The sequence below is a fragment of the Micrasema longulum genome, unplaced genomic scaffold (genome assembly GCF_059751315.1).
Source record: "Micrasema longulum isolate JH-2025_06_02 unplaced genomic scaffold, ASM5975131v1 h1tg001135l, whole genome shotgun sequence".
Classification (NCBI taxonomy): domain Eukaryota; kingdom Metazoa; phylum Arthropoda; class Insecta; order Trichoptera; family Brachycentridae; genus Micrasema; species Micrasema longulum.
The window spans coordinates 429,468-561,306 of NW_028278323.1; the positions used below are offsets into that span (position 1 = coordinate 429,468).

General features: G+C 31.3%; 4 protein-coding genes across 11 annotated transcripts; 2 read left to right on the forward strand and 2 right to left on the reverse strand.

Annotated features, from left to right (window-relative positions):
* Positions 1-1,299: 1,299 nt before the first annotated feature.
* LOC148276870 (U6 snRNA-associated Sm-like protein LSm2) lies at positions 1,300-1,912 on the reverse strand. Its single transcript, XM_088233639.1, has one exon. It carries the CDS (start codon positions 1,795-1,797, stop codon positions 1,510-1,512), a length of 288 nt encoding a protein of 95 aa, XP_088089765.1. The 5' UTR covers positions 1,798-1,912; the 3' UTR covers positions 1,300-1,509.
* A 788-nt stretch (positions 1,913-2,700) lies between these two features.
* LOC148276871 (DNA-binding protein Ets97D-like) lies at positions 2,701-20,623 on the forward strand. Of its 2 annotated transcripts, XM_088233651.1 has the most exons (12): positions 2,701-2,874; positions 3,653-3,815; positions 4,047-4,142; positions 5,325-5,446; positions 6,754-6,937; positions 8,849-9,119; positions 9,365-9,490; positions 12,215-12,288; positions 12,387-12,463; positions 14,465-14,621; positions 16,562-16,715; positions 18,298-20,623. In XM_088233651.1, exons 2-12 carry the CDS (start codon positions 3,653-3,655, stop codon positions 18,428-18,430), a joined length of 1,557 nt encoding a protein of 518 aa, XP_088089777.1. In that variant the 5' UTR covers positions 2,701-2,874; the 3' UTR covers positions 18,431-20,623. The 2 variants fall into 2 exon arrangements, 1 of the variants encoding a protein (XP_088089777.1); XR_015823640.1 differs by lacking the exon at positions 18,298-20,623 and having other exon boundaries at positions 14,465-14,761; positions 16,562-16,701.
* Positions 20,624-24,637: 4,014 nt separating this feature from the next.
* On the forward strand, positions 24,638-39,760 carry LOC148276872 (uncharacterized). 7 transcript variants are annotated; one of them, XM_088233647.1, is made up of 10 exons: positions 24,638-24,897; positions 26,436-26,632; positions 27,695-27,882; positions 30,002-30,224; positions 31,576-31,777; positions 33,077-33,239; positions 33,959-34,074; positions 35,352-35,498; positions 37,720-37,865; positions 39,512-39,760. In XM_088233647.1, the coding sequence occupies exons 1-10, from the start codon at positions 24,846-24,848 to the stop codon at positions 39,713-39,715; spliced, it is 1,638 nt and encodes a 545-aa protein (XP_088089773.1). In that variant the 5' UTR covers positions 24,638-24,845; the 3' UTR covers positions 39,716-39,760. The 7 variants fall into 7 exon arrangements, with proteins under 7 accessions (XP_088089773.1, XP_088089770.1, XP_088089772.1 ...); XM_088233644.1 differs by having other exon boundaries at positions 24,663-24,897; positions 33,956-34,074; positions 39,503-39,760; XM_088233646.1 differs by having other exon boundaries at positions 24,663-24,897; positions 33,956-34,074.
* A 1,812-nt stretch (positions 39,761-41,572) lies between these two features.
* LOC148276873 (protein takeout-like) lies at positions 41,573-104,061 on the reverse strand. The gene is made up of 5 exons (XM_088233640.1): positions 103,650-104,061; positions 57,339-57,579; positions 49,143-49,276; positions 44,940-45,089; positions 41,573-43,273 (listed from the first exon to the last, which is right to left on the reverse strand). Exons 1-5 carry the CDS (start codon positions 103,735-103,737, stop codon positions 43,122-43,124), a joined length of 765 nt encoding a protein of 254 aa, XP_088089766.1. The 5' UTR covers positions 103,738-104,061; the 3' UTR covers positions 41,573-43,121.
* Between the last annotated feature and the right edge of the window lie 27,778 nt (positions 104,062-131,839).

The window sequence follows — 131,839 nt, forward strand, 5'->3', positions numbered from 1 at the left end:
ATTTTTTGACAAAAATGAAGACAGAAAAAAATCCTATTTATTATTTTTATATAGTTCCCTCCTTAACAATTCCAATACATTTCGGTATAAAATAAAAAGTACTTTTCATGATCTCGCTCGTTATAAATGCTGTTCATTTTCATTCATCAAAAAATTGAAATAATATATTTTTTTTTTTAATGCACGGATATGAAGCAAGGGAATATGTAAATCACTCTCACACTTATGTTTGCATGTGTATTGTGATTTGCTGTATCATTATTTCCAATGAGGAAGTTCAGTGGTTTTTATTATTATTTGTTAATAGGCAATTAAACTAAACCAAATTTTAAAAAAAAATTTATACATCGTATTATCAGCGCCAGGACTTTTTTAAGTTATGTATTTCTGAAATTACTCCGCATGTGACGTCAGAGGTCCTTTTCTGCTTATTCTCTCCCAGTTCTGCCAATTGGTCCGTTTACGGTAAGTTAACCGGATATCTTTCACAACTCTCTTATCATTGGTTGATGTGGACTAGAGACGTCGTTCAAAATAGCGAGTTTTTAAAAATATTTTTTATGTACATATTCAAAAAACTTTGCAGTACAATTTAATGCTCTAATTTTTACCAGGCGCAAGAAAACATTTTTTGAATACAATTTCCCATTGTTGAGGGCAATGCAATATTTGTTAAATAATGCCAATGAACTATCAACATACGTTTGTAGGTTGGCGCTCAAACCATATTGATATGCATTTTGGGGATACTTTTAATTTTATAGAACCATACATACTCCAAGAGATTCTATTATTAGAGTTAGATAATTTATATAGCGCCATTCTTGTGAAAATCACTTCAAGGGCGCTGTACAGTAAATAAATATCCCAGTACGTCTTGTAGCTACAGAGCGCATGGATAATTGGGATTCTAGCTCCTCCTTTCCAATTATGATATATTTCAATTATAACAGATAGGAGCTAGATTACAGCACGTCTTGCAGCTACAGAGCGCATGCGCGGTAAGTAATCTAGTCCCCATTTACTAAATGATATTAAAATAATATAAAACTCATTAAAAAAATAGGCATTAGATTATAAGGAGTCTTGCAGCTACTGAGCGCATGGACTGTAGAAATTCTAGACCCCATTTACAATATGTATGTATTTTATGGTTGGTAACTTACATATTGAAGCAAGATTACCAATCTCTCATCAGATTTAAGCGGGATAGTAGATATTTCTTGATTTAAAAAATGTATTTTAATATGCTCAATAGGTTTTTGATCAAACTTAATTGTTACAGTAAATTAAAACACATTTAAGGGGTAGAAAAATGTATTGAAAAAGGATTAACAAAAATTAAACACCAGAAAAGGATATCTGCTTCAGAAGTAGCAAATCAGATTATTTGAATTGAAAGACATATCATACCAAGTGTTGATAATGCACAAAAGTAAACGAACATCATTTGTTAAGTTTCTCTTTCATATTGTTTATCTTAACACTAACTTTAAAATAACAAATCGACTATCTCGTTGAAACGGCAGCTTCTTTGCGAGCGGCATCTTGGAGGAGTTGTGTGTCTACTTCATCGGCTGGTAACTGTACGTATCTAACGACCGATCCTCTAATGAAGCAATTCTTAACGGAGAGCATGTGTGGATATTTCTCGGAATCTGTAACACTGATGTCAGATAATTTTATGTTGAGATATTGGTCGACAGAATGAAGGGTTCCGCATATGCTTAGGCCATTTTTGAGCTCCACCACTACATCTTTTCCGACTAGCGACTTGAAAAATGAGAAGAATAACATTATAGTATTTTTTATAAGGTACTAAGTCAAACAATTCAAGCGTGTATTTATAATCCCCGAAACTTTAGTTTTGACTTTTTGACAGCCGGTTTCCACAGATGCCACAGCAAACCAATCACAGACTATAAATACTAAAACCAATACGCATAGATAAAAAATATTTATGCTATTTGCCACAGATTGCTGCAGACAGGAAAAGATAAAGGTACTCCACACGCTTGCATCCGTCAACGCTTGGGGAGGTGAATCCAACATCTAACACCGCCTTTTTCTGAACGCTCTTGCAGCCGCAGAGAACGCTTTGATAGCGCACATTCAAAACACTCGCTGTAGCAACGATTTCGGAATAGCAGCTCTGGTGTTGGTGGATCGGGAGTTTGGCTTGCTTTGCGAACTATTTATGGTACTATTTGTACACAGATCAAAGAAAGTCATAGTTAATTAAGATATATTTTATATTTGAATTAATGAACATTGAGGTTTAATTGCCACATTTCCAAGCATGCGGATGTGAACGTTTGGCTTGAGTACGCTTACCAAGCTTTTTGCCAAACGACTTGTGGTAAGAGTGTGGAGGTACCATCAAAATGCGGTGGTCTGTAATACGGAAGACTTTTTTGTCTTCAAATGTCTAAATTGTGTAAAACGTTTTATTTGTTATTTAACTTATAAATAACAATCTACATAATATCTCAAAGAATAAGAAAATATTTTTGTTCATTTTCTGCATCCTCTGAGCCTACGTGTACAATAGCAGATATATAAAGTTTCTGAAATTAACGAAGTAAAACAAATATAACAAAAATTAAATAATTGTACGATAAAAAATTGTGGGGCAAGGGGTTAATTTTTATATTTAGTCTATGGTTAATGGAATTTAGATTTTTTTTAATAATCGTCTATGATTTCCATGTAGGAAGTGGAAGCTGTAAATTTGTAATTCGTCGTTCAATTTCAACCGCGTATAATTTTCGTACTTTGTTGTAAAACAAACTTGTAATAAACTAATTGTATTTCGTGTGCTGATTGAGCGCTAATTTAAAAGTATAATCCAGCTTGGATTCATTACTTTATTCGGTAAGACATTGTTGAAATCTCTGTATTACAATACAAGTTCAGTCTTCATATCCTTGAACAAATTGTGTTGACATGGTCATTTGCCTCCATTTCTCGGAAGTAAATAATATGTTATCAAATTCTACTTTAAAGTTGCCTGTGAAAACGATCCATGCTTTTAACTGCTCGTTCGCATAGGATTATTCATTCGATGTTCTTTTTTTGGTTATAATTCACATGTTAAACATGCTCAACAAAGTTTACTAAGTCCATACTCCACTCTGACAGTTGACGGTTTGATAATACTTAATTTTTGTTTTGTTTTCAAAAGCTTTGTTTTATCCTGTAAATTGAGTAATGGAAGATATTGAATCAATTGGTTTAACCCCTACAATCAAAAGTATGTGTTGGTAAAATGAAATAATACATTTGTGTGGTTAAAATTACATCCCGTCATTTTTATCACAATCACGTAAAATAATAGCAGGGAGATATGAAATTTAATCCTAGAAAATGTGTTACAACACACGCTTTGTATGTACAAGAAGTGAAATAAAAAATACGGAATATTAAGATCTTAAGAATCAAACTTATAAAGCATAAATAAATAAATTTTCATTTTGTCGATTACAGCGTCTCAAATTTCTACCATCATAATACATATACAATTACTACAGAATGTCGATCATTTGTAAGGCAAATGTCAATTTTTCACAAATTAAATAAATCTATGTAACTGGAATGGTTGTTCTGGCGGATACGTTGAAGGGAATAATATAACGACTGCTGCTTCTCTTAGATGGATCCCGACGACAAACTGCAGGACCTGCTCTCCCCGCAGGCGATTAAGCTGGAGGTGCCTGATGATGTAGCGCAGCAGTATCGCTTGGTGGACGGGAGACTAATAGCTCTGGACACCGACAATAACATCATGTCACATTTTGTCGAGGAGTCGGACTTGTGTGAGTTGCTCTGTGTATATTTTGAAATATTGTGTATTTAACACCCTTTTCACATAATACAATATCTGTATTATAAGTAAAATAATAAAAAAAATAAAACAATATTAAAATAACTTACGAATAAAGCGACGACATAACTTGAGCTTTTGATATCAGCGACTTTGCCTTATTACTATGACCCGGCCTTTTAAGATGTGTCATATAAATTGAAAAAACAATGGATTTTCCCAGGTTTGTCTGGTCAGGCTGATGAAATCCACGGAGTATATTCAGAAGACCAAGAAGTGGAGAGCAGTGCTTTGGATGAGGATGCTGTAGATTCTAACGGTAAGTGTTTATTGGTATATAGTTAAAGATACACTAAAAATGATACTGCGTAAATTCCACAATTTTTATCATCCCTATTATTAGGCGCAATTAAGTTTCCGGGTTTCAAACACAGATGGCTGCGTTTGGTGGGACCCAAAAGGAATCGTGTACTATGAGCTGCTAAAAATGTGTGAAACTGTCTATGGGCATCGCTAACGACAACAAATAATCAATTTGAATCATGCGTTGCTCGAAAAACAGCCAGAATGGGACACGAGACACGAATGAGTGATATTACAGCCGGCCAACACTCCGTGCTGTCGCAATTCCATCGCCCAGGACATCATCAGAACACTGAAATGGGATCTGCTACCGCACCCGCCGTATTTGCCAGATCTGTCCCCTTCTGATTATCACTTTTTCCGGCGGTCGATAGCCCCTAGCTTAGCCGGGCTACACTTGGTCAAATTCATGCAAAATTGGTTGGATGGATGGTTTCGGTCCAAAGACGCATAATTTTACCGTCACAGTATTCATGTATTGCCAGAGATGGCACAAATACATTGCTAGTGAGGGGCGATTCTTTGAATAAACAAATTTTTGTATTTCTCTTAAAATTTTCAATTTTTTATTGACAAGAAAACCGGTATGATCATGCAGCTATTATGTGGTGTTCAAAATACTGGCTTCTTGCTCAGGGTTTTATATTTAAATGCCGATTGTATGCCGATTCGTTGCTGTTATTTGGCCTGTCGTGTTACAATTATTTTTTAGTTTTTGAAAAAATTCTGACACTCATACTTACCAATATACTTACATACAGTTTTTTCTTACCATTTTTTGCTTAATTCTTAATTCTGCTCTAACTTTGTTCAAATTTGTTTTCCTATGAGCATTTATTTTTATTTTTATGTGTGATATCAGTTATTTCTGATGTTTATGAGAGGAATATATATTTTTTTGTTCTTTTGTTGAAATTGACTGGACCATTCAGTCTTTTTTTGTTTATTTATAATTTTTAAAACCCCTTAAAATATAAGTCATGTTGTCTCATCTGGTTAGTATAGTAATCATGTGTTTTTTAATGATGATTTAAAATTTGCCATACATGCATATTTTATATGTTTGTTTTGTTGCATAATGGATTTCTTAAGAATGTATATACATATTCTCAACATTATACAATTTGTTTGGTTCCAGATAATGTCCTCATACAACTGATGGATATTAGAACCAGTTTATCTCGGCTTAGAGTGATGCTGGAGCAGAGAATAGGGACCGATCTATCTGACTATGAGTTTTGGCTTCAGGACTCCAAAATGGTATTCAAATAATTATTTTTGCAATATTTTTTTTTTCAAAAATATTTTTATTTTACCGTGTCTTTGTTTATTTTTTGCAGTCTGACTTTTTTCTGCAAATAGAAATATTAGAAGTGATTGAGTTCCTATTAAAAAAATAACGGTGATTTCTTTTATTATTGGGTTACCAATGTTTCAAAAATGATTAAAATATCGAATATAATTATGGGCCCCCATGGTGTAATGGATTTGCGTAAGATCACAAATGAGGGTACTATTTGTAAACCTGGCAAAACTTATCTTTCTTTATTTTGAGCAATCACAAAAAAAACTGATACAATAATAGCTTCAACCTTTTTGTTTCAAATTATTATTATAGTCAGATATTTTATATGTAACTAGTGATGAAATAATGATGAGTATGTCAAGAAACAATAGTGAATTAATTAATTTAATTTTGCAGATTGCTAACTTTGCAATACTCAAGCAGAGGTTGTTCCGTTTGCAACAAACCCAATAATTTGATAGTCAGATTCTCACAAACAAAGCTATATTATTTTGAACTGACAATGTTACAATGAGGAAATATTACTTTTTTTTGTCAATTTTTAATTAATGAGTCTGAAATACTGATGTGTAAAAAAACATTTTTTGCTACAAATTGTATGTATCCATCACATTGGTCATGCCCCTAATACGCCATGATTCAGGTAAATTTTGAACTTTTTTGTGTCTCTTTAAATTTAAAAAGAACATCGTCATAAATCTTGACTGCACAATTATCAAGGCCAAGCATGTCACATTTTTGTAGGGACATTTCTTTAATAATTTATTTTTTAAAATGAAAATATTTCTCCACAATATCCTCATTAATTTTGAAAATATAATAAATTTTTCTAAACCATTTCATATATTTTTATTGGTATTCGTAGTATGTGATATTCCCCTATTATTGTAATCAATTGTATTCTGAATAAGTTTCAATTCATATCTCACTTTTTCATATAATATATATGATTTTTCTGAAATCTGGGGGTTTATGCTGTAATTCACCACTTTGATTGGGTCTCTTGTGGGGAAAAAATAAATATACAAATATCAAAAATATTCTTATCTAATACATTTTGTTTCATAAAAAAAAAAAACTTTTACTAGATATAAATGTTTTGTTTATGTTTTAGTACGATGCGTATTCTTAGTTTTGACTAAAAACAATAATTTGTTTGTAAGATGATATTAACATTTAAGGAATACCTATTTTTTTGGTAAATGGATTTTTAGTATGTCTAATATTTAGAAGATGGTAAAAATACATTTGTTTTTAACAGTTGGAGAGTCATAAAACCCTGGTGGAGCAGTGTATTGACAGGGCGGGCTTAGTGCAGGTCAATATTCAGATACGACCGAACCAAAAAAGGATTAATATCGTAGATGTGCTCAAACCTGACGAAGAATTTCTTCATATGGCTAAGGAGGATAGACTTGCCTTTATGGAAATGCCTTCGCTAGAAGGTATGTATGCAATAATTTATAACCAAATAGGCACATTATTAGTGCGTGAATCATTTACAGTAAAACCTCGTTTTTACATTGCTCAATTTTACGTTTTCCCTCTTTTTTTCCCGTTTTTTTCTTCATACATTCTCATACAAATATTCCCCCAATCACAGTTTTGTACATTTTTCATCACCCCGGTTTTACGTTAAAAATTTTTCGGAATTCATTTGATGTGTCAAAAAGTAAAAATTATGTCGTAATAATGGTGCCGCCGTGCGCTACCGCGTGTGCCACGCGCATGAAGAATAAAAACAGGTAAACAACTAATAAAGGATCGATTATTGTCTTAACCTAAATTCAAAGCAGGTGCGGTGTAATTGACCTTTTTGTATAAGTGTATTCCTTTAGGGTTAGTTTTAGTTTTCATTTAAACATAAACGTCGTATTGACTTATTACAAATCATAATACCCAGTTGACAAACGTTTAGAAACAATAAAGTTTTAGTATCAATAAATTGCAATGTTTAAAATGTAACAATAGAAATATTTAATGTTATAAAAAAGATGGTTTAAAAAGTTGACATAAAAGTGGAAATAATTTTGCCGCGATCTATTATGTCAGTTGTTTTTAGTGATGCCATAAAAAAAAAGTGATACCGTATAAATAATATTTCCCAATATTTAGAGAAAAAAATATTGTACATTATTTTATGTAAATTTTTTTTTTTATTTTTGTTATTTTTTTATTTACGCATAGAATAATTTTAGCATGCTGTTTTTAAATCAAATAATAAAACAGATTACATTATATTGTTGGAAAAAATATTTTTGATGAAATCATTGAAAATATTAACAAATTACAACAGGGATGGAGAATACCTTAAATAAGGGAATATGGAAGTCAAGGCATTTACAGGGCTCATGACCTGTCATTGGCTGGTTTAAGTGGCCACTTTACACACTGTGTAACATTCACCATTTTGCCTATGTTTGAACATCCATATTTCTTCAATTCTTCCATATGTTGATTTTAGTGAAGTTAAAGAGCTGAAACCTTTATTGTTGTGAAGAAGACCTTTATTGTTGTGAAGGTGAATGTTACACAGTGTGTAAAGTGGCCACTTAAACCAGCCAATGACAGGTCATAAGCCCTGTAAATGCCTTGACCTCCATATTCCTTTATTAAAGGTATTCTCCATCCCTGTTGTAATTTGTTAATTTTAATGACCCTCGAGGGGGTGAAATCCAGTCTTTTGTCTATGAACATTTGGACAAACTCAAATTACATTTTGTTATATTATTTTAATAACATAACTATCCACTGTAATTTGTGATCTATTGTATTTAGAATGAATTGGGTCTTTTTTCTGTAATGTTCTAAATACCTAAATAAATAAATGAAATGAAAAAAAAATGAAATTGCATTGAAAATATGTAAAAAAATATTAATAATCCCCAATTATCAGCGTTAATACAACTTTTCTGGAAGTATATTTACACAACAGTGTAGCAAATTAATTATATTTTTATGTAATTCCTATTTTTTCCATACATTTTTCATTTCCCCACTTTGCTGTTTTCTTCAGTTATACATTTTTTTCTTGCTCCCTTGAAAAACGTAATAAAGGGGTTTTACTGTATCAGAATTCAAACAGAAGGTTAAAAAATATGTGTTTAACAACTTATAAATGAAAAATATGTACATTGTTATTATTAGAGCACACATAAGAATATGTTTATGTGTGCGCTATTGCAAGATTCAAAATATAATTAAAAAAAAAAAAAAGTTTGTTATCTTAAAAAAGAAAATATTTCATTAAGTTTGGAAGATGTAAATCAAAACATGTAATTTGGGTTAAGGCTGTTAAATAGTTAATTATGGAATTCTATCACCAACTGAATAAATATTTGATTGTTTATCTCTAGATCCTGACGACATGAGCCCAGCAACCCAGCTGATGGAAGAGGTGGGCGATGTGGTTGAAAACGTCGACGACATTCTCATCGGGGGGGCGGGCGGGGACGAGCTGATGGTGAGCCCCGCCGCGGAGGAGACAGGGGGCGAGGCTCTGGGGGAGGTCGAGATCGCGCCCCAGCCGGGAGTGGGCCAAGTGTCCAGAATGGCCAAGTGGATGGTGGACGCGCAGTTCAAGGCGGACCAGACAAGGCTGAGAATACCAGAAGACCCCAAGTATTGGTAAGGAACTAGGAAATTTGTATTTATCAATCAGAAAATTTATATGAATAAAATGCGCTGGGCTGGTATTCCACACGCTCTCGCGGCGATAGATAAAGCTTTTATCTCGCATGTTTACATACAAAATACGCGAGATAAAAGTGTTTTCTACGGCCGCCAGAGCGTTAGCAGCGCTGGTGATGTTGTATATAATGTGTATTGTAAAAGTGTTTTACAATATTGTATATATAATATATTTTCTTCAGGTCAATTCCACAAGTGAGGCATTGGATACAGTGGGCTGTAAGGCAGTTTAATCTGACGGGAATTAAGCTCTACGATTGGTCCATAACTGGAAAGCAACTGTGTGACTTGTCCCTTCAAGATTTTAAGTAAGTTATCCGAATTTATTGTACTTATGCAACACAAATGCTCATTTAACAAAGAAAATATTTAAAGATGCTATTCATCATTAAGACAGGCGGACAAATGAACTTGTCATATCGAGCCGTGATTGCCAAAACATTGTAACCGACAAAAACAATATTTTACAAGCCAATATTTTTTCCTCTTAAATTCATGTTTATTTATTTATTAACGGACTTAGTCAATTTAAAAAATGGCAAATCCTTATAATACCCACAGGCACAAATGAACACAGTTATGCAAAAAGCAGCCAGCCATAGAAAAGTGAAACTGAGATAATAGCACCTTTATGAAACGAGTGAATAATCAAATCTACACAACAGTTGGAATGTTTTTGACTTTGACAAATGATAAGCAATGAACAGATTAGTTTTTTTTAAATATTTCTAACAAGAATCCAATTATGTATTTGACCAGTTTTAATGATTTTTAAAATATCGTCCGATTTTTCTAGTGCTGTTGGTGTTTTTTGCAAATTGAGAATTGCCGTTTTTGTGATCGACACTATTTTCAGAAGGTGATTATTACAGTTTTTTGTATGAAAGCGGTCTGTCTGTTTTTAGCAGAACATAGAATTGACCTTACTGCACCCAAAAACGCCAATATCTAATTTTTTCAAAATTGCGGACTGGCTATTTTCTGCATAACTACGTCAATTGAAATAGTACAAATAAAGAAAAGAAAAGCTGGGACAACAAAATTAATAGTAATTACTACCTCAAGACAAGATCTGTTCTATCTTAGTGATTGTTTAAATCTAGAAAGACTTACACCAAAAAAGTCCAGATCTTGTCTCGAGTTTACAATGTGACACAATCGGGACATTGGTGCATGCAAGCCATAGTTTGTGCTGCGCTGATCAAGGAACAGCACATTATTATTTCGCAACCGGCGGATCGGAACATTGAATTCCACTTGTTCCAGTAACGATGGTACATCAATTGAGGCATTTAGTAAATAAAACATAAATATAGTCAATGTTATTTCTACGTTTTTGTAGACATGAGATTTTTAACACTGACTCAATTTCTCCCTAACTGTAGTCTCCCTCTGACAGGATGGTTTCAGTATGGGTTTGTAAGCGAATGGTGTTGGTAATTTCCTCTGTCGAAGTATTTTGTTCAAGACCATAAATGGCTATGCACGGAAGCCTGCGAGACGATACTGTTGCTTTCAGCCCAGCACTTGAAAATTCCGGATTATTGGCTAGTTTTGGGAACTTGGGTGAATTAAAATGCCTCCACTTCTGATTCACTTAATTCCTGTAACTTTTACACCCATCTCTGTTGGGTTGTATGCACATTTTATTTTAGCGTGGAATCTGATGTTTTAGACATTGATTTGTCTTCTGGAAAAATAAATACAGCTGGTCTTGCTGGGAGTGCTGGAGCTTCGTTTTTTGTTATCAGTGGCATATTTTTATTGGATGATTGTGCATTAGAAGCGACGTTAGAGCCCCCAGTAGACCCCGATGTTTTGTCTCATTTTAGTGCTTCAAGCGATCCTTCGAGTTTCCCATCAAAACTGCCACTAGGTTAGTAACAGCCAGGACACCGATTACTTCCGATTGTATCCTGACCTGCTGGTCTTTAGTGACTCGGAATGATGTATTTTTGTAGATGTATTATTTATGTATTGAGTTGCATTGACTAAGTTCATTACATCAAATGACTTCTCAGATGCTGATGTACAATTCATATTGATAATATTTTTTTTAAATCAATCAAAATTTATTTATTATTCTTTGTTAGTTAATGGTATTTTCTTTAAAAAAATTAAATTAAAAAAAAAAATGATTTCAGTCAATGTTTATTTTAGTTTAAGGTCTATCAGTTGTTTATTGTCTATGGTAAATTATCAACCAATATTGATTGCTGTCAAAATAATGACAACAGGCTCACTCTTTTGTGTGACAATAATATTTTGGTTGATGATGCCAGTTAGAAATGTAAATTGTTTACTTATTGTGACTTGTTTTCTTGGATATATGTATTTATTAATTCTATTATGAGTTTACTAAAGTTCAGTATAGAGGTATTGGTTATTTCGTATTTTGTTTATTTCGATTTATTAGAAACATTAGGACACTTAAAAGGTAGGTTTTTGTTGATATTCATATTCTATTTTTCATCATCATTCCCTTTCCACACCTAATGGTGAATAGGGCTCTGCATTGGTACACCAATCGCAGCGTATCTTGATCATTTTTGTTACATTAAGGTAATATGATCAGTCTTACGCTTCAGGTACCAGTCCAGGGACTATGAAATATTCTGGTGTGAAAACACCTTTTTAAATAAATATTTCATTACAACCATGTCGGGAATCGAACTCGAGACCTACCTCTCGCATGGTAGGCAAATGCGCTGACCATTACACCACTAGGCCGACATTCTATTGTTAATGATAATATTTTTAACGTCCTTTGTCAAGGTAATCTTATTTCAAATAGTTTTGTACACAGTGATTTTTGTCTTTCTGTTGTTGCTCTGCTTTATTACCTGTTATTATTCTTCTTTTTATCTCTACACAAATGGTGGCTATGATTTATAATAAACAACATTTATTTAAATAAAATAAATGTTGTTAATTATAAATCAATGACAAGCCTCTAAAGCAGAGGCTTATCAGGTTATTCCTTTTTTAAAAAAAAAACTTATTTGTGGTAATTATGCTATTTTTTCTTCTAGAGAAAAATGTCCATCAGATCCAGGAGACCTATTCTGGACCCACTTGGAGCTATTGAGAAACTGTAAATTTATTGGTAAGGAATATTATTATTTTATTAATTTGACTCCGTAATGTTTTTAATTATTGTAATTATAAAACGTTGACATTTGTTTTCAATATTATTTTTTGCAGCTGTGGTACAAAATGAAGACCCTAATGAGACGGACACTCAAAATAAAAGTCCAGTAGCTATTAGGAAAAAACCCAAAGTAAGTTAAATCATTAAAAAATAGATTTACCAACTTTTAACATTACATGCATAACATATTACAACAGAGATGGAGAACATTTTAGAGCAGGTAAATAAGCTAATTTTTATACTTCGATAATATCGAGAAATATCATCAAGTGTTGCCTAGTATGTAAGTGAATTTATTTATAAACAATCTTTTTGTTTACATTTTAGTACATTTTTTATTACAAATATCACTATATGTATTTATTAAAATAAAATAAAAAACCCATATAGGCATGGCATATATATATATATGAAATCTATGGTGTGAAAGTGAAATCAAGACATAATAGACCAATATTGAATCAACTGCTCCACAAGTGTATAGCTTATGTTAGGTTTTTGTTATTTTCATTGAGCGTTTTGTAATATAAATAATATAGATGTACAAAAATTAATTATGAACATAAATATGTAGTGTTGAAAACTGTCTGAATATTTTGTTAATTATCTCTGTTTATTAAGTTAGTCTTCTTTGTTTATTCTCAAATGTAAAAACATTTTTAAAAAGTATATTGTTAAGTGTCCTTGGCACGGGTAACCCCAGTGAGGTCACATTTTTTTTTTTATTAATTATAGTTTGTAAGAGCAAAATATGAATAAATAAAATAAAGATGGAAAGTTTAATTCCGGCTTTTTTTAATACTTAAATAAATTTTAGTAGAAAATACGAGATTAAGAAATAGAAAATAAAAATTAGATGTAAAGATAAAGTAGAATAAAATTAAAGTAGATAATTAATTCAGTTACACAAATCTCACCCGCATCGATAAAGGTTTTAGCTTTTTACTTTCACAACAATCAACAAATGGAAGAATTTAAGAAATACGGATGTTTGAACATTGGCAGAATGGTGAAGGTTACTCAGTGTGTAAGCCCTAAAAATACCTAGACTTTCTTAATCCCTTCTCTAAAACGTTGTCCATCTCTGCTGGAATATGTTAATATTCATAACTCCCTAGGGGTAAAATCCAGTCTTGATCCACAAACATTTGGACAAACTCAAAATATTTTTTATTACATAATTATTTATCAGCACCTACCCAGATTTTCCTGGGTAACGGAAATTTGATTGGAATTCTGTGTATGACAGACAATGCATGCCATTTTGGTTTTGATCTGTCGAATTAACATTGACTAATGATTGACTGTCTTCCACTTATTATTTTAAAATAAAACAGATTACCTATAGTGACAGTTTTAGTGACATCGGCATATTACATTGTAAATACCATATTTTTATCAGATCTGTTACAGACATTTTAAATTTATCTCCTGCTTGACTTTGAACTTTTAATTTGATTTTTAATTTTATCTTTTGATTTTAACTTTTAATTCAAACTTCTTAATTTTAATTTAAACTTTTAATTTTAATTTTAACTTTTGATTTCAACTCTTAATTTATACTTATTCATGTATACATCTACTACCTGTATCTAATAAATTATTGTTGGTTGTGAATTTTTACAAAGAAATTTAAATGTTCATGGAAGCAGAGAGAGAGGGAGGAATGTAGGGTTTGGAGCTATACAATGTCTTCTCCCTTTTATGTACTTTTTATTTAATATTCATATTTTTACTTTTTTAGAATTCAATTATTTTTCCCCTCTCCTCCTGCATTCATAATAAATTAGTGTGAAATCTGTAATTGGTCTTACTTTTTTTAATTGTTCTTTTGTACCTTGTTTTATATAAAGACCGTATGATTTCCTTAATAAATAAATAAACAGGCATAAAATACCGAACTTGGTGGGTCATATTCTTGCGCTCTTCACTTCTCTATAGCGGGAATAAAGTTAATACAGGTACTCCAGATCGTTGCACTGGATTGGTCATCCGATTTCGTAATTGAGTTTGTCCTGTATGTAATAATATTGATGCAATATAATAAATCGAGTCAAATAGAAAATGCTAAGTTGCTTGCGCAGATAATAATATTATGTTTTTATTAATTAATTGTTTTTTTATGATGCAGGCTACTCCGCTTGAAGCTAAAGTATCAAGTAATGCCTCTATCACTCTCATGTCAGCTAGTGTGAGCCGTAGTGGTTATAATGGACAGATACAACTGTGGCAGTTCCTTTTGGAACTTCTCACTAGCACGGATCATACCCAAGTTATACAGTGGATTGGTAAGTATCAAGTAATGCCTCTATCACTCCCATGTCAGCCAGTGTGAGCCGTAGTGGTTATAATGGACAGATACAACTGTGGCAGTTCCTTTTGGAACTTCTCACTAGCACGGATCATACCCAAGTTATACAGTGGATTGGTAAGTATCAAGTAATGCCTCTATCACTCTCATGTCAGCCAGTGTGAGCCGTAGTGGTTATAACGGACAGATACAACTGGCTAATATGGCTACGATAAGACAATCAAATGGGATAGTTTTGCTAGTATGTAATCTAGATTATTGAACTGAAAATATACTTTTTCAAGGGAGCAGCAAAAGTTTCAAAGTGAGGAAATGAAAAACTGCAGAAAAATTTCATTTAAAAAAAGTATTTTGCAATCAATACCACAATGTGTTTTTTTAGGTATTAAAAAAAACACGTTTAAATAATTTTATGTAGGTACTTAACCTTAAAAACACGAAAATTAAATTTGAATTTGCATAAAATGTATACATTTTATGATTTTTTCCCTAAATATTGGGAAATTTATTTAGATGGTATCACTTTTTTTTAAATATGGCACCACCGAAATTCAACTGTCATTTACATCGCTGCAAAACTGTTTTACACTTTTATGATAACTGTTTAAACAATCTTCTTTCCAAATTATGTTTATAACTTCAAATAATATTTCTATTGCCAAATTTTTAAACTTTCTGATCGTAATTTATTGATGTAAAGACATTATTCTTCCTAAACATGCGTCAAATGCATGTCACAATTTAGTAAAATGACAAAATGAGACACTTAAACAAAATGGTCAATTACACTGCATCTACTTTGAATTTAGTTAGAGACAACAATTTACACATTTTTTTACTTACCTTGATTTTATTTACTATTTTGGGCGAACGCGGCGGCGCGCGGCTCGGTGTCTTTTGACTGATCAAATGAGTTTCGAAAAAAATTCAATTTAAAACCGGGGTTATGAAAAACGCAAAAAAACATTAATTGAGGGGATATTTTAATGAGAATGTATGGAAAAAATTGGGACTTTAACATTTTGGCGTACAAAGCGGGAAAACGTTAAATTGAGGAATTTAAAAATTAGGTTTTACTGTTTGTGTGTTTGTTTGTCCATCACAAGAACGCTTCCAAAATGGTACCTTGAAAGTGAAATTTAGAAACAACATTTAAAATTCTAATTGGTGCTGTTTCCAAGCAAAGTTTTTCAGATTTCTTCGGTATAAATTGAACTTAGACACAACACAACATTTAAGATGGTATTTTTACATCAATGAGGAAGATCAGTAAATTAAAAAAGTTAATAAATTGTTAGTATATTTGGTGATTATCAGGTGCCGGTGATTAATATTGAGTGTGTATTATTTATTGTTTCAGCATTTACTTTGTGGAAAGACATTTTAAATTTATTTAAAATAAAACACTTTGTAATTTTTACCACAGAAGAGTTTAATATATTACATATAACACTACTAGTTCCAGGTATTCTGAATTACCCATCATCAGGTGTCGATATAAACGTTTATTTTAAGTAAGTTAACTAATATAAGCAGTTTATATTGACACCTGATTGGGTAATTCAGAATAATTCTAGATTTCTTTGATAACAAGTTGTCTTCTTTCAAAAGATCACTCAATCAAATGAATCAAAATCAATTATAAACACCTCTCTCCCGCTTCCACCCCCACAAAGTCTACTATAAACCATCGAGTCTTTCTACTTTTTTATAATAATTTTCTATTTATAAATGTGTCCATAAAAATGCCCATAGGGCGTATACATAAATAAATACCTGCAACTAGTAGTGTTAATATATTAAACTCTTCCCTGGAAAAAATTACCAAGTGTTTTATTTGAAATAAATCGAGTGTGTATGTAGGCACCTTGACGAGTGGAAGTTCTTATTGAATAATTAGTGATATTAATATTCTAGGTACAAATGGCGAGTTTAAACTCCAGGAACCTGAGATAGTGGCTCGGTTATGGGGCTTGCGAAAACACAAGCCCACCATGAACTATGAGAAATTATCCCGAGCACTGCGCTATTATTATGACGGTGATATGATATCCAAAGTTCATGGAAAAAGGTAAACCATAACAATTTTTGACGGATATTCAAAACCAAAAAATAGATTTAAGCATATCAGCTTTAAGCTGCTCGCTTAAAATTAATATAATAATAATATTTCAACACTGATTAGAGAAACATTCTAAAAATGTCATTCTGTATCAAATCAACACATTATGTACATCAATATTTTTATCTAAAATTAGAAAAAAATATGTTAACAGAATTTTGGGTATGTCTAAATCTTTTTAGACAAATTCTGCATTTTTCTGTGGCGGGATTGATATCGATATTAGATTTTTTTTTAACAGAGATAAAGCTGTTGAGAATATGGAAGTCTAAGCATTTATGCATTATCAAGAAAGGGGTGCTGCGTTGGTTTATACATGTAGAGCGAATGGACAGCGAAAGAACGTCTAAAAGGGTCTACGATGCAAATGTTCATGGATGCAGAAAACGAGGAAGACCTAAAAAGACATGGCACGATCAAGTACATCAAATACTTGAAGATGGATATGTCAAAAGTAGGAATAATCGGCGTGCGTGCATGAGAAGATGTATGAATGTAGAGGAAGCGAGGTCTGTATGCAAATACATAGTGATATGGCGTTCTATCCTCCCTGACTACCCCTACAGAGAAACAGCGTAAAGGTTTGATTGTTTATTTAAGCATTTACTGAGCTTATTATCTGTCATCCGCTGTGTTTAGTGATCACTTTGCACACCGTGTAATATAGCCATTTGGTATTTAACTTCCATATTCACGTATATATTTTATGTTTATTCATTTACATATGTTTTTTGTTTTTTTTTTCTTTTTAAAACTAGTATTTTAACCGTATCTTATTTTTAAAAAAAATTATAAATGGTATATTCTGTAATTTATTTTTGTTCTTCAATTTTTATTATTATCGGTATGTTTTCCAATTTATATTTTTGTTTAATTTCTTAATTACTCATTTTATATATTATAATGTGTATTTGTGGTTCAATTTTTATTATTATCGGTATGTTTTATAATTTATAATAATTGTGTCTCATTTATTTACTATTAATGGCATATTTTCTAATCTATTTTTATGATTCAATTTTTATTATTATTACTTGCATGTTTTCTAATTTAAATTTATATTGATTTTTTATATTGTTATTATTATTCTTTGAATTTATTAAGCATCATTTAATGAAATTAAAAATAAAAAAAACACATGAATAAAATAAGGTCCTTCCTAAACACAGGAATTTCCTAGCTAGTCGGGACCTGAAACAAATAAACTCTGTACATTTTAAAACTGTGAAATACTAAATAAATAAATAAAAATAAATAGGATTTTTCAATTTAATATTAATCACTCTGGCAATTGTCTATAAAGTAAAATTGATTTTTTATGTGATAATTTAAATATTAATTTCAATTTATTTTTTATATATGTTCAATTACAGGTTATCGACAAAAATATTTCAAATTTCCATACAAATATACACATTTGCGTAAAGAAAATTCGATTTTAGAATATGGCTCTGTTAACTTCTCTCTATTTTTGCATCCTAGGTTTGTTTCAGGTATTAAGAGGTCATCAAATTTTAATATTTATTTTCAGATTCGTCTATCGCTTTGTCTGCGATCTGAAGCAGCTCATCGGTTATGACGCAGGCGATCTTGCTAGACTAGTTAACAAAGGAGCAGCCAAATATGACAATGAAGAGTCCAGCCAATTTTCTATTTTTACATAAATCGTATGATGAGAGTTTACATAAATTCTACATATTTTTATACATGATGTTTTAAGGCTGTAGCCTGATGAAAAGCAAGAAAATCACACCATTTTGCCATTTTAAAATGCCGTTATTTAAAAATCACTATTCAAAATAAAGTAAATAATCAGTCGAAAAAAGTAACAAATTTTACTTAAATATTTTGTCAGTATATGAGTACCAGTTTACATAAGATTAGTATAAAATTTTAAGAGGCATAATCTGACATGAAAATGAGAAAGTTGTGGTTTTTATTGATTTTGAAAGAATGGCGTTTAAAAATTGTAAGTTTTCTAGAGACTACAGCCGATAGATGTACTATGTACGTAGGTTAATTTATTTAATCTTAGCAACAACAACGATAAAATAATTTATAAGGAGACATTTCATAATTTTTTTTACTTTGGAAGCTGAAATTTTGAAATTCTTATACATAACTTTGTATATATTATAGTTACAAATTAATTTTGGTTCATTGATGTACAAAATATTTATAAGTAGGTATATTATCATCAGGGTAAAGAATTATTAGGAAACATAGATTTTTTCTCATTTTTAAATCTCAATTTTACTTACAAAATATAGGTACCTTTTTTCATAAAAAAAAAAGAATCATTTTCTATGCAACATATTGTTGCCATAAAATGTTCTTGAATGTTAGCGGGCAGACTCACAGATCAGAGATTTGAGTTTCAACCATCACATTCACAACTTGAATCTGTAGAATGTTTGCTCGTTGATGGAGGGCAGGTCCTATACCAGTTGGAGGTGGCAGAAGAAACAATATTAATGTTTGATGTATATTTATTTTGTCGGCCTCGTGGTGTAATGGTCAGCGTGCTTGCCTACCATGCAAGCGGTCTCGGGTTTGATTCCCGACATGGTTGATATGAAATATTTATTTAAAAGGGTGTTTTTACACTGGAATATTTCATAGTCCCTGGACTGGTACCTGAAGCGTAAGACTGATCATCTTACCTTCATGTAATAAAAAAAATAAAAAATATCAATATACGCTGCAATTGGTGTACCAATGCAGTGCCCTATGCACCATTAGGTGCGAAAAGGGAATGAGGAGGTATATTTATTACACGTCTAATAAAATACAATATAGGTTTTTAAAAAATCAGGAATAACGTTTAAATTATATTGAGAAAACATTTGTTGACATTTTAATTTATGATTTCCTCCATACATTTATTCACTTTCACAACGAGCTACTTCTCGGACTTTTATATTATAATGTGCAAGGCCAGCATTTTTACACGGGACATTCTGGAGCGCATCAACTGCATCCCCGCCATAGACACCAAGAACAAAGGATCACGACCTATAAAAGGACCACAGGGCATCGTAACACATTTCAGCGCAGTTCAATTCAGTTATCACTGTTACTCTCGCCCTTCATAATCAAATGGGATCTATTCACGGTTTAAATTTAAAAAAAAATTAAATAAGCAAAAAATTACAATGTTAACAGTATTAGAGCAATATTATCATTGTTCAGAGTAAAAATATCAATTCATAATTTAAAACTAAAGGCTCCAAAAGTAGTCCCTAGAATGAATTTATGCAAAATAATAATAATAATAATAAAAATAATAAGAATACCTTAAATAAGGGAATATTGAAGTCTAGGCATTTACAGGACTTATGACCTGTCATTGGCTGGTTTAAGTGGCCACTTGACAAACTGTGTAACATTCACCATTTTGCCTATGTTTGAACATCCAAATTTCTTTAATTCTTCCATTTGTTGATTTTAGTGAAGTTAAAGAGCTGCAACCTTTGTTGTTGTGAAAAGATTCATCTGACTGAGTCTTTTGTCTACGAACATTTGGACAAACTCAAATATTGTAATCAAAAATTGAGGTTATGCAGTATTGCAATATTACATATCGTCACCCCAAACTGTAAACCTCGTAACTCCATGGACAGCAACTTTTCAGGAGAGACTTAAAATGTAATTTCTTAATTATTATTTTGATGAACAAGGATATTTCCAAAACACGTTTTGTTTTTATTTACTTATAAACGTAGGATAATTTTTAATTTTTATTATTATTTATGTTTCCATTACCTTTTTAGAACCAATAAACGGAGTTAAGAGATTTAAACTTTAGGAAAACAAACACGAAGTTTCAAGCTTTTTACTTTACGTAATTAAACATCATAAAATTCAACAATAACAATAAAAAAATAAGTAAACAATACTACTGTATATAAAAAAATGATAGTATGAGCTTCGATTTTAATACATTTGTCAAATGATTAGTTTTTTGGAGTGCATTTGAGAATGTTGATATAGATATTTGATTTGCCCCAATAATTCACATAAACATTTTACAAAGCTGTTTTAGACGCCCATTCTTGTATAAGATATTTTTTATTTGCAAAAATAAAAAACCAATTAAAAATAGTAGCAATGAACAAGACGCGCGAAAATTAAGAGATTTCAATACAAAATGGCCAGAAATAAAGAAGTTACGAGTATTGCATTTTGACTTATAAACGTGATGGAGTTTGGAGGTTTTAATTTTGATGTCTAATCATCTAAAACTATCTTATGCATTTTCGAGGTCACCGAAGATGTAAAATAGTTTAAACATTTAAATGGTATTCAAATCTCATTTTCGACAAAATCGTGAGTTATGAGTTTTACAATCTAGGGGTGACGATCTGATATAGCAAATAAGTTGGAAAATGCACAATTTATTTCATACATCATTTGTCTTTTGGTCCATTTATTGATTTTTCCTAAAATACAGCAATAAATTAAACTAATAATATCCAAATTCAAACGTTTTTGCATCCCACCACATCTGCACAAAAATGTATTCTGTCGTTTCCCAAACTTTACTCTTGTTTCACGCAAACAATGTTTAGTTGAATTCTGTATGTGACAATACTGACGTGTAATTTATTTATTTAATAAAAAGATAAGTTATTCCCGAACTAATCGCATCACATATTTAGCAAATATTGCATTGCCCTCAATAATTATAAATAAAGATATAACAAATCACAATTCTCGAATGAGAAAGATATACATACAGTAAAACCCCCTTTTTACTTTTTTCAAGGGAGCAAGAAAAAAAGTGTAAAACTGAGGAAAACGCTAAAGTGAGGAAATGAAAAATGTATGGAAAAAATGGTAATTTCATAAAAAAAAAAATGAGTTTTCATACAATAGTGTACATATACTTCCAGAAAAATTGTAAAAACGGTGATAAGTGGAAATTGTTAGCTACAAATATTTTTATATTTTTTTCAAACAATATTATGTAATCTGTTTTTCTATTTGATTTGAAAACAGCATGTAAAAATGATTTTAAGTGTAAATAATAAAAAAACGAAAATAGAATTTTGAGTTTGCATAAAATAACATGAAATAATTTTCCCCTAAATGTTGGAAAATTTTATTTATACAGTATCACTTTTTTCTAAGGCATCACTAAAAACATCTGTCATATAGTTCGCGGCTTTTAAATCATCTTTTTTATAACTTTAAATATTTCTATTGATATGTTTTAAATATCGCAGTTTAATGATATTATAACTTTATTGTTTCTAAACGGTTTTCATCTGTGTATCATGATTTGTACAAGTCAATATGATGTTTTTGTTCAAATGCAAACTAAGACTAACCCTAAAGGAAGAGACTTAGACAAAAAGGTCGATTACACTGCCTGCTTTGAATTTAGGTTAAGACAATAATTTATCTTTTATTAGTTGTTTACCTGTTTTTCGACACATCAGAAGAATTTCGAAATTTTTTAAGCATGAAACCGGGGTTATGAAAAATGTAAAAAACGTTAATTGGGGGAATATTTGTATGAAAATGTTTGAAGAAAAATGGGTCCTGAACATTTCGGTGTAAAAAGCGTAAAATGTAAAATCAAGGAATTGTAAAAACAAGGTTTTACTGTACATATTTCCTTAGTTCTTATTTCTGTGTAGCTCATTGCAACATTTACAACACTGGCCATGTTTTTAAAGTTGTGAATATCTTACTTAAAAAATATTTTTTATTATCTATTTAAATTTTGATCCAAATGAGACGATATATTGGTTTCTGTACTTCGCATTTTTTTGTGTATCATAACTAAAGTCCACTATGTCGAATGTTTAGTTCATGCTTGTAACGTGTCTGTTTAATTATACATCATTAAAACTTCCTTATTCAGGATGTGTCTTTACTTGTACATAATATCTCTGTTAAAAATGCTAGAATAAAGTATAATGTTTTAATATTTTTTTAATGTATTGTTTATAAAATACCCACGTTTTTCTGGGTAGCTGAAAATTTAAGATGATGATTCTGTAGGTGACGATGCATACTAATTTTGGTTCTGATTTGTCAAATTTATGATGAGAATCGACAGAGGAGATGAAAAATATTTTTGTGAAAAGAATGTAAAAATTTTAATATTTACACGGCTTAGACCTGGAAATAAGTGATCGCTGTGTAACATTCAGTATTCTGCTTATGCTTGAACATATGCATTTCTTCAATTCTTCCATCTGTTGATTTTTTTAAAATAAAAGACCTTGAACAATTACGGTTGTTTGAAAAATGTTTTCTAATCTTTTACCATTGATATTTATAAAAAAATAAAACCTTATTTCACTGTAATGTTTTGTTTGGGCATATTATGCAGCACACTTAGTGCTAAAAAAAAACAGCATGAATATGGAAGGATGAAGACCAGGAAACGCATAGCTCGATCAATTCCAACGAATTCTTAGAAAGAGGAGTGGTTTGAAGATAGATTTTTTATTTATAATGTACATTAATTTGTTATAAACAATGTATTTAGTGTAAATAAAAAAATATAGTATATTGTATGAATGTTATGTATCTTAAATTAGAATTTAATATTGTCACACAAAAAGGTCATCAACTTAAAATACAATTGTGTTGTAAACAAATATATACTTCACAGATATTCCAAACGAGACGGGAGAACCCCTTTGAAAGAACAACATGAAAATCTAGGGATTTACAGTGCTAATAACCTATTTTTGCGATAGAACTAAAAATAATCTTGATATCATCAGTTATTGATGGTTGCAAATCTAGTATTTGACAACATATTTGGACATATTTATATACAACATTGTAGATTCTTTATCAACTTAAATTTTTGGATTCAAAAGACCGTTTGTCTTTTATTTATATAATGCACTTTAAATTATGAACATGTTATTTAAATAAAGTTGAATTACTACGGGATAGAATGTTATTTTTGCATCAGTCCAAAATTACATTTTTGCAGCCAGTTAAAAGATATATGTTGGATTGGAGCCCAATTTGTGTTTTTCTGTGAGTGACGTTTTGTCTGACAAGAATGCGTGAACTTTTCATTATATTTTTCAGAATATTAAAATGTGATATTATAATAAAATATATTTTAAACAAAGGTTTGTATTATTTTTTTTTTTCGATATTGTTTTGTCAATTACAAAAATATTTTTTTATATCTCAATCAAATGGAAAATATGTTCAATAATATTGTTAATTTTTTTTTTAATATAAAAAAAATATTGTCAATTGAATGTTTTCTTTTTTTTACAAAAAACTGCATAACTGAAATTGGAAACTTTTCTCATCAACTGCAAAAAAAACATTAAAAATGTAAACATAATTAAAACATATTTTACAATATTGTGTTCCAAACAATCCAACTTTTTCATTAATACGGGATGTTTTTTGCACTAAGTGAGAAAACTTTCAATTTCAGTCATGCAGTTTTTGTAAAAAAAACCCTTTGATCATATTTTATTTTTTTCTCAATCCAAAGAAAATACAATATTTGATGTTCGACAATATTGTTTTTATAAATAATAGTTTTTAAAAAATAAAAAGTTCTTGACTTTATATATTTTATGTATTAACTACTAAATATAATATATAACTACTAAATTACAATAATCATGGCATCAGTTTCAAAACACAACTGTTTCATGGTCGTTAAATAACTATATGTAAAACATATATTCTTAAAACTTAAAAAGTCACTAAAAACATTTTTGACAAAATGATCTTTTCATTTAATTTTTTTAGGAATCGAACTGAGGGGTTATACCCAGAATAAGCATTTGACATATTTAAAAAAAGATATTAGGTACCTACCTCCGTGTTTTACTTTAATGTTTTCCTTCTTTATTTGAAAATAAAATATCCTAAAGACAGCTTAACCAAATATTTCTGACAGTTGAAGAGTAAAAATTCTTAGTCAATTTTTTTGGTCCACTGCTGTCAAAATTCAGTTTTAAAAGAGAAATAAAACTTCAAATTACCATGAAAAAACTTAAGTAAATTCTAAATGAAAGATTAAAGAAATTTTCAAACTTTAGGGTAGAAATTTACACAGTAAATTCTTTGTTATGAATGTCAGAAAAATGTTTTGCGGATATTATTATTCTTGGAAACACCATCCCCGGTAATTTAAGTCATATACAATAATAATGTTTGAAATATATTTTCTTAAAATACTTGAATTCTTAAGCTTACATAAAAGTTTGTGAAGGAAATGAATTCCTTGTATTTTTCTACATATATGTAGTTGAGCCCATAATTTGTTTCCATGTATTTTAGCCGTAAAAGTCACATGCAAGTAGATACTGGCTAATTTTGGTTTTGTGAGGTTTTACGCCTGACAGGACATTTTTGGTTTGGCGACACTGTTTTCTCCCGCGCGCGCCGCTTCGCTTTTTGGACGGCTTCTATTTGCACGCTTTTTTAATTCATCCTGCAAGTGATAAAATTATTTTCTGCTGTTCGCCATGTAAGTTTTCAATAGTTACTCCTGTCCCACAAGGCTGCAACATCACCTTTCATCATCCTTCTTTGCCTCCAGTCGAAATTGTGTGCCCACAGTGTTCTTGAAAATTAATAATTAACAAAATGAAAATAATCTCCCCAATAAACTAAAATCCAATATATCAGTAAATAAATTTAAAGAAATTTTTTGAGATCGAGTGAAAACAGCTTTCTATTTAAATTAGTATTACTGTATTACTATTTTCTGTTTTTCTTTTTATTTTGTAAAATTTTAATTATTTTCTTTTGTGTATTAAAAATTATATAACTTCAAATGACTAAATAAATAAAACAGTGTGAGTCACTCTCCAAGCACAAGAGCTAGTCTCTTTTTTGGAAAGTAACATCTATAACATTGAAAAAATGAATGTAAAAGTAAGTAGACTGAAATTATAATAATAAAAATACGGATATTCCATTTTTATTTATAAATCTGATGTTTCCTCTCTTTTTCCACTCTTTTATTTCCATAATTTTATAAAATCATGATTTACAACCCCTGCTTGCATTTGTATATAACATAGAAATTTGTTTAGTCTCCCACCAGTCTGACGATGTCGGTCACGACGAAACCCGGTCACTGGTAAAAATTTATAAATAAAAGTGGAATAAAACTATATACGTATTTTTATGATTATAATTAAAATGCAGTTCCACTAAGAAATGTCAGTAGAAAATCTCAATATATTAAGTAGATTGTACTGAAAAAAAACAAGTATCAATTATGTAATTATATTAATAAATAAAATAAAAAAAATCCCTGATTGCGCAAGCTAATTACCGACAAGGAAGAAGACTTATCAGCGAGTCAGTCAATGTTATTACATGTTGATTTTCTTTGGTCTGAGTACATTTCTAATAAATTGTTGGCTGCATAATTCACTAGGTCACATTGTCAGTTCGGAAAAATGAATTCATTGTTCTGTTCGCCATCGCAAATTTATTTAACACGCAAAGGTGAATCTATTTACACAATTCGCCAAAATGTTTACATCTACAAAATATGTAAACTTGTTATCGGGTTACATTATCATTGGCCTTTGCTAAAGGCACAATTTTTTTAATGCGGTTCCCTATGCACCATCGGGTGTGGATTAGCGGATGATGATAATTCTTTTTCTAACAATTGATTTAATTTTTTAAATATATTTTTTCCAGGAGCTTTTGCCGCACACCTCTTAAAAGATAAACTCAATTCAACTTTTGAAATCCTTCTTATAAATCACAGGTCTGCCAAGGAAGAATGGCCGAACAAAACAGTTATTGGTAATATTCTGGGTAAAGATAGGCAAATATCTAAGTTGGCTTGCATCTTTGATAAAAAATCTGATCCGGACTCTGCTAAAGAAATCTTGGTAAACTTACCTTGTTAATTTATTAATTTTGGAATTTAATAAGCCTGCGATATTATATCTGGAGTCTACGGATAGGTGATGTTATGACATCTCTGATGATTATTGTAAAGCTTATCTCCAAATGATTAACTCTAACACTTGTATAGGGTGGGCCTTAAATGTATACCTAGTTTCCAATGTTTTATTTATTTTTTCAGAAACTACAATAAATGGAAACTTTAAAAATATCTAAGTTTTAAAAATTATATTGTCTGAGTGAGTTCCACCAATTTGTTTACATTGTTTAAGGCGGATTCGCAAATTCTCAAAAAACACATTGAAAATTTGCCCGTGGGATGGCGTTAATTTTCTGTACAATGTTTTGTTTCAACTGATTTATTGTTGTTGGATTATCTTCATAGACTTCTCATTTTAAGTATTCCTACAAAAAATAATCACACGGGCTGAGATCCGGGCTCCGTGGAGGCCACTCAATGTCTCCTCCTCGTGAAATGAGTTTCCCGGGGAACATCTTCAAACGGTCGAAGATAGGTATCATTCAGCTTCAACTCTTGCAAATTTTATAAGATTTTAGATGTAAACTGTGGCGCAAAATTCATCGTTAAGTGGTCCTCTTGTCGTTTAAGGCTTGACTTCTCTTGCGAGTTGATTGTTGCAGATTTCCCCTTACTGATTCACTAACATGTTGAATAACTTCTGGTATCCTCGAAGACTTCGGGTGGCCTTCACTCATTAGTCTTACTGCTGAGCCGGTTTTCTTAAACATTTTGATCAATTCCTGAATAGAGTTTGCGCTTGGTGCTTGACTAATGTCTCGTAAACCGAAGTGAGCCCGGTACATTCGTCTCGAAATCGTCACGGAATAATTACCCAATATGCACGGACACAAAACGCGCGCTGCTGTCCCATGAATGGCTCCATGGCGACTAAAAAATTCACGAAATAGCGCGTCTAACACTACCACTCGCCCCGCGCCCACCCTACATATTAATAAAAATAACAACGAAACAAACCGCGAACACAGTTAAGGCCCACCTGTATAACATTGTTTATGTATTTTAGGAAAAGTCATCCCATAGGACTCTAAAGGAGTATGAGAATTACATTGGCCTCGGCTACAGTGAGCGAGATTTTGCGGAATCGGAAAACCAGGAAAAAAAGCTCAAGAAAGTATTTCTCGATGAAGAACTTAATGTGATTTGTGAAACAGAAAATGTTGAGTCTTTTCCATATGGAGGGTTCTTGGGCAGGTATGATATTTGAAATAGGCCTGTTTAAGCATACCAATTATGTCAACAGAGACCATGAATTGTACGTAGTTATGCAGAGAGCATCCAACCCCCAAAGTGCTAAAAATGAGTAATGCCGGTTTCGATAGCATACTACGATATCTTTATGTGCTGAGAACGTAAATTCCAAGTGCCATACTTTTTTTGCCAATTAAAGAAATTTCTAACCCACATCACGGTTATCACTGTTATATTAACTTTAAAAACTTCCAAGTGGTTTGACTGTTTTCTGCGGGTTTTTTCAGAACATTTTTTTTAAAATTTCTTTAAATTAATTGGCAAAAAAGTATAGCACTTGGAGCTTGGACGTTTTCAGCACATAAATATATCGTAGTATGATATCGAAACCGGTAAAAAACTCATTTTTAGCATTTTGAGGGTTGGCAGCTTTCTGCAAAACTACGTCCAGTTGTCATTTATAGAATCTCAACTGTAATGAAGAAATTATGTATAAAGGTTTTTTTTTGCACCACAACAGGCCAGGAGGCCCAATTGCAGTGGTGAATTACATCACGGTAAATTCAGGCTTGAGAAATATCACATTAAATTTTTTTGTCCTCACCAGGAATCGAATCCTGAGCCTTCTGTATGTGAGTCAAGCGTCTTAACCGCTACGCCACGGAGGTTGCTTCTGTGTAGAAGTCTACACATTGACAGGACTTACGTTTTTCATTTGCCGGTTCCATTGATTACTTTTCACAATGTTAGAGAAAATATCATTGAAGGAGGAATTATATACTGCTTACTAAAGAGCTAAGTCTTATGTCTAATTTTGCCTCTCAAAATGAATGCACATTTTCATTTCTACAGTCCAATCAAATTTGTATTAATGAATAATTCATTTGTAATTACATATGTTTACCATTCTGCCTCTAATGTTACAAAATACAATAAAATGGATTAACCTTAACTAGATTATGAAACGATAGTAGACATGGTAATGTTAAAAAAATTAATGGTAGAAAATAAATAATGTATTAGATAAACAGCTCTTATAGTTCTCTGACAAAATAAAAAAGCTTCATGACAATTTTTTTATTTTTTTTATCAACATAAAAGGCAGAATGGTGAATGTTATACAGTGTGTAAATTGGCCATTTATTCCAGCCAATGAGAAATCATAAGCCCTGTAGATGCCCAGACTTATGTATTTCGTTATCTATAATGTTCTCCATCTCTGTTGTAATATTTATTTATTATACGGCACAAATGTCTTTAACAATATAAAATATAATGAGTTAGTTAGATGTACAAAAAAAAATAACAATGTAAAAACATGGATATAAAAAGAAAAAAATATATATACATGTATGTATGTCAGCATACTAATGTTATAAAAAAGATGGTTAATTATGGATATAAAATGAGTTAACACCAGATCATTAGCATAAGTAGTTTTTACAAATAAATCGTTAATCGTTACCATAGAACATCATAAAATATTTATAAAGAGATGATTTTAATTCACAGAGACTCGAGTTAAAAATGTCAATATGAGAGGTACAGTCATTTCCTAGTCTGTGTATACGCGGTGAGCGACAAAGATAGTTGGTTTGAGAAGGGTGACAATAATATGGAGTATTTTGTCTAGTTCTAGTTTGTTAATATTAACAACTCTCTAGGGGGTTGGTTCCAATTCTTGTCTACAAAAATTTGAACCAACTTAAAATATTGTTGATAAATTCACCTGGTCCAAGAAGTATAAAAATTGAAAAATATTTTCAGGCGTTGCTTAGTATGTGGGTGAAACAATTCAATCAGACGAATCTCACCCACATAAATAAAGGTTTCAGCTCTTTAACATTTTAAAATGTTCTTCATCTTTGTTTTAATATGTTAATAATTTATTTGTAATTAGCTGAGCCATTGATAACAATCTTTCTGCGGAACTAAGGGATGTAGAATTGATGTGGCAGGAGGCGAAATTGCTGGCTAGCGACAGGGTCCCCTTCAGACATCTAGTTATGTTCATGTGCTTCTTTTAGAAACGGATGAGCAAAAAGAAGAGGAATCAGCACAAATAAATGTTTTAAATGTGTACCTAACATGTAGACAGTTAAGACATTTGAATCTTACTCAGGTGGGAGATTTGGCAGTGGTTAGGCGAGCTGGACAGCCTGTCCAAGCGGATCCCTCCCGCGGGGGTGTCCACGTGTGCCGTGTCTCCTGTGGCTGCGGCCCTGGCCCGGGAGCTGGACAGCATCAGCGTGCTGCAACACGCTCATGGTTACGTGTACATCCCTCTAGCAAGATCTGCCGTAGAGGAATTGGTGATGGACATGTGCGGTGTCGCCCCAGATAAAGTAAGAATATCATCAGTTTATCAGTTCATCAGATCATCAGTGTCATAATTATTATATTACTATGCTGTAGTATATTGTTATCATGGAGTTAAGTACACTTTATTCAATTACAAATATTAGGCAACAGAATTTGTGTCCGTTTTTTTCCTAATTCAAAAATGAGCACTCAAAGTAAAACAAAATGACATAAATGTCATTTTATATAAAATTTTATGCTCTTTAAGACATTGTCTTTGCTTTAACATTGCATATGTTATTTTATTAGTTTACAAGCCTTCAAAATGGAATATCAAGTAGACTGAGGTGAGCATTTTTGACACCTCCATCTGTTCATATTAAATCAAGGGAATAAAGCAGCCAAAGCTGCTCGCGATATTTTCGCAGTGTACGGTGAATATGCTATGAATTATTGACTAATTTTTTGTAATTTTTTTTGTTTGTTCTCTTCTCTTAAAATAAATCGGACACAACTTATCTTAACACCAACAAATTACTCAATAATGTATACTTCTTCATAATTTTACACAAATATCAGAAGCAGCTTGGCAGCTTTATTACTTCGATTGGACGAGAACAGAAAGAGGTGTTAAAAATACTCGCTGTTGTCTATTTGACATAAAATAAACACATCTTATAGAGCAGAAATTTTTCTTTTCAATGATGTTTTCTTTCCAATTGTTGACGTATATGTATCTTTATCATTTTGTTTTAGTGCTCATTTTTAAATTTGGGAAAAAACAAAGATAATTTATGAGGCTGTTGGTGTGGAAAAGAGAACGATCTCTCTTGCATTATTTTTTATAATGGTTTTGCAGCGATCTCTGCTGGCCAGTCTCGCATATTGTGCGATGTTCTCAGGCTCATTTAATTTTATTAAATATAATTTAAATGCCGTTCTTACTTTGAGTTGGTTGTTTCATGTAAATCAAATGTCGGTCGTTGTTTGACCTTTCTATATTGATGTGCTATGTGTTTTAACGATCTTCTTGTTGTTTTATAATATTATTGTTGTACTTCATTATTTTGGTATATATTTATAGATATAAATCAACACGCAGAATTCTACCGTATGGATTACACACTACATAATATAAAACTCAATATAATTCTGGGAAATGGGTATATTTTTTAAATAATAAACCATCACTCCGTTCACATAGGGACGGGATTCCAAATCACTCTGTCTTTGCTTACAAACAGTGTTTCCTTTATATTCATACATCTACTCATGCATAAACGCCGATTATTCCGACATTTGCTGCACTGATTTAAGCTGAATTTCAAAGTCTTAATTTGTCCAACCTTTTAATTATGAATGGTTTATTTACAAGAACTTTATGTTTTTTCACAGGTATCAGTTTTGTTTTACTTGTTGACCAGAAAGAAAAAAAAAATTCGACATAATAGCGGGCTAGCACTTTTCACATCCAACATCCATAAAGTCACAGCTTTGTGGAGTAAGCGAGGAAGAATTCAAATTGATACTGATGAACGAAAAGGAAGATTTGAGTGTTCATTTTTGGTTATTGCTCTTAAACCTTCGGAAATACGAGGCTAGTAGTTAGCATCATTTTATTTTATTTGGAAAAAAAAACAGTTCTACATATCGTCACCCTAACTTGTAAAACTCTAAAAAAAAACATAAATTGTCAAAGATGATATTTTGGCGTTTTCTGTTTGGACTTTTAATAATCCATATATGTATGTGTTAAACTTGTATATTCGCACAGTATTGCATTATTAATTATTGTGTGGTTGTGGAGTAACATGATATAAAACTTATCTTTCTTATTTATTTAAATGACAAAATTGTATTTTTTGTAATCTTCTAAAGGACATTTTCACATCGGATTTGGAAAGTAAAATTTGTTAAATATACTGAATTTTAGTACAAAAAATATTTATCCTTACCATGCGAAGAATAATTATACAAATAACAGTGATGCGAATACCACAATAAATCTGTTTTACTGTATGAGAAAGAACACGAGAATAGAACTTATAACAAGGAAGACATAGACGCTATTCTAGTATTGATTGAATCGACATTAACTTTGTGGAATAACATTATTAAATATATGATTAATAAAACGCTTTGTTTTTAGACCACTTGAGTTTATTTCAAGGCACTACTAGTTTCGGAAGGCACAGTTCCTTTCATCTACAGGTGTTATTACATAATCATTACTTTTTAATCATTTCTTTTCTTAAAAGTAAAAATGTAATAAACGCCTTAATTATTAGATTTCCTTATACTAGGTTCACATTAAGAAATAACTATACCCGGTTTAACTATTTATAACCGATATAAAAAAAGCTTACCTTTAAAAATATTATAAGAGAGGCAGTTTTGCATTTAACTCACTCATTTGTAACACAATTTTTTTATTTATTTGAAATTGTATAACTTCAAATTACTAAATATGTAACAATAACAGTGTAAGCTACTCTCCAAGCAAAAGAGCTAGTCTCTTTTTTAGAAAGTTATACGTTTAAGATTAACTAAATATTCATATATTAAAGTAGATTGTAATAGAAAAATAAAACATTCATCATTTTACTATTATTTTTTTTTAAATGATTAGGACGGAGAGAGGATAAGGAAGGGAAGAGAGAGTTCAAAAATATACATATTCAATATTATAGTATGCCGCATAATCTATTTTAAGTGTTAAGTTCATTGGTGACGGTGCTATCTTTATAAAGTCAATATCTTTAAATTTAGTATTATATACTGAACAAGACCTACGAAAAAAAACATTTTTGGCATAATTTTTCCAACACAATGACCGGAGCTTCCTTTTTAAGATGATGGCGAATATTCATTAAATGTTATGAATTTTATCTTCCAGATATTCATATTGACCCGAGCCTCTTAAATGAAGATGACAATTTGGAAATATTCAATAGATTCATACGCGGGAGGAAAACAACTTTCACCTTAGAATATAAAACTCCATTTTGGAGAGATGATGGTTACAGCGGAGAAATATTTAGTTTAGGTGGACCGGTCAGGTGAAGAAAATCTATTTCGTTTGTCTGTGTCCAGGCGGATAAAGAATACAGTACTGTGTGTGAAATAGAAACTGAATCCTAGATGAGTGTTTTTGTCTCGATGGCTACTCTTGGATAACAATTCCATGTAAAGAAATCGAGCAAGGATATGTCCGCTTCATAGTATAGTGATTGGCGCATTCACCTACCATATTTGAAGTCCTGGGTTCGATTCCTGGCAGGTGTTTTAATGCAGCAATATTTCACTGTCCTTGGACTAGTACCAGAAGTGTAACACTGACCATCTTACCTTCATATAATTCCAATGTAGCGCCCTACGCATTATCGGGTGTGGATTATAAAGATGATGAATGAGACGAAACTTTTTAACTACTAGCTTATTTGGCTATGCTTGAAATTGGAAATAATGAGTTCATTTCATGTTTTAGAGACATTAGAAAAACCACTTCTGAATTTGAGTTAGAGAAATAAAATTAAAATGGCGATCTTTTTTTGTGTTAAAATTAGTTTCTTTGTATCATCAAATTATTTCCAAAAACTGGTATTCTTATTTGAAGATGCGAGTACTCGGCCTTTGTTCTATTGTTTTTGACAGATTTATTATTAATATCACTTATTTTTTATTAAACAAACTAATTCCATTTCCCTCTTATGTATGTAAATATAATTATGTATTAGTCACACATATTATTTATTTATTGTAATTTTCTCTTCAGTAGATCATCCAAGGAAAGCAAATTTAATCCATTGATTTCAAAACAGGAAAAAGAAACGGACGAAGAAAACGCAATTAAATATGTTATATCGGGGAATTTGCAACCACCTGCCCTTGATGGTAATAATAACACATATTATGCATTTATTTTGTTAGTGTTGCTAACATTATTATTACTTAAAGAATTATACATTTTGTGACACCATTAAATAAACGTATTAAGCAGTGAAGATAGGTCTTCTTCTTTGATGGCACTACAGCCCAAACCGAGCCTTGGCCTCCAACTTCCGCATGTCCATTGCAACCTGCAGAAGCTGTGCTGCATCATTCTTATCCGCGCATTTAGTATTCTTTGTACATGTCCAGCCAATCTCAATCTGAGCATATATGTGTTGAGATATTATGGGCTTTATAAATGCACAATTTATCATTTTGTCTTATCACTCTTTGCCACCTTCATGGGACTGCAGATTTAGCGAACCTTTCAATTATGTCCAGTGCTTTTTAGCATGAGGATAGGTCAAGCATAACATAACAAATATTTTTTTGGTCCATTCCTCGATCACATCATTTACAAAGAAACAAAATTATCTGTTATGTTATTGTGTTCTTAGGTTTCATGTCATCAAAAAAATCCAAAACGCTTATTCAGTGAAAGAGCTTGAAGTAAAAACTTAAAATGGCCTACATGAGCCTAATTTCATTTATTTTTATTTTATTTATATTTTGCATATTTATTACAGAAATTTACAAGTAATTATTCATACAAGTTAATTAAGGAGTAAAAGTAAACATTTATATTTTTTATTTTTGCTGTTGATTCATCTAAACTGCCTAACTAGGGATAGCTTCCCCGTTCTAAGGCAGTAAATTACGTATTTTATAATAATATTAAAACGTAATTACAGTTTGCATCATAATGTGTGCTTTTTCAGTATTAAAAGTAAACAATGAATATCCAGAGAAAACATAAATAATACCAAAATCTCTATATCCTAAGTCCTAAGTCATTACTAGTAAAACAAGAAACCAACTTACGTCCTTCTACATCGGACAACAATTTCTCTGAATCCCTCCGACCAATATGGATTAAAAATGAATTCAACACCTTCCTCAGCCTGGCAATCCCACCACATTTTCACGAATCTGGGATAAGGTTATATACCCTCGGGCCTATATAATATTGCTGCCTTTGAGCCAAAAAAGTATTAACTCCTCTCTGTAGAATCAGATCCTTATTGGAGTGTCTAGTATTATGAACATGACAAACCCTCGCGTATTTTTCCCTGTTGAGATGTGTGACCGCTACTGACCTCAATATATACTGTTTTATAATAATTGAAAGTACATTATAAATATTATAGAACCGTGATTTGGAAATCTTTTTTTGTTTTCAGAAAACTGTAACTGTAAAAGATCAGTTGGCCAAGAAAGTGTGACAGAACAATTGAGTAAGTGTTTTGGGAACAAAGCCAATCATCCTTTTTACTATGCTGAAGAGGAACACAATTATATTGAAGTACCAGCACTGGGAGATCTAGTTGGTGAGGTTCAGTTCAGTTCAGTGGCGAAATTCGGCGTTTATTATAGTAAATAATGCAATATATTCTGTTTGCAAAACTGTGAAAATGGATACAATTATGTAAAATTAAATTATAAGCAAACACATTAGATACTGTCTATCCTCACTAGGTATGGTAAATACCTGTTCTGAGGTAGGCAGCATTTATTTATTTTTATATAATACAGGATATTTAGTCTTAGTAATGTGTAGAAATGATTGAAAAATGGAAGTCTTATATAAGATGAAATAATATTTTAAAATGTGAAAATCTTCAAAACAATCAAACTGTATGAAATTGAAACAGATATCTATATACAGGATGTTCTTTAAACCCTGTCACATCCGAAACCATGATGATCAGTATGAGCAAGAAGACATTGGCACATTAAAATAAATTTATAGAATGATTAAAATCTTAAAAAATAAAGTATAGAGCAAAAACAAATGGTTGCTTACTTCGGCAGGGGAGAAACGATGATTGGGGAGGGGGGAGTCTGATACACTGACAATTGCACGGCCGCGCCCCCCCTTGCTTCTCCCCTGCAGAAGTAAGCAACCATTTGTTTTTTGAAATGTTTTATTTAAAAAAAAATCTTAGTTCTAAATATTTTTTTAAATATTTATTTTTATTTATTTAATTTTACAATACGCCCAAGGGGCATTTACAAAAAATATATAGTTAGTACAAACATAGTGCGTAAAAATTTAAAAGATAAACAATGCTTTTTTGTATACATTTAGAAACAATAAGAAGCATACTGCCATGCGAAATAAAAAGTGAAACTTTGCATAGTAAAAAAGAAAAAAAGAATTTTATATGGATATAATAAAAGTAATTGAATTAAAAAGCAAAGTGTAAGTAACTTGTAAAGAATTCAAACAAAAAAAAAAAATACATTTTCATATACTTATAAGTATAAAAAAAAATATACAGGTAACTACAAACAAAGAAAGTAATAATTTTATAAATACACAACACATTAAAAGAAATAAAAAAGATTTTATATACACGTAGAAACAATAAAAAGCAAACTGCAATCCAAAATAAAAAGCGAAACTTTGCATAAAAAAAAAGATTAAAAATATGAATATAAGAACAATGCTAAAATTAAAAAACAAATTGTAAATAACTTGTTAAGAATTCTAAATATATATATACACACATATATACACATATATACGTATAAAAAAATTGTTATTAACAAATTAATCTTAAAAACAAATAATGAAAATTAGTTAACAGTAAGTATATATGTGAAAATAATATAATATACGGTACACAAAAATATTTGATAAATTAATATCAGAAAGAGATAAGATAATAATAATACACATCAAAAACACAGAAAGAATTGTATGAAAAAAAAAGTTTCATTACGACATTAATAATTTGTTTCAAATAGTGCATTTAAGAATGTTTTAAAATTGATAATTGTCGTATATTTCACAAGTAAATTTGTTGGCTAAGGAATATAAACGCGGAATCGGAGAGTGTCGTGCATAGTTAGTACCCACGTATGTACTCGTAGTATGCTAATATGTCTTCTTGCCTATACTGATCATCGTGGTTTCGGATGTGACAGGGTTTAAAGAACACCCTGTATAAAAAGTCCAAGAAGGTAAAAATAGAAGAATCGAGTGAAATATAAAAATATCTGAAATTTGACAACATAACATATTTGAAAATATGACACACTGGCAAAAAAAAATTATGAATCACGCACAAACTCTTAATTGCTGCTCCAACTGGCTCCTTCCCACACTAAAAGCCACTATTTTGTATGTATTTTAAATTTGATTTTAGCTAAGCATAATACATCTTGGGAGCACATTGTATTCATGAAGGCATATAAAAATTTAATGGCTTTGGGCAAAAGGAGTTTTCACTGGTGGTTAAATTGCTATTTTTTTTTTAAAGGATTACCCAAAAGAAACCAAACAATATTTTACAAAAAACCTTTAATCGCCTTCGAAGTACTCTTCATTGGAGCTAATGCACTTGTCCGATCTTCTATTCCATTGTCGGAAACATTTTTAAACATATCTTCCCTGATGCTTGACATCGACATAATTTTTTCTTCACTTCAGCAACCTTGGTCAAATGCTTTCCTTTCATCTCTCTTTTCATTTGGGGGAATAAAAATAATTCGCAGAGAGTTTCATGAGTTTGTATTTTACCGATTTCTATCTTTAAATTTTAGAATTATTGAAAATGCAAACATTTGATGGGAAAATGCGGAAAATTGAATGGTCGTGTATTGATATGTTCAATAATTGTGATCTGGATTCAGCTCTTATTGCTGGGTACAAAACATACATCAACATCCTTTACATGCTAAGACCACAGGTATTTATAAATAATGATTTATTCTACGTAATATCTGTACTTTAGAGGCAGACGGATGCAAATCCAGAACTTGATGAAATGACATTTCGATTTTCGTATCCAGTTTATGATCATGTCCATTGATTTTAAAGAAATGTAAGTCTTATAATAAAAGAACCAATGTATAAGGGTACTGAAAATACAAATTAATGCTATAAATTATAAGAAATCATTTAGAGAAAGTAGATTCTTTAGACTCTTGTTGAACATTTGACGTTTGGATTTGCATCCGTCTGCCTCTGAGGTACAGATATTGATGCATCAATATGATATCGATATCTGATCATTCCGTCCATCGTCACTTGCATTATAACATTGTGTATCTTAATATTGACTGGTTTTCAGGAAGATCAAAAAACCTTTAAAATTGTGTAGTTTTTTAATTTAATTAATTTAATTTTTAATTTTAATTTTAATTTTAATTTTAATTTTAATTTTAATTTTAATTTTAATTTTAATTTTAATTTTAATTTTAATTTTAATTTTAATTTTAATTTTAATTTTAATTTTGTTTATTCAGAAAAACAACAGCAATACAAAAAAATATACACAACATTATAAAAAAAACATAAAATAAAGCCAAATCAGTTTTCCACATAAATACAATTATAAAAATCCATTTCAGTTAGATATAATTCATAGAAGTGCATGTGTGCGAGTTTTTTTTTTGTGTGAGGATGCGTGTGTAAAAAAGTGGAGTGTGGTTTTGGTAGGTATGTGAATATGTGTGTGATTGTATATGGGTGTGAGGGTAGGTTTATGGACTGGGTGGGTGTGTGTTTGATATGAGTGAATAGAAACAACTTAAATTTATGATGTAAAAATATATTTTTTTTATAAAGAAACATAATTTTTTTCATATAATAGTTTTTTAATTTTGGTTTTAAAAGTGAGTTAACTGCAGTTAAATATGTCTATGTTTTTGAAAAGAAAGGTCTATTAATAAATTTGGATCAGTAATTTTGAGAAGATAAAATATTCCTTTCTCTATTCCATCCCTTTTTTAAATTGTTAATTAAAATATTCAGCTAAATCACTAAATGACGGGCGTAGTTTGAGCAGAAATATAAAAAAAAAAAAACTGCAGGATATGCGGTATTATAATGTAAGCGACTATGTACTTAATATTAAATATTTAGGATTGTAAACCGCCCTTGAGATGATTTTTCTCAAAAATGGCACTATAAAAACATAGCAAATATTATAATTATTGTTTTTAAAAATAAAATAATAATATTCAATATTTAGAACTACTACTACAGCCACCATCATGCCGTCTCTCCGTAGGGGTAGGCAGAGAGGATGGACCGCCACACGTGCCTACGCTGACATACATTCCTTGCTTATCCTACATTTATACATCTTGACATACATGCCCTTCGGCTGTGTCTGCTTTGTCACGACGAGACTTGAGATTTTGGTATGCAGATATTTTGAAATAGGTATCTTACGTTGACACCAGTGATATATTAGGTAAATTATTATACTAACCGGGATCTAAATACATCTTTCTATCAAGTGATATGCTATCTACAAATAAGTTGACTTTAGACTTGCTTTGGTTGTAATTACATTGTGGTCTTCAAAAAAAAGTGCAGAATTTTCAGGCGCTGACCTTTGACGACTTGGCGAGGATTTCACAGTTCACTGATATCTCCAGCCGCACCTACACTCAAGTCCTAAATTGGCATATTGCTGCCATAAGAAGAAACCCCTACAAAACTGCTGGAGGACTGGCTCTAGCTTCACTCCTTGTTTACGGATCTTATTCGTTTTTCAAGCCTGTAGCCGCAATTACACCAAACACTTGATCATACCACCTATCCTTCTACAAATTACAAAAAAACTTAATATCATGAATGATGTTTCATTTATAACTCTGCCTTGATCTCTGTTTCTTGTTCAATGCATTTTTTACTATGGCAATTTATTTTCACAAAATTTTGTTTTTAAACTTTTGATGGGTTATGTTCATAAAAGTTGCATAGAAATTATTCTAACATAATGTGAATTGGCTTTTTACTTTCTTCTTCTCGTGCCGCTTCTATCGGAGGCTGGTTACTACCTCTCTATGCTGGGCCATTATAATGAACATCGTTGCATCTGGTATTACAAACCACTGCCGCAGATTCCTGAGCCATGATGCTCTTTTATGTCCCATATCCTGTTTACCCTCTATTTTTCCTTTCACTGTGAGCTGTATGTAGAAAGGCATATTTTCCTCGACAGAATATGCGGCTAAAGTATGCGACCTTTCGTTTTTTGGCGGTGGTTAATAGTACTTAGTATTTTTCCATTACATTCAGTACCCTTTTGTTGGACACTCGATCATCTCCCGAGATATGCAACATTCTCCCGTACTACCACATTTCTATCCTTCCTATCCACTACATACAACAGCACGGATAACACATATGCTTCTCCATTTCGTGCTCAACCTTAGGTCTCAGCAGTTGCACAGTTGTTTTTGCATTTTGTAGAAGGTTGACTTCCGCCATTTCAATTCTGCATTACTTTAGAAATTTTAAACATAAATTTTCATAAACCAAGCGCACTTTATTATTCAAAGGTAATAATATATGTCACACGTATCATTTCATGTTTGTTATATAAAATTATTGGTCTTGAAATTTAAAAAAAGATGTTGTTTCAAAATTTAATATTTTTATAGGTACTCAATAAAAAAAATTGTATCACCATAATGAAATAACAGAAATATTTATAAATAAATACTTAGAATTTGTATGCATAATATCAATAAAAAAATTAAATAAACAAGCTAATAATAGATCAGCATGTTAGTGAGATTTTATATTTAATTTGTTTTCAGAAGTATTATGATCAAATCTTTGAATAAAAATTGTAAAAACGGTGTGTTTTGTTTATTATCTAGAAATAATGAAAATATAATAGCATCTATTTATTTGTAATATCCATTGTAGAGTCGTCGCCTAGATTAAGAAAGCCTACAGTAAATACTTCTTTTACATAGCGGTCACTATGTACGCTTAGGCATCCTTAGCTAGAGGGAACTTTACCTGCCTGCCTGCTGTAAAACAAAATTGGTAAGTTCTCCGTTGACTCCGATACGAACTGAGTGAAAGTAAGTCAACTTATAGGGTTTGAAGAAAATGTAACAAAACATGTTATTTTCATAATATTTTATTTTAAAAAAGTGTTTCTTAATTTTAAGAATCATTAAATTGAATATTTGACATCTAAAATAATTCCTTATCACAGTTATTTCTTAACAATATAATTAAGTTATTCATAATAATTGCTCCAACATTGAACTGAATTTGTATTTAAGTAACATTGTTTGTACATTTTTAACAATTCTATTCAATTCAACTAACTATTATTCCTATATATTAAGAGGTTTTGATATATGTAGGTACCTACATATTTTTTTACTGCTAGAAATACACATAAAAAACAACATTTTCTATGGATATTTTTTTTTATACAATACTAATTTACTATATTCATTTAATATATAATGAAGAACTTGAGAGTAATTTTTTGACTTTAATTTTTAATGCTCGATAAGCGGGATTTGTAAATGCATGTGCCATTGATTCATGTTGCATAGTAAAATGTAGAACCTTTCTTTTTTAGAAACACGGAAATCATTTAATTTTAATTTTGTTTTTCAATAAATTGATACATTTTATTTTTTTTATTAACTGTAATGGAATGAATATGATCCATTACTCAAATGTTACTCAGATAAAAAAAACATATCGTCGGTGATACTAAAATACCGCGTAACTATCAATTGATTTTTTCGGCAGGGAACCTAAAAAGCGTTCTGCCTTACGATATTAATCAACCAAAAATACCACTTTTATATCAGAACAATTATAATTATTTAGAGTAAAAATGACAATAATTTAAATCTAACGGCTCTTCGTCCCTATAACGAATTGATTCCAGTAAAACATTATTGTAAAAAAAATAGATTACGCGGTATTTCGCCGACGATATTGCATGTGGGAATAAAAACACATTAAAAGAAATATGTAGTAAAAACCAAATTGTCAACGACTTGTTAAACTCATCCACAAATGATCATAAATGATAAATATTTATTTCTGTTTTGACTTCAAATAATTTATATGTGTGTGAAACTAGAATCCGTATAGTGTTCCATTATTTAAATAAATATGTATAGAAAAGAAACTTTACTACCATTCACTACTGAAGTAAAAACTGTTTTTACTCTCCACAAAACTAAGTTTGAGATTTATGAGTTTTAAATGTTAACCTGACAATATTAAATTTATTAGGTGTTAAAAATTTGTGTACAATTTTTTCCAAATTTAAAAATAAGCATCAAAAATAAAAATAAAATGGTAAAGGTTATACATCATTTGAAAGAAAATTTTCTACTCTACAAGATTTTTTGTTTGCTTTTACGTTGCATATATTATTTTATTTTATAACAAGCCTTCAAAATGGAATGTCAAGTAGACGAAAGTGAGCATTTTGGACACCTCATTGTGTTTTTTGTTGTAAAATAATGAAGGAGAATACATTTTTGACTTAATTTGTTGTTTTTTTTTTTGTCGTGTCTCCTTGTTCTCTTCACTTGGATGAAAATGGACACAACTTATGTTTATACCCAATATGTTATTATTGACAATTATTGATGGAATTCCATTTTAATCACAAAATAGCTTATATTTTCATATAAGTTATAAAGTAAAATGCTCGGTAAGCTTTCACTTATTTATTTGACCAATTAGCACTCTCACCCTTTAACGGACATTTAGACTGGTACACATTATACGGAGTTGAAAGCGTTTATACAAAACAAAATATTATCTTAAGTAGGCACATAAAAATCAAAGTTAAAAAGTTATCGCATAAGTAAAATCAATAAATTAAAAGTCGGGTTGTGGCTTCATGGTAGTGTTGCAGACTTTGGAATGGAGGTCTGTGGTTTGCTACCCAATTAGTAACAAAAAATACTGTTATTCCACAATAAGAGTTTGCGGATATTGTATTTTAAATACATACAACATAGTCATCTTACAGGTAGAGAATGCTGTTCTAAAAAATTGTAAAATAATGGGTGCAACTAACCCAAGTAATGCTGAACTAATAGTTAAGTAATCTAAAGTCTGCTCTTACCATTGTGACATGGACTTAATGATAATAATATTTGTATAAAAGCATAGTTAAATATAATAACAATCAACGGTGATATTTGGTTTAGGGCTTCAGCCACAAGTTGATAGGAATCTTTGGGAAAGCGCTGTTGAGGAATCCCTTGAAATGTTTGGCGATACTCTGACAAGCGGCCGGTTTCATTTCTTCTATGATCTCATTGGCATTATTGTTTAGGAATTGGTTCATTGCCTCTCCTGGAAGAAGAAAAAAAAATACTTACACTTATAGGACTCGTCTAGAAATAAACGCCCACTGTCATCTGACCCACTATCATATTAAGGACAGCATAAAATTGAATCATGCATTTTCTGTATCAAAACATCCAAATTACCAATGACAAATTGCTGACACTAGGAAGTAAAGTAAACACTGGACAATTAATATTTATATGTAGTAGCATCCTTGGTTACTGGATACAGCCACGGCCCACCTGGGGGTGTTTAGCTTATGATAATGGTGAACTCTCTTTCTAAGTGTTTTCGATTTCTCATTTACTTTTGACAAAATATATTAGTACATTTTGTTGAAATAAAATGATATCATAATTGTCATTTTTGTTATCAATTAAAAATGTATATGAAAAAATTGCATCATCCAAAAAGATATTTTGTTTTATTCATCTGCTGAACAATTTTAAAAATGTTACAAAACGGAGGTCTCTGGTGACGATATAACAAATAATCCATACCAAATATACTATTTTAATATGTAGTATTTTTATTAAAGTAAAGATTATTTTACATTGAAAGTTCTTTATCGATTGAAATTATCTCATTTGGTTAAAAATTTATGATGTTTTGGAAATTGCCCAATCACAAAATCTTATTCCCTGAACATTTCATTCGATTTGACTCCCGCGGTTTATCCTTTAAGGTACGGATTTACATCTGCACCAAAGATTACATAATGTATTCTAGATTTAGTATATCCACGCACAGGCCATGCCTATGTAGGATTTTTTTTCTCTAATAAATGTAGTGACATATGTAATAAAAAATTGTACCAAATGTAAACAAAAAAAATTGAAAATACAATAAAATAAAAAATGAAATATATTTGTAAATAAGTTTCTCTGCCTACTTCTCTTTAAGAGTGCCAGTAATAAATCTACATGGAAGTAGATCTTGTAACAATTACTCTAGCGTAGCTGACAAGTTGCAATATTCAGCCAGCCGTATGATCCATGAATTACATCAGTACCAAGCTACATACACTCAAATTTTAAACAAATAATTGCGAGATCTTAGAGAATTTATTAAACTATTTCATTATCAGGAATCTTGGGTCTCACTCCAAATATTACTTAGTGAAAATCGCTTATCTAGATTGTAAGTTATTGATTGATTGTTATTTGATTGTTGTTAAGTTTGGTTTTAAGTTTGACAAATCAGTATGGCATTAATATAGTATTCCTTCGTATGAAATGTTTAAGCCATAGAATTCAAGCTTATGTTATATTAAGGAATGATTTATTTTGTCTGCCTGGACTCTGCGTCATCATTATTCCCCCATTTGTACCCAGCGGCGTAAAAATGCAAATGTCTGCTGAAATGCATACTCTGGTATCTTGATAATTTATGAAATGAGGTAAGTTGAAATATTGAAATTTATTGCAACAGAGAGGAGAAAAAATGTTGATAAAGGATTATGGAAGTCTAGGCATTTATAGGGCTAATGATCTGTCATTGGTTGGTTTACGTGATAATAAAATTTAAGAATAAACTTACGTTATTACATGCATATGTTTACAGAAAATTGGAGGAGGGAAAAAATAGCCAATATCCGGGCAAAGGAAAAACTGTAAGTAAAATAAAAATCACATAAATTTGGTTTAAGAATTGTGAGTTTTTTGAATTTTACCAATAACGTTTCCTCCATTCACCAAGTCCTTGATCTTGAACCTGGACTTCTGTAGCTTGAAGTCCACAAGCAGCTTGTCGATCATCATATAGCCCACTCCATCACGAATGATCTCCTTGCCGAATATCCTGCCGATAGCCGACACATCACCTGCAGACCAGAAAAGATCAATAAAAGCGTACAAAATTATTTATGATGCAAACCTTTCTTTTTTGTTCAATAAATTATGTTACAATAAGACTTCAATTTATTCATATAAAAACATTATGTACCTACACAAACATTTTTAAATACATGTTATGTTCTGACTATAGGACAATTTAGTGGTAAAGTCAGACTTATAGTTCAAAGGCAAAAACTCTGCTTTAACTATACACTCGATTCCCATTTGCTGGCAGAGTTATTTAGGACTTGTTCTAAATGCCTTGTTCTAAATTGTTCCTTTATCCTTCTTCTTTCCTTCCCATCCCCTCTCCTCTCTTCATAGTAAAGTGTTATTTTTTTTTATACATATATTTATTTTTGTTAATCTTTGCTTTTAATTTTTGTACAAAATTGTAAGATTCAATATGTCCATGTATTTATAATTTTCTCAAACTGAGCGTTTTGGGTAGGTAGGAAGAAATTGCCTTAAGGCAATATGCCCGCCCTTATATGTATATTTATTGTATATGTATATAAAGTGTCAATAAATAAATAAATAAATGCCTGTAGAATTTAAATATTTTGGAATTACAGGAATGCAAATATTTCTTATGCTAAACATAGGGAAACAGGCAGGACTAAAAATAAAAGTACAAACAGTCGACAGATGTTTTAACTATATAAAAACAGTGAGTCGAGCAATATTTACAAGGGAGTTAGATTAAAACATGCGGACTTTAAATTATTATACTATAAATATATGGATTTCTATGATATACATACCGGTCTTGAGAAGATGTCGTGTAGTGTTGAAACTGGTTACTTGTTATAAAAAAATGTTGGTTAAAGTACTTTTTTTTTTCACACCTAGAGTTACCCTGATATGGCACTCAATACAAAATCATAGAATCCAAAAGAAAACATGGTAATATTGAATTCATCTCTTTTTTCTTTCTAAAAAACTACACGGTATAAAATGACCGAATCAAAAATCATCACGGCAGAGAGGATAGAACACTACACCACGCTGTCTTTGTATACAGATACAGACCTCGCTTTCTATATACACACGCTCATGTTTGCATCTCATGCATGCACGCCACTGATTACAACTTTTGACATGTCGCGTTTTTGTGACATGATATTTTTTTTATTATTTTTTTTTATTATATTGAAAACATATTATACATAATTATATACAATATTCCCAAGGAGTTTTTTTAAAAAAAAAACTCATTTAGGGACATACAGATAACAATTCTTTTTAAGACGTTTTTAAATTTTAAACTATTATATTATTTACAAAAGCAGAAAAATTAAAATTATGATATACTACAAATTAAAAAGGGTATGAAAAATACTTGAAAATAACAAAATAAACAGAATATTAGGCATGGAAATAAATTCAAAATAATGTTTACACTATGCAATCTGGGAAAGAAAATTGAAAAAGTTTAAAAATTACATGTATGTATATATACATACTGAACTAGTACAAAATAAAATCATTTTTTTTAATTAACAAAATATGCGCACACCCAATACAGGTTAATTTTTTTTTATCAAAACGTATTGACTTCTCCATTACCGGGATTTCGAAATAAGATGAGATTTTTTTTATTTTATCCGGTTTTAAAGTTTCAAGTGTGATTATTTGTCACGCCACACGCCATTCTGCACATTCAACCAATCAGAAATCAGAATGTTGATTGGGTTCAACCAGATTCCATCAGTAGCGACAGTAGCTTCCTAGTCGTTTTAGATAGTTACCAAACATTACTAATCCTGTCACATTACTACTACGAGCCATGCCCGCCAACAACACGCTGAATATTTTTTTTATTTATATTTTATTTAATGCATGCAGATTTGCTGAATGTTAACTTATTTTATGTTTTGTTTAATTTGTTAAAAAATAAAGCATAGTTTGTTTTGAGAAACGAATGTGTTTGTTAAGTTAAATGTGTTACTGTCGCGTTAAAAATAGGTCCATTTACCCACTTGAGCTTAAATTGAAGTTGAAGACCTTAAAATTAAGTACCTAATCAATTTAAATAATTATTGTTGATTTACGGTAGGTACTTTAAAACACTTTTATTTCTATCTTTTACAACGAATTTAACCTAAAAACGGAATATGGTGAAGTTAAAAAGTTAATTATTTTTTAGTATTTATAAAATATTTAACAAAAATATCGAAAAAACACCAAAATACCGGGTTCCCGATATTTGAAAATGTAACATTGAAAAAATACCTGTGTTTTTTAAATTTTTTTTTGTCTTTAAATAGTACCAACATAATAAATGAATGTCCTAATATTAACTTATATCTAATTATTATTACTAATTATTATTAAAACATACACTAATTATTAACATTTTTCGAACGAAATACGTACACTTAAAAAGAAAACTTTTATAAAGCTAACAGGAATAAGATTACTTTTTAAAACTTATCTGCTAAACACATGTTTATGATAATGTAAACGCCAGCGTTGCCAACCCTACCGATTTTTCGGTAGATCTACCAATTTTGTGTAAAATCTACCAAATTTTATCGAAATTCTACCGATTTTTAAACATATCCTTTTTTCCATTGATTTTTTTTCTATTTATTCGTCCCCAATATATGCAATCCACTTATAAATTAACAAACCAATTACTTTATTTTTTTTGTTTGCTCGATAGGCTACTTTTTCTGCCATCTGTTTATTATTATGAATACTACTTATCCTTCCGTCGTATATAATACATTTGTTGATTGGTTAGTATTGGTAAATAGTGATTCCCAGTTATTTTCAAAGTTGATGAATCAAAATTATTTCATTTTTCTTCATAATTTCTGTTTTATTAAATGGAATGGCAGCAGCTTACTTAATAATAATGAAACGTTTTTGTCGCCTGTAACTATTTTCTGCTCAAATTTAGTAACCTATTTCAGCGATTAGTAGTTATTATTTTATCATTAAGCTTAAAATTACGATAAACGTAAAAAAAATACATAAATTATTGTGATCTCTTTGGAAATCGAATCCGGAACTCTGCGTTTGTTAAGCAAACGTCAGCTATTTATTAGTCCAAGAGAACCGCCATTTGGTTTGATTTAAAATAAAAAAAAACAGAGCATATTTAGCGAAATTTTGTAATGAAAACGGATAGGGAAATTTTAATGCTCCTAGGACAGTAAATCTACCGATTTTTTTTTCTGTATCTACCGATTTTCGTATGATAGAAGTTAGCATCGCTGGTAAACGCTTTGGGTTACACACTGCACGGATCTTGAAATTTTTGTCATAGCCACATGTTCGCCAAAGAATATTGACTTCTAATACATAGACATGTCTTATAGCAGTGACACGAAATCGTGCCCATAGTTACTAAGTATTGTTTATTTACACCGGGGCTGCATTTAACGAGCATACATATGTTGCAATAAATTGAAGAATAGGTACTAATTTTTGGTAGATAAAAAAGTTTGTATTTTAACGTTAACAATCAACATGCGTTTTTGATAGATCCTAATCAGGTTTATTTCTTAAAATCCGTATAATTACGACCCATTTGTATCTTTTCACTGGATTTTTAGGAAAGAAAAGATAATATTAACTCACGTTTATTATATTTTAAAAATATTTTCCTATCAGTGCATCACTGTAACCTGTAACTAAGAAGAGCTTCGCAATTGCGCCGTAAGTGTAGTTTGATGTTTACATATTTTTGTTTCGATTCTAAACGTCACGTCTAGCTGGCGGTCAAAGAACGACTAAACACGCGTTGGACATGACTGAGCGTTCATAATTTTTGAGGGCTCAGGGCATGTCTATGTATTATAGGCCTAAGAGATTATATTTGGACAACATTCAGCCTACTTTCATTCCTGTTTTTCCAATTCCAAAATTCGCTTAAACATAAGTATTAGGGTCGGTATCGATGAAGATTGCAACAAAGCAAAGCATGAACTTTTTATGTCCCAACAATTAAAAGTCAAAATAACACCCGGCTTTCTTTTAACATGCCTATGAAGATATAAATGGGTTATTTATTTTAGGTTTTTACTGACCAAACGCTGCCCAGAAATCGCCTTGGGATCTAACGGGGAAGAGTAACACATTCCCAACAACTTCGTACTGTCCTGTGATCTCAATTCTCGGTAAAGTCAGGCCGATGTCTATGCGCAGCTTGGGGATGTCGCTCCTTGAATAAACAAAAAAAACAAAATATAAATTAGAAATTATTACTATAGTTTAGGCAATATAAGAAGATATTTTTGACAGATTACAATAGTAGTGTGGCAATCTCTTTTTTTTCGATTTTCGATATAGATTTAGAATAATTTTCCGTCAGTAGTTCAATCACAAATAACTATCGACTTGTAAATAAGCTAAGCATTTGAGCGATCACAACGAACAATAATGAACATGCTTAAGTTATCGCAGTCATAAGTCAACGCGTGTGTAATATCCAAGTCAAGTTTGTTTTTTGTTTTCCTCGTAAATAAATACAGTTCATTGGCGAAAAATAGGCGTTTACTATAAAAAATAATACAATATATTGCATTTGCAAAATAGTAAGGAGCATCTAATACAAAAAAGTGAAAAATAAATTACAATTACCATGGCGACTGCTTTTCTTAACATTTGAGTTGCCAACCACCGGCTAAATGCAATGGATAGCATGATGATTAATAAATAAATAAATAAAAATACTAGTTTTTAAATATTATAAATAAATAAATAAAAATACCAGTTTTTATAATATATTTACACCGGTGAAATTCAAATTTGTGATTACGCAGCAGGATAATACGTCGCAAAATGTAAATATTTTGACATTTAATATTAATATTATGGTGTTCACGGATTTTTCATTGTGATCGCGAATACGATAAACAACCAGGGTGAGAAATTGTTATTACGTCGCTTATTAGCACGTCGATAGTTAAAAGAAAAGGTGGATTGTTTGTTCGAGAAAAATGTAATTAAAAAGAAAAGAAGAAATATTAGCGTTCCTATAATTTACTCTAATATTTCAACTTTGGTGGCCATTTTTAACGAGTTGTAAATAACTCACTGCTAGCAAATGGAAATCAAGTTGGGGGTGGAGTGGGGTTTGAACCTCGGACCTCCGGCCCGTGAGTTCGCAACACTAGACACGGGACCACTACCCGATTGCTTCAGAAGGAGCCTATTTTGAGGGAAATTCAATAAATTTGGAAAAATAATTGGTTTGCTGTTGTTTTTTTGACTCAGACCCTGTATTTATTTAATATAGTATACTTAATGGTACCAGTTCTATCTCCGAACACTAATACGCTTGTATTAAGCACCCAGTTATTAACTTTTTTAATTGACACGAAAGTGCAAAAACATCAACATACTGCTCAAATTCAAGGTCTGTCATAATGTGGGAATAATAAATATTTATCTTTAATATTAAAACAGAATGAAACTTTGCACTTAAAATTAGCAAATTAATTATCATATCCTTATTGAATGCAGATGAATATTTTATCTCTTTTTTTTTGCATGCTTTATAAGCAAATCAAATGGGTTTCAATGAATAATAATATTGTAATAATTTACTAAGTATTTTGCAGTAATGTACAGAATGGACAGAACACATACAATATATAACACAAAAAATTAGAAAACTTTCCCATATATTTAAGTCAACACGTAACATCTTATCCCTAATTAAAATCAAACAACTATATTATATTTTATGTAACTCCATTGTAGCTTATGGCATAATAGGATGGGGAGGCACTAATAAATCAATATTAAAACCTCTCGAATCTGCTCAAAAATCGGCAGTAAAAATAATTTTAAAAAGCCCTTTAGGTACCCCAGCGTCAAGTTCGAGGAATCCGATATATTAGATATAAGGCAATTATATGTATCTAGAATAATCATATTTGTAAAAGCAAATTATTCTACCAAATCCCAAAGGGACCACACCCAAACTACCAGAAGCCAAACTAAAGGATGGGTCATGGGGTCTACCACAAACTCTGAATTCGGGCAAAGAAATTTCAGGTTTTTTGCCCCCAAAATATTCACTATGTTACCCGAAACATTACAAAACCATGACCCGAATTCAATTAAATAAATTTGTAATAAAATGGTTACTGGATTTAGGTAGAGCAAAATCGGAAAACTTACTAAAAAACATTCTAAAATAATAAATGGTATATATATTGTAAACTTTATAATAAATTAACTACCAGGGCTGGTATTCCGAACGCGTTTACAGCGCGCTATAATGCGTATTTAGTACGTAAAAACGCGCTATACCGCGCTATAATTTCGTTTGGAATACCAGCCCAGGTAGTCATGTTATTGTTTATTTTTGCATAAAAATGTCTGCCTTAAAACAGGTTGTACCTAGTTAGGCAGACAAGACATAATCCAGAAAAATCTATTACCTAAGTATGTATGTAGTAGATAAATAAATTGTAATTTTTGTTAATAAATCTAGTTTAAAGTGAACATAGTTTATGTAGTTGTTTATTTTGCATGTATCACCACGTTCTTCTTCCTTTTGAAGCGGGATCCGGAAAGTATGGCTACGTCCCAATTTGTATTCCTGTATTCCTTCACTCGCATACAGGGAAACTCGAGTAAAGTTAATGTACTGACTATGTGTATTTTATCAAAAAATGACAATACTGCAGTGAAGGGCGCAAGATTTGAAAGTTTCTATGTTTTGTAAATAAATATTACATTTTCGCTTCTTCTTCGCGGTCTCAATCCTGGGGATTGGTTTGCAGCACAGTCCTGCATCTCGTCCTCCACTGGTCTCTATTCTCTGCAGCCCTCTTCAGCTCGATATATGAGGCGCAGTTCAAATCTTCGCACACTTGCTCCAAATACTCCCGTCGGGGGCACCCTCTGTAATTTTTCTCCTCAGTCATTACCTCTATTATTTCATGCAGGAGACGCTCATGGCGTATAATGAGGCCGATTCATTGAGCTCGCCTCGCGAGATGTTTTTGATAAGGTGCCTCCCTTCTTTGATTCTGCTGAGAACCTCGTCATTAGTGATGTGGTCTCTCCAGAAAATTTCTAATATTCTTCTGTAGCATCACATCTCAAAGGCCTCTAGTCTTTTTAAAAATCTCTTTCGGTAAGGCACCATGTCTCCCAGCCGTACATCAATTTGCTCCATACATATGTCGTGGCAAGTTGCTTGCGGAGTTTTAGGTTTATAATATTTGACTCGAAAGTCTTTGATTTTTTGCTCAACGCAAGGGTTGCTTGATGTATGCGGCAGTCGACTTCTCTTTTTGTTCTACCATACCATTTTCGCTATGTTAGTATTAAAAAAGTGAGACGCGGTAACGTAATACGTGTCCGATAGGGCGTGAAACGTCTCGTTTTCAGGTAGTTTAACATATGTGTATTTTAAACCTACTACTACTACTACCATCACGCCATTTCTACTTAGGGGTAGGCAGAGGTTGGAACACCACACACGGCTATCTTGACACACATTCCTAGGTTCTTCCACATTCATACATCTTGCCATACATGCTCTTCGGTTATGCCTTTTGACATGACCATACTTGAGATTTTGGTTTACCCGATCATGCCACGTCTTCCTTGGTCATCTTCGCCCTATGATACCGTTCATTCTGGCTATATTGTATCTGTTTTACCATTCTTTCGTCATCCATTCGTTTTGACCAAACCATTTCAGAGACCCTTTCTTAATCTGATCAATTATACCTGTCTCAGATTTTCCACACATTTGCCTAAAAGATTGCATTTCAACCACGATCAATCTGCTTTCATCCTTCGTCTGCCAGTTCCATGTTTCACTTCCATACATGACCGTTAGAACTTGGAACTAAAGCCTCACTGTGCACGCTAGTCTAGCTTCGAATGCCATATTTTTATGAACAATTACAGTGCTTATTGCGCAGTTCATTTAGTTGTGCGCTCATTCAACATCTTTTTCTACTCGTCCATCTTTTCTTAACATGCCCAGATACACAAATTCTTCTACTTGTTCGAGACACTCATTGTTAACATTTATTATGCGCTCAGTAACCTCACTCCCCTTTTAAATACCAAACCTTTTGACTTACTTTCGGACGTCGCGAGGAAACAATATTACTACAAGCAGCGTCAGCGTTGGGAGGATCATTACCGCACTTCTTCTACAGGTAAAATCACAAAAGTGTTTTTCCCAACCCTGGCTGATGCAGCAAACTTCCGTCATCATCCCCATGTACTTTCGAAACGACCCAAATTTTTACCGGACACGGAGCTATGAGAAGTTACCCATATAGGTTTTAATTAAGGAATGATGACTATTGTCCATGCGATGATATTTCTTCCCAGAGTATCGAACATCTGTTATTTCAGTGCCCATTTTTCAAATTTACAACGCCATAATCTCAAAGCAGAGTGCAGGAAAGATGGAATATCCTTAACAGATATCCACACTGTAGTTAAAATTAGTTATCACGCGCCATTGTTCTTGAACTTTGTAACAATGGTGATTGGACTCATAAAGGTAATAAACCAAAATCAGTGATCGAACATCCCATTTCCAAGACAAACAAATAACGATTTTTCCTAGTACCTCAGCTTTGTACATGACACGTAAGGCTCCTAAATACAGGAGTCCAAATATATATAATGAAAAAAAAAAAAATACCGTCACCATCGTAATATTTGCTTATTTAATATAATAATAAAAAAACTTGCCATAATGTATAACGTATAATAGAGATCTCTATTATGCAATTTGATTATCACCATGTTACTATTAAATTTATTTATTACGGTGACCAAATCCATAATCCATAAAAGTTTTATCAAATTTAATATTCATAGCTTTAAACCTGAAAATCGAGTTCGGGCTGAAAAACAAATTTAATTCTAACATTATTTTCTGTAATAACTTTAATCGTATTTTCAAAAATGCCATCATATTTTCCTTAATACATAAAATAAATATTACACAATTTGAAAAATAATATTGGATCAAATAAAATTAGCATGCAAACGTGTGTTTCTACTGCGAATTTGAGTCGAATTTAAATAATTCTATGGATGTTGTATGATTTATTTTGTTTTTTTGTTTGGTAAAAACATTTGATCGAGATGATATTTTTTTTCTAAATTTATTGCAACAGAGAGCGAAAACATTTTTGAGAAGGGATGTGCAAGTCTAGGCATTTACAGGGCTTATTTATTTATTTAAGTTTATAATACGCTCGAGAGGGATAAAATTAAGGTAAGTAAGTACAACATGGTAATTTTATTGAAATTTAAAAAAAAACCATTATAAAAACTTTATTAACAACAAAGCATTCAGCAATCCAAAATAAAAAGTAAAATTTAGCTTAGGTAAAAAAAAGAGAAAGATATGTAATTATGGCCTGTCATTGGCTGGTTTAAGTGGCCACTTTACACACTGTGTAACATTTATCTTTCTGCCTATGTTTAAACATCCACATTTCCTCAACTCTCCCATCTGTTTTCTTTTGTGAAGTAAAAGAGCTGAAACCATTATAACGTGGCCGCGCGGGTGAGATTCATCCTGCTGTATCAATTCACCTACTAGGCAACGCCTGAAAACAATTCTCCAATTTTTATGCTTCTTCTTTTACCAGGTAGTTAATTCAACAATGTTTGAGTATGTCCAAATGCTTGCAGACTGGCTGGATTTCCTCCCTAGGGAATTATTCGTATTTTAATTTGTTGAAACAAGGGGAAAACATTTTTGAGAAGGGAATATGGAAGTGTGTAAAATTGCCTCTTAAACTAGCCAACGACAGGTCAAAAGCCCTGTAAATGCCTAGACTTTCATATTCCCTTCTCAAAAATGTTTTTTCTCTGTTGCAAAAAAAATAATTTTGAACAACTCCCCAGGGAGGAAATCCAGCCAGTCTGGAAGCATTTGGACATACTCAAAACATTGTTGATATCTCTATCTTTCATTGATTTTTTTAACAAAGATCGTTAGGGACTTAATTTTTAATCAACTGTCAAGGATCGAAGATCACCGACAGTTGACTAGAAGCATTTTTAATTTACATACAAACAACTTTAGCTGGATAATTTAAAAAGCCGACGAACCGGGTTGTGGCCTCGTGGTAGCGTTCCGGATTTAACATATTAATAGGGTATTTTCACAAATCAGAAATAACGTTGAAAATAAATTCTTATGATATAACTATTTTTTTGGATAACCGATATAGCGCCATTTCTATAGTATAGAACATCCCATTTTCAAGATAAACAAATTTTTCAATCAAATCAACGATTTTTTTCCGAGTACCTTAGCCTTGTACATGACACGTAAGGCTACTAAATACAGGGGTCCAAATATATGTACGAGGGTTGTGTAAAAAATAAGGTTCTCAAACTTTTTTCAGGTTTAAGGCATTTTTTATTTGAACTGAAAAATACATCATTGGAAAGCTTAATTTCTTAACTATTTTTCAACATAATCACCAAATTTTTCAACGCATTTTTGTTGACGACTATTTCACTTTTGGAATCCAGCTTCAAAGAAGTCCGCCTCCAGTCCGTAGAGGAATTTGGTGATTGCTTCATGCACTCTTTCATCAGTGTCGAAACATTGTCCACCCAAGTGTTGCTTTAATTTTAGAAACAAGTGGAAGTCACTCGGCGCAAGATCAGGGCTGTAGGGAGCTTGTTCAATGAGATCCCAGCCAAAATTTTCGATTAAATCCTCGGTTTGGCGAGAGACGTGCGGGGGCGCATTGTCGTGGTGCAGTCTAACGCCTTTAGTCAGTCTTCCTCTCCGGCGATTTTGGTTGACTCTTCTGAGTTTTTTCAAGGTATCGCAATAATTTTTAGAATTTATTGTGGTCCCTCGAGTCATAAACTCAACAAGCAGGACGGACACCAAATTCCTCCACGCACCGGAGGCTAAATAAACGGATAAATATTTTTTGTAATCTACCCAATTTGAGTATGTCGAAATGTTTTTAGACAGGATAAATTTTCTCCCTAGGACATACTCAAAATATTGTTGATTAAACTAACTGGTAAAATATCGGGTTGTGGTACCGTGGCTAGTGTCTTGGACTCACGGACCAAAGGTCCTTGGTACGAATCCCACTCTACCCCAATTTGATTCCATTTTCTAATAGTGAGTTATTTACAACTCGTTGAAAATGGCCCTAAAAATTAAATATTTGGGAAAATCATAAGAACGCAAATATTTATTTTTTCCTTTTAAAAAAAAAGTATAAAAAAATTTAAAAAATGTTTTCAGGCGTTGCCTATTAGATGAAAAAATTTGTCACTTTACGTCACAAGTAAGTACAAAATATCCTTTGATAAAAAATATGGTTATAATATTTTAGTTTATTTTATTTTTCAAACCTGAAATATTTATTTATTTATTATATATACGGCCTAAGCCAATTACAACAGTTACATAAAGAAACATAAATGCAAGAAACTGAACAAAAAGAACATAAAACAATGTAGCAAAAACAAACAAGGGCAAAACAATAATGGTGTACAATATATTTACAAAAACGAAATACATAAGACTTGGAGCTAAACAATGCCAATCCAACTTTATCCCACACTGTTTAGTCACGAAAAGATTTACGAAAAGCCGGAAGATCTATTCCAAAGAATCCTAAGTCGTGTAATGAATTGACTAATCTACACATTTTTTGGACATTGGCATTGGGGCATAAAAATAAAAGTTGTTCTTATAAGATTTAATAAATAGCGATTTTGACTTCTGATGAGATGGTTGGGAACATGAAAAGAAATTAATTGCAACAGAGATGGGACATCACTTATTAAGTATTTTGAAAATGCATACAAGGTCCATCTCAGTTCCACGTCTCTCCAATGAAGACAGATTAAGAGATTGCTCTATTTCAAAATAGGAATAATTACCCCTTTGTAATTCGAGCAACCATGCTACTTTTCTTAGAAAACGGTGCTGGACAGACTCGATATGGTCAATATGAGTCCTGACTTCTTTGAAGTTGGATTCCAAAAGTGGATTAGTCGTCAACAAAAATGCGTTGAAAAATCTGGTGATTATGTTGAAAACTAGTTAAGAAATTAAGCTTTCCAATTATGTAATTTTCCGTTCAAATAAAAAATGCCTTAAACCTGAAAAAAAATTGAGAACCTTATTTTTTACAAAACCCTCGTTTATATATAAAAAAAATATAAAAAAAGTTTAACCAAAGTCAGTACCCAGGTAATCTGCTACTGTCACTATTCCTAAAATGCACCAATACCTGATTCTCGTGATGGTGTAGTTGCTGGCCCCCACGACGGACATGTTGCTGAAGGCTGCTTTGATCCGGACGGCTCCGTTGCCGTTCTCGATGCCCATGTAGGGGATGTGCAGCGGCTCGATGCTGGGCACCTGAAGGTCCGTCAGCCCGTTGACCAGGTAGGGCTTCAGGTGCGTGAACGAGTTCTTGATGCAGGCGTTCAGCTGGGGGTCGCTGCGGCTGCACGGCAGGATATACTCCGCTAAGGAATAAGAAAAAATCAATCAATATATTTATTTATTATATATATGGCCTAAGCCAATTACAACAGTTACATGAAGAAACATAAATGCAAGAAACTGAACAAAAAGAACATAAAACTATTTGGCAAAGACAGACAAGGGCAAAACAATAATTGTATACAATATATTTATAAAAACAAAAGACCTAAGACTTCGAGCTAAACCATGCCAATCTAACTTCATCCCACACTGTTTAGTCGCGAAAAGATCTACGAAAAGCCGGAAGATCTATCCCAAAGAATTCTAAGTCGTGTGATGAATTGACTAATCTACACATTCTGCACATTGGGGCATAAAAAACAAAGTTGCTCTTAGACGATTTTATAAATAGCAGATATGGACAAGAATAAGTTTGCTACAGGTGTCCACGAATTTCAAGATCATTCCATTCTAACTTCCATATTATATTTTATCGATGCTTTCAATAAAATGCGTATTTTTAATTGTTTTTAAAATTATAGAATTAACTCAAAAATATTGTTAAACGAACTTTTCGTGCTTATACTATCGAATACACCTCTTTGTTCATGTAACGGGAAAACTCTTTCAATACCCATTCACGGCTCAAATTTCTTTGCCTTCTTTTCCACATTAGTAGCTGTTCGACGATGGAATAATCTACCCACTAATGTCAGAGACGTCCCGTCCCGCCCCTTCTTTATTTTTATTAGTTTATTCAGACAAACAAAAATATACATAAAAGTTTACAATATTACTACCAAATACTATTTTTTAAATAAATTTAATATATTTAGATTAACGTTTATCATAACGTAAGAGAAAAAAACAATTCTTGTGTTACATAATGGGGAGTGACGTCTTACAGTAATTTGTTTATTTTAATTATAATTTTAATTATTAGTACTTTTAATAAAACATATAAAATCCAAACAAATAAATAAACGGTGTTTTCAATCAGTGCTGCACAAAAAGTATTTTTTTTTTTTTTTTTAAGGAAATGATGTAATCCACCACTGTAATTGGGCCTCCTGGCCTGTTGTGGTGCAAAAATAAAATAAATTAATAAATGAAAAATTTAAAAAAAATATAAACACTAGGAGAATCTTTAAAAAATCTTTTATTTGTAGAGTAGGTTGTATGTTTTTGACGTTATTCACGGCTTAATACACGAAAATACCATATCGAACATAACTCTGTTAACTTATTATTGTGATCCCTGGGCAGTCAATTAATGAGTAGATTAGCTTATTAGTTTTTTTTTCAACACAACAGACCCGAAGGCCCAATTAGAGTGGTGAATTTACAGTACAGAACACCAGGCTTGAGAAAAATCACATATTTTTTTGTTTTCTCACCGGGAACCGAACTCGGAACTTTCCGTGCGTGAGTCAATTGGCTTAGCCATAACACCACGAAGACCACATTTGGAAATAATATATATTTGATAATTCTCGTATCAAAAAGTTTAAAATTTTTGCATGAAAATAGTAGATATTAATAATAATTTAATATACCTAATTATATAAATAAAACTGCATTATATTATATTAAAAAATATACGTATTAGAAATTATTTCTATTTTTAAGTGAATAATTGACTCTATAATAAGGCGATTAGACTGAAGAAATATTTTCAACAACTTATCTCTTATTTTATTTTAACTTGTATAAACAGATTGATTTAAATTGAGATACTCGTATGTGTGTAAATGTTTATAATTGAATTTCATTAAATGACAATTAATTCCCTAAAATTAAAATTGTGACGATGCAATAGAATGGATAATATTACCTAATGTTTTACGATACTTATATACCTTAGAAAATAATATAAAGATCCATCATGATTTCATCTTCGATAGACAAACATCATTTATCATACTTATAAATTAAAGGTAAACATTAACAGTAAATAGACACTTGTAAACTACCGGTTTGAATCTGTAATTTACACGTCACAAAGACTTTAAAAATACACACAATTATGTTAGGCACTCATGAGTCAGTTATCAATAAAGTTGTTACGATAACCAATTATAATTCGGTAAAAAAATAATATTTTTACTTAAATTTATTTCAACAGAGAGGGAAAATATTTTTGAGAAGGGAATATGGAAGTCTAGGCATTTATAGAGCTTATGATCTATCATTGGCTGGTTTAAGTGGCCACTTTACACACTTCACTTTTACACAGATGAATCTCACCCACGTGATAAAGGTTTCAGCTCTTTTGCTTTACAAAAGTCAACAAATGGAAGAATTGAGGAAATGTGGGTGTTCAAACATGGGCAGAATGGTGAATGTTACACAGTGTTGAATTCTAAAAAAGTAAAAATATGAATATTAAATAAAAATTACATAAAAGGGAGAAGACAATGTATAGCTCCAACTCTACTTTCCTCCCTCTCTCTCTGCTTCCACGAACATTTATATTTCTTTGTAAAAATTCGCAACCAAATAATTCATTAGATGCAGGTAGTAGATGTACATGTGAATAAGTATAAATTAAGAGTTGAAATCAAGAGTTAAAATTAAAAGTAAAAGTTAAAATTAAAAGTTAAAATTAAAAGTTAAAATTAAAAGTCAAATTAAAAGTTAAAAATCAAGGAGGAAAGGAAGCAAATATTTTAGTGTAAAAACATCCTTTTAATAAATATTTCGTATCAACCGGAAATCATTGGTTGTTTTAGAAGAACTTGTGACGTCATTTAAAGTAGTTCATTTAAAAAAAAATCGTATCTACATTTAAGAAAAAATTCGCCGTACAGTGTTCTAATTTTTACCGCGTGTAAAAAAACATGTTTTATTAATATTCCATTTCCCGGAGAAGTGAACATCCTCATAAAATTGAATACTTTAATTTAAATGGGTTTAAAATCATATCTCGCCACTTTGTCCACATGAAAACATCTGAATAATGCAGATAAGTCACATCTTAATTGAATTACAAAAGCCGGCAAATCGCTGGTTTTCCCGTAGCATTATTCATTATGTCATCGGAACATTGCGCGGGTAAGTGTCACGCCATAAGTAGTCCATCGACCGGCTCAGTCTGCTGTGATCTGTTGCATAACCCGCGTCCCCATTTCTCCGCAGCCGAGATGTAGAAAGAGAGAGAGAGAGTGCCGGCGCGGCGGTGGGGGAGATGCTGGCGGGCTCCGGTGAGAGTATTGCATAAGATGGCCTACTTCCCGCGTGCAGCGGCACTCGCGGTGCGGACGCGGAGGGGATGCTGCTAAGGTCGCGAGGACGGCTCCGCTACCTGCACGCGCGATTTTTACGAAATGATCGGAATTCGAACTGATTGTATTTTTTTAAAGTATTGCGTCATTACGCTTATTTTGTGCCAGGTATAAAGAATTTCTCCGCAATGCTATTCTAAGAAAAACAGTTTGTTTTTTACTTTATGTGCTGCAGAACAGCATTTATGTATTTTTAAATTAAGAGCATTTTATTCATTTAGTTACCCGCTTATCCATTAAGTTTAGAGACTTTTCGGTGAGACAATTTTTTTCAAAGAATATCTAGTTATGCATGCAATACTATTCTGAGAAAAATGGATTGACAATGTCCTTTTTTAAAACATTCAGTGCTGCGAAAAAGCGTTTATTCATTTATTAAGTTACCTGAATGTTATAATTTTAGTTACCCGTGGGTAAGCTTGTGAGTGTAGAGTAATAATACGCCACACATTAATAGATTTGCCCATATGGACAAAAACCATTATATTTATCAAACATGAAGTTAGCTACAGTTTGCGTAAGAGAATGGTAAGTACGAACAAATCCGCCCGTTACACGTTTGCTGTTAAACTAAAAACCAAACCAATATTTTTTTAAATGTCCAGATCAAGAATGTCTGTCTCCTCAATGGTATTTTCAGATAAATAGATTGAAAAAGTTAGTTTTTTTAAAACATTCAGTCCTATTAATACTCCAAATATTTATATTTGAAGCAACTACTTTGTGGTTATTTTTTATAATAAAATAAATACAAAACTTTTTTAAACACATACTTTTATTTTTTCTGCCAACCAATTTCAAAGCTATACAAGCTTTTTTTTAAAGGTATACTTAGCTCTTAAAAGACCGTGTTAAATAATCCCTTTGCGCGCGGTGATGTAACGTCGTGTTACCACTAGTAAAAGACGGAATATTTTAGTAAAAAGTTCAGACATTTAAAGAAGAAAAAAAGGAGATATACTGTTTTATAATTCCTTTTCCATAGTTTTTGCAAATATATATATAATTTAACCCTGTTATAGCAAAATAAATTAAAACTCATAAATACTCATATGACGCGCGTGCGTCCCCCATCACTGTCATCAACCGACTGAATCTATTTTACACAACGCCGACCACAAAACAGCTTCTCTGTCTTCCTTGTTATAAGTTCTATCTTCGTGCTCTCTCTTATACATATGTGTTGCTGAATTAGCGGACATTAATTCTTCGCGTAGCAAGGATAAATATTTTTAGGATTAAAATACAGCATAGTTATACAAATTTTACTTTCCAAATCCGATGTCAAAACATCCATTTGAAGATTACAAAAATCCGAGTTCATCATTTAAAAAAATAAGAGAGACATATCAAGTCTTGTATCCTATGTCGACTAGTGTGACATCGCAGACACACAAGAGTTAACTTACGAATCTTATCCTATTATATTTTAACAGTGGTTGCTAAATATAACCAACTAGAGTATTAACCAACTAGAATCTAAATGCAATTATGGTCCAGATAAAATTCCTTCTATATTCTTGTAACTGTGTTGATTGCCTTACTTTCCCACTTTATTTAATTTTCAATAAGTCACTTTCTGAAGGAATATTTCCAACATTTTGGAAATCTGGTTACATTACCCCTATATTCAAAAAGGGTGATCGGACTGATGTTACTAATGATCGACCTATTTGTATGCAATCAGCTATCCCTAAACTTTTTGAAAAAATTGTTTTATATAAAATATCACATAATTTAAATAATAATAGTTCTGCCCAACATGGCTTCATTTCGTCAAAATCGACTCTCTCTAACTTAATTTTATATGAAGACTATATTTCTAAATCGTTTTTATTGCAGAAGCAAGTTGATTCTGTATATACAGATTTCAGTAAGGCATTTGATAAGGTGGATCATAAGATTCTCATACAAAAATTATCAATATTTGGTGTAAGTGGTCCAATGCTGTGTTGGTTCAAAAATTATTTGACTGAGAGAACATTTACAGTGAAAATTTGTGATACTTTGTCAAATCATTTTCTTGCTACTAGCGGGGTTCCACAGGGATCGCACCTGGGCCCATTATTGTTTTTAATATTTATAAATGATATAGTTGACATATTTGAAGGAGTCGAAGTATTATTGTTTGCAGATGACATGAATATTTTTAGGACTTTTAACAATGTTGATGATTGTGCTATATTGCAAAATAATTTAGATAAGTTATCTGAATGGTGTTCTATTAACAACCTTCAATTGCATATAAAAAAATGCCATATCATGAGATTTTTCAGGATAAAAAATCCTATTTTATTTGACTACTTAATCGGTAACACTGCATTGGATTCAGTTACTGAAATGCGGGATTTGGGTGTGATTTTTGATCAGAAATTGTCTTTTATCAGTCACATTAATGATATAAGTAGTAGATCTTTGAAAACGCTTGGTTTTATTTTGCGCATCACAAAGGACTTTAAAAATATAAACACTCTAAAAATTTTACACACCTCCTTGGTGAGAAGCATCATGGAGTATAATTCTACAATATGGAGCCCTTATTATGCCTCTCACCAAATTACCATAGAAAGAGTTCAGAATAAGTTTTTGAAATATGTTAATTTTAAATTAGGAATACGTTATGAATTTCGTAACTATGATTATTTATTAAATATATTAAATTTGATTAAATTAAGGGACAGGATAACTATTAATGAATTATTAGTTCTATTTGAAATCGTTAATTCAGTATAGGACAGCCCTGAAATTTTGGCCCTCTTTCTTTTTAAAGTACCAGTTAGAGTGACTAGGCTAGTTCAACATTATCACTGCAACAGTCATATCTGAATATATTCTAGCAATTCAGTACTGAATCTTCTACATGCGCTGGGTAATAAACATTCGGATTTAGGTGACATATTTTTATTGAAATTTCCAGCTTATAAACAATTACTTGTATAAAATTTCAGCGTGGAATCAATATTTTAATTATGTTCTTTCTAAGAAAGCATTAAAAAAGTTGTTACTGTATATACTCCACTGTAAATATTTATGTATGTTTGTAATGTAAAAGGTACTTGTACCGTTAATTCTTGAAAAAATAAAAATAAAATAAATAAAATAATGGAATAAATATAATATGCCAAGTCTTTTTATCATGTTGTTTTTGTAAAGATAGGAATTGTAAAGTGAGATGGATTTCGCAAACCATCTGATAGAAAATAATCATGATTTCAATAAAGACACCGATTTAAAAGTTTTTTTATGGTGAAAATAAAATCTTAACTGAAAATCTTAGAAATTAAAAAAGCGATTCACAGTAAGAAAAAATTAATAAATAACCTAATACATTTCATTTCCTTTAGTGCATTCCTGTCTAGTTATAAAGATTAAATACATCTAACCTTACTTTTCCCATCTTTACAAAAACAACATGACAAAAAGACTTGGCTTATTATATTAATTCCATTATTTTATTTATTTTATTTTTCTTATTTATTTTATTTGACTTATTTAGCTCCATACCATGTTTCGATGTATTTTTATTAAATAATAAATTTATTTTGGTTCACAAACAACAAACAGTAGAATTTGTTTCTTCTTTTTTGGGTGATACCGTGTGTGTTGGATTTGTTTCGACGTTTCAGTTTACTCAGTTTACCCCGAAGATGGGTCCTGCAATGGTACCTGAAACGTCAGAACAAATCGAACACACACGGTATCACTCAAAAAAAAGAAACAAATTGATAACAGTGACCGTGAAAACCTTCGTATCTTTACAATATTTGAGTTTATCCAAATGTTCGTAGACAAACGACAAAAGACACTTAAACTAGCCAATGACAGGTCCTGTAAATTCTGAGACTTCCATATTCCCTAATTAAAGGTATTCTCCATCCCTGTTGTAATTTGTTAATCTGAATGACTCCCGAGGGGGTCCAGTCTTTTGTCTACGAACATTTGGACAAATTCAAATATTGTAATGAAAGCAACTGGTCCAAGAAGAAGTTTAAAAATTGAAAAATTGTTTTCAGGCGTTGCCTAGTACGTGAATTAATTCAGACGGATGAATCTCTTCACAACAATAAAGGTTTCAGCTCTTTAACTTCACTAAAATCAACAAAAAAAAGAATTGAAGAAATTTGGATGTTCAAACATAGGCAAAATGGTGAATGTTACACAGTGTTTAAAGTGGCCATATAAACCAGCCAATGACAGGTCATAAGCCCTGTAAATGCCTCGACTTCCATATTCCTTTATTTAAGGTATTCTCCATCTCTGTTGTAATTTGGTAACCTTCGTATCTCTTTAACATACATACATATAGACATTGGTATAATAATCACAATTTGTTATGTTTAGATATTGTTCATTAATTTTATGTGAACACAACATACACAAAAAAGTAAAAAAGAGTTTGTAATTGTTTTGTTTATTTAGCTTAATTAAACTCTATTAATATTATGAAAGTTATTGCAATAAATTATACTAACAGGTTATCACAAATTATTTTACTTAACTAACACAAGGGACTATTTGATCCTAAAAATTGCGTTACATCATCATAATTCCCTTTCCGCACCTAATAGTGCATAGGGCACTGCATAGACACACCAATCGCAGCGTATCTTGATCATTTTTTGTTAAATGAAGGTAAGATGATCAGTCTCTCGCTTCAGATTCCAGTCCAGGGACTATGAAATATTTTTAGTGAAAAATCACAAATTTAAATAAATATTTAATATCAACCATGTCGGGAATCGAACCCAAGACCTCTTGCATGGTAGGCAAAGGGGCTGACCATTACACCACGAGGCCGACAAATTGCGTTACAGGTTACAGTTCTCATATAATTATTTAATGTGTAAAAATGTTTAATTATTATTAATAAGTAATCACCGTTAAAATAAAATGCGATAAGATTCATTAGTTAAGTATACCTTGATAAAGAAGCTTGTGTAGCTTTGAAACCGGTGGGTGGAAAAAAAGGGGTTAAAACATTTTTTTATATTTATTTTATCAATGTTTTATGTATCTGAGGAAATGTTGATGTTTAAACATGGGCAGAATCATGAATGTTACTTTGTGTAAATTGGCTATTTAAACCAGCCAGTTGCAGATCATAAGTCCTAGACTTCTACATTTATTTCTCAAAAATATTTTCCCTCTCTGTTGCAATAAATTTTTAGTTTTATTGAAAAAATCTAGCCTTGTATAAAACCTTTCGACACACTTAAAACTTTTTTCGCTATCGATTATTTCTTCCCAATTATTAGCTAAAATAAATTATTCGGTTATTTTAATCGATTTGTTTCAAGCGCTACTAAGTGAAATATTTTTATTTCCTGAACAGCTTTCTACGATATTCTTGTTTGGTAGTGGAAATGGGAAGGCGTAAATGTTGTTCGTCGAAGAAACGATTACTGGTTTGAAGACCTAGACACTGCGTTAGCTCCAAGGACGACCGCCAGCAGCCAGTACAGTCCAGTCAAACGATTATGGATAGCCTTTGATAAACGCTGATTTAGTAATTTCGAATTTACGCTATGAAAGTCGTCATGGTTCGATTATTAATTTTAATAACAAATTATTTGGTAATTTGAAATAGCTCCAAAAACATTTAACGACTCAATGCCGGATACAAATGTTTTTTCCATCTATTTACTGTGCTTTTGAATTTTAAAAAATGCAGCGTGCCGGATATGGTGGATTCATTAGCTGCTTGCACAGATTCAAGATATCTGAGATCAACACCTGCCCATGCGATAATGTTACTCTTCAAGATGTCTCCTATCTTTTTTTTTTAAGTTTGATTTATTTTAACAAATAAATAACATACATAATTGTATTTTTGTTCCCGCAAAAGCCGAAGCTTGTCTGCTGGTTATATTACATATTTTTTTTTAAATTTATAAAATGCAAGTACATAGTTTAACAATAAATGAAGAATATAATATATTTTTATGCACGTTTCAGTTTCACTTGCTGTTTTTAATAAGTTTTTGACTATTTTTATATTTAAAAATGTATTTAGGTTTTTTTCCTTACGATTTTCAACATTTATTAATCCTTTCACTACCAGCGTCATTCCTCAGGTACACGAAGAATAATAATAATATCTCCTTTTTTTTTAACCAACCAACTCCTTTTTTTTGTACACATTTAGTCGAAGATATTCTCTATATGAAAAAATATAGTTAATATGTTGGTAGCCTACGCTTCTTCTGTTATTTGGGTTTTACAACGATGCTTTTGGCGGTTCAAATTGGCTGGGCGTCACAAGGATATAAACTTTTTTATAAGGTAAGATATTACTTTTACATATTGTTCATATTTTTTAAATGGTTATTAAATGTATAAACTAATATATTTATATAGTTTTGAGGTATAAATATTTATTTCTGTATCATTTTTCGATCATCAAATCCATGTACTTCAGGAATTACATTGGTAGTCAAAGGGTGTTGTACGAGTATGCTAGATACATACCAACTTTCTAGGTGATTTGGTAGTAATTTAAATAAAAAAAAAATAAAAAAAAATTATGAAGACATGTAAATAATATGATTTTGTGTAATTTTTTTTACAGGCAATAATGGCATTGACGCATGATGAAATTACTGTTATGCTGGAAGGCGATATCTTTGATGTTAAGTGGGAATCAGACAGTGAGGATGTCTATCTGGAGACGGAACATTTAGAGGATTCTTCGGATACTCTGGGTTCGATCGGAAGCCAGTTTATGTTGTATCTGGGATACAACCCTATAACGACTGTAAGACGATGGTCGCACGCAGATCATGGCCATGTTGATGAACCGTGTCCCTCTATCATTGCCGAATATAAAAGGTTTACGAGTGTGGTTGACCCCAACAATGTGTTGGAGTTTTACTGTATAGACTTAAGAAGCAAAATATTCTATCTTCGAGTTGTATTTCATCTAATTGACATGAGTTAAGGTGTAACTCCTACCCAACCGTTTTCTTTGTCCGCGTCTGGCCCGTATCGCTTCAACGGCCAAATACGTTTTTCTTTTTTTTTTGGTGGGCAGGTGTAGGGTATGCTAGTCTAGAAAAAATAAAGATTTACCCAAGTTTTAGGAAAAAACATATGAAAATTTAAAAAGGAGTTTACCAGGAGGAATAAACTTCTGAAGTTAAGGGACTATGGTGGTCTATGTATTTTCTGAGATTATCTCTGAAAAGTAACATCATCATTTTTATGATCATCGTTGACATTAACATACTTTTACGAAATTTAAAATAAATATTGATTGTGTAATCAAATTCAATTGTGTAATATTTTGGAATAATTTTTCAATAAATTGGGTTTGAAGGGCAACCGAATATTATACATAATATTAAAATAAACTTATCAATAAAAGGGTCTATTCAAAATGTAAAAGAGTGTCAAAGACGCATGTAAAGGTCCAATGATATTGTTATTTGCATTATTACGTTCATCAATATAAGCAGATATAAGTAGCATGCCTTGCTTATATTTAGTACATACCTACATCGTAATTTTGCCTTGTTCTTATACATAAAATCTTAATAAAAATACCCTAAGAATTACTGACAGCGATGGCGATCTTTTGGTTTATTCGGCGGAACTAAGGGATGCGTAATTGACGAGGGAGGAGGCGAGAGTGCTAGCTGGTGATAGCGTATCCTGGAGGCGTCTGGTGATGTCCTCAAGCTCCACTTGGGAGCGGATGGGAAAAAAGAATAAAAAGTACTGAACCTGTGAAATTTTCTGACTATATCTCGCCACCTATCAGAGATAAAATAAGTTTGTCAATAGAAAAGTTATTCAAAATTATCAATCTACAAATAATTTTTTTATTCGTTGATCTAAAAAAAGGTTTTGGAAACAATATAGACATTCACGTAAAATCAAACTAAATCGTGCGTTTTATTTGTTTTTTGCTCTTTATTACGCATTTTTACGACTTTGTATCTTGATTAAAGATTTAAAAAATGTTTAGAAGAAAGTTGCAGACAATTTAATTTTCCACTAAATTTGTCGGCCTCGTTGCGCCATGGTCAGCGCGTTAGCTTGCCATGCGAGAGGTCTCGGGTTCGATTCCCGATATGGTTGATATGAAATATTGATTTGAAAGGGTGTTTTCACATATACAGGAATACTTTTTGATAACAAACTTAAATTCAACCATCACATTGATCACATTTCAAAGAAAGCGTCCAAAATCTGTGGATTTATTTTGCGAATATCTAATCCATTCAAAAGCTTGAAAATTGCAATTACATTGTACAAATCATTTGTTCGTAGTTTGTCATTACAATAATGGCGCTATATAAGTTATCCATAATAATAATAATTATTATTATTATATTCTAGTTTGAATCTACTCGTCAGAAAAATAAGGTTTTCTTGGGGTTGATGTGAAATTGACTTTGGCCTTTATCGTGACGACCTGACAAATGGGTTTCGGTTGATTTTGATACAATTAAATCCAGTGCATCTTTTGTGCAGAGTATTTTGTAAAATAAATATCAACAAGTATTTCAAAATAATATTGGGAATCTATAAAATATGTCTTGTTCAATGTCAAGATCGATTGTAAGGTTCCTCGATTGCCTTATTTAGAAAATGCAATTAATTTGAAGGACGAATGATTTGTTTTCATAGTCATTTGCATGAAATCAATGACAAATAATTTATCCGTGAAAATAATTGAGAGGTCAATTTGATAACACTTTTACCGCGAGGTTATTGTACTGAGATGGTGTTATGGACTTTATTTATTGTAAAATTATTTTCCCGGAAGCGATTAAACAAATCTCAGAGCCGATGACCTTTTTATTCAGTACACGGTGTCTTTATTTACGGATTTAAAAAGCATACGAAATAAATTTTAACAACCAAAACATATTAAATGTAAAACACAAATTAAGTTTCCGTAATGAGTTTGTAAAATAAAATGCCAACCCTTTTCGAGATATTGATTTTTTACTGGTCAAACAAAAAAAATTGTGGCATGTACATTTTTGTTTTAATTCATTGAGTTATAAATAGCAACAATATTGAGTAAGTAGCGATGTTTGTAGACACGGATAGGATTCCACCCCTAGGGAGTAATCAGGAATAACATTACAACAGAGATAGAGAATATTTTTGAGAATGAAATACGGAAGTCTAGACTGACGTGTCCGTGGCTGGTTTAAATGGTCGTTTAGTTTAGTATATTCTTTACATATGGTTCATGATTTATTCACTTATAAACGTTAATAAATTTTAACTATATAACAATGGGTAAATATAACTTTTTTACATTTAAAAAGTAATAAAGGTCTATAAAATACTGTCCAGTTAAAAAAAAAGTTAATTATTTGTAGCTTAAAAAATATTTTTGAATTTCTAATTTTGAATTCGCGCTAAAACGGTCATTCCATAAGCCACGGCCCTAATACGTCACGATTCATGTTTATTTGTTCCCGCCTATTCAAATTTGTTTAGAACATTGTCACGAATCTTTACGTCACAACTGCCAAGGCCAAACACGTGTTTTTAGCAACGCATTTTTTGATTAAATTTATTTTTTACAATTATTAATTAAAACATTTCTTTACAATATCTGCAGCACTTCCCCACAGCAGTATACCGTAAAATATAACGCTGTCGAAGTTACTGAAATATACCAACCTAGCTGTTTCTACATTAGTAAGATTCTTTTTGACAGCGTAGGTTATAGAAATTCTTTTATAAATCGGCATGCAGATGATTCACTCACACCACTGAAATCTCTAGCAAACAGTAAATATGAGCCCGTTGCAAAATATCTTAATGTCAACAGTAACTTGATAATTGTTAGCATAGCTTTATTCTTGAAATGATAACTCGTATTATTATGGTTCCTAGAATACAAACAGTTAATATTCCATAAGTATGTAAAGAACTTCTACAAACCGAGTGCTTCTGGAACGAATTTGATGTTCAATCAAACCATGTATTTCATTGACAGCTTGTTTTGTCAAGCGAAATCTTGACCTGAAGTCGGCTTCGTCTAACGTCTCGAAGTAATTTCTCTAGGCCTATAAACCTTTTTTCTCCGAATTTCAACCATTTCTTCTTCATAAAAACCGTCCACAAGCTCTATCAGTTCCATAATTTATAAAAACACACACTTTCCAAACAACAAATCGAAACACAAACCATCTTCGCTGGCTGTCAAATTGTTTTGCCGCCATTTTATTCCTTTTCTAGGTTATGATTAACAGTTAACCATAAGAAAGAACTTTGAGTAGTTTACTCAGGGTCTTGCTCGCCAAATAGCGCTACTTGGCGCTGGTGAAACAGATTATTTGTTTTACTTGACGAGTAGTTCCAATCAAGACTTTACTCAGAGGTGGTGAAATAGGCCCTAAGTCTGATCGATAAATTAACTATATGTCGACTCATTGAAGCTTAGACGCTTAACTTAGTCACTTAACATAATTTCGTGGGTATTCGGCGAAAAAATCGGGTTGTGGTCCCGTGTATCAGCAAAAATGCACTAAGTCATGTCAAACCAATATTATTTTGAAAAAAAAGGGTTCTGAAAGTTCAGTTGTTATTTATTAAATCATTGAATAAAATGTAATAAATACATCAATTTGCCATTTTTCCAAGTTGGCTTAGTAATGAATTTTTTTTTTTTATTTCGTTACAAACTTTGAACTTCAATTATCTCAGAAGTAGTAATTTTGACTTAGTGCTTTTTCGCAGAATAAACACGATATGTATTATTTACCACTCTGCCCGTGTCTGCATATCCACATTTCCTCAACCCTTTCCTCCGTTGACTTTTGTAAAGTAAACTATGTGAAACCTTTATGAAGTATTGCAGCGTAGAACCACTTTTAAAACCAATATATAACCCACTTCCACTATCTATTAAAACAATTTGTAACGAGAATATGTTCAATAAGGCTATAAAAAAATGGATAGTGGAGCTAGGTAGAAGTAAAATAGATTGTCTCATTTGCCCAAACCAATATTAAATCAACTGCTCCACAAGTGTATAGCTTATGTTAGGTTTTGTTCTTTCATTCTGCGTTTTGTTATATAAACAATATAGATGTACATAAATTAATAAACATAAATATGGAGTGTTTAAAACTGTCTGAACATTTAGTTAATTATCTCTGTTTATTAAGTTGATCGGGTTGTGGTCCTGTGGCTAGTGTCTCGGACTCACGGACCAAAGGTCTGTGGTTCGAATCCCACTCTACCCCAACTTGATTCCATTTTCTTATAGTGAGTTATTTATAACTCGTTGAAAATGGCCCTCAAAATTAAATATTTGGGTAAATCATAAGAACGCAAATATTTCTTTTTATAAAAAAAAATAAAATAATTTGGTCTTCTTTGTTTATTCTCAAATGTAAAAATATTTGAAAAAAAGTATATTGTTAAGTGTTCTCGGCACGGGTAACCCCAGTGAGGTCATATTATTTTTATTATTAATTATTGTTGGTAAAAGGAAAAATATAAATTAATAGGTATTTCGCCTCCACCCTGACAAACATAGAACCTAGGACCTCAAACATGATACTAGAACGCACCAGCTATTACTTTCTACGTAACGTGGCGGATTAATCTCTACTCGATTTCCCCTTTCAGGGTTTTTACTTGAGAGTAGCCATCGCGTAAAAAGACAAGTTCAGGGTTCTGGTTCTATTTCACACACTGAACCGTATTCCTTATCCGCCCGGATACAGATATAACTATAAAAACATTAAAGCATAATAAATATCTGCATAATTTATTTTAAAACCATTGACATTTTTTTAAGGCTAAAGCCGAAAAACTACGGAATATACATATATTTTTTTAAATAATTAAATATAAACTATTACTGTGATCTGACCCCGAAATTCGCAAAAGAAAGCAATTACGTTCGCTTTTTCTGTTAGGTAGCAATATATTTTTATGAAATAAAAAACCAGCCGATAAAAAATAACCTTAAACTAAAACCTTGAAACAGATCCTAATAACTTAATATTTAAGATGACATTTGTATTTAGGTTAATACCGATTTTATTGAAGGCAGTGTAATAAAAAATAACGTAAGTACTAACATATATTTATGTAAAGCATGAAAAGCGGATTAATATGTTTACTTCGGATGATATATATATTACCCACCGCTATTTTTGTAAAAAAAAAAAAGGCGTTGCACATTAAACTTCCCAACACGTATTGCAAATAGCAGGTTTATCCTAAATCAGGCATCGGCAACCAATCTAAGTAACGATAAAGAGTACCTTCCGGACATAATCAGAATGATTCAGTCATGAAAATGTACTCCAGATCTGCCCGTGAGACAGGGGGAAATCGTCCATAGAAGTGATTATGTGCAGCTTACCATTAAATTTGACTATCAATAATAGTACACCATTTTCAGGAGGAGTGTACAAGTCTGGATTTTGTCAAAGGAAAGAGACCATTGCAGAAGACTGCTGCGAGATATTGAATAGATTTATTTTATTTATTTTATTTTATTTTATTTTATTTTATTTTATTTTATTTTATTTTATTTTATTTTATTTTATTTTATTTTATTTTATTTTATTTTATTTTATTTTATTTTATTTTATTTTATTTTATTTTATTTTATTTTATTTTATTTTATTTTATTTTATTTTATTTTATTTTATTTTATTTTATTTTATTTTATTTTATTTTATTTTATTTTATTTTATTTTATTTTATTTTATTTTATTTTATTTTATTTTATTTTATTTTATTTTATTTTATTTTATTTTATTTTATTTTATTTTATTTTATTTTATTTTATTTTATTTTATTTTATTTTATTTTATTTTATTTTATTTTATTTTATTTTATTTTATTTTATTTTATTTTATTTTATTTTATTTTATTTTATTTTATTTTATTTTATTTTATTTTATTTTATTCAGAAAACCTACAGTCATACAAAATAAGTATTAAAAACAACAATTTTTTAACATAAAAGGACCAACTAAGTTTTCATAAATATAAAAGATATTAACATTAAGTGTGACAAAAAAATAAAAAATAAATAAGAATTTTAAGTGAGAAATGAATAATTGTTGACATTTGCGTTTTCCATGGAGGTAATAAATAAAAATAAATAAAAATACCGAATGTACACTCCGAGCCATCCACGCACACACATGAACTCACATATAAAACATACACAAACATATAGGTACATTACATGCGGCACATATACATAGCATAAACCACTCAAGATGTACATTCAGCAACTATCCCAAATAATCGACCCCATGAAGAAATTTTCTGTACAAATGCAACGTGCAGTTAAAAATGTCTACATCAATACTGAGTCCGTTATAATTTCTACAGGTACGTCTAATGAATGAATATATTATATTAAGCGTGTTGTCCAGATGCTCTTTGAAATATTTGCATGTTTATGTAATAATAATTTATTTTTGCTATTATTTAATTATGTACGTGCTTCCACTTTCCATTATGTTGTATTCCAACTCAACACAGGGCCCTTGGCCTCATAGAGTTTGGGACAAGTTATTACTATTAATTTTTTTTGTAATAATATGTTTGTATTTGTATGAATAAAATAAATAAATAAATGTTTTACAGTAGTTTTGACTATGGAGAAATACATAAATAACTTATATTTATTATAAATTTACGTCACCGTTTACATCTTCCTCAAAAATTAATATAAACATCCATAAGCACACCCAGGGCATGGCCTGTTTCCATTGGGAGAAAGAAATTGGCTGATTACTTCAGCTTATTTCTTAATACAACTTGTATGCTGTATTTTAACATCTCAAAATCAAGTCGGTGTTTTTTCCTCCTCGAGTAAGTTCGATATTACAGATGTTATTTGAAGGTTCTCTATTCGGAGAATAGCATTTCGAACATTATTTCCCAAGGACCATTTTCCTTCAATAGTATTCTGTTGACATTTGAAACCAGTTCTTTCGTCCGCCCGTCTAATTAGTGGTCCGCTCGGTGCTGCATCCATTTTTGGCAATATTAATTTTTAGAAGGAAACGAAAACGGACGGTGGTGGTCACGTGGCGATGTAACATTTTTGTTGCAATATTATTGCAAATATGTCTAATGAATGTCATTGTTTTTAAAAAAAAATATTAAGAAAAAAATTTACATTAACGTTTCACATTACGTAAAAGATTTTTTTGCGTATATGAGGGGGAGTGACGTCTAACAACAAAGTGTTCATTTCATTTTTACAAAAAATATATACGGTGTTTTCAAACAGTGCTACACAAAATATAATTATGAATATAAGTATTTTATTAATTTTATTTTTTAATTTCAAACTTTTGCAGATATACTAAATATACGTGCATATTTTTCGGAGTTATTATATTACTAATCAGTAGTAGTCGTTAGATCGCAACTGGGCGTTCGCAGCATTTTATAGAATCACACCCTCCAGCAAGATGTGACTCACTGCGACCCACTGACAGTTCGAACCCCCTTGTAAGGTATTTATTTTAGATAGTTGTAATATCTAAAACAAATGCATTACAAGCGTAAATTTTTTTCACGGAGGTACAGAGGTTTTTGCGCCACATGGCAGTACTGGTCGACTATCTAATGCTGGCGCGTTTGCAAAACTTACACTAATGTATTTTTAATGTACGGAATGTTGATTAAAAAAAACCTGAACATTAAATTTTGTTTAAATGTGCTATGTTTAAAAAAATCTCTTTTGGATTAGAGGGCTGTATATTTGGAAAAAAAATATAAACTTTGAAATTGTTATATTTTTGTTTATTTTTAAACAAGTAATTTTTATATATAATTCATTCAGAATAAATAAAATGCACGGTACAAATTATATCGGAGAAAATATAATATTTACGTTCTTTTTGATGAACAATAAATCCTATTATATTCACACTTAAAACAATAGACTATAAAAATATAATATATGGTGTGCATTTAAATTACATTGTATTAATTATTATTATTTTTACTATAATTATTTTTTTTAAAAGAAAATCCGCTAAGCTTCTATTTTGAGGCTTGTCAGCAAGTAGGATAGAGAAGATTTGGAAGGAGATAATAAAAAATACACCACCCAGACTAATTGAGAAAAAAATCTTTCTTGGATTTTTTTTTTGCAACTGGCGTGAATCGAACCCGCGACGCCAGTTTCATAACTGACCGTTTAACCAACTGCACCACGTTGCCTGATAACATTTTCTTAACCCATGTTTTTTTTTCATATACCTAACCCCCTTACCTAACAGAGATTTTAAAGATAGCACATTTGGTTAAACATTTTTAAAATCACCATCCTGTAGATTTTAAATGCGTTTATATGAGTTTTGTGCACGTGCCAGCTCTTGTCGATCGATCTGTAGGTACCTACACAACACACGCCAACCTCGGCAACAGTCATGCGTCAGTGTAAAATAAGCAAACAAAAAAAGGCAATATTTACGCAGAAAGTGAAATACGACCAGCGAGTGGAACGTTGCGAATATTATAATCAGTTTTATTGTCCATTACAGCACACGACCTACTTCCTGAATTTCTCGGATATGTGAGGGACCTACTTTACCGGCCGAAGCGAGTATCGCCATTCCGATGTTATGATTTATGATTGGCCAATCGACGGCCGGACGGGGATCGGTGATTCGAGAAATTTGCGTCGGACTTTTATTATTTTCGTACAGTTGGTAATTACGCAAGTCATTCCATTTTGTTACATATAATCTCTATTTATTCATAGAAGGCTGATGCATGACGCATGGACCCACGTGCCACGAAACACAAGTCTTACAAATACTGTAGAAAAAGGATATTGTGAAATTTAAACGTTAATTTCTAACGAAAAAAAAACAGCCATATCTCCCATAAATTAATATTTGTAATTTTACCTACATATTTTACTCATTGACGCATAATATTTCCAAAATAAAGTCTTGAAATAAGAAAAGAATACAATGGGCCCAGGGCCCCGATTAAAATGGCAAGTTAACAGAGTTATCTTTGACTGTCTATAAAGAAAAACCGATATTGGTGTAGAAAAATGAGTATATTTGCATTAACATTTAGAGTATCTTTGTTAATTATCTATAATTAAACATGTTTAGAAGAAAAAATTGTATGCATATTCAGCTTTTCATACTAAAAACTTAATTTTACTTTGTAGATAAAATTGAAGATAAATCTTAACTTCCCAATGCAATCGGGGCCCAAGGCTGGTATTCCAAACGCTCTCGTGGCCGTATTATCTCGTGAATTTACCTACAAAATACACGAGAAAAACTGTTGTCTCGTGCCACGAGAGTGGTTTAGAATAGCACCCCAGGACCGCAATTATAAACGGCTAACTTCATCGGTATAAATATTGAGACGGTATAAACTACCTAATATCGATATTTATGTACGAAAGTGTGCATATATTTGAATAAAAATTGAAATAATTTTCGTTGTTAACCGGTAATTGAACATGTTTGGAAAAAAAATTGTAAGCATATGATATTTTTCATACAGAAAATTTAATTTTACTCTGTAAATATTAAAGATAAATTTAAACTTCTCGTTAAAATACGTACCATGGGCCTCGATTACAACGGGAAGACAAGGACGCCATACCTTTACCATAACGGTATAGTTAAAGTTAAATTATCTCAAGCGATTACGAAGACACACTACCGACCCCCCCACTTTAAGGTTTTGGATAGGTACATCAAGGAGAAGCGTACGCCACGGTTCACACATCTACGCAATAAAGTGACATATCTTTGTTATGACGTCAATGTTGAAGATAAATTCTCCGTAACGATTATGAAGATACACTACTGACCCCCCATCTTCAAGTTAAGTACATTGGTATATACTGACGGGTGTAGTACCTCACGGTACACATATCTACTCAAAAGTAACTAAAGTTTTGTTTCGCCTAGCCGTTTTTGCTTTAAGTACAATTTATTAACTTTTTTAATCGTTTTGAGGTGAACTGTTTTTTTTATTAAAGCCTGTTTAAAATATGATAGAGAAATAAGTCAATTTTGAATTCGAATTAAATTCTGGCATAATTGTCAATTTTGAAAACAAACGGCTAAATGCACAGATAATGTGGCTAGATGCACAGATAATGTGGCTAGATTCTGCCCTAATAACATTTAATAACATCTTTCAGTAAATGGGTACGTTTTCGTTTCAATCCTTATTTTAATATTTTACTTTGTAGTAAAATACTGTATTATGTATTAATTTGTCTATGGATAAAAATTTTTATTTTTTAAGGTATTTCTGATAAAAAAAAAAACTTAAACGTTTTATATACGTAAAATATAATTACTTTTCGATCGGCAGATTATGCCTCCTGAAATTTAAAACATACATTAGTACATATGTGCTTATATTTATAAAGACAAAGTACGTTACTACATATTTAAGCTTTAAATTCTATAATACAAATTTATAAAAAAGAAAAAATAAAAGAATTTGAAATGAATAAGTCACTCAAATACCAACATAATATTAAAATTCCTAAATTCCATACAAGTCATGGTCAAAATAGCTTTGTATTCAAAGGTGTAAAAAAATATAATAATCTTCCTAATTAACTAAAAACTATTAAAAATAATAGATCAATAAATAAATTTAAAGTTATTCTAAATAATTTTTTTGAAATCGTGTAAAAACAACATTAACTTTTAATTAGTATTAATGTATTATTGTTTTTTCTTTATATATCCTATCTTTTTTATTTTTCTTTTCATGTACTCGTTTTTAAAATTATATAAACTCTTATTAATAAACAACTAAAACAGTGTAAGTCACTCTCCAAGCACAAGAGTTAGTCTCTTTTTTTGGAGAGTTACAGTGATGACATTTACTAGATTTGTAAAAGTAGATATGTTTAGAATTTTACAAAAACATGTACTTTTTATGAAATTTATGATTTAAAAAAAAAACGTAAATTTCAGTTTTTAAAAAGAAATACGAGCATTTTTTTAAATCATAAAATTTTGTGGTATTTTTCTTAGATTATCGGTGAAGTTGTGTTTTTTTATTTAATACATTTTCTGTTCTATTAATTATCTTCAGATCAATAAAATGGAATTTTTTTTATTCATTTAAAATTTTCGAAAACCTTTTACGGTTATACAAACATATTATTATAGGGACAAGTCGTGTTATGTCTCGTCCGGTTAGTGAAGTCATCATATGCTTTTTGAGGTTGAGGTTTTGAGGTCAATTCAATTTTTCAAGTAGTGAGGTAAGTCAGTGTTTTAGACTGTCCTGTTTTTATTTATTTATTTTATTAAATTGGAAAGCCAACAGACATTTATAAATTTATAAGATACAATTGTTATTGTAAATGTTGTCACATAAAAATTATACATAACATAATTTTTTATCGTATTGCAATTTTAGAAGGTTGACTCAGAATACAGGTCCAGATGAATCAATACACTTACCTAAACCCCAAACTCTCCAAACTCGAAGGAACATGGCTGATGCAATTTTTTTGTATAAAACTTTGAATAACACGGTAGATTGCCCTAAGATTCTGTCACTTATTAATTTTAGAGTCCCAGCAACGCAGTCTCCATTTAAAATTCCTAAATGTTCAACTAAATCTTTTCAAAATGCCCCAATGTCCACAATGTATAGATTAGTCAATTCTTCACATAACTTGACATTCTTTGGGATAGATCTTCCGGCTTTTCATAGATCTCTTCGCAACTAGAACAATGTGAGATGAAGATGGATTGGCATGGTTTAGCTTCAAGTCTTATATGTTTATCGTGTTTATTAATAAATTGTATACCATTATTTTACTACCCTTGTTTGTCTTTTCTACATAATTTAATGTTATTTTTGTTCAATTTCTTGTATAAATGGTTCTCCATCTAACTGTTAATGTCTTAGGCCCTATATATAATAAATAAATAAATAAATAATGTCCCTAGTTTCTATCAGACTTTATGATACACACGTTCGGCTACCAAGGAAGAGGTTACATGAAATATTTATTTGAAATTGTGTTTTTATTTATATTTTTTATTTTATTTGAACACCTTATACACATATTCAGTTTAAAAAATACAAGGGCAGTTATAAATATGATTACCATACGTCCCATTTTGACCGGGATTGTCCAGGTTTTACACATTGTTCCCGGCGTCCTGCCGATTTGGCATTTTATACCGGCCAAGCGAAAATTAAAAAAATATACATTCCATAAAAGTTCATTCCAGGGAGAAGTACGATTGACACAATACAATAAAATAATTCAGTTTTGTACCTTAGAGGATAAAACACGGGAGTCCACTCTTTGCCGTTTTGAAGTTAAAAATGTAGACTTTAAAAAAAATAAAATATTTATATATTTGGACCCCTGCATTTATTAGTAGCCTAACGTGTCATGTACAAGGCTAAGGTAGTCGGAAAAAATCGTTATTTGTTTGTCTTGGAAATGGGATGTTCGATCACTGATTTTGGTTTATTACCTTTATGAGTCCAATCACCATTGTTGCAAAGTTCAAGAACAATGGCGCGTGATAACTACTCTGTTAAGGATATTCCATCTTTCCTGCATTCTGTTTCAAGATTATGGCGTTGCAAACTGAAAAATGGGCACTGAAATAACAGATGGTCGATACTCTGTGAAGAAATATCATCGCATGGACAATAGTCATCATTCCTTAATTTAAACCTATATAGTTAACTTATCATAGCTCCGTGTCAGGTAAAAATTTGGGTCGTTTCGAAAGTACTTTGGTGATGATGACGGAAGTTTGCTGCATCAGCCAGCGTTGAGAAAAACATTTTATTGATTTTACCTGTAGAAGAAGCACGGTAATGATCATCCCAACGCTGCTGCGTATTTTGTTTTATACAGCGTACAGGGAAATGGTAAATTACAGATCTAAATAGTAGACTAACTCAAGAGAACCACGCGCCGACCATGCTCTAGGACCCGTTTCGTCTGCTTTAAGGTCTGAGAGATTGTTAGGACGATTAAGGTCTTTGCATAGGATTGTTTCTACTGTTGGTATTAGGAAAATGGTTTTTGCGAGGAATTCAGTACTATGATGAAAAGTAATTTCGCCTGAGTTCGATAGGGATCATGTTAGGATCTATGTTAGGATTTTGCCGGTAGTGTCTTGATAATTTGATGTTCCTCTGTGATTTGTTATAGATACGTATTGTTTTTCTTCTGTTAATTGAGTGCATGTTGTATAGGGCAAATTATTCTAATGTTTCCTATATGTATTTGGGTTTCGTGTCGTTGATTGATTTGTTTGTATTACTACGTTCTTCTTCCTTTCCGATGCGGGATCTGGAGCGTGCGGCCGCGGTCTCAATTTGGAACTAACACTGTATTCCTCCACTGTCATACTGGGAAATTAGAAAAAGGTGATTGTGCTGACCATGTGTATTTGATTGATCACAAACTGACAATACTCCAGTGAGGGGTACAATGAAAGTTTTTAAAGTTTATCTGTTTTGTTATTTTCGCGGTTTGATTGTAAAGAAATATTAAATTTTCGCTAAATTAGTTTAAAAAAAATATATATTGATATGCGAAACTGAAGAAAGACTCAAGTCTTCATGAACAGTTTCGGGAAAGGGGTGAATGCTTTCATTGTTATACAGCGTTTAACAAAGCTAAGGGGAAATTCTAGGGGTAAATGTAGACGTTATCGCAATTATCCTTACTTTGGATATGGTCGGGCTCATTGTTGTTCTTACAAGTCTAATCAGCTTATTTGGGATGTGTAGCTCAGACAGTTCTTTGTACTACGGAAGGAAATAATTTGCGTGACACATTATTCATTTTAATTCAAATTAGAAAAAAATAAAACTTATTTTATCAATACACACAAAGATTGTCACGTAAAATCCATTGTTGTAATGATGACATGGCGATAAGCGCAATTTTATTTATAATTATGGCCCAAACAACAAACACGTCAATCCATTATCGCGTCGATTACTAATACCGGTTAACTGGCTATAAACCTTAACATACTTGTCCACTGATTAGACAATTAAATGGTTATGTGGACATTTTCAGTGCCTACACCCGTAATAACAAAATACAAAGACAACACACTAAATTGATTCTAGGTGATATTGTCTATTACCAAATTATTGTAAACAATAGGAGTATATTATATCTTACTAGCGGATCCGACAGACGTTGTCCTGCCCGAACGTTGGCTTGCTTGCTATCATCTTAAAAAAATAATTTTCATCTAGGTACTCGTTTGTGATTAAATTCCAAAAATAAAAATTGTTGATATTAAAAAAATATTGAATTTAAGTAGGTACTTGTTTATGGTTGAATTCCAAAACATAAAATAATGATTTTTTCAAACATGGCATTCTTTTTGCAAACGTCAAACTCCGGTCGTCTCACCAACAAAGTGGTGTACTTATGTAGGAATACGATTTTTAAAAATGTATTGAATTTAATATGATTTTGATGTTACCAAAAATCTAATAAAAAGAAATAAATGAGTAGAAATTATAAGAATTTAAGGAAAGAATCTGATTGAGATCCACAAAAAACAAATGTTGTTTGTAAAAATAAAAAAAAAACCTTTTTTATACACAAAAAACAACGTATTTCCATTTTTTTGCAAATGCATTCTTTTTGAATGCAATTCTGGTAGTCGATAAATAAAACATTTATGCTCCTAACTTTTTTTTACAAATTCGATTGAAGATTTTAGTATCTACGAACACGCACAGCGCAAAGATCTATATTTCTCTGAAAACCGCACGTAAATCGGTTAAGCCGTTTAGGAGGAGTACGGAGACATCACACGTACAGAGGAATTATATATTTATATCTTATACGCCGATTTAGATGTCGGTGGTTCGATACTAGAGAAATCGATTTAATTTTAATAAAACACGTCCGAATTTGGAAATATCAGTTTTTTTTTACATTTTAAAGTAATAAAGGTCTACCTAATACTGTCCACTAAAAAAAAATTGCTAATTAAAAGTAACATAAAAATATTTTTAAATGTGTAATTTTAAATTCCCGCAAAAACGGCCACGCCCCTAATACGTCACGTTTCATGTTTATTTGTTCCCGGCCATTGAAACTTGTTTTGAACATTATTACAAATCTTGACGTCACAACAACTAAGGCCAAACACGTCGCGTTTTTCTAGCAACGTATTTTTATTAAATTTCTCTTTTTCATTTATGTATGCAAATATTTCTCCACAATATCCATATTGATTTTGAAAATACAATTAATTATTTTAAATCCATTTCAGATATTTTTATCGGTATTTGCAGTATGTGACATTTCCCTACTGCGAGCTCATATCTTTCGTAGAAGAATATAGCGTGAGCAAACAATGAACAAGTCAGAATTCATGTTTGTTGGCAATTCAAGATTAACGTTTTTGCATAGACACAAACTAATAGTTTTGTTTTTTATTTAGTACACTTTTGATTTAAACCCTAGACCGCGCGAATTTATTTTTTTATAGTAAAAGTGAAACAAAATGGTTTTTTCATGGAAAAACATGCTAATTTACATATTTAAATTAGTTCTTTTTTTAAAACTATTCATGTATCATATCAAAGCGCAACATGAGTAGAAATTAAATTAGTATTATTTAAATACTTGTTAAATATCAAACGAATTAGGTACCTGTTAAATATAAATGTTCGTTTAAATTCGAGATAAATAAGCAAAAAGATATTCTATTTCAACAAAATACAGTGCAAACTTTCAGAATACAATCCTACTTGCAAAATGACCAGCTGTCAAACTTTGATGCATTGTCACCGATTCTCATAGCCACTTAGTGATATTTTATTGAATAATTGTAGAAATTAAATATTTCAGATGTGATATTGAGCGGGAATAAAGTATTTTGGTGTTCTAGTGAATTAGACATATTATAGCACATTGAAATGTGTAATATATACGATACACTACGCAGTGTAGAATTAAGTTCCTTTTGCTTAATTTAGTACAAAGCGTTAGAAATATATTTTGTTATTTTAGAAGTGTTTTGATTTTGTGAATATTTCCTGTAGCAGATATTCATAGACTGACTTGATCATTATAAAATTATCAATTTTATACAAACTTTGAGATAAAGGCAGACTTGAAAGGTGGACCCAACGAAAATCCGATGAAAAAAGTACGTTTAAAAAATAGCAAATAATCATAATGTATGGGTCTAGTTATTTACATCTTAGAATATAAAACTTTCCTATTATCCTTTTTTTACAATAGTACTTAATTGAGTTTGGTATAATTACACGTTGTCATTGTAATTATTTTTCTATGAATTCAAATGTTGTGTTTTAAAAGATAATTGATTTGTTTTCCAACAAAAACAACCGAACGTACAATACTTCTAGGAATAAATAAATTGGTCGTGTCTGACAAGATATAAAAACAAGAAAAGTGTTCAGTTTTATGTAAAATTTTTCTCCATCTGATTCATTACTCATGAAATATTATTAAAAAACGCCACCAAATGAATTATATAAAAAAAAAATCTTAAGTGGTAAAATTTTTTCGGTCATTTCAAACATAATCCTGAATGTTCTACTAAAAAAGCAGACCCACAATCCATATAATAAATGTATATCTAACCTCTAAGCAGCTGTAAAAAAATATGTACTTCTAATATAAGTATATTTATGTAGGATTTTGAAGGTTGTTGGGGGAGGAGCTCCTACTCCAGTTGGAGGTGAACAGAAGAAAGAAGGCTGATGTTCTGATGCGTATTTTTACGTCATGAATAAGATACAGCGCTTTGTTATGAAGCGCGAGAGTAATGGCGATAATTTAGTTGAACTGACTGACTGATGTTACCACGCCCTGTGGTCTTTTTATTGGTCATGTTCTTCTGTTCTTCACGTATTTATGGCGGGACGAATTTAATGTTTGCCAAAACGTTGCACTGTTGTTATTGAGTTAACGTCCTGTGTGTAATACTGTAGGTCTTGCAGAATATAAAGTATTTAATTCAATACGAAATGCTGAGTTGCTTCTTGGGTCGATGCTCTATATTTCAGGTAAAATCATTTGGCACGTGTTTCATCAATCTGTGTACGTTATTCTCTTCCGTTTCTAATCCACATTCAAATTATGAGCAACTTATGACTTTTTTCATTTTGATTCTTTGACGAAACACTGTATTGTTTGCGATATAAAATTTCTCTACTAACTATAAACAATATACGAATTTCCTAAATTAAAAAAAATACGGGATGTACTTAACCAAATTGTCTTAATTTTCTAGCGATAAAACAAACCACACATCTTTGGCTATAATGTGTCAGAAATATAATATATACATGAGGATATTAGAATCAAACTTAGAAATCTCCATTGAAAGAGTTACTGAGATATTTGTGAAAAAATTTAAAAAAAGAATCAATGCAGAATGCTAAGTTTGCGGTGTCAAATAGTATAATTGAAATATGTTTTCGCAAGATTTAGAGACGGTTTTAAAGCTCGCTATTATTTCGGAAAGTAGGTTTTTATGTATGGTTTATTTTGGCATCAATAACTAATTTTCCGTTTTTGGTGGAGATTTCCAAATTTACTTCTAATTTCCCTTATATATTATTTATCAATAAATATAAATACTGCCTGTCGAAATAGTCAAAAAGACATATTTTATGATAGTTTCCAAACATTTGCGAAGAATATTTTTTTTGTTTATTCAGAAAAACATCAGCAATACAATAAAATATACACGACATTTAAAAAAACATAAAATAAAGCCAAATAAGTTTTCCACATAAATACGATTTTAAAAATCCAGTTCAGTTAGATATTAATACATGTAGAAGTGCAAAAGTACGAGTTTTTGTGTGTGAGGATGCTTGGGTGAGTGGAGTGTGGTTTTGGTAGGTATGTGAATATGTGTGTGAGTGTATATGGGTGCGAGGGTGGGTTTATGGACAGGGTGAGTGTGTGTTTGATATGCGTGAATAGAAACATCTTAAATTTTTTAATAGAAAAAATTTTTTTTTATAAAGAAACATAATTTTTTTGTATAACAGTTTTTTATTCTTGTTTTAAAAGTGAGTTTACGGCAGTTAAATATATATATGCTATTGAATAATACATTATATGTATCTTAAGAATAAACTGTAATTAAGAATATTTTAAAAGTACACGTGTACGATTTATTATGTACAAGAAAATTGCGAATCTACATTTTTCTGATCCATAATCTAAAAATATTTTTTTTACAAAAATCTCAGTGACTCTTTCAGTAGAGACTTCAGTTTGGTAATAATTTTTTTGGTGTTAACTAGTTTGCTTCCGCTTGCAAATTGTTATTTGTTATCACTTCCGAATAGACTGTCGTATTGTAAAAAAAAATATGTGTGCAATATTGAGTATTGTAACTAGTTTTGAAAATGTTATACATCGTTTTAAAGCACCCATAGTTCAATCGGATACGGAAGACCCGACAATACAATATATCTGTGGTGACCTCTATTTCTACATATATGTACGGACTATTAGAAGAATATATAAAAACCAGTTTTAGGCTGTTTCCTCAAATAGTCATTGGTTTTTATTTCCGATTGTTATAACAAGGTTATTTGCTTTCTGCATACCTGGACCCCGGTTACAATGGGAAGATAACACGGATTTTTCGACTGTCTAAAAAGAAAAATCGATATTTGTGTACGAAAATGAGCATATTTAACGTAACCTATAATTGAACATGTTTAAAAGAAAAAAATGTACGCATATTCTGCTTTTCACACAGAAAACTTAATTTACCTTGTAGAAAAAATTGAAGATAAATGTTAACTTCCCATTGTAATCAGGGCCCAGGTCTATGAAGAGCCCGGCTATTGTGTGGAAGGCGAGAGTTAACATTTTGCTAAATGTCCCCCAGTAGCTTAATCACAAAAAACTTTCGACATGCTTAAAAACATGCTAAGCATTTGAGCGATCACAGTGAACAATAATGAACATGCTTCCGTTATCGCAGTCAAGTCAACGCGTGTGTAATCTCTAAGTCAACGCTCGTATCGGTTGGTTTTTTATTTTCCTCGTAAATAAATACAGTTCATCGGCAAAAAATCGGCAATTACAATATATTGCGTTTGCAAAATAGTAAGGAGTATCTAATACAAAAAAGTGAAAATTAAATTACAATTACTATGGGGACTGCTTTTCTTGACATTTGACTTACCAGCCGCCAGCTAAATGCAATTAATAGCATGATAAATGATAAATGAATAAATAAATGAATAAAAGTAGCAGCTTTGGAGTATTTTCCATATTTACACCGGTGACATTCAACTATGTGATTGCGCAGCGGGGTTATACGTCGCGAAACGTAAATATTTTGACATTAATTATTAGGTGTTCACGGATGTTTCATTGTGATCGCGAATACGATAAACAACCGTGGTGGGAAATTGTTATCACGTCGCTTATTAGCACGTCGATAATTATTTGTGATTGAGCTTCTGATGCGTTAAGTATCAAGCTATTAGGCGAGAAGCGAGCTTTTTAACATCCTCAGGTTTAACCAGTGGTCCCCCAAAGATGAGGCTCCTTTTGTGATGCAAAGCATCACACTCACATATAATGTGTAAAGGTGTTTCCTCATCTGCACAGCAGAACCTACATCTAGAACTTTAAGGGAAGTAATAACGTTTTTTATAACATAAATAAACAATGGATTATAAAGAAAATAGGTGCGAAGGTTTTCACGGTCACTGTGATCAATGTGTTTCTTTTTTGGGTAATACTATGTATGTTGGATTTGTTCCAACGTTTCGGCTACCATTGCAGGAGGCATCTTTAGGGTAAACTGTGGGTAAATACAACAAATCCAACATAACATATTTATATATCACAACTAGATAGAATACAGAATAGATTCCTTAAACTTCTTGATCGTAAATCTTTTACATATTTTGACTCGTATGAAGACTCTTCTTCTTTTCATGGTTTAACTTCCCTTATTAAATGTAGAAGCATTTCTGATCTGTTTTTTCTCTTCAAAATTTTAAACAATTTTATCGATAGTCCATATCTCTTGGATCGTATTTCAATCAATTGTCCCGTAAAGTCAACACGACAAGTTCATTATTTTCAAAATTCATTGCCCAAAAAAAATTATGTTCAAAACTCATTTATTTATCGTAGCTGCTCCAAATTTAATTTACTTTGTCCCCATTTAGATATTTTTAATACAAAATTTTGTGACTTCAAAAAAAAAACTTCTTGAAACACTGTAAAATGAAACATTTGTCAGAGTAATAAGTTTATGTTCCTTTAAATATGTTTATTTTATTATGATATCAAAATGTTGAATTGGTCAACTATGTTATGAAAATCCCTCTCCTCAACTCCTCCACTCTATTTCCTCATCCCTTAACCTTCTTACGAGCCCTTTTTTTTCATGCCTTATATAATATATTATTTTTCTCTTTACTGTGTAACATGTTCTCTCATTATATTTGTGAAAAACTTTAACTGGAAATATATATTTTTTATTTTATTTTGTATTCTTATATTACAACTGTTGTTTTTCCTTAATAAATAAAAATAAAAACCAAAAATAAAAATACACGGTTTCACCTAAAAAAAATAATATTATAAAGCAGTTTTAGTATTATTTTGAAATTATTGTGTCGAATACAAAAATTATTTATGTATGTGAAATAAAACTAAAATCCTGAAGGAGTGTTTTCCACTGCCAACCTTCAAGCAAATGGAAACTGAGTGGAGATTAGTCAGGCTAGTTGTCCAAGGGTTGGCGCATTATCTTACAATGTGAAAGGTTCGGGGGGCAATTACAATAGGAAAATACAGAGGCCATCCATTCACCATGACAGTATAGTTGATGAAGATTTACTATTGACCATAATATATACCTATCAACGAGTTTGAAGGCAATTATATCGTCAGCTATCGGGAGCACCCGTATCCCACGGAATACGAATTTACGCACAAGTGACAAATATTTTTTTAAAGCGAGCATGTTTTACTTTTATTGCGATTTACAGCAAAACACAAATAATCAGGATTAACGAGTTCCAAATGTTATACGGATATGCAGAAACCCAGATTATTGGATTAACCATTACTTAAAGGCAATGTTTTTAATGAAAATTATGAAATTAACTATAAGAACTTTTTTATTGTTTTTGAAATAATACAGCGAATCGGAATCACATTAAAAGTTAATTGCTTTGACGAAGAAACTCATTTATGAGCTTATAGCTAATTATTACAACATCTTTATTTATATTTCCTGAAATTTGGCAATCCGGATGGGTAGAGTTCATTTAAACTGAGTTTTACTTTATTTAAATTTTTAATCGCTTGAAGGTTTTTGCTAGGCTTGCTATTTTTTATCACAGTACAAATATGCAAGATAAATAAGTAAATTTTAATTTGACAACGAGCACGGAGTATAGTTTGAGAGTTCAACATCAGTGGCAGCACTATCTAGCGGTTGATATTTGAAAATTCGAAGTAGATACACAAAGATAGCGCATGCGTGAAATTAATTGACGTTTTGAGGACATAATGCGCATGCGTCGTAAGATGCAATGGCAACACTTTGGAAGAAATGTTGCCACTACGAAAAATAAATACCAGCAACTCATTTTTTTTCATCGATACTCATCCCGAAAATACGTATCAACTTTTCGGTAAAGCTGGCTTCATCATACCGAGGTAAAATGGGATTGTAGAAAAGTTAAGTATTGTCGTGGCACTAGCTAAACAGGCACCATGCTTAACCTTTTGTAAAAATGCAAAATAAATTCAGAGACAAAACAAAAAACGTCAACGCGCTGACAGTTCAGAGAAGAAAATGGCGGTTATACGGAAGCACGTTCGCTTTTGTTGACGATGAAATGGATAAAATCCGGGAAACGCTCCCGTGAAATCCATGAAGAACCGAAATTGCCGATCTTGTTTATTTTCTAATAGGGTTCTTTTTAGCCAACTCTCAACTAATGCCATAAACCTTCAACACTATGACGTATGATGCACACTCCTGAACACTTACTCCCACACTTATACACATAAACACACATCTACACTTACTCTCATACAAATACACATTAATACATCCTTTTGTTGTGACACAATTTAATAATATGTATGATTTTTATTTGGAAACTTTGCTGGTCTGTCTTTAAACTGTATTTAAAAAAAAAAGTTATTATATCATCGTCGCCTGTTTGTTTCTTTGAAATAAATAATAAACAAGAATTTCCTACGCCGATCGATAGATTGCCTTACATATTTCAACAGAAAGATAGCAACAAGTCCAAATGAGAAGATGACGATTATAATTAAACCTCGTGGCAGTTTTTTCCTCGGATTTCTTCGATTGATATTTTTGAGCTTAAATAATATATAATTCTAGTCTCATCAATTTCCTATTACATCATATCATTCATTTCTCTCATCAATCATAATAATTTATTAAGATAACGTAATGGTTAATAAAAAGAGATATTGCGTTATTATAAGTTTAAGGAAGCAGACTAAATAAAAAAGTTCAGTGGTACTTTAAAAATATTTTAGTTGTTAAAAGACTATCAAAGTAAGCCAGAATTTTATTTTTTCCATTTTTATATACCGTATTATCAGCGCTACGATTTTTTAAAGTTTCGTATTTCTGAAACAACTCCACGTGTAACGCCAGAGGTTAATTTCCGCTTATTCTCATTCAGTTCTTCCCATTTTTTACTTGTAAAATTAACCCAATATTTTTTGACTACTCTCTTGGCGATAAAATATTAAGTAGAGTTAACATTATTAAGGATCTCGGGGTTTATTTTGACACAAAATTAAATTTAAAACATCATATAGATTATTACATAACTCGTAAGTCACTTAAGCTACTGGGGTTCCTAAAGAGAGTAACCAAATCCTTTAAAAAACCGGAAACTGTCATATGTCTATATATGAGTTTGATTCGCAGTAATCTTGAGTATGCCTCATGCGTATGGAGTCCGCAATATCAAAACCATATAAATTCAATAGAATCTGTTCAAAAAAAGTTCTTAAAGTGCCTTTTGTATAAATTCCAAATTTCCAACCCACGTTCAAATTCAAATTACGAGCAACTTCTAACTCTTTTTAATTTTAATTCTCTGATAAAACGCCGCGTTGTTTTCGATATAAAATTTTTGTATAAAATATTAAACTACAAAGTAGATACCAACCTTCTAAATAAAATACAAATAAATGCAGGATTGAGAACACTCAGACATCGGGAAATATTTAAACTGCCTTTGTTTTCAAATAATGCTACATACCACACACCTATGGCCCGCATGTGTCGGGAATATAATATATAATATATACTGCCGAAACAATAAAATTGACATTTTTCACGATACTCTCTCAGCTTTTTCGAATAATCTCTTAGGAATAAATCTTATTCAATGAGTACACACGTACAACTTATTTTTTATTGCATTGTATCCCGTATAAACAAAAATATTAAAAATATGTATTACAACTTAACGTATAAATCTATTTTGTGTAATTCTATAATTGAAGATATATATGCATGTTAAATTATTTCGACGAATGCTTTTCAATTGTATGTTTTCTAGTATGTATCTTTATTGAATTACCTAATAAAATAAAATAAAATTGGTCCAGAAACGTCAAGCAGACCGGAAATCTTCCATAGTACTCTGATCATAGGTTGATTCATAAGAACCAGTGACGTCATTCAAAATAGTGCGTTTTTGTTAAAATATTTTCAATTATTTTTTCCGTTCATTTTCAAGAAACATTGCCATAAAATTAAATGCTCTAATTTTTACCCCGCGCAAGAAATCATTTTTTGAATCCAATTTCCCGTAGGGCTGAAGTTCCTCATTGTGTTTATTAGTTTATTCATATAAAAAATATAAGTGTACAATATTCCTACTAAACACAATTTTCATATGAATTTAGTATCTCTATATTGACATCAACGTTTCCTATTTTTTTTTTTTTTTAATAGAATATTTTTTTTTTTACAAAATACATTTTTGAAATACAGTAATGTATTTTGTAAAAAAAATGTGTAATGTATTTTGTAAAGGTAAATATACAGAACATCTTATATATAACGTGTCTACCTCTCTAGTAAAGTAGATACTTGTGTTTAGAGAGGGAGTTCGTTTCACATTTTTTTATTTTTTTATAAACAAAGTAAATTAAAATAAAGTAAATTAAAATTAAAAATAAAAATAAACAAGGTAAATTAAAAATAAAAAATAAAACATTCTTTGGTATGAAGTCTAGGAAGGGGTGAGTCCTTAATGTTTTTTAATTTTAGTTTTAAAAGTTTGATATTTTTTTATAGATTTTAAGTTTTCCGGAAGTTTGTTAAAGTTTTTTTTACCTATGTACGTATATGGTTTAACGCTGCTGTTGTTTTACATCTGTGCAAAATTAAATTATTAGAAAATCTAGAGTTACTTGAATTTTGCACTTCAATTGTTTTTTCATTAAAAGTTTGTAAGATAGAGGCTTTATTAAAAATTTCTTCAATTGTTGGTATATTAAGTTCTTCGAATACTAGTTTTGATGAGTAAGTTCTGGGCTTTTTAAGAATTATTTTTGCAATCTTTTTTTGAATAATAGAGAGTGAAATAATTGTGTTTGAAATATAAAAATAAACTCCGTGAGCACCATTCGAGCGTTAGTAATTTCAACATCCGAACTGTTCTTCTGGTTGAATCTGTGAGAGATCCCGTGAAAGAGTATATTTTATTTTTCTGGAATTGCATTTATGATAATTGAGTTGGCTGGTGGATCTTGAGAGGGGGGTGCGGTAAAGTCGATAAGTCAACTTTGTTTTTTTCCAATTTTGACTTGAATCGGAGCATTCATGAAATGACTTATCGTGGATTCTCACACTCCCAGATCAATTTTTTTTATTTAAAAAAAATAATATTTTGTCTTTAAATAGTACAAACATAATAAATGAATGTCCTAATATTAACTTATATCTAATTATTATTAAAACATATACTCATTATTAACGATTTTCAAACGATATACGTATACTTAAAAAGAAAACTTCTATAAAGCTAACACGAATAAGATTACTTTTTAAAACGTATCTGATAAACACATGTTTTTTTAATTGACATTTAAATGAAATAATATTTTTTTGCTCTCTTATTTCCAATGGTATTTCCTTATAATATAACTGTACTGCTCGGTGAATCAATGAGTTCTGTGTACTTGTTTTCCTACGAAATGGTAGTCTTACTTCATGTTTATTTCTTGTTTTATATATATGTTCACATTGATTAGAAAATACCTTTTGAGTCAACTCTTTAGCGGTATAACCATTAATCATTTTATGAACAAAAAACATTACATTAAAATATATTAGTTGACGTACTGTCATAATTTTTGCTTGTTTCAGCATCAACTTTATTCTGGTGTATTTATTTTTTCTCAAAATTACTCTCATAGCCCTATTCTGCAGAACAGTAAGTTTATTTTTTTCCCCTTCAGTTGCCAAAAACAAAATACTACTACAATAATTTATATGTGGCACAATTATGGAGTTATAAATCATCCTGCACGAATCTGCAGTTATATATCTTCTGATTCTTCCCATAAGAGAAACCTTCCTTGCTATCTTATTTGTCACATATCTTGTATTCTGGGAAAAAGTCAATCTAGAATCTATTATAATCCCCAAATATTTTATCTCTTTCACATCCTTTAACATTTCTTCATCCATCATTATTGTTGATGAAATAGGATTTTTTTATTTCCTATGTTCATAAACTTAGTTTTATCTGTATTCAGCTTAAGTTTATTCTTCTTCAACCATATTTCGATATTTTTAAGGTCATATTTTAGTTGATATACTATGGATTCATAATTTTCTCCTGCAATATATACCAGGGCATCATCCGCATATAATCTTATTTTACAGTATTTAAGAATTTTCACCATTGCATCACAGTATGCCCTTTCGATACATACCGATGAGATTGAGATGAGAAAAAGCATTTACAAAACATGTTAGATGCGTAAACATTAGATGCAACATTACGTTGACATGTGTTTCAATGACGTTGAACTCATAATTATGCTACGAGTGTATTTAACACAGAACAGATGATCCCGTAGTAGGCAGCGTACCTGTCTAGATGTCGTCAGTACGTGATTTGAGACCAAAATTCATATGACCGGCAGGTGCCATCACTACGAATAGTCAAGGCCCAGCGTGGCGCTTTATATGGAATGGTGCCACTAGATTTGCGTACTTATTTGAATTAAAGATGCATGTTTAGAATAACGTTTAATGGGTGGGTGAACAGCATTTTTAATATGATTAATAATTAAATTAAATGAAATATCTCGGTGTATACATAGACAAAAACTTAAAATGGAAAGACCATATTAGTGAACTAGTTAAAAGTATTAGAAAATGAAACATTTAAGTTTGTAAGTGAAAATTCTTGATGGAAGTTCATTGTAATTTATTATATAAATAAAACACGAGTGATACTTTAATCCACAAATTTGGAATATCCAGTGACCGGTTTCATCGCTTTCGCGACATCTTCGAGACTGGTATATTTATTAAAAAGTTAAATGTATTTATACAGAACAGAGGTAAGGATACATAATTCAAAGTTATATGTAAGTAAATTAAATAAAGTTATTTTTATCTTAAGGATCATTATCATTAAAATAACATTATTATTACATCTCATTAAAATAACATTATATCCATTCATTTGTTAACCCATAGAAAATTTGTCGAAAATGATCCTTAAGATAAAAATAACTTTATTTAATTTACTTACATATAACTTTGAATTATGTATCCTTACCTCTGTTCTGTATAAATACATTTAACTTTTTAATAAATATACCAGTCTCGAAGATGTCGCGAAAGCGATGAAACCGGTCACTGGATATTCCAAATTTGTGGATTAAAGTATCACTCGTGTTTTATTTATATAATATATTAGAAAATGTATATACATATTTATTAGATTAAGGAATATTTTCTTCTTCTTCACGTGTCATGTCGGGTCTTCCCGACGTTGACGATCACTTGGGAGAAAGCTTCTTCAGCGCCCTTGAGGTGATTAAAAAAAAATGGCGCTATATAAATTATCCAAACATTATTATTATCATTCTCTATCCTGAGCCGTGCGAAACAGCTCCTCCACAGTTCTAATCCTGGTCCATGCTCGGATGTTTCGAAGCCAGGAAAGCTGTTTTCTTCCGACCCCTCTACGTCCCTCGATCTTCCCCTTCATGACAAGCTGAAGTATGGCATATTTATCACCTCTCAACACATGGCCAAAATATGAAATCTTACGGAGCTTAACAGCGGTGAAAAGTTCTCTATTAGTATTGGCTCTACGTAATACTTCATTGTTGGTTATCATATCGGTCCAAGATATTCTTAACATTCTACGGTGGATCCACATTTCAAATGCTTCGAGGCGGTTTATAATATTAACTTTAATTTTTTTATTTTATTTTATTTATTTCGAATACAAACAGATGTACAGATTAAATGAATATTTTTTTTAAGAAACCATATAAAATGTATACATAGTAGGGCCTGCCATCCAATTATGTATATGTATTCACTAAATAATACTGTAATAAAGCGACGACGGCTTGAAGTTTAAACTATATAAATAATAAATATACTATTTATTTATTTATTTATTTATTTATTTAGCATTTCACAGTTTTAAAATGTACAGAGTTTATTTGTTTCAGGTCCCGACTAGCTAGGAAATTCCTGTGTTTAGGAAGGACCTTATTTTATTCATGTGTTTTTTATTATTTTTAATTTCATTAAATGATGCTTAATAAATTCAAAGAATAATAATAACATTATAAAAAATCAATATAAATTTAAATTAGAAAACATGCAAGTAATAATAATAAAAATTGAATCATAAAAATAGATTAGAAAATATGCCATTAATAGTAAATAAATGAGACACAATTATTATAAATTATAAAACATACCGATAATAATAAAAATTGAACCACAAATACACATTATAATATATAAAATGAGTAATTAAGAAATTAAACTATATATTAAAATAAGATAAATATGGACAAAACAAGGAGATAGTGGAAAGGAAAATAAAGAAATTGATAAGGAGTGGTAAAGGATGATTGAAGGAAAGTGAGAGTGGAAAATTGCATTTGATTTAATGATTAAACGAATTATGAATGAAGAGCATGAATCATGCCTATTAATTATCTTCTGTACATATTGTATGGAGTGTTAAATATATCAAGACTATTAAATTTTTTGTTAAATGTTTCACATATACGAGGGATCGTAGAATGTTTCCGATGATTAGTTTTAAATTTACGAATATAGAAAATATCAGAGAGTCTAGTTGGCCTGGAGGGGACACGGTAAGCAAGTAGATTAATGAGTTCCGGGGAATTGAATTTATTATTGACAATTTTATAAAGCAGGATCTGATCAAACATATCTCTTCTGTGTGCTAATAAAACAAGGTTATAAAATTTTAATAAAGCTAAATAATTTGGAAAATGCAAATGAAATTTGTATTCTAGTTTTTTCAGGATTTTTTTTTGAACATTCTCGATTCTATTAATATTTAATTTATAAACAGGAGACCAGATAGCAGTGCAATATTCAAGATGGGGGCGTACGTATGTTATGTAAAGCAATATAAATGAACCTAAATTCTTAAAAGATTTACACAGCCGCATGATAAATCCAGTCATTTTGTATGCCTTGTTAATTATAGTTTATATATGACTATTGTAATTTAAGTTTGAGTCCAAAATAATTCCCAAGTCACGTATTTCGTTTACTTCTCTAATTGTATTTTCATTTATCATATAGTCATATTTTATTTTATTTTTATTACGAGTGAAAGATATTTTGTAACATTTAGACACATTGATATAAAGTTTGTTTTCAACACAGTAACTCGATAATGCATGTAAATCTTGTTGTAATTTTGCACAATCATCTCTACACTTGACTTTAAGGTAATTTTTTTATCGTCAGCATTTAGAGTCCACGCCTCTACACCGTACAGTAACACATACTATATATAACATTTGACCATTCGTTGTCTCAGCTTAAGGTTTATATCATCGTCACAAAGAAGATTTTTCAGGAATATTTAAAAAATCAATCATTTGAAAATAGCTTATTAATTAATTGTACAATATTTGTTACAATATTGTATTGTAGGATGGGGTGGTGCATATGCCGATATATTAAACTCCCTTAAAATAGTACAAAGATGAATTATTAAAGTAATTTTAAAGAAACCCTCAACATTCAATACGGAAAGCCTACATAAAATATTTAAGGTTCATACATTAGACACTCTTTATAAAATAATTTCCATTGTACAAATTTATAAAGAAGAAAAAATAAAAAATTTGAGATGAATAAGTCACTCAGATACCAACATAATATTTGTAAAATAGAATTACTTTTATAAAAAGTTTCTACTGAACCTCAAATATTTTAAATAGACTTTCCGTATTGAATGTTGAGGGTTTCATTAGAATTACTTTAATAATTAATTGTTCTATTTTAAGAGGGTTTCATATATTGGCGTATGAACAGTTTTTATGAACAAAGATTGTACAATTGAGTAATAAGCTATTTTTAAATTATTTTTAATTCATTTATAGAATCACTTTGTAAAGCACCCTTGAGGTATTATATTATAGAAATGGCGCTATATAAGTTATCTCTTATAATAGTTATATCATAAGAATATATTCTCAATGTTATTCCCGATTTGTGAAAATACCCTATTAATATGTTAAATCCGGAACGCTACCACGAGGCCACAACCCGGTTCGTCGGCTTTTTAAATTATCCAGCTAAAGTTGTTTGTATGTAAATTAAAAATGCTTCTAGTCAACTGTCGGTGATCTTCGATCCTTGACAGTTGATTAGAAATTAAGTCCCTAACGATCTTTGTAAAAAAAATCAGCGAAAGAAATATCAACAATGTTTTGAGTATGTCCAAATGCTTGCAGACTGGCTGGATTTCCTCCCTAGGGAGTTGTTCAAATGTATTTTTTTTGCAACAGAGGGAAAACATTTTTGAGAGGGGAATATGAAAGTCTAGGCATTTACAGGGCTTATGACTTGTTATTTCACGTTGGTCACTTAACAAACTGATAAATATTGACCATTATTCTTACGTTACAACATCCGCATTTACTCTTTTGACTTTTGGTAATTAAAATAACTGAAGCCTTCATTAACGTAGGTAAGATTTATCTGGCTGGATTATTTTTCCTGCAAGGCAACGGCTGAAAATTCATTTACATTTTTATACTTCTTTTAATACCAGTTTTTACCGGCAAAACTTTGTTTATGTGCAAATATTTGTTGCAAGGCTGTTATAATAAATTTAAATTTTAAGCAAAAATACGGTAATGTAAAAATTTTATAAATAGGTATTTGAACATGGTTTTTCTGTCCCTTTTTTGCAGGTGACACTCCAAGTTCAAATGTACATATATGCTTATATCAGTCCACTAAAAAAACAGCTGTAATTCAGAAATAAATAACAATATTTTTATATATTTAAAAGAAAATTAAAAAGGTACAAATTTTGGCGATTTCTTTATTGTCAAGTCTGTTTTTTGATTCGCTGGAAGATATTGCTTTAAGCAATAAGTCCGCCAAAGCGCAATTATTTTTGTCAATTTCATTTAAAAAAAGTTAATTTAAAAAAACCGATCGCAATATACAGGTGCAGGCAGGTAAGTAAAGATTAGTACAGTATTGTATAATGGAATTGGTAGATTATTTTCAGAAATGTGTACTAGTCAGTAATACCCAAGTCATGTAATGATATGACTACATGCAGAATCATCAGTTGCACAAGTGGCTTACGACACTGTCATCACAACAAATTTTATGAAATCGTATATAGACTTCTTCCTTGAAATTTTTTGTGTGTTTTTATTTATTTATTAAGTACTGTGAATAATGATATTCTAATATTATACATATTTACACATATTCTTACATTACTGTTTATACACTTATTGTCCTAATTTGTAATTTTTATCCTGTTGTTTTATATTTATTTATTTGTTTGACAAATTGTAGTCTGCATTTTACGGGCTGTTTAAACCATTACGTAAAGCGAAATGCAGATAGCTGTTAAACTGCCGATATGTACAGACAAATAGATCCATATTATCCGCAAAAACCGAATTCAGCAAGCGAATTGCTCTATTAATGGGTGAATTCTGACTTGCATTTGAACGGCTTCTGGGTGTGTAAAACAGTGCTTGAGATCTCTCTCCAGTATAATAAGGAAATATCACTTTTTTCAAAACATTTTCAAAGAAGTAAAGGTCCATGAAATACAGATCAGTAAAAAAAATTTTTGCTTATTAGTAACATTAAAAATATTTTTAATTTGTAATTTTGAATTCCCGCAAAAAACGGTTATTCCATTGGCCACGCCCCTTATACGTCACGACTCATGTTTATTTGTTCCCGGTCATTGAAATCTGTTTAGAACATTATCACGAATCTTGACGTCATAACGACTACGGCCAAACACGTCGCGTTTTTCTAGCTTCGTTTTTTTTTTTCGAGCATGAGGAATGTTCCTCCGAAGTTTCGCGGTCTGGCCCTGAAAAACCATGTATATCCTTCAGGAAGCAACGCAGACAAAAATATAGTGACCAAAAGCCGGTTGAGTCGATTTTATTATAATCCAAATGGCATGTTTATTTTATTTTTCGAAATATTAAAACGACCAATATAGCTTTGTGGTGGTTTCTTTCCAACTTACCGATAATTTAAGTGACTTGGGTATTTACGATTATTTCATTTCGTGAATAAATAATAACATGTTTGGGTGACCTAATAAAAGTTATGTCATTATCTTATTTATCAAAGTGCGTTCATTTGTTTTTTTTCAATCTAATATTGACTAGTTAAATAAACGTCTTCTTTAAACTTATAATAATTTATATTACGCTTTGTTTCATAGATTCATATCTAAAAGCCTTCGGTATAATTTTTAACTAAAAATTTCGTGCTAACTTCGAAAAATACGAAACGATCGACGAAAGAATACGAACGTGTCACAATTTGGGTTCTTCTTTTACAATTTCCCAAAAAGTTGATTTTTTGAGTTGAGCCGTTTTCGTCCTAAAGGTGCGATATGGTCAACGTTAAACGAACAGACAACGAGATAAGTTTTGTATATAATTAAATATTAAATTTACAGTACACATTATAATCATTTCCTTATTCGCAACCCGATATTGCATATTAATTTTTTTTTATGTTTAAATGAGTCGTCAATGTCAGGGGAACCCGACATGACACGTGAAGAAGAAAAATTATTAATTGTGCTTTTGTACCTGGCAAAAATCAACACGCGTGTTAGTTGAAAGGGGATTTCTTGTATTTGTACATATGTATTTTGAAGGAAATGTTAACATTATGTACACAAATTAATGCATTTTCGATCAAAATTTCTTTCTTAGAAAGCGTTGCAGCATACGAGAATATCGCATAACATTCATAGTAGCTGTCCATATTATGAACGCATGCACTCAAATTTTGATCCTCGATATATTTACCCTATACTTTTGATATTGTTCAAAAATGTAAGGCTCCAGTTTGACGAAGAGTAAGGAAATTATAATTTTTAAAACCCTATCCTTTATAAATCGCGCCATTAAAAAAAAGTCAATGAATATTAATTAAAATAATTACTTTCTAAGGCATTTCTGATAAAAAAAACATGGTTAAAAGTTTTACTCGTAAAAAATGTAATTACTTTTCGACAGGCAGATTACGCCTGTTCAAGTTGAGCCTAGACTGAGATACATTGGTACCTATAGGTATATAAAGATATTTCTGAATTACTTGATAAGTTAGATCGGTTGCAGAATATTTGTATTCGTTATATCTTTGATCTAATTATTAATAAATGGGCACTGCAAGACCTTAAAGATATCGAAATATTACAATTCTACTCTCTACCAATAATTTACCTGTCTCCACTCAATAAGCCAGTAGACATACATATTTTGTAGATATTGTAATATTAAAATGCAAACATATTATTGAAATTAACTGCAACAGAGAGGGAAAATATTTTTAAGAAAAAAATATTTGGAAGTCTAGGCATCTAGGCTTATAACCTGGTTTTGGCTGGATTAAGAGGCACTTTACAAACTATGTAACATTCACAATTCTGCCTATAATTAAACATCCGCATTTGAACAATTCTCTTATCTGTTGACTTTTGGGAAGAAGAGCTAGGGAGATTCATTTGGCTGAATTATTTCACCTACTAGGCAAAGTCAGAAAATGTTTTTTTAATTGTTATACTTCTTTTATACCAATTGATTGAATCAATAATATTTTGAGTATTTCCAAATATTTGTAGATGAGGCTGTTCCAAAAAAAATAATCTTGACAACTCCCTAGAGAGCAAAACCCAATATCCCATAGAACGCGGAACGTCTTTTCAACGTTTTCAGGCCATTAAAAAAAAATTATATGTGTCCGCCAAATAGTTCAATCGCCCACTCAATTGGGCGGCTATGCCGACATTCAATTGAATGACTAACGAACGCTTAGTCAAAACGTAGAAAGGAACGTTTAACGAAAGGGCTAAACGTCGCTTAGCCTCTTTAATTTTAACACAATAATAATAATTGTATCATGTTAAAATTAATTTGGTTATGTAAAGTTAGGTTAGGTGAGGTTGAGTTAAATAATATAAAAAAGGTTTTTTTACTTAACTTAATTTTTAACTCAAACAAAACTTAACCCAGCTTATCCTTAGTTAACCCGCGTTCAGCTGTTTCCAAATGGCAAACATTCAACCTACCAACCCTTCGAGAAATTTTGCCATACGATTTAATCCCCTCATTTTTACTGCGCGTAAGAAAACATTTTTTGTATCCAATTTTCCATTGCACTGAACTTCCTCATTGCGATTAACACCAGCAAAACGTTTTTATAAATAAATGCAGTTATTTTGACTGACAAATTGTCTATAAAGTGTAAATAATACTTTTTACTCAGATTCAAAGCATAAAATTTGATTCCAAGCATTTTTAACTTGTAATCAGATTAGTTTTTGGGCGATTCTATAATTTATTTTTCACGGAAATCACAAAATAAAGACTTCATGCACGATCAGAAGAAATTAACTTATTTTGTAGGTAAGTTTATAATTATTTATTTAATAGATACCAATTTTAGCACGTACTGAGAAAAAAATGAGTTTAAAAGGAAAAAAATAGCATTCGATTTTAAAATAAGGATATATATCTGTACCTCAAAGGCAGACGGATGCAAATCCAGAATTCGATGAAATAACATTTCGATTTTCGTATCCATTGATTTAAAAAAAAGCCTTATAATGAAATAACAAATGTATTAAGAAACTGAAACTACAAATTAATGTTCTGAATTATTAGAAATCACTTAGAGAAAGTAAATTATTTAGGCCATTGTTCAACAATTGACGTTTGGATTTGCATCCCTCTGCCTCTGAGGTACAGATATTTTTTTGATATTTTACATAAACGGCATAAATTGCCTTTTACATAATACTATGAACATACAAAATGAAAAAAATTAATGCAAAAAAAAAAATTGCATAGCTATAAAAATAGTAAGCATAAAAAGGAAACTAAAAAAATAAAATCAAACGTAGAGAAAATTCAAAGAATTATATTGCAAGTGAAAAATGAGATCAAACGCGAACAATAACTAGTAATTGATAAAAAAAAAACTTTTAAGTCCAGAATCAAATATTATAAAATATCTTATCTTCATATTCGATGTTACCAAAAGAAAAAAAATCGTGTTTTATTCGTTCGGGTTCATAATGTTTTGTTTGATATCTCAAGGGGTCTAGGGTTAGGAGTCTAGGGGTAGGCTAATACATTGTGATAGTTAGTTCTGGAAGTCAACAATGTTTTGAGTATGTCCAAATGCTTGCAGACTGGCAAGAAGGCTACTGGCTATAGTTCTAGAAGTTACTAAATAGAAAAAAAGAGATCGTTGTCGATAAAATACATTAAAAAATATGTGTACCTACAAACGTAAATAGGTTTAAAACGAGATCATATAAGCGTTTATATTTATTTTTAACGCCCAAAGGGCTTTTACATTAGTCAGAGGTTATAGAAAATTTACAAGTTTACAAATATTATTTAAAAATTAAAATATGAGAATGCTAGGTACTCAATTATTATTATTAAGAAGTTTTAAGAATAATTGGTTCTTAAAATTTGTTTAAGTTGTAACAAATGATTTTTTAAAAATTTTGTATCAGTGTTTGTTCCCATGAATTACGTTTATAATAATGCACCATAAATTTTATTTATATGTAGCAAATAGTATTTCAACAATGTTTTGAGTATGTTAAAATGTTTGTAGACATCCTGGATTTCCTCCCCAGGGAGTTATTTGGATCTAAATTTGTTGCAAAAGAAACGGGAAACAATTTGAGGAGGGAATATGGAAGTCTAGGCATTCACAGGGCTTATGACCTATTACTAGCTGGTTTAAGTGGCCACTTTACACACTGTGTAATAAGTCACGATTCTGCCTTCCAACTCTTGCATCTGTTGACTTTTGTGGGGTAAAAGAGGTGAAACTTTTATAATGTGGGTGAGATTCATCCGGCGTAAATGCCCTTAAAAGCCTTGTAAATGCGTAGACTTTTATTGCCTTCTCGAAAAAGTTTTCCCTCTCTATTGTAACAAATTAATATTGAAATAATATTTCAATTACCAAAAGTTTTATGAAATAAGTTATTGAAAAGAGTTAACTTACGTGTGGGGTCAAAAAGTCCATTTTTAGTCTCTGACGCCAAGGATGCCACGGCACCACACAACACAACCCATAACATGAAACGAAACATTGTAATGGAAGAAATAATATTTTGACACCAAAAGCCCAGCAAAATTTTCACGTATCACAGCGATGTGAAAAATGGCAAAAACTGCTAGCGCCTCAAAATCCGGTCACAATTTGAAAATTGCAAGCGCGCGCGTTCTATTTTGTTACACAGACAAAATCACTCGATTCAAAAATGTTAGGCTGTCGAAGATGACTGTGACGCAGCCAGTTCGTTAATTGTGTGATATGCTTTTTTATTGCATAATGTTTTTTAGGTTAAATCGGTGTTATGTCATCCGAAATACGTAATGGCGGGTCGAGGCTCGCGGCTTGAGATCCGGAGAGTGAAAGCAAGCTCGTGCTGTTGGGCCAATATATACCCACGCCGGGCGACGCAATGCTGGGTATATAAAAAATCATATTCACCGTGCGATCCTTTTGATAACTGTCCGAATCGTGTTTTCCCAACACAATCTGCATATTTATCCCGGCGTTAGTAAAATAACCGCCCGATTAAGGCTGTAGTCTGATAAAATGTAAGGAAATCATACGATTTTGTCATTTTAAAACGCCGTTCTTTTAAAAGCGTAAAATGATGTTATTTTTATTAGAATTCAACAATATCTTTTTAATGTTATTTTATGTTGCTATATTTTCAATGCTGTGATCATAGAATTAAGAAAAATTCAGAAGAAGCGCAGAATCATATTTGAACACATCGGACTGTGTCCAAAAATCCCCCCACTTTGTCCCCCCTTTGCCGTGTAATGTTGCCAAATGCGAAAAATATAATCATAACACAAGTGTAAGGTAAAAAAAAGCAATTTGTTAATTTCTCTAAAATTTTATTGTGCACACGGAAACATTGATTGACACAACAGAGTAGATAAATAAAGGGTCATTTAAAAAGAGTAATTGAATAAATGGACTTTGAACTTGAAATATAAAACAAATTTTATTTTTTATAAAACGGATATTTTTATATTATGTAAAATAATATTTGATGTTTTAATGATAATGTCGGCCAAATGTCCACCACGGCGTTGTTTAATCCGAGGTCCGATATTCATTAGTTCTCTCATTAGATGAGCAAAGAAGGGTAAAAAACTTTTCTACCCTAGCAACACTAACGAAGTGTCCATTTTGTTTTCTTCGACAATCTGACATATAGAAAATAATACAATTTTTTAGTAATGCATTTGCTACTTAAACATGCTTTCGCTCATTACACATGAAATGTGATACCACCCTGTTTTTTGAGGATCCCAGCAGTATTTTTCTATCCCTGATCCCAGGGAAAACACTTTTGAGAAGGGAATATGAAAGTCGAGGCATTTACAGGGTTAATGACCTGTCATTGGCTTTTAAACACTGTAACGTTCACCATTCTGCCTATGTTTGAAAATCCAAAAACTCTTCCATTTGTTGACTTTTGGGAAGTAAAAGAGCTAAAACCTTTATCATGTGGATGAGATTCATTCGACTGAACCAATGGTTGCTACCAGGCAACGCCTGAAAACAATTTTCCTATTTTAAATTTTTTCTTGGACCAGTTGGTTTTATAACAATATTTTGAGTTTGTCCAAATTTTTGTTGACAAAAGACTAGAATTCACCCTCTAGGCTAATGAAAATGACAGCCAACGATAGGTCATAAGCCCTGTGAATGCCCAGACTTCCATTTTCCCATCTCTAAAATGTTCTCCATCTCTGTTGTAATTTGTTGGACAAACTCAAAATATTGTTTATATTATTGTATTTTTTATTAATACATCTGTTTTTAGTAGGAAAATAGACCTTGATAAAAAAACGCATTACTGAAAATCCATGATAAGGAAATTCATACAAATAATGTTTGGGCATGGTATTGATTGTAAGTTTTTATTTTTTTATAAAAGTATTTTATTACGAGCCTTTCATGATTCATTTTTAATAATCTTAAGGCGGCTATACACGCTGGTCAGAACATTCGCCAGTAAGCTGGCAAATACGTATTGGCAAACGTGTAGCCTATTGTCTGTTTTTCAACACATATTAAAGGTCGCGGAACTGTGCTGAACGCGTCCAACAACTTGTACCATACAGGTGGCTAAATACAAGACGTAAAAAAAATGAAGGGGGTAGAACACCCCAAGGGCTGTGAAAAAAAGGCAAATGTGTTTAATGAATTGTGAAACGTTTCCGAGATATAATTTTCAACTGTTTTTTTATTTGATTTCACCACTGTCATCTGAAATATTTTTTTTCGGAATAAATGTTAACTTTTTTTTTCTTAATTTGTTAAATATTAAGTACGTTATTGAAGAACAAAAAATAACACGTGTCGTTGGAAATTGGAAGTATGACTTAATTCTCACTTTTTATCGAATAATAATATTTCTCAATTGTGTATCGGTTACTCCGACACTGATATTTTTTTAAGATCAGGTATAAAGAGCCACATGGTATTTAAAAAACTTAAGAAAAAAAAAAGCTTTCGCATAATTCTAAGAAAGTAGCCACTTCTCAAGATTTTTAAAAACTTTTTAACAATAAAAGATCTAAGGACGCGGTTTCTTAAAAAAAATTTAGAAAAGTTTTTTCAAAAACTGATTTACATTTAAAGTTAGATACAAATTATGCAACTATTTAAGTTTACCGTAAAATAAAAGAGTTTATGGTTTTTGAAAAATGGTAGGTTTGCAACATATTTGCCTTTTTTTTAAGGCCCTTAGGTGTTCTACCCCATTTTACGTCAAGTATTTGGCCACCTGTATAATCTGAGTCCAGTACGCTACAAATACCAGTGAGGGCGCACAGAATTTTTGTGCGCTTTTGACGTCCGCATATTTATAGATACTGAACGACTCGTAAAATTAAAATGCGAAAACCGTAGAGGCATATCACTTCTATGCACAGCATACAAAATCTTCACCACAATATTAAAACGAAGAATTGAATCATACGCAGAAAATATACTGGGAAAGTATCAAGCAGGTTTCCAAGCTGGTATACATAAACTTTTCATTGACTTTAAACAAGCATATGATAGCATAGATCGAGAATGTCCATACGAAATAATGCTACAGTTTCAAATCCCTCCAAAATTGATTAGACTTATTTTGATAAGTGTTGATAAAACAAAAATGATGACACAGAGCAGAAAACCATCGCACAGAGCAAGAGGCTGTGTCCAATACAAAGATAACTACTCCTTCAAAGTGGTCAATCATGTCAGATTCAAGATGTCAGGTCAAAATGGACGGAAAACTAACGGAAGAATTTGCAGTATCCCGGGGATTAAAACAGGGAGACGGCCTGGCCCCATCTCTTTTTAATATTGTGCTTGAACATGTAATAAGAAGAACTATGATAGACACTAGCTCCAATATTTGTTATAAGAGTAGTCAACTTGTTGGATATGCGGATGATATCAACATTGTCGGGAGATCAATAACAGCCATCAAAGAGGTCTTTGATCCCTTGGAAACAACTGCACGAGATGTGAGACTGCAAATCAATGTTGATAAAACAAAAATGATGACACAGAGCAGAAAACCATCGCACAGAGCAAGAGGCTGTGTCCAATACAAAGATAACTACTCCTTCAAAGTGGTCGAACAATTTATCTACCTGGGCTCCAGTATAACTGAGAATAATGAGGATCCAGCAGAAATCAGAAAAAAAATCACAGCAGCCAGCAAAACATTATTTTCTTTGCTGTTAGTGTTCAAATCATGTAACATCCACACGAAAACCAAAATAACCATATATAAAACAATTATACGTACTGGGTGTGAGTCGTTAACACTGACAGTAAAGATGGCTGAAATGCTGGACACTTTTGAACGAAAAGTACTCAGAAGAATCTGCGGACCAGTGATAGAGAATAATCAGTGGCTCATTCGGTATAACGAAGAACTGTACAATATATACCAGGCCCCGAGCATCTCGGCACATATGAAGATGCTTAGATTACGATGGGCCGGACATGTAGAGCGAGTGCCCGACTCACGTGTCCCTAAAACAATAATGAGCGGACACCCGGGAGGAAAGAGATTAGTGGGAAGACCCAGGCTGAGATGGGAGGATGAAGTGAGAAAGGATGCATCGCAGTTTCTCCAGGTGGTAAATTGGAAGACGGCGGCTGCGGACCGACAGAGTTGGAGGCGAAAGTTGCAGGACGCCAAAGCTCGATATGGGCTGTAGCACCATCGGAGAGAGAGAGAGAGAACGACTCGTGAACGTGTCGGCAGTTTAGAGATTTTGTTGCTAATACGCGCACCAGCGTACTGGCCGACGTTTTGGCCAGCGTGTAGAGCCGCCTTTAGTCATTTATAAATTGATGAAAAACAATAAATAATTTATTGTTATTTAACAGATCAAATATGAATAACATTTTATTTTAAAAAAAGAAGTTTATATTATGACTCAAAATATTATTTATTTAATCCTGAGGAAAATTTAAAAAATAATATAGCGTTTTTTGAGTTGAATCATAATTTGCTCCATGAATTATTGGTATTGATGTAGGTACATACATTATAGATGTACGTATATCATATTCTCTGCTTTCAAACAGTTTTCTGAAATTACGTTTTTGGTATTTGGGGAGAGAAAAAAACAGCGCTTATTTTTTCATAATATGTCTTAATTGCCTATCCACCCCGTCGCAATATTTATTTAAAGAAAACAACAGCCATTTGAACCAAAAAAACAATAGGTATTTACAAACAAACCAAAATAATGCTACAAATAATTATAGCTGGTGCAAAAGTGTAATCATCAAAAATGGTCATGTCCTGCCAAGTGGACAAGACCATTTTTAATGATTACCTCCTGAAGTATGATTTTTTTTGTTTGTTTTTGGTAAAATAAAAAAAAAAACAAGTATTAGAAGTACAATTGAACATAGTAATGAATAAAGCAGCACAATTCACAAAAAATGGGATACATATATATATATATATATATATGTAGTTGGATAATTTATATAGCGCCATTTTTGTGAAAGTCATCTCAAGGGCGCTGTACAATTAATAAATATCCCAGTACGTCTTGCAACTACAGAGCGCATGGACGGTTGGGATTCTAGTTCCTTGTTTTCAATTAAGATCAATAAAACATTGTAACAGATAGGAGCTAGATTACAGGATATCTTGCGCAGCTACAGAGCGCATATATAGTTAGGGATTTAGCCCCCATTTACACATTTAAAAAATTGACAAATAAATTCAGTGTATTAATGATACTAAAAAAATAAAATAATATGCATAATAAAATGGAGTAAGATTACAACACGTCTTGCAGCTACTAAGCGCATAGACGATTGAAATTCTAGACCCCATTTACAAAATTTAGGTATTTTAAAGTTGACATATGAAAGCTAGATAACCAATCATTGTGCAGCTACAAAGCGCATGGACGAGTGGAATTTCAGCAAAGTTAAAATGATATCAATAAATTTACAAAAAATAGAGCATAGTTTGTCAAGTGTTCATGCCAAGAAGTAAGCAATAAAAAACTAAATAAATAAAGCACTGTATCAACTCCATGATTAACAAAGGTAGATAGATTAGATGTCCGAAGAGAAGCTTTTGTAGACAGTAGGTAGATACCGTCACCATGTGGCCCACTGGCTGCTTGATAATTTCTGAAAACGCGCGTGTGTAGACTGGGGGATTATGCTGCTATGGGATATTAATGTTATCGGGTGCAGTAAGGTCAATTCTATGTTCTGCTCAAAACAGCCAGACCGCTTTCATACGATAACACTGTAATAACCACCTTCTGAAAATGGTGTAGATCTCAAAAACGGTATTTCTCAATTTGCAGAAAGTACCGACAGCACTTGAAAAATCTTGCGGTATCTTTAAAACTGGTCATGGTAAAATTGACAAAATTATTTTTTATATAACATTTGTTGTTTTCCCCAATATTTTTTTTTTACAAATAAGTCCAATTTTTTCCTACCCACCTAAACCGTTCAGTTTGAGAAATAACCATTCATATGAACATTTTCTAAGCATATTAACTCTTAAAAGACTGTGGTAAATAATCCCTTTGCGCGCGGTGATGCAACGTCGTGTTACCACTAGTAAAAGACGCAATATTCAAAAATTCAGACATTAAAAAAAATGAAAAACATGGAGACATACTGTTTAATAATTCCTTTTCCATAATTTATGCGAATAAACATATAATTTAACCCTGTTATAGCAAAATAAATAAAAAATCACTAATGCGCCGCTTATTTATTTATTTAACTTTTTGTACATAATGTTATTTGTACATTGGCGGGCTTATTGCCAAATGGCAATTTCTTCCAACCAACCAATAAAATAAAAGTTTTATTTTTATAATTCAAGTTACAGAACATATTCAATAGAAGAAAAAAAAAAGATTAAAAAGTTAAAATATATAAAAATAGAAATAAACGTATTCGTTTATAAATTACCTTAAATCAAAACTATTACTCAATGGGAAATAGGAAAAAAGCAGAAAGAGGAAAAAGGAAAGGAGGAGAGATTAAGGAAGATAAAGGAGATGTTTCTTCAGACATGATTTAAACAGAGATAATGTAGTAACATCTTTGATGGTGGATGGGAGATGGGAGATGGCTTATGTTACGCGCGTGCGTCCCTCATCATTGTCGTCAACCGACTGAAGACTAAATGTGTTTTAGACGACACCCGCAGCAGAACAGCGTCTCTGTCTTCCTTGTTATGACTTATATCTTCGTGCTCTCTTTTGTATAGGGTATCTGTATAGATGTGTCGCTGAATTAGCGGACATTTATTCTTCGCGTAGCAAGGATAAATATTTTTCGTATCAACATTTAGCATAGTTATAAAAATTTTACTTTCCAAATTGGGTGTGAAAATGTCAATTTGAAGATTACAAAAAATACGAATTCATCATTTTTAAAAATAAGAGAGATTTATCAAGTCTTGTGTCCTATGTCAACTAGTGTGACATCACAGCCACACAAGAGTTTTACACAGAATCTTATAATTTTATTTAAAATTTTATTAAAAAAAAAACTAAAAATCTACACTATACTTTGAAGATAGTGGAGGGGGAGGATATGAAGGAACATTTATGTTTAAAAGAAGTTCTCTATTCTGTTGCACTATATATTTTTTCTATAAAGGACTACTATAGTTGTAATGGTAACGAGATTGATTACCCATGGGGTTCCCGGATTATGATGGGAAAATAAAGACGTCATACCTTCTCCTTGGCGGTATAGATGAAGATAAATTCCCTCTAGCGATTATAAAGATATACTACCGACCCCCCCACCTTCAAGTTTTGGGTAGGTACATCGATATGAATCAAGGGGAAGCGTAGGTCGCGGTACACATATCTACGCTCTAAAATGACATAGCTTTAGTATGACGTCATAGTTGAAGATAAAAGTCTCCCAACCGACTACAAAGGTATAGTATCGATACCCCCCACCATCAAGTTTTGATGTGAGTACATCATATTATACCGAGGAGTCTAGGACCCGTCGAAACGTTTATCTATGCATAAAAAGTATAAAAAAAATCCAATTACCAATTTTTTCTTTAATTATGATTTATTAAAAATTTTAAACGTTTTGCGGTTGGCACTTCTTAAAAACCCTTTAAAAATATGAGAGAGAAATAAGTATGTTTTGAAGTCGAATTAAATTCCAACATAACTGTCACTTTAATAAAACGAACGCCTAGATGTGAAAATAATGTCTCTGAGTTCTGTCCTATTAACAAATAAGAGTATCTAGACGTCAGACACAGATTATATGCGTCTGAAAGTTACCACTCTAAAAAAATAATTTAGTTGTTTTATTTTTTCCAACTGTTTTACTATCTTTCCGAGTGCATGTATCGAGACATTAAAGGGACCGGCTTTGTAGTAGATCGGTACAGATCGGTAGATACATACAGACGATCGCTACGCGTACCGTCTAGGTGATTTTCAAAAGTCATGAAAAAATCATGTTTAAGCGAGCATTTTTTGCTTGAATTGGGATTTATTGGAGTTTATAATCGCTTTGAAGTGAGCAATTTTTATTACAGAAACCTATTTAAAATATAAATGAGAACTATTTTTAATGTTAATGACGTAAGGAACGCGGAATAATTGTTTACGGTCATTCGTTGGCTTGTTTCGATCATATGATGTCGATATGACAAGCAGGTAGAACATACCGAGGTAAGATACAGATAGTACAGAAGTTAAGTATACCGTCTCGATATATGCAGATGAAGATTGCGTTCATAATCGAGGCACAGATGAGATCACAAAGTATGGTGATTTTTTTAACCTGTTTTCCTTTGTGGTGCAAAGATAAGCGGTTCTCTATCGAAGTAATCGATTAAAATGTATTTTGATTTCATATTTCTTTTTACGCACAATGGTATGAAATATTATTTTTAAAACATAAAAGGTTTGGAGTTAGGACGTCGCCTGCTGCATTTATTTATGGCGTTCGTATAACTAAGATTGAAGATAATTTATTTAAGCGTTGTAAACAACAAATGTGTCTCTGAAATAATTATGTTCAATGAACCATACAGAAAAAATGTTATTATTTCGTAACCGGGACCTTGTAGTTATGTTTCGTCAGACAGAAAAAATATTTTTAAATAGGTTGATAAAGCTAATTAACAGTAAATATTTAAAAAAATAATTTATTTTATTTTATTATTTTAAAAAACCTTAAAACATATAATATATATTATAATGTCTCGTCTGGTTAGTTTTATTTATTTATTATCATTATACATAAAATTATAATTTATACAAAGTTGCTTTGACTGCCTAACTACGGTTATTTACCCCGTTCTAAGACAGTCAAAATGATATACAAAACCGTAATCAATATATAGAAACAGTTATAAAGATAAAGGCCAAAGTGAAAAAAAGTAAAAAATGGAGTAAATTCATGGTAAAAAATGTAGTAAAAACATAGTAAAAATGTAGTAAAAACATAGTAAAAATGCATTAAAAACATAGTAAAGATGTAGTAAAAAAAACGAAGCATAAACAAAATTTAAAAAAGTAATAAATGTAGTGAAAACTAGGTAAAAACCATTTAAAATATGTCTATAAAAATATTTTGAAACTCAGTAAAATGCGAAATAAAATAGAATACATATTTAAAGTCATAGTAAAAAAAAGATTGTATGTGTATAGCAAAAAGCATATTTAAAAAAAACATAGCAAAATACCGAGTAGAAAGAGAAAAAAAACATATTAAAAAAATAAAGTAAAAGATGTAATAAAAAAAAACATAGTTAAAACAAATTAAAAGGTCATGAAGATCTTAAAAATTAAATCAGTAAAAAACTAAAAATATATAAAAAAAATAGTGTAATCAGTCATCACGTGCTTTATTAGGTTGATTTAAATTTTTCCCAACGTTATTTTTCAAGTAGTAAGGTAACTCATCATCATCATCATTTTTCCCTTTCCACACCTAATGATGCATTAGGCACTGCATTGGTACACCAGTTGCAGCCTATCTTGCAGAGGCGAATCGTCAAAATAAGCGATTATGCACAGCTTACAATTATATTTGACTTTCGATAATAATGTTTTATAGAAAATATGGTTATGCGAAAATAAATAAAATAATTGGTTTTTATTATAAATAATTTACCAACGGAAATATCTTCATACTACAAAATACCTATAAAGTGTGCCCAGCGCCCAGCCCGTTCTCAGTGAACGATGAAACTAGCCGATTACCTCTGCTTATTTCTCCATACAAAAAAGTACACTATATTTTTCATCTTTTACCCAATCAGCTTTTTTAGTATCTATTTACTTATCTATTTTTTAGAAGGGATCGCATTTCAAGAGCATTCAGCCTACTTTAACTATTGTTTTTTTTCATTTCATACTTCGCTTTTATGCATAAGGGTCGGATCCAGGATTCCGTTTTGAATTGCTAATTTCGCCTCCCGCGACAAACGTTTCTCTTTAAATTTTACATTTCATTGTTACATTTTACAAAAATAAAAAAAACAAGAGTAAAAATTTAATTATTTATAAAATTTGTCAATTACAGCATTCAGCAGCTTGCAAATCAATGCAGTGATGATTTATATTAATTTATTTTATTCCTTACCGCTGAGTCCTAAATCCTAGAAAATAATCAACAATAGGAAAATATCACGTTTATTTTTTACATTTTGAAAGTAAAAAGGGATTATGAAATACTGTCCAGTAAACAATTTTTTTTTGCTACTTATTAGTAGCGAAATTTTGAATTTCCGCAAAAACGGTGATTGCATTGGCCACGCCCTTAATACGTCACGATTCATGTTCATTTTTAGCTTTTAATATAAAAAATATATGTCGCGTTTTTGTGGTGACATATTTTTTCTTTTTTCTTTTTAAAAGTGATATATGAAAGCATTTCTCCACAATATCCATATTGATCTCAAAAATACAATTATTAATGATTGACTTTACTGTTTACCATATCGATGCGCTATATATATGTGTTTTTAAAATTATTTTTGGTTTCTGATCCTATATTTGTGGTGAAATACTCATGTGCCTGTGTCAACTAATTGCTCGTCTCATCTCAACACAGGAATCAAGTCCCATGGAGTTGGGACGTATGTCTCAAATAATGTGCAATAAACTTATATCCGTAAATTAATTAATAAATAAGTTAATAAATTATTCGTAAATCATTTAATATATTTTTACCAGTATTCATAGTACGTGATATTTCCCTATTGTGAATTTAATTCATAATAAGTAATAAGGCCCCACGGCATGGAATGCTCTCCCAGTAGAAGTCCGAAACTGTGAGAGTGAAGTGATGTTTCGGAAGAAACTTAAAACCCACTTGTTCTCTAAATCATTTGAATAAATTCTTAGCATGTGGTGGAAAAGTACATTATTTTTCTAAAATTAAAAAGTTGATGAAAAGTAAATGATTTATTAAATTTTTATAAAATAGCAAATGGCGTATTGGACGTCCCGGAATTGACTAGTGTTATCAGCTTAAAAGTACCTGTTCGAAATACTCGGCAGCTGACGTTATTTTTTTAATCTCCTGGCAGTCACAATTATTGTTACAATTCACCAATACCTAGACTACACCGGCTAGGTAACGAGTATGGTGAAGTTGATATATTTCATCTGTCTTTATATAAATATAGGTTAAGTATTCAAAAGGTTATAAATTAATTTGTAAAAAATTTCTTAATATTGTTCTTTATTTACTATTTTGTTTTCTCATGTATCTCTATAATAATGTATAAACTTATATGTATGTATATGTATGTGTGTATGTTTTCATATGTAAATTTATTAAATATTTTTCCATTCACCCTATACCTATGTTGGTACATTTCCTGATTTTTACTTATGATTGTATCTTTTAGCTTTTCTTATGTTATCTTTAATTTTAACTTAATTTACATACTTATGTTTCACTGCTGCACTTGAATGTAATTTATAATATATGTATAAGCCCGTAGGGCGTGTAAATTAATAAATAAATAAATTTATATCTTTATATAATCACTCTGTAAAGCGCCCTTGAGATATTATATTACCAAAATGGCGCTATATATGTTATCCATAATTATTATTATTATTATTATGGTGATTACTGTGTAACAAAAAATAAGTCTTATTGTTCTATGTTGAAATTATATTTTAAAAATTATGCTTTCGTATCTACCACCTGGATATATAGTGTAACTTGTGATTATAATCTAAAACTATACCCAAATAAGGAAATAAACGAAGATTTTTGAAATAGATTAGTATTTAAAATTACAAAATTTAGGACACGGTATTCTTAGATATGTCTTAATAAAATACATTATGACAAATTGCCTCATGTTAATTTAATAAAGTTCCTACCAACATACTTGGAATAATGTACGACGTATCTATTAATTTAATATTGTGAAAAATAGTGCTGTGCAAATCTCATACACTTCCGCGATATACATTCATATATATTGTAAATAAAGGTGTTTATTATATTTCGAAACTATTTGATGAAAACCACCAGGTGGAAAAGTAATTGTTTAATTTTATTCTTAAGATAGGAGTAGAAACGTAGTGTTGTTCGAGTTTTATAACAAAGTAAATTATTGTTCAATTCAATTCAATTCAATTTATTTATTTCAAAATTACATAATATACATAACCAACTAAAGTTCAAGACGTACATATCATAAAAAGAAAAAAAAATACACGAAAGAGACTGTCGTCAAAGTAGTAGGAGAATTCCGCTCCGGAAAACCCCTTTGGATACATGGAACATATCAACATCCAGAGCGATGTTGTTCAAATTCAAATTCAATTCAAATTCAAATTTATTTATTCACAAAGTAACATAACAAATAACAAAGGATTTTAGACGTTATATTGGAACTTTATTTCAAACCAAGAACCCTTGAGCAATGGTTCGACATTATTAAGGTATAATACTCTCTAATAGCAAGAGTATTTGCCTCTTAAACATAGTTACACGAATGTGAATCGATCTCCAAAGTAATAATGTTCAGCTGCTTGATTGCTCTTCCAATCGGCATGACCAGAGGCAGGTTGGTTCTGGAAACCGGAAGGTAAAACAGTCTATGCTGACGCTGTCGGAGATAGCCATCAGGAACATAAAAATTGATACTCGCTAAAATGGCAGAGTGATCGATAAAACCCCTTAACAGTCTGAAAAAATGGGTCAGTGTAGACCCGTCCCTTCTAAGTTGTAAACTATTGGTCCCAAGCATACCCAAGAGGAACTCAGTGGGATAGAGCTACGGATAACTACCATACTCCCTCATGTAGAGATACCTCAGAATTTTTTTCTGAACCCTCTCCAACATGAAGGAGTATCTCGCTTCGTGCGGACTTCATATCACCGATGGGCTCTCAAGCCTCGAGCGAACCAACGAGTTGTACAAAATTCTGAGTGTACGGGGATTCTCAAAAACCCTTCCAATTCGGAGAATAAAACCATCAAACATCTTTAGTGCATCAGCAAAGTGGTAGCCCTTCTAACAGGCAGCGTGGTCCTGTATATCGGAATATGAAACAATCTATCCTGACGCTGTCTTAGGTAATTATCAGGAACATACAAACCAAAGCTCATCATAATCTCAGAATTATCGATCATACCGCGCAACAATCGATAAAAATGCGTAGTCAAATACACATTCCTTCTAGTTTTTAAACTGTTGTAGCCAAACATATCCTGGAGAAGCTCGGTCGGGTGGAGCCGAGGATAATACCCGCACTCTCTCATGTAGAGATATCTCAGAAACTTCTTTTGGATTTTCTCTATCACAAGAGAGTACTTCAGTTCGTGTGGCCCCTAAATCTTTGAGCCACTCTCGAGTCTACTAGAATATAGGCCAGTGGTGCATATTACACTACATTAAACCGCAGCAAATATTGTTCATTTGATACATGATGGCAAAATAATCAGCCTAATAGATCAAATCAAATTTGTAACTTTTTCTTTTCGACACATCCTACGTACAACTGTGTAACTGCCTCATCCACGGTTATACGACTGTTGCATTTTTGAAATCTACACCTTTAAAACATGAATATCAAATGTTAAAAAAATATAAAAAATCTTTGTAATAATTCAGTACGTGCCAGCTACAGACTATTACGCGGTGACGGAGATCTGCCCGTCGGCGTCGCTCAGTTCTACCTCGGACAGCGAGAGAATGCGCACAAGCTCCGTCAAAAATTTAAAACACAGGTATACTTATCGAAATAATGAAAATAATCTAGTATTAATGTTGTGACAGCGATACACAAACAAATATAAGACCGTATTAAATTAGGATTTTTTGGTAAAAGCCTCGTAAGTGAACATTTTAGGGGAAGATATCAAATGAAGTACAGAGTAAAACTATGTAACTAGGCAGATACTCGTGAAACATTTCAATGAATCCCATTGAGTAACAGGCTTAATGAATGAATGCAGCGACTCACAGTATCAATGACACGTTACGTAGCAAAGTATAAGTGTGTATGTGTGATAAAACAAAAACTAGTGATCTCAGAAAGAACGTTTATTTTTTATTTTATTAAATAACACAATTAAAAGTGTTATGCCAAATTTTACAGCTTTACTACGCAAGAACAGCGAAATATCACGAGTTGATTTTTTAAAAATCTTTAAAACGCTCTCCCGTAAAATGTACTTTTTTCAGTTACACAGTTGTACGTAGGATGTGTCGTTTTGAGGTAACCTAACGAATTTTTAATAACAATTGGGCCTTGTCTCACTGTTTTCCGACAAATGGTGTTATTTTAGCCTTTTTACATCGGACAATACTACAGCCAAGTTCATCGTGAAGTTTCTCAATTTGAAATGACAGTATAAGTTCGTATATCGTTCGAAGTATAAGTCGACCTTTTGGTGTAATGGTCAGCGCGTTTGTCTATCATTCAAGAGGTTTCGGGTTTGATTCTTGACATGGTTGATGTGAAATAATTAGATGAAACAAGAGGAAGATGAAGAAGGTTATTCATAGAACTTTGGAAGGAACATTAATAAGAGTTTGCATATTAGTTCAGGATTATATTCTTGATTATGTTAACGATTATATTCTCTATTCGGTGTTGTCACCCAATATTATATTATATATATGCTTTAATCTCTTAAATTTAAAACAACATAAAATCATATTTTTATGACAGAAAATTGAATGTTCTATGAAAAAAATTATAAAATTAAAAACAAAAAAATATATGTAAAAACTAAAATCAAGAATAAAAACTTAATAAACAAAAGCACATTTTAAAAGTCTGCATTATACGTCTCTCTCTTGTTAATCAAAAGATAAATACACGATAGTGAACCGGATTATGATCCCGTGGTAGTCACAGTCTCCACAAAACAGAGGTTCGAACCCTGCTCTAACACAACTTGACTTTGTCTCATTTTCTAGCATAACTTAAAAACTGGAAAAAGTGTATTGAAATATTTGGATATAATAAAAAAGGCAAATATTTATTTTAAAAAAATCTAAGTACTTATTTTTATATTTGACAAAAGGCTTTTTTCGTGACTAGCCACTTAATTTATGTCTAATAATTGTTGATGTGTTAGCAAGTTTTGAACAAAGTTTGTAGGCCAATGCCAATCAGCTCTTTACTTCCGGAAAATCAACCAGTGGGCATTTGAAAAACATTCATTTATTTATTCACTAACACGTAGTTTATAACACATCATTTAAGACATAAGTCCTAACTCCATGGGACTAAAAGTTCTGTGTTGAGATGTCAGGAGCAATTATTTGACACAGACGCATGAGTATATCATCAGAAATATAGGATCAGTAACACAAAAAAATAATTTTAAAAAACACATATATAGCACATCTATACGGTACACAGTAAACTCAAACATTCGGAAACTCATCAAGGAGTGTTCATTGTTTTAACTTTGGTCGGTTTCTATATATAATGGTTAGGGCAGTGATAAGTAACCTTTTAAGCTCAGCGTGTTTAAATTCTGAAAAAAACCTGATTTAACCTGGGGTGATATTGCACACGCTCTCGCGGCCGTAGAAAAAGCTTTTATCTCGCGTATTTACACGCAAAACACGCGAGATAAAAGTGTTTACTACGGCCGCGAGAGTAGTTCAGAATAGCACCGCTGGGTGGCGTCTCACATCTAGAAATATATTTATTTTTTTGCAGCCCGAGTAAATTTAAATTTTTGTTTTTGAACAATTTATTTATTATTACCCCAACTTGATTCCCATTTTCTAATAGTGAGTTATTTACAACTCGTTGAAAATGGCCCTCAAAATTAAATATTTGGGTAAATCATAAGAACGCAAATACTTCTTTTCTATATAAAAAAAAAAGAAAATAGATACTGATTGTTTAGTATTCAAATTTTTAGGGATCATTGGTTCCATCCAATATATGGATGGACCGCGCGTGATCGCGATAGAAGACCCCAAAAACTTTCGAACTTTTCACCTTCAAAGTTTTGCATTACTATCCCTTATCTTATCAGCTTCAAATTCCGGATTTAGTAATAAGCTGAGGGTCAGAATTTAAAAGTTCATACTGAAATAAATATAATCAAAAGGAGCCTTTTGAATACGTGTCACCATTGTGGACAATGACGGTGCGTACGTTGATAAGATGAATAATTATATGGATTCTTCATACCTACATTATAATACATCATTAAAACATCTATGCACGACTTGTTACTGTCCATTTGTCTTAAAAGGGCGAACAGATAGTTTTAATGACCTACGATATGACTTCGTGGTGCCCTATTTGTGCAGTTCAAGTACAGAATTAACCTTCAATAATTTACTCTTTTGTTTTGCAAATTTCTTTACAGAAGCATCCATCAAGATAATTATGATAAACCAAAAACTGCGTACGCACATCAACCTGAATCCGACACATCTACTCATAAATGAGTAGTTTTACGTTTTGGCCATTAGGTTCTCTGTAGACGACGTTTAGTACGCAACTTTAAAAAAAGTTATTTTTCTTTCACAGTTAATTTATTAATTTGTTATGGAAATTATAGTCTTTTCATAAAATACACCGTACAAGAAAACAATTAAAAAAAATCCCAATTACAGATTTTGAATTTACATTTATCATAAATATAGAAAGAGAGGGAAAAAAACATATCTAAAAAACGGAGAAAACGTTTTTTTTTACAGTATACATAAGAGGTAAAACAGAGTATTAAAAAATAAAGGATAATTACATAGAAATGAAATACATATTAACAGTAAAAATAGGAAACAAAAAATCCCACAAAGGCATGGCCTGTTCGTGGGTATACAAGAAATGTTTATGAATTTTTGCTGGTTCAAATTTAATTACGCCGGGTTGTGTCGTTTTTAAGAATCAAAAAACTTCTGGGATTAAAAGGGAATAAAGTGGGATCACATTTCATGTTTAAGTAGCAAATTTACAAATAATTTACTTAAGAATTCGATTATTTTACTGTCTGTCAGATTGTAAAATAATACAAGGTGTACATTTTGTTAGTATTGCCAAGGTAGTCGAATTGTTTACCCAGCTTTCTATAAAAAAGCCTTAGTATAGTATTAATTTATCTTGATTTACCTTAATAACTAAATATTTCTTTAATTTTTGTTTTTTTTTTGTCCAGTGAGTAAAATATTTTTTCTGGTAAAACACAACAAAATAAAACGCATTAAATATACCTTAAAATAATTTACCACGAAATCTACGGGAAGAAATATGTTAAAGAAAAGCTTCATTCCATAATTAACATTAATTGTATTTTTATTATTAAATGTATGTAAGTATAGATGTTACGTATTAACTGTAATATGGGCCCCGGGCCCCGATTACAATGGGAAGTTATATAATTTAACTTTGTAACATAATTGTTAGTTTTATCTTGTAAACTTCTAATCGAAAGTTAAAATTTATCTTCAATTTTATCTACACGGTAAAATTAAGTTTTCTATATGAAAAATATAATAATTTCTAAACATGTTCAATTATAGGTTACCGATAAAGATACGTTACAGCTTCATGCAAATATACTCATTTTCGTACATAAGTATCGGTTTTTCTTATTAGACGGTCGAAGATAACTCTGTCATCCCATTGTAATCGGGACCCTGGACTGGCACCTGGAGAGTAAGACTCATCATCATGTAACAAAAAATGATGAAGTAACGCCGCGATCGGTGTATCAATGCAGTGCCTGATGCACCATTAGGTGCGGAAAAAGAAACATAAATTAACGACTTCTAAAAGGTTCATTGAACCGTAATTAAATAAATAAACAATTTTATTAATATGAATTTTGAATTGCAATCTATGTCATATCTTTAATACCACCTGTTGATAAAAATACAAACTAAATGCAGATACAACTATGTCTTATAAGTTATACGCAGGAGAAAAAAGAAGTTTTCTTGTACAGTAAACATTTCATAGATGGCATTGTTGTATTTAATAACATTAATAATAATAATAATAATCATGGTTTATTAACAAAAATAACAATCATTTTATCTACTACTCGTAAATACACACTTAAGGAAATAGAATTCTCTGTAACATGTCTAGTCTGCCTACCTAGGTACAACCTGCTTTAAGGCAGACATTTTTATGCAAAATAAACAATAAAATTACTACCTACTAGTTAATTTATTATACAGTTATACAACATTAATTTATACCATTTATTATTTCAGAATGTTTTTGAGTAAATTTTCCGATTTTTCTCGACCTAAACTCAGTAACCAATTTTTTACAAATTTATTGAATCGAATCCGGTTCATGGTTTTGCAATTTTAGGGTAACATATAAAATATTTTGGGGCCCAGTAGCTCAATCACAAAAAACTATCGACGTGCTAATAAGCGACGGGATAACAATTTCTCACCATGGTTGTTTATCGTATTCGCGATCACAATGGAACATCCGTGAACACCTAATATTAAATGTCAAAATATTTACGTTACGCGACGTATAATCCTGCTGCGCAAGCACATATTTGAATTTTACCGGTGTAAATATGGAAAATATTCCAAAACTGCTATTTTTATTTATTTATTTATTTATTTATTTTAACATATTACAACAGAGATGAAGAACATTTAAGAGAAGGTAATATAGAAGTCTAGGCATCTACCGGGCTTATGACCTGTTAATGGCTGGTTTAAGTGGCCACTTTACACACTGTGTAACATTAACCATTCTGCCTATATTTGAACATCTATATTCCTTCAATTCTTTCATCTGTTGATGTTTGTGAAGTTAAAGAGCTGAAACCTTTATTTATGCGAGTGAGATTCATCTAATTGAATTATTTCACCGGCAACGCCTGAAAATGTTATTTTTTCAAACAAACAATTTCAAACAATTCTTGATGGAATTTCATTTTAATGACGTAATAACTTATATTTACATACAAGTTATTAATTTAAAGAATACTTCGTACACTTCCACTTATTTAAGCGTAGGTACATTTAAAAATAAATTGAAAAAGATACAATACGCAATATTTCAATGGAACAGAGTGAGGCAAATTATTGAAACATGTGTTGGCGGTGTACTTTAAGAGAACATTCCATTAAATGAAAAAATATTTATTGTTTTATTACCATGTACAGGGTCCAACTAAGGGAGCTAATAAGGGTGAGTTTTTAAATTGTATCTGCCGATTTATTAAAATTAATAATAATATTTATTTCTTTGAAAATGAAGTGATGTTTCGGAAGAAACTTAAAACCCACTTTTTCTCTAAATTATTTGAATCAATTCTTAGCATGTGGTGACAAAGAGCATTATTTTTTTTAAATTAAAAAGTTAAAATTAAATTTATATCTTTATATAATCACTTTGTAAAGCGCCCTTGAGGTATTATATTACGAAAATGGCGCTATATAAGTCATCCATAATTACTATTATACAGGTTACCGACGAAGGTACTTTGAATTTTCGTACAAATGTACATATTTTCGTACATAAATATCGATGTTAGTTAATACCGTCTCGATATGTACCGATGAAGATATTGTTCATAATCGCGGCGCTGGACACTATAACAGCTAAGACGAAAATGCTAGGATCGCTAATTCTCTCAATGCGAAGTTAGCCGTGGTGTTATGCGCGTATTGCAAATTCAAATTTCTCTTTTAATTTACTGGATGGCGCCTGAACTCTCTCAACAATAGAGTTTATCGGTTTTATGACCCGGAGAATATAATATCACACGATAACACAATACGACAAACTTAGAATATACGCGCACACGCACACTTCCAAGATTAGGTAGCAAAACAATATTTTATACCCATCCATAGCTTTTCGCGTTCGGCAACGATCAAGTCCTTGAATGCGGGAATCTCCAAGGAGCCTATCGTCCTCAGATACGTTGTGTCAGTAGGGTGGAATGGGATGACAAGCTGCAGTACCTAGAACCTACCTACTACTAATCTAACCTACTACTAATCATTACACTGATCGACAACGATTTTGTTACAAGACAAGCTTACTATTTTCGCTGATTCTTTCAATCGCTGAATCCGAATATGCCATCAGAATTTCTCTGCCACCCTTTGTATTTTTTGTAATTTTATATTTTACTCCCAAATTAACACATCATAACGTAATACGATACTATTGTCGACGTTCAGGCAAAAGTCACAAACCCAAAAACATCATTTTAGGATTTCCCATTTATTTGGATATCCAATTTAACATTAATTTGTTATTACAAATTTTTATACGTATATATATACGAGTGTTCATTAAACCCTGTCACATCCGAAACCATGATGATCAGTATCAGCAAGAAGACAGCAAGGCACATTAAAATATTTTTTTAGAACGAAAAATTAAAAAAAAATAAATATCAAAAAAAGCAAATGGTTGCTTACTTCTGCAGAGGAGTAACAAGGAGGGGGGAGTCTGATACTACGCCACGCTCCTCTCACTTCTCCCTTGCAGAAGTAAGCAACCATTTTATTTTTTAATATTCTATTTAAAAAAAAAAATCTTTGTTCTAAATATTTTTTTTTTAATATGCTTATATGTCTTCTTGACCATACTGATCATCGTGGTTTCAGATGTGACAGGGTTTAAAGAACACCTGTATATAATTTGTTGAATTTTTTTACTAGTTATTTACAATTTGCTTTTTGATTCTAACATTATTTTTATATTCATATTTTTTTTTTTTTAATTATGCAAAGTTTTACTTTTTATTTTGCATTGCAGCATGCTTCTTTTTTGTTTCTACATATATACAAAAAAAAGTGTTGTTTATTTTTACAATTATTACATACTATGTTTGTACTTACCTGTATAATTTTTGGAAATGCCCCTTGGGCGTATTTTAAAATAAAATATTATTTTTTAAAAATATCCCAATTCGAAAGTTTGGAACCCAAAAAGAATCAGATTTTTGTGTTTTAGAAGGTTTTTGTTTACACCATAATTCATTTATGTGTTTTATTAAAAAAATTCTATTGGTAACTTTTTCCTTCTGATATATTTTAAAACTTTTTTCGCCACGATAGTGGTTCAGAATAGCACCCCTGTTAGCACGAGCTCGTGTTAAATTATCGCGAACTTGGAATCAGACTGCTGGAAGGTTTTTAATGAGGTATGGTGACTAAACTTAAGTAAAGTGACTTTTCTAGTTTATAATCTGGACAATGCAAGCTATAAGAGTATGTGAAAGGAATGAAATATTAGGAATAATTTATTTTTATTATGTTGTCACTGAAAGTCCATTTTTAATTAAAGAAACATTTTAGAAGATATTTTTAGTTAATGTTTTAAAATATAATAATATAAAGCCACATATTAAAAAAAAAAAATTGGATTATCGCAATTTTTTTCTCACTAAGTTACCTTGGTGACATTTGCCTATTAAAATTAAACATAATTTTATGCTTCGAATGGCATATTTAACTCAAAACTGCTATTTTTAGGGTCAGTGACTTTTGCCTGAACGGGGACGAAATTATTAATTTATTTATGTAGCATTAAATGTTGCGATATACAATATAATTAATACCGTCATTGAAAGTGGCGCTATATGTCATCATTGTCATTTTCCTACTACGAAGCCGACTTATCCCCCACTCGATTTTCTTTTTCAGTGTATTACCTGAGAGTACCCATCGAGTCAAAAACACTCGTCCAGCGTTCTGGTCCTATTTCACACACATAACTGTATTATTCAGTCGCTCCGACATGGAAATATGTAAATAGTAATGCGGCGCTACATTAATCATCTGAAATAAAAATAATCTCTCATTTTGACACTAGAATCAAGGCAAAAATAGCGTTTACACGTGAACAATACAATATTGTTATGTCCCAGGATCCGACTTATTGACCACGTGTAAACAGCAATGAGGAATTTCAGCCCAACGGGAAATTTGATACAAAATTTTTTTTCTTGCGCTCAGTAAAAATAAGAGCATTCAATTGTACAGTAAAATGTATTATTTAAAATTTATATTTTAATAAAAACGCACTTCTTTGAATGACGTCACTGGTTCATATGAACCTTCCAATGATATGAGAGCTATGAAGGATATCCGGTTTGGTCACCGTAAACGAACCAATCGGAAGAACTGTCATAAAACAACCTCTGACGTCACACGTGGAGTTATTTTAGAAATTCGATACGTTAAAAAATCATAGCGCTGATAATACGATATACAAACATATTTAAATTTTTTTTGGATTAGTTAAATATACTATTAACAAATAAAAAAAAAGAAAAAAAAAGACGCTGAACTTCCTCATTTGTGGGACAGAACAACAGAACATGTCGCGAGACATTGTCACAGAGATAGATGGGCAGGCTATCTCTGCGGGATATTCAAAACCCCCCCTCCCCACCGCGTTCGGCCGCATTGTCCTCGTGTAAGCATGCTCGGACAGGACCGCAGGACAATAGCGACTTGCTCGACGCGTGCGTTTGCTGTAACGCATTTTTGCTGCCGATAATTCAGGCGGAAAAACAATAATTTCGTTATTAAATTAATAATTCGTCCGATTTCAACACATCTTGGTGTAAAATAAATAATATTTTTCGCAAACTCGCTCCTAGCTAACGTCATCGTGTATTCATTTTCGCAGCGTTTACGTGCGAACTGCGGTCGGATTTTGGTATTGTCGACAAGATAATATTGTCCCATATATTGTAAAATGTAAACGGTACTTGAACATCGACTGAAACGCGTCGCTCTAACAATAAAAGTACTCTAGGTATTTATTTAATTTGATAATTACTGTTTTCTAGGAATAATGACAAATTGAACACAATAATCTTTAACCTACGTTTCTTCTGATAACAAAGTAAACAATAGATCGACATAATATTTCCTTATTGCTTATTGTTTGAAACCACTAAATAATATTGAAATTGATATTACGAAACATTATTTGATAATAATTTTTTGATACTGTTTTGAATTGTTTATATTTTAAATATATTTAAAGTACAAATTATAGATATACCTATGTATGAAATGGCTCAAAATTAAACAGCGGAGAGACTATCACTCCCTCTCACTTCTGTTCAATGTACTTCATAGTCCTAACACTCCTATATACCTGCGTGAAAAATTTCAACGCTTATCAGTTCACGGTTTACCTCTTCGTTCTAATTCTGAAGGAATTCTCCTAATACCCATCCATAATTCCTCTTTCTTCTCCAACTCATATAGTGTCCATGCGGCTCAACTGTGGAATCATCTTCCATCCACCATCAAAGATGTTACCACATTATCTCTGTTTAAATCACATCTGAAGAAACATCCCCTTTCTCTTCCTTAATCTCTCCTCCTTTCCTTTTTCCTCTTTTTTCCTTTTCCCTTTTGAGTAATAGTTTTGATTAAAGTTGATTTATAAACAAATACGTTTATTTAAATTTTTATATATCTTTAGCTTTTTCATCTTTATTTTCTAACAATTATTTTTTAACATGTTCTGTAACTTGAATTATAGAAATAAAACTTTTATTTTATTGGTTGGTTGGAATAAATTACCATTTAACAATAAACCCGCCGATGTACAAATAACATTAAGTACAAAAAGTTTAATAAATAAATATATTTTAGGATAAAACTAGTAACGAAATACCTTTTTTTTTATATGAAAACCAAAACCAAATTGTTTTTTTAAGCCGCTACAATATATTAAACTATCAGTAACTCAATCACAAATGACTATCAACGTGCTAATAAGCGTCTTGATAACAACTTCTCACCAATATTTATCGTATTCGGATCACAATGGAACATCCGTGAACACCTAATATAAAATGATAAAATATTTACGTTTCGCGACGTATAATCCTGCTGCGCAATCACATATTTAAATTTCACCGGTGTAAATATTGAAAATATTTCAAAGCTGCTATTTTTATTTATTTAATTATTATTTATCATGCTATTTATTGCATTTAGCCAGCGGTTGCCAAGCCAAATGTCAAGCAAAGCAGTCGCCATAGTTATTGTAATTTAATTTTTACTTTTTTGTATTAAATACTCGTAACTATTTTGCAAATGCAATATATTGTATTATTTTTTACAGCAAACGCCGATATTTGCCAGTGAACTGTATTTATTTACGAGGAAAACAAAAAACAAACCGACACAAGCGTTGACTTAGAGATTACACACGCGTTGATTTATGAACTGCGATAAGTTTAGCATGTTCATTATTGTTCATTGTGATCGCTCAAATGCCAAGCATGTTTTTAAGCACGTCGATAGTTATTTGTTATTGGGTTACAGAAGTTTCTAATTTAATATTAATTATAACCGATATTGCTTAGTATATGGCCAAGAGATTACAATCTGAGGTTATTTACACCGATTATTCGTAGGCATTCGATCGTGTTAATCATTCAATCCTCAAAAAAAAAATATTAATAATTTAGATCTTTTATGTTGGTTGAATTTATACATTATTGTCAGCCAGTTGTTGTTGGCGGGCACTCTTCTGATTTTTATTTGTTTCCATCTGGCGTCCCCCAAGGTAGTAATCTAGGACCCCTTTAAATCTATGTACATGTTTAACTATATAGGTGATTGTTTTAAAAACTCTAAACACATCATGTATGGAGACGATACGAATGTAAAGTTAAATATTGGAAATATCAATGACTGTCAAATAATGCTGAAGGACCTCACTAGACTGCCAGTGTATATTAAAAATAATGTATTATTGCTTAGCCCTGAAAAATGCCTGAAAGTAACATTTAGTAGAAATACGAGTGCTACCGATTTCAATTACAAATTAAATAATGCCAATATTAAATCTGTCAATTCGGTATATAATTTAGGTAATCTTCCTCGACAAAAAATTGACTTTCAATAGTCACATCGATAGTATCAATAAAAAAATCTATTAGAATACATTCATATTACGCACAGGCAAACCATTTCAACATATCTTTGCTCTTAAAAAAAATGTTTTTCTTCAGTTCGTAGTTAACTGTAATTTTTTTCCGCAATACGGTCTCTTTTTTATTAAATTCATTGCGACAAAATGGAAAGAATAAATAAAATTGTTGTTAAGATTTTACCTATTAAATAATCACGCAAAAACTCTATCTATCTCTGTCTTTCTCATTTTGTCAAACAAAGTATGAAGAGTACGTAAAAATTGACGAACATACAATGTAACAAGATATTTTTTTTGATTGCTTTGTCTTGAAGCGGTATATTTTACGCATTCGGCGGCAAACCGTACGATTCAACTTACCGACTACAGCCTTAACCATAGACTATATCGCAATTCCACAGATTATCCCCCCCCCAAGCATGCACTTTCCATTGCATTCAAGCTCTCGTTGATAGACGTACCACGGCTGATATTATTGACCAGTACCAGTTGAGTTGAATTTGAGTTTTACTGAAATTTAAAAGGAGAACCTCGTATCTGTAAAATACTCTAAACGTTAAAAAACACAATAAAATGCTTTTATTGATTGGTTATTGCTCACCTGAACCAGTGACGTTTTAAAGTGTTAATTTGGATTAAAAACATTTTTATTATTTTTTTCATACATTTTCGAAAAACTTCGCGCTAATAAAATGCTTTGTTTTTGACCGCATGTAAAAAAAATATAGTTCATATCATATTTCTCTTAGCACTGACTTCTTTAATAATATTATATTCATGTTAAGTCAAGTTAAGACTCATTTCAAATTGCAGAATCCTGTTCCGGAAAATCCCTTCGGATACATGGACAGATCAATATCCAGAGCGGTAGCCTTTCCAACAGGCATAACCATCGCAGGTTGGTCTTGTATATCGGAATATTAAACTTAAATTAATTAACTAATTAAACTATTAGGTGATAATCAGGAACATACGAACCAATACTCATCATAATCTCAGGATTATCGACCATACCGTGCAACAATCGTTAAACATGCGTGGTCAAATACACATTCCTTCTCGTCTCTAAATTGTTGTAGCCAAGCATACCCTGGAGAAACTCGGTCGGGTAGAGCCAAGGATAATATTTGCACCCTCTCATGTAGAGATATCTCGGAAACTTTTTTTGGATTTTCTCTATCATAAAAGAGTGCTTCAGTTCATGTGGCCTCCAAAACATCGAGTCTACTTAGCACCAAGGAGTTGTAAAAAGTTCTCAGTACGCGGGTATTTTTAAAAACCCTGGTAGTACACAGGACGAATCCTAACATCTTCAACGCATTACCACTGATTGTCTCTATGTGTTCATGAAATGTCAGGGTGCTCCTAAATCTAACGCCCAAATCCTTAACATTTGATGTTCGAATCAGAATAGAGCCACGTATAACTACTATACTCTCTCATGAAGAGATATCTCTGATTTTTTTGAACCCTCTCTAATATGAAGGAATATCTTGGCTCGTGTGGACTCCAGATCACCGAGGCACTCTCAATCCTGGTCCGAACTAACGAGTTGTAAGGATTCTGAGTGCAAGCGTGTACGTGCATAATCAAAACGTGTACACGCCATAATCTCTCTTCATTACTTACTCAAAAGCAGACTAAAAATCGTTGGATCGGTACTGCATCGGTGGTGCATCTTGACTCACCACAGAGAACAGTGTAATTCTGACCATATAAAATACATAGATGTGACATGCGCCCGATAGCTCCCCAAAACACTACTCCACAACATGACATAACAACGTAATCCAACCGTAATGGTCTCCAGAAGATTATAGAATAATCTTAGAATAACGCAATTCAACGTTCGTTCTCCGAAATAATTTGTACAGTGTAACTTTATTTACTCATTTAATGACTTGTTTGTGTTTTTTTTTACTAAATATCATCACTTTACTTCGTGTGTTTGTCTGGAAGTTTACTTAAAAGCAAGTTGTATAAGTGACCAATTAAAAGAAAAAATAGAGATTACAACGTTGAACTAATTATGTCAAAGATATCTGGAAACTACCTAAATATTGCCCCAATGTAATCTAGTAATAAATAAATAATGTGTTATGTCCCATAATTATTTATTAATCTTTTATTGCATGAACTTTCAGGGCTGTCAGTAAGTCTTTTTAAATTCTTTTATTCACATATTATAATATTGTACAATACAATATTACTACTAAATATCATTTTCATATAAATTCAATACATATATTATTTACATTTACTTTTCCGATCGCGTAAAAGAAAAAAACAATTCTTGTGTACACAATAGGGAGTGACGTCGTACAATAATTTGAATATTTTATTTTTAATTATTAATATTTTAAGGATAACATGTAGATTGCAAAAAAAAGAAATGCATGTTTTTTTAAATCAGTGCTGCACAAAAAAGAATTATGAATATATCTTTTCACTTCTTTCTTAAATGTGTTGTATTCCTGAATGCAATTAATGTTGTGCTGTAGTTGTTCTTAATTTTGGAAGTAAGATGTGAGCACTTGTTCTAGATCACGTATTTACGTTTTGCGACGTAGAAACAATACTATTTATTATGTCTTTATGGATTTGAGGCAAACAATTCTTTTTGTCTAAGGATTTTATATCTAAATCCCAATTATTTAAAAAAAATAATTGAACGGTTATTTATTGATTTTAACCTCAGTAGTCAGCGCGTTTGCCTACCATTCAAGAGGACAATTTACTCCCGATATGGTTGACATGAAATATTTATTTTGAATGGAATGAAATAATTCGTTGGTTGATAGGTAAAACTTATTTATATATTACATCAGAGACTGAAAACATAAGAGCAGAGAATATGAAGTCGAGTCATGTACAGGGCTTATGACCTGTAATTCTGTCATTAGCCGGTTTAAATGTACACACTGTAACATTCACTATTCTGCCTATGTTTGAACATCTATATTCCTTCAATTAATTGAAAAAAATTCCATTATGAACAAAGATTTATAATAAAAATCATGTGACCTCACTGGGGTTACCCGGCCGAGGTAACTTAACAATATACTTTAAAAAAATATTTTATACATGTGAGAACAAACAAAGAAGGCTTAATATTCAGAGATAATTTAAAAAACTAGCACATTCTGCATAAGCCCAGTTTCCACCATTTATACATTTTAACCATTTTTTTTATTCTTTTTTTTTTATTCATTTTTTTTTTGTTTTTTTACAATAAACATGATAATAAAA

Bases quoted from the DNA above. Each gene is read 5' to 3' on its own strand.
- LOC148276872 (XM_088233644.1), top strand. From the start codon at position 24,846: ATGTCAGAAAAATGTTTTGCGGATATTATTATTCTTGGAAACACCATC. The intron at 26,633-27,694 runs GTAAACTTACCT...TATGTATTTTAG, and splicing joins ACTCTGCTAAAGAAATCTTG to GAAAAGTCATCCCATAGGAC. The intron at 31,778-33,076 runs GCTAGTAGTTAG...TTTATCTTCCAG, and splicing joins TAAACCTTCGGAAATACGAG to ATATTCATATTGACCCGAGC.
- LOC148276871 (XM_088233651.1), top strand. From the start codon at position 3,653: ATGGATCCCGACGACAAACTGCAGGACCTGCTCTCCCCGCAGGCGATT. The intron at 3,816-4,046 runs GTGAGTTGCTCT...GGATTTTCCCAG, and splicing joins TGTCGAGGAGTCGGACTTGT to GTTTGTCTGGTCAGGCTGAT. The intron at 9,491-12,214 runs GTAAGTTATCCG...TTTTTCTTCTAG, and splicing joins TTGTCCCTTCAAGATTTTAA to AGAAAAATGTCCATCAGATC.
- LOC148276870 (XM_088233639.1), bottom strand. From the start codon at position 1,797: ATGTTATTCTTCTCATTTTTCAAGTCGCTAGTCGGAAAAGATGTAGTG.
- LOC148276873 (XM_088233640.1), bottom strand. From the start codon at position 103,737: ATGTTTCGTTTCATGTTATGGGTTGTGTTGTGTGGTGCCGTGGCATCC. The intron at 57,580-103,649 runs GTAAGTTAACTC...CTTATTCCTTAG, and splicing joins TGGACTTTTTGACCCCACAC to CGGAGTATATCCTGCCGTGC. The intron at 45,090-49,142 runs GTCAGTAAAAAC...TCTGGTCTGCAG, and splicing joins CGATTTCTGGGCAGCGTTTG to GTGATGTGTCGGCTATCGGC.